General features: G+C 44.1%; 4 protein-coding genes and 1 non-coding gene across 17 annotated transcripts in view; 2 read left to right on the top strand and 3 right to left on the bottom strand.

Annotated features, from left to right (window-relative positions):
* Window positions 1–39,182, bottom strand: part of LOC115200552 (titin) — a 56,053-nt gene extending 16,871 nt beyond the window's left edge. For all 5 annotated transcript variants that reach the window (XM_029763706.1, XM_029763708.1, XM_029763709.1 and 2 more), the window contains exons 1-12: window positions 39,033–39,182; window positions 18,523–18,659; window positions 11,330–11,429; window positions 10,022–10,107; window positions 9,233–9,404; window positions 6,018–6,197; window positions 5,745–5,867; window positions 5,467–5,600; window positions 892–922; window positions 697–790; window positions 453–573; window positions 1–344 (exon numbers count right to left, since the gene is read on the bottom strand). The exon at window positions 1–344 is cut by the window's left edge and continues 738 nt beyond it. In XM_029763706.1, the coding sequence (XP_029619566.1) occupies window positions 1–344; window positions 453–573; window positions 697–790; window positions 892–922; window positions 5,467–5,600; window positions 5,745–5,867; window positions 6,018–6,197; window positions 9,233–9,404; window positions 10,022–10,107; window positions 11,330–11,429; window positions 18,523–18,657 (1,520 nt within the window). In that variant the 5' untranslated portion in view covers window positions 18,658–18,659; window positions 39,033–39,182. The remainder of the gene's footprint in view (window positions 345–452; window positions 574–696; window positions 791–891; window positions 923–5,466; window positions 5,601–5,744; window positions 5,868–6,017; window positions 6,198–9,232; window positions 9,405–10,021; window positions 10,108–11,329; window positions 11,430–18,522; window positions 18,660–39,032) is intronic.
* Window positions 39,183–40,959: 1,777 nt separating this feature from the next.
* trnaa-ugc (transfer RNA alanine (anticodon UGC)) lies at window positions 40,960–41,034 on the top strand. Its single transcript has one exon. It is a non-coding gene; the product is annotated as a tRNA-Ala (tRNA).
* A 22,919-nt stretch (window positions 41,035–63,953) lies between these two features.
* Window positions 63,954–74,271, bottom strand: gcnt4a (glucosaminyl (N-acetyl) transferase 4a). 2 transcript variants are annotated; one of them, XM_029763704.1, is made up of 7 exons: window positions 74,142–74,271; window positions 73,423–73,495; window positions 68,511–68,733; window positions 68,295–68,380; window positions 67,930–68,095; window positions 65,706–65,908; window positions 63,954–65,348 (listed from the first exon to the last, which is right to left on the bottom strand). In XM_029763704.1, exons 3-7 carry the CDS (start codon window positions 68,730–68,732, stop codon window positions 64,745–64,747), a joined length of 1,281 nt encoding a protein of 426 aa, XP_029619564.1. In that variant the 5' UTR covers window position 68,733; window positions 73,423–73,495; window positions 74,142–74,271; the 3' UTR covers window positions 63,954–64,744. The 2 variants fall into 2 exon arrangements, with proteins under 2 accessions (XP_029619564.1, XP_029619565.1); XM_029763705.1 differs by lacking the exons at window positions 73,423–73,495; window positions 74,142–74,271 and adding an exon at window positions 70,129–71,255.
* Window positions 74,272–75,375: 1,104 nt separating this feature from the next.
* On the bottom strand, window positions 75,376–120,151 carry LOC115200550 (uncharacterized). 7 transcript variants are annotated; one of them, XM_029763703.1, is made up of 24 exons: window positions 119,531–120,151; window positions 119,023–119,102; window positions 118,838–118,914; window positions 117,258–117,280; window positions 117,038–117,102; window positions 114,662–114,789; window positions 114,397–114,549; window positions 113,742–113,949; window positions 107,300–107,473; window positions 106,422–106,564; window positions 104,988–105,132; window positions 103,402–104,749; window positions 103,034–103,221; window positions 95,362–98,910; window positions 93,256–93,414; window positions 92,454–92,596; window positions 92,072–92,204; window positions 89,633–89,877; window positions 89,075–89,171; window positions 86,941–87,037; window positions 84,399–85,146; window positions 84,040–84,183; window positions 77,182–77,335; window positions 75,376–75,873 (listed from the first exon to the last, which is right to left on the bottom strand). In XM_029763703.1, exons 1-24 carry the CDS (start codon window positions 119,623–119,625, stop codon window positions 75,734–75,736), a joined length of 8,436 nt encoding a protein of 2,811 aa, XP_029619563.1. In that variant the 5' UTR covers window positions 119,626–120,151; the 3' UTR covers window positions 75,376–75,733. The 7 variants fall into 7 exon arrangements, with proteins under 7 accessions (XP_029619563.1, XP_029619560.1, XP_029619561.1 ...); XM_029763700.1 differs by having other exon boundaries at window positions 103,034–103,437; window positions 103,525–104,749; XM_029763701.1 differs by having other exon boundaries at window positions 103,034–104,520; window positions 104,608–104,749.
* Window positions 120,152–121,268: 1,117 nt separating this feature from the next.
* On the top strand, window positions 121,269–140,062 carry hmgcra (3-hydroxy-3-methylglutaryl-CoA reductase a). 2 transcript variants are annotated; one of them, XM_029763695.1, is made up of 21 exons: window positions 121,269–121,665; window positions 121,714–121,733; window positions 125,855–126,051; window positions 126,873–126,984; window positions 127,582–127,669; window positions 128,105–128,189; window positions 128,413–128,518; window positions 128,658–128,764; window positions 129,299–129,418; window positions 129,655–129,818; window positions 130,027–130,292; window positions 131,302–131,483; window positions 132,750–132,944; window positions 133,149–133,307; window positions 133,500–133,657; window positions 134,608–134,713; window positions 135,070–135,240; window positions 135,729–135,869; window positions 136,158–136,316; window positions 137,415–137,569; window positions 138,157–140,062. In XM_029763695.1, exons 3-21 carry the CDS (start codon window positions 125,887–125,889, stop codon window positions 138,212–138,214), a joined length of 2,697 nt encoding a protein of 898 aa, XP_029619555.1. In that variant the 5' UTR covers window positions 121,269–121,665; window positions 121,714–121,733; window positions 125,855–125,886; the 3' UTR covers window positions 138,215–140,062. The 2 variants fall into 2 exon arrangements, with proteins under 2 accessions (XP_029619555.1, XP_029619554.1); XM_029763694.1 differs by having other exon boundaries at window positions 121,271–121,733.
* The last annotated feature ends 4,117 nt before the right edge of the window (window positions 140,063–144,179 follow it).

Raw genomic sequence — 144,179 nt, 5'->3', positions numbered from 1 at the left:
TTCTCAACTGCTGGTTGCTCTTCTTTCACTGTCTCCTCCTCAGCCTCAAAAGGTTTTGTGAGATGAGTGGATCTTGGTCTCCCTCTTCTTTTCTTTTCCTCCTTAGAGGGTTCTTCGGCTGTTTCTTCATCGGTTTCTGCCACCTCCTTTGGAACCTCCTTCATCTCCTCCACCTCTGAGGCCACATTTTCTACCTCCACTTGTGGTTGCAAGGTTTCTTTCAGGTCCACCAGCAACACAGTGGCTTTCTGAATCTGAAGTGTCCGTGTTGTAACAGTCTCTCCAATCTCCTCTCCAAGCTCAGGCTCTACTGCTGTGTCCCCCGTGGCTGTGTCAATGACATCCTGTCAAAAAAAAAATGAAAAGAGAGTGTGTCACTTAAGACTCCTTACTCCTGGACACTTGAAAAACAAAGATGAATTGTTTAGGAATCGTATGAATAGTATTTGTACCTCAGCCAACTCCTCTTTGTCGGATTCAGCAACAGCAGCAACTTCGTCTTTATTCTCTTGCTGATGCTCTGCCACTGGCTTCTCTTTGGGAGTCTCCACCTCTGCTTCAATATCCTCAATCCTAAACAACACAGACATGCCAAAGTGAATTACCTTCATTTAGGCAATATCTATTTAACTGTTCATGTGTTTTACTGTATTCCATGAACATTTGAAACAAAGCAATATTCACATTCTCTGCTACCTGAGGACTTTCTCTGATTTGCTTTCCTCTAAGATCTTCTTGCGTTTGAGGCCGCTGCTCCTTCCTCTGGATGTAACCGGCATTTCTTCATTCTCTGAAAACATTCACCACAATTGGCATTAGGAAGAGAAAAGTCTATTGTTAGATTTTGTATGTTATCGTGAAGATCCAGTAAATGAATCAACCAATACTTGCCTTTTGTCACCCTGACCAGTGTAACTTCCTCCTATGAACAGAGAAATGTGATTGTAGACCATGTGTTAAGAGTGAATAAGGTATCATTTTATGAAAGAAAAACATAATTCCATTGTACACATTGATGTAGTGGTACAAAAAAAATATGTGGGTTAACTCAGATCGCCGGTCGCCGTAGAAAATGTATGCTCCCTATAACTTTCAATGCATTTTGCCCCAAAAGGTAAACTGTCTTGTAAAGAAAGGTGGGTAAACTGAGTTTACCATGCGTTTACCCTCCACTACACTAATTGACTGTACATAAGTAAATAATACAATACAAAAATTCATACTGAACAAAATACAAAATATATCACAATATTTAGAAAAGGTAAGGATGCCACCCAGTTAGCTCACTATCTTTGATAAACACTGATATTAAACTTTTTTTTATTTTTTAGTTGTCGTCCCATCTCGAGACTTAATTACCAAAAATTGGTCCGCACGGACCCAAGCGGGTTTTTAAAAAGCGTTTATCCTTGGATAACCTCTGTTGACTATTACATATCTTAGATGCTTCATCAGAAACAACAGCTGTATTATCGCTCAATGCTTTTGATAGACTAGAATAGACAATTCTCTTGTCTGTCTTGGAACATATGAATATCGGTTCCAATTTCATTAGTATGATTCATATACTATATGCCAATCCCTCAGCCATGGTTATAACAAGCAATATCTGCTCTGCTCCGTTCAGAATCACTAGAAGCAGCAGAAAAGGCGATCCAATTTCCCCTTTGCTGTTCTTATTATCCCCTGGCCCAGGCAATTCCTCAATCAAAGGAAATAACACCAATCTACAGATCACTTCATCTCATTATACGCAGACAATATTTTACTATATCTCTACTGGCGCAGGGTGCTATACCGTATTTGACTATATGCCAGTGTTGAGGTACGGAACTGTTGTTTTTACTTTACCTTCTATAAAGGTATTTGAATGTTTGGTTTGTTAAATGTGATACACAACTATGGCGCGTATAATGTCCGTTTTTATACTTTACTCCATTTGCTACTTGAGTCATCTCTCTGCCTCTTGCTGCTGCATGCCACTACAAACCACACCAAGCCCTGCCTCCTGTCACTCAAGGGGAGAGATGTTGTTCGACCATGGAGTCACGAGTACCTTCTTGCCGTTCACTCTGCATGGTCAGGTGGATGCAACGATGCTGTCACGCTTGCTCCCGCTCTTCCCCCCTGGTGCTCGAGGGCACCAGGCTGCCCTGCATTACGCACTCCTGCCACCATCATTACGCACACCTGCCTTCCCTCGTCACGCACATCAGCGATATTGGACTCCCCTGGACTCAATCACCTGTTTATTACCTCCCCTATATTTGTCAGTTCCCCAGGTCTGTTCCCCGCTGCTGCATTAATTCCTGGCTGATGTTTTGGTCACTTTTGAATGCTGGCGGTGCTTTCACTCTAGTGGTAGCATGAGACGGAGTCTACAACCCACACAAGTGGCTCAGGTAGTGCAGCTCATTCAGGATGGCACATCAATGCGAGCTGTGGCAAGAAGGTTTGCTGTGTCTGTCAGCGTAGTGTCCAGAGCATGGAGGTGCTACCAGGAGACAGGCCAGTACATCAGGAAACGTGGAGGAGGCCGTAGGAGGGCAACAACCCAGCAGCAGGACCGCTACCTCCGCCTTTGTGCAAGGAGGAGCAGGAGAAGCACTGCCAGAGCCCTGCAAAATGACCTCCAGCAGGCCACAAATGTGCATGTGTCTGCTCAAACAGTCAGAAACAGACTCCATGAGGGTGGTATGAGGGCCCGACGTCCACAGGTGGGGGTTGTGCTTACAGCCCAACACCGTGCAGGACGTTTGGCATTTGCCAGAGAACACCAAGATTGGCAAATTTGCCACTGGCGCCCTGTGCTCTTCACAGATGAAAGCAGGTTCACACTGAGCACGTGACAGACGTGACAGAGTCTGGAGACGCCGTGGAGAACGTTCTGCTGCCTGCAACATCCTCCATCATGACCGGTTTGGCGGTGGGTCAGTCATGGTGTGGGGTGGCATTTCTTTGGGGGGCCGCACAGCCCTCCATGTGCTCGCCAGAGGTAGCCTGACTGCCATTAGGTACCGAGATGAGATCCTCAGACCCCTTGTGAGACCATATGCTGGTGCGGTTGGCCCTGGGTTCCTCCTAATGCAAGACAATGCTAGACCTCATGTGGCTTGAGTGTGTCAGCAGTTCCTGCAAGAGGAAGGCATTGATGCTATGGACTGGCCCGCCCGTTCCCCAGACCTGAATCCAATTGAGCACATCTGGGACATCATGTCTCGCTCCATCCACCAACGCCACGTTGCACCACAGACTGTCCAGGAGTTGGCGGATGCTTTAGTCCAGGTCTGGGAGGAGATCCCTCAGGAGACCATCTGCTATCTCATCAGGAGCATGCCCAGGCGTTGTAGGGAGGTCATACAGGCACGTGGAGGCCACACACACTACTGAGCCTCATTTTGACTTGTTTTAAGGACATTACATCAAAGTTGGATCAGCCTGTAGTGTGGTTTTCCACTTTAATTTTGAGTGTGACTCCAAATCCAGACCTCCATTGGTTGATAAATTGGATTTCCATTGATTATTTTTGTGTGATTTTGTTGTCAGCACATTCAACTATGTAAAGAAAAAAGTATTTAATAAGATTATTTATTTCATTCAGATCTAGGATGTGTTGTTTAAGTGTTCCCTTTATTTTTTTGAGCAGTATATATAAACAACTTTTGTATTTGCTCATATTCTGAGCTAGCCATTAAAACAATATGGTCCACATATCTAATTGAATCTGAATAACCCTTCAACTGGAACAGAATCTGGAAAAACATGACCTTGGCATCCCGTAATCCAAACCATTAACATATACATTTTACATTTGCTCACAGGCTGTATTTAACACCAAGGAAACGTTTTATGATGAAATTGGCCCCAGCTCCCACTGTTCACTGTGTACCCTAAATCAGGTAGGCACATTCCTTCATATGATGAGATAGTACCCTGCAGTTAAATGCTTCTGGGGCAAAGTTACAAAATGAATTTAGAAATGCATTCATTTAGGCCTCCCGAGTGGCGCAGCGGTCTAAGGCACTGCATTGCAGTGCTTGAGGCGTCACTATAGACCAGGGTTTGATCCCGGTCTGTAGTGAGCAGTTCATGATCCTCGGGTGGCAACAGATACATTATGTGATTTCAATCTGGCTTTCTCCTTTCTGTTTTGTTTTATACTGTTCAATCCAACTTCAAACAAAAAAAGAAGCATTTTCATGAATTTCTCCATTTCATGCACTTTTGTTATCATTTCCACACTGTGCCACACAGCGCTGCATGATATGGGCAAATAAATATAGGCCTAGGTAATTGTGAACTGTTGGACTCATGGAAATGGAGTGATTATTCTAATACTAGAGTTTGAATATAGTGGGCAGCACCTTGAATACATTGTTGTTTGACATGACAACGAATGAATAAGCCAGGGAGGAATTATTGACATGGTAGAAACCAAATTGTTGGTCTGTGTTTCCACATGACCCTAATTAGATGTTGCATTACATGTTTTCTGACCTCATGTAGCTAGCTAACATTTTCATGCTTTTCCTATTCCTCTTTGATTTCTTCTTTGATTTAGAAGACACTGTTGTATAAACAAAATGCTTATCTATGCCTACACCAGCACTGGTACAAGGCTGTATTAGATAGCTGTGTTTGCTCTGACTCTAAGTACATTTAGCAAGCTAGCTAGCCAGCTAATTAGCAGTTAGCATTAGAGGCTAACAATATTTATTTTAGCCACAACTTGCTAATAAAAGACAAACTAGCAGTAAAAAAACACAAATGAATAGTGTAATTATAGAACACGTCACCAACATCTTGTTGCATCAATCTGACTATGCAGACTGACTGCACTGCAGAGTGAACTGAAAGGAGGTGCTTGTAACTCCATGGTTGAGCAACTGTTCTTTCCTTGAGTGACAGGGGGCAGGGCAGGGGGCAGGGCAGGGGGCAGGGCAGGGGCAGGGGGCAGGGCAGGGGGCAGGGCAAGGGGCAGGGCAGGGGGCAGGACAGGGGGCAGGACAGGGGGCAGGACAGGGGGCAGGACAGGACAGGGGGCAGGACAGGACAGGGGGCAGGGCAGGGGGCAGGGCAGGACAGGGGGCAGGGCAGGGGGCAGGGCAGAACAGGGGGCAGGGCAGGACAGGGGGCAGGGCAGGGGGCAGGACAGGGGGAAGGGCAGGGCAGGGGGCAGGGCAGGGGGCAGGACAGGGGGCAGGGCTTGGTGTGGGAAGTGGCATGCAGCAGGAGAAGAGGGAGAAAGACGACTCAAGTAGCAAACGGAGTAAACTATAAAAACTGATATTACACACGCTGGAGTTACATAACACATTTAACAAACCAAACATTGAAATACCATTTATAGAGGTTAAAGTGAAAACCCAAACCGGTCCGTGCAACAATACTGATATAAAGTAAAACGGTATACTGCCCCGCCCTATTTATTTACGTTAAATCTATTGATAGATTCATAAAACATACCACAATTTCAACGGTGTACTCCATGGCTTCCTGTTCCTGTAAGTGTGAAGTCACTTCCTCCATAACCACCTCGTTTTCAGCCACGTCACGGTTTACTACAGAGTGCTCCGTAAAAGACAGGTTCTTGGATAAGGCTGAGGGAAGAAATTCCATTGTTTTATTGAGAATTGTCTATGTTTAAGGCATATAATGAGGAGTCAATCTAGCCACCTGAATACAGAAATCAAGACACTTAGGGGACGAGCACATCTTCCATTTTAAATCTGTGATAAACATACTGCTCATGGCCATGGCCTGGATCTTGTTGGCTATGTTAGTCCTCTGGCTGGGTCCTCCAACACTCTCCACTTCCCACAGTAGGTCTCTGTGGGCTGGGTACAGGCTCAGATACTTCCCACACACTGGAGAACAAAACAGAGCAGTTGTTAGGAAGGTGGACTTGTACTGTAGGCTGATGGCTGCAAGTTAGGGAAGTCTGGGAAGTTTTGAGATCTTTCAACCACCCTTGTATTTCTCTGTGTGAACAACTAGTAAAAAAGGTTGATGATTACCTTTGTACATAGCTTTTGAAAGGGGGTATCTCAACCCAAGGCATTCCTCTTTGAAACTGTCAACAAAGTTCTCCAGCATCTGAAGACCCAGACCGTTGCCACGGTGACACTTCCTGACAAATATGGAATCCATGACAGGAATGTGATAGCATTGGGTTAAGAAGGAACTGCACAAGCTGCCTATAGGGAAAACAAATGGAAAAGAGATGTCAAGATAGCCAGACATACAATATGTATAAAAGTACAGACAGCATACATACAGTCAGTGGTATAGTGTTCTTTTTTTAGGTGAGGGGGCCTTTATTATTTTATTTTTTGTCATTTCTCAATCAAAGCTTGTACCGACACATGTAACCTATTGAGTATCATTATATAATAGGTCTATGCATAAAATGCATCCTCCAATTGCAACCTCTTTCTATTCCCACACCGATTGTCAGAACAAAATGTTATATTTTTAATACCCTCAAACACCAAGCTAGGCATTTCATTTCAAAATAGGCCGTCATCACTGTCAATCGTGAATGATAATTCTTCACGGTTCACCGGGGAAAAGTCCTAACTGCTTGTCAATCATTTGATTTCAATCAGTTTCATGGTAATATGCATATAGATCTTCTTGAATGACTGTTTTGTGAGTGAATTAGAGCTGATGGTGTTAACAAACTATTCACCTTTCTTGTAGGTCTATTTAGTTTCAATCAAAACATAGGCCTGCTTAGTGTTGCACACTATTAAGTTTTGGCCACATGAGAATTTTTTTTATTTTTATATACTATTCAGCTTCAGATAATAAATGTTTTTGGTGTAACATGTTATAGCCTACTATTATTATATGTGGTTCTGTTATGGAAAATAGGCCAACAAATGTTTTATTTTTTATTTTTATTTTATTTTAACAGGGAAAACCGACTGAGACCTGGGTCTCTTTTACGGCTGTGCCCTGTGTAAACATGTTGACATGTACAGTTTTAGGCATACAGACAAGAACATTTCAAACATACAAAACAAAGACACAATTCAACAGAAACAATTACAGACAACATCATATTGTTCCTCCATAACATTTTTGAAATGGGCAAGGGACACCAGAGTGTCTAACTTAAGTTGGATCTGCAGTTTGTTCCATAAATAAGGTGCAAAGGAACTAAAGGCAGTCCTACCCAACTCTGTGGAGACCGCAGGAGTCTCTAATGTAATCCACATCTGTGATCTGGTTTTAAAATTAGTATCTCTAGTGGAAATTAATGATGATATATATGGAGGTAGTTTTAAAAGAAGTGCTTTATAAATAAACAAGAGAGCATGTTGCTCTCGCCTCACAGATAGAGAGGCCCAACCCACATGTTGATAAAGGATACAGTGATGAGTTTTGTAACTATCACCCGTGATAAACCTGAGTGCACAATGGTAAATAGCATCCAGTGGTTTTAATGTGTTTGCCGATGCATGCATATAGATAATATCACCATAATCTAAAACGGACATAAAAGTAGCCTGCACAATTTGTTTTCTATTTGCAGAGGACAGACAAGCCCTGTTTCTATAAAGGAACCCTATCTTGAATTTGAGCTTTTTTCCCAATTCAGTAACATGTTTTTTAAAAGAAAGCCTATCATCTAACCATACCCCTAAGTATTTATATGCAGAGACCTGTTTGATTTGAGTACCATCCAAGCTAGTGATTACAAAAGTGTTTCTAACTGAGAGTTTAGACCTAGAAAAAAACATGACATTTGTTTTCTTAGCGTTTAAAACAGGTTTAAGCTGTAAATCAGACTCCAACTGCATTAAAGCTTGGTCCGCTGTTGGAGCAATAGAGTACATCACTGTGTCATCTGCATATAAATGGAATTTACAATATCTGACATCATCACCAATGATGTTTATATAAAGTGAGAACAATAGTGGGCCAATTATTGAACCCTGAGGGACCCCTTTAAGTAACTGTAGGGGGTCAGACTTGACCCCGTCGACCATGACGGCCTGAGTTCTATCTTTAAGATAGTCATAAAACCATCGGCAGGCATCAGTTCCCAGTCCTATAGATGACAGCTTACTCAAAAGGATAGCATGGTCTACAGTGTCAAAAGCTTTTGACAAATCTACAAACAACGCAGCACAGTGCTTTCTATCATCTAAGGCATTTGCAATATCATTTACAACAAGCATAGTGGCCGATGTGGTACTGTGTTTAGATCTAAAACCAGATTGATTGGTGCTAAGAATACTGTTAGCAGAAAGAAATGAATCATTATGTGATCTTGCGAGATATTGATTCAGCTTTGAGCTTTACTAAAGGAGAAGTGAGAAGTGATAATCGTCTATTTCTAATAATAATCATAATAATAAGTGATGAGTAGGACTATTAGATGTAGGCAGCAGATCTTGTTGAGGGTTATTTTAAGCGATTTGAGTGCCCTTTAAATGGTGGTGGTTAAAAGGACAGCACCGTAACCAAGTGTCCTGTCCCAGAATGCAGTGTGGGTCACATATTGTTCTGGGTTCCACTGCACAAGAGGGGGTCCATGGAGTTTTATGAACATCAAGGCAGACACACGGTGAATTTGGATCCTAGATCTCGTGGGTGTGATGATAAGGTTCATGCGGGGAATCAGTTTGTCTGCATACGCTATAGAGTATGGTACGTTTCTGTAAGCTAAGCACTCGGAGAGTAGGGCAAGTGATCTCTAAGTCCATAACAAATTATTTTGAAGACAGACGTTTTAGAAACCTACCTATAGGCTGCTATAGCCTAGATATTTACAGTATTTAGTATGTCATTCTATTGTTTTGATTGAATTTGAGTGGTAATGAAATATAATTTATTTAGAATTGATCAGAATACATTTTCCAGAAATATTTCTACCAGCTCCATGTATTCTCAAATTGCACTACATCCCTGCATACAGTACATACATAGAAACATCTATGAGAAGTGAAAATTGGCTGTGTGAGTTAAGCATTATCTGTGTTATACAATGCACACATATGATCTTCAGTATCTGAATAATTCATTATTAATGGTCACCCATAGTTTATTTAACAGCACCATAACTAACACTTAAAGCACATAGCCTCAGTGCTACCACGTCATATCTCATATGTGATGAGGATTCTAGCCTAAGATGGCTGCCATGGATCACCCAAAAAGGTGCTACTTAGTGGAGGTGGATAATGATTAGTTACTCACAACAATAAAAGCTGTTTCGTACCTGAAGGTTTGACTGAGTAGAAGCCGACAGCCTGTCCGTCTTTCCAAAGGATCTTGGCGTAGTGGTTCTCTCCATGGCAGAGGAAAGGTAGTTCGCCTGAACTAATCTCCTTGGCTCTGTACACCACACGGTTCAAAACGTACAGAACTATCCGCTCCCCTATGGTCTCCACCTGAAGACAAACACACAGCATGACACACAGCCATGACACACAGCCATGACACACAGCCATGACACATAGCCATGACACACAGCCATGACACACAGCCATGACACACAGCCATGACACACAGCCATGACACACAGCCATGACACACAGCCATGACACATAGCCATGACACACAGCCATGACACACAACATGACACACAGCCATGACACACAGCCATGACACACAGCCATGACACACAGCCATGACACACAGCATGACACACAGCCATGACACACAGCCATGACACACAGCCATGACACACAGCCATGACACACAGCCATGACACACAGCCATGACACACAACCATGTCAGCACCACTAAGTGTCTAATTTCATTCACTGACCCATACTGTCACATTCTCCAATAAGATATCATCAAATAAACACACAACATTGTATCTTTGAGTTATCCTGGTTGCATCTTATTTTCAAACTATTTAACTTTGTTATAATTGTATAATAACTTTTACAACAATAGTGAAAACTGATGCACGTGCTATTTTGTATATCTCTACTACCGGTGGTCTAATTGCAACAAACAGCAGTAATTTTGTTTTCAAAGTAGAGACAACTAATCGTACCTCCACAACTCCATCTTTGTCAGAGTCTGCTGTTTTTAAGATATTCTCCAGTGACCACCATTGATCCAACAGGTACAGCCCCACCGCTAAGAAAAAACAGACAAAAATGGTAGATAAATACATCATATCAACTATATATAAATTCCTTTTAAACACTTGGGGCGGCAGGTAGCCTAGTGGTTAGAGCGTTGGGCCTGTAACCAAAAGGTTGCTAGATCAAATCCCTGAGCTGACAAGGTATAAGGTATATCTGTTGTTCTGCCCCTGAAATAAGGCTGTTAACCCACTGTTCCTAGGTTGTCATTGTAAATAATATATATAAAATAGTTTGTTAACTATTAAATTTGGTAAATACAGTCAGGCCCACAATTACTTGCACCCTTGATAAAGATGTGCAAAAAAGACTGTATAAAATAAATTATACAAATTCTGAGCTTTTTTGTATGCAAAAAATTTAAATGAAAAAAAATCATAATTATTTGTCCTAACGGATTTGCTCAGAAAAAGAGATTTGGTTAAACAAGTTCATTGGCACCACTGTTTTCAATACCTTTCAATACCTCACCATGCAAGGAGCCTTTTTTAAAAATGTTTTATGAGGTTGGAGAACACATTGGGAAGGATCTTTTAAACAGTAGGTATGGGGTTCTTTTCTGCCTATGCATCCTTCTTTCAACGTGAAACCCATCACTGGTCTGCGTTGCCAAAGAGCTCTATTGTCGTGTCATCTGACCATAGCGATGGTTCCAATCCAATTGCCATTGCCGTTTTGCAAACACCCAAGGCATTTACATTTTGTTGGATGATAGGAAAATAGAGCTATTTGGCCAAACACACCAGTGGTGGGTTTGGCGTTGAAAGAAGGATGTGATAAGCATAGAATGTCTCCGTACCCACTGTAAAATACGGTGGTGGATCTTTGATGTTATGGGGCTATTTTTGCTCAGTATTTTTGCTCCTCCTTATTTATCAAGGGTGCCAATAATTTTGGACCAGGCTGTGTGTGTGTGTGTGTGTGTGTGTGTGTGTGTGTGTGTGTGTGTGTGTGTGTGTGTGTGTGTGTGTGTGTGTGTGTGTGTGTGTGTGTGTGTGTGTGTGTGTGTGTGTGTGTGTGTGTGTGTGTGTGTGTATGGCATGTTGTTCCTGAAGACACAAAACATAGATTGGGGCATTACACAATTATTTGTCAGGAGAGAAGATTTGAACAAACCATGTTTCAAACTAGCCCAGTTTAACCATGAGCCGTCTCCATTTTGTGTCAACACCAGCAACACTTTCCCCATAAAACAGTGTGAGTCACTCAGTCACCTGTAAACTGGTCCTGTTGGGAGAACAGGGCGAGGACTTTCTGTCTCAAGTTGTCTCCATATAGAGGAACGAAACCCACGTTGGAAAGACCAATGGGCACCTGGGAGAGGACATGAGCGCAAGGTCAAAGTTCAACCATTAGCTTATAGTATCAACGTGACAGAATATTTCAAATTATATGAATTATATCATATTATATTTGCCAGACCAAAGAGCAACTCCTGTCCCTGAATGTCTGCAGCTGGTTTCCCCTGGTTTCAAGACAACATACCCCAGAGGACATGGTCCCAAGAAACAAAGAGATCTGCTGTTGGATCTGACAATTAACCTTGATGGTTGTACAGTCGTCTCAAATAAAACTGTGAAGGACCTCGGTGTTACTCTGGACCCTGATCTCTCGTTTGACGAACATATCAAGACTGTTTCAAGGACAGCTTTTTTTTCATCTACGTAACATTGCAAAAATCAGAAACTTTCTGTCCAAAAATGATGCAGAAATATTAATCCAATGCTTTTGTCACTTCTAGATTAGACTACTGCAATGCTCCACTTTCCGGCTACCCGGATAAAGCACTGAATAAAATTCAGTTAGTGCTAAACACGGCTGCTAGAATCTTGACTAGAATCAAAAATGTGATCATATTACTCCAGTGCTAGCCTCTCTACACTGGCTTCCTGTTAAGGCTAGGGATGATTAAGGTTTTACTGCTAACCTACAAAGCATTACATGGGCTTGCTCCTACCTATCTCTCTGATTTGGTCCTGCCGTACATACCTACACGTACGCTACGGTCACAAGATGCAGGCCTCCTAATTGTTCCTAGAATTTGTAAGCAAACAGCTGGAGGCAGGGCTTTTTCCTATAGAGCTACATTTTTATGGAATGGTCTGCCAATCCATGTGAGAGACGCAGACTCGGTCTCAACCTTTAAGTCTTTACTGAAGACTTATCTCTTCAGTAGGTTTTATCTCTTCAGTAGGTCCTATGATTGAGTGTAGTCTGGCCCAGGGCTGTGAAGGTGAACGGAAAGGCACTGGAGCGACGAACCGCCCTTGCTGTCTCTGCCTGGCCGGTTCCCCTCTCTCCACTGGGGTTCTCTGCCTCTAACCCTATTACGGGGGCTGGGTCACTGGCTTACTGGTGCTCTTCCATGCCGTCCCTAGGAGGGGTGCATCACTTAAGTGGGTTGAGTCACTGACGTGGTCTTCCTGTCTGGGTTGGCGCCCCCCTTGGGTTCGTGCCGTAGGGGAGATCTTCGTGGGCTATACTCGGCCTTGTGTCAGGATGGTAAGTTGGTGTTTTGAAGATATCCCTCTAGTGGTGTGGGGGCTGTGCTTTGGCAAAGTGGGTGGGGTTATACCCTGCCTGGTTGGCCCTGTCCGGGGGTATCGTCGGACAGGGCCACAGTGTCTCCCGACCCCTCCTGTCTCAGCCTCCAGTATTTATGCTGCAATAGTTTGTGTCGGGGGGCTAGGGTCAGTCTGTTCTATCTGGAGTATTTCTCCTGTCTTATCCAGTGTCCTGTGTGAATTTAAGTATGCTCTCTCTAATTCTCTTTTTCTCTCTCTCTCTCTCGGAGGACTTGAGCCCTAGGACCATGCCTCAGGACTACCTGGCCTGATGACTCCTTGTTGTCCCCAATCCACCTGGTCGTGCTGCTGCTCCAGTTTCAACTGTTCTGCCTGCGGCTATGGAACCCTGACCTGTTCACCGGACGTGCTACCTGTCCCAGACCTGTTGTTTTCGACTCTCTCTCTACCGCACCTGCTGTCTGATCAGCTCTGAAAAGCCAACTGACATTTACTCCTGAGGTGCTGACCTGTTGCACCCTCTACAACCACTGTGATTATTATTATTTAACCCTGCTGGTCATCTATGCACATTATCTATGCATGTTATAATCTCCACCCGGCACAGCCAGAAGAGGACTGGACACCCCTCAGAGCCTGGTTCCTCTCTAGGTTTCTTCCTAGGTTCCTGCCTTTCTAGGGAGTTTTTCCAAGCCACTGTGCTTCTACATCTGCATTGCTTGCTGTTTGGGGTTTCAGGCTGGGTTTCTGTATAGAACTTGGTGACATCAGCTGATGTAAAAATCAAAATCAAATCAAATCAAATCAAATTTATTTATATAGCCCTTCGTACATCAGCTGAAATCTCAAAGTGCTGTACAGAAACCCAGCCTAAAACCCCAAACAGCAAGCAATGCATGTGAAAGAAGCACGGTGGCTGGGAAAAACTCCCTAGGAAAAACTCCTGAGAAAGGCCAAAAACCTAGGAAGAAACCTAGAGAGGAACCAGGCTATGAGGGGTGGCCAGTCCTCTTCTGGCTGTGCCGGGTGGATATTATAACAGAACATGGTCAAGATGTTAAAATGTTCGTAAATGACCAGCATGGTCAAATAATAATAATCATAGTAATTGTCGAGGGTGCAACAAGCACGTCCGGTGAACAGGTCAGGGTTCCGTAGCCGCAGGCAGAACAGTTGAAACTGGAGCAGCAGCATGGCCAGGTGGACTGGGGACAGCAAGGAGTCATCATGCCAGGTAGTCCTGAGGCATGGTCCTAGGGCTCAGGTCCTCCGAGAGAAAGAAAGAAAGAGAGAAAGAGAGAATTAGAGAGAGCATATTTACATTCACACAGGACACCGGATAAGACAAGAGAATACTCCAGATGTAACAGACTGACCCTAGCCCCCCGACACATAAACTACTGCAGCATAAATACTGGAGGCTGAGACAGGAGGGATCAGAAGACACTGTGGCCCCATCCGATGATACCCCCGGACAGGGCCAAAACAGGCAGGATATGACCCCACCCACTTTGCCAAAGCACAGCCCCCACACCACTAGAGGGATATCTACAACCACCAACTTACCGTCCGAAGACAAGGCCGAGTATAGCCCACAAAGATGTCCGCCACGGCACAACCCAAGGGCTTTATAAATACATTTGATTTGATGTTGTGCAGCACTGGATCCAAGCTTCTCACCCACAGCACATTACTTTGTTGTGGCTATGGAATTGTTAGCTAGCTAGCTTTAACTGTAACACGTCAAACTCTGCCCAGTTATTTTATCTGTTTCATCTGGTGTATTTACCTGTGTAGAGTGTGACAGAGTGAGGGTTTATTTACCTGTGTAGAGTGTGACAGAGTGAGGGTTTATTTACCTGTGTAGAGTGTGACAGAGTGAGGGTTTATTTACCTGTGTAGAGTGTGACAGAGTGAGGGTGTATTTACCTGTGTAGAGTGTGACAGAGTGAGGGTTTATTTACCTGTGTAGAGTGTGACAGAGTGAGGGTTTATTTACCTGTGTAGAGTGTGACAGAGTGAGGGTTTATTTACCTGTGTAGAGTGTGACAGAGTGAGGGTTTATTTACCTGTGTAGAGTGTGACAGAGTGAGGGTTTATTTACCTGTGTAGAGTGTGACAGAGTGAGGGTTTATTTACCTGTGTAGAGTGTGACAGAGTGAGGGTTTATTTACCTGTGTAGAGTGTGACAGAGTGAGGGTTTATTTACCTGTGTAGAGTGTGACAGAGTGAGGGTTTATTTACCTGTGTAGAGTGTGACAGAGTGAGGGTTTATTTACCTGTGTAGAGTGTGACAGAGTGAGGGTTTATTTACCTGTGTAGAGTGTGACAGAGTGAGGGTTTATTTACCTGTGTAGAGTGTGACAGAGTGAGGGTGTATTTACCTGTGTAGAGTGTGACAGAGTGAGGGTCTATTTACCTGTGTAGAGTGTGGCAGAGTGAGGGTTTATTTACCTGTGTAGAGTGTGACAGAGTGAGGGTTTACCTGTGTAGAGTGTGACAGAGTGAGGGTTTACCTGTGTAGAGTGTGACAGAGTGAGGGTTTACCTGTGTAGAGTGTGACAGAGTGAAGGTTTACCTGTGTAGAGTGTGACAGAGTGAGGGTTTATTTACCTGTGTAGAGTGTGACAGTGTGAGGGTTTATTTACCTGTGTAGAGTGTGACAGAGTGAGGGTTTATTTACCTGTGTAGAGTGTGGCAGAGTGAGGGTTTACCTGTGTAGAGTGTGACAGAGTGAGGGTTTATTTACCTGTGTAGAGTGTGACAGAGTGAGGGTTTATTTACCTGTGTAGAGTGTGACAGAGTGAGGGTTTATTTACCTGTGTAGAGTGTGACAGAGTGAGGGTTTATTTACCTGTGTAGAGTGTGACAGAGTGAGGGTTTATTTACCTGTGTAGAGTGTGACAGAGTGAGGGTTTATTTACCTGTGTAGAGTGTGACAGAGTGAGGGTTTATTTACCTGTGTAGAGTGTGGCAGAGTGAGGGTTTATTTACCTGTGTAGAGTGTGACAGAGTGAGGGTTTATTTACCTGTGTAGAGTGTGGCAGAGTGAGGGTTTATTTACCTGTGTAGAGTGTGGCAGAGTGAGGGTTTATTTACCTGTGTAGAGTGTGACAGAGTGAGGGTTTATTTACCTGTGTAGAGTGTGGCAGAGTGAGGGTTTATTTACCTGTGTAGAGTGTGGCAGAGTGAGGGTTTATTTACCTGTGTAGAGTGTGACAGAGTGAGGGTTTATTTACCTGTGTAGAGTGTGACAGAGTGAGGGTTTATTTACCTGTGTAGAGTGTGACAGAGTGAGGGTTTATTTACCTGTGTAGAGTGTGGCAGAGTGAGGGTTTATTTACCTGTGTAGAGTGTGACAGAGTGAGGGTTTATTTACCTGTGTAGAGTGTGACAGAGTGAGGGTTTATTTACCTGTGTAGAGTGTGACAGAGTGAGGGTTTATTTACCTGTGTAGAGTGTGACAGAGTGAGGGTTTATTTACCTGTGTAGAGTGTGACAGAGTGAGGGTGTATTTACCTGTGTAGAGTGTGACAGAGTGAGGGTTTATTTACCTGTGTAGAGTGTGACAGAGTGAGGGTTTATTTACCTGTGTAGAGTGTGACAGAGTGAGGGTGTATTTACCTGTGTAGAGTGTGACAGAGTGAGGGTTTATTTACCTGTGTAGAGTGTGACAGAGTGAGGGTTTATTTGTGTAGAGTGTGACAGAGTGAGGGTTTACCTGTGTAGAGTGTGACAGAGTGAGGGTTTATTTACCTGTGTAGAGTGTGACAGAGTGAGGGTTTATTTGTGTAGAGTGTGACAGAGTGAGGGTTTACCTGTGTAGAGTGTGACAGAGTGAGGGTTTATTTACCTGTGTAGAGTGTGACAGAGTGAGGGTTTATTTACCTGTGTAGAGTGTGACAGAGTGAGGGTTTATTTACCTGTGTAGAGTGTGACAGAGTGAGGGTTTATTTACCTGTGTAGAGTGTGACAGAGTGAGGGTTTATTTACCTGTGTAGAGTGTGACAGAGTGAGGGTTTATTTACCTGTGTAGAGTGTGACAGAGTGAGGGTGTATTTACCTGTGTAGAGTGTGACAGAGTGAGGGTGTATTTACCTGTGTAGAGTGTGACAGAGTGAGGGTGTATTTACCTGTGTAGAGTGTGACAGAGTGAGGGTTTATTTACCTGTGTAGAGTGTGACAGAGTGAGGGTTTATTTGTGTAGAGTGTGACAGAGTGAGGGTTTACCTGTGTAGAGTGTGACAGAGTGAGGGTTTATTTACCTGTGTAGAGTGTGACAGAGTGAGGGTTTATTTACCTGTGTAGAGTGTGACAGAGTGAGGGTTTATTTGTGTAGAGTGTGACAGAGTGAGGGTTTACCTGTGTAGAGTGTGACAGAGTGAGGGTTTATTTACCTGTGTAGAGTGTGACAGAGTGAGGGTTTATTTGTGTAGAGTGTGACAGAGTGAGGGTTTATTTGTGTAGAGTGTGACAGAGTGAGGGTCTATTTACCTGTGTAGAGTGTGACAGAGTGAGGGTTTATTTACCTGTGTAGAGTGTGACAGAGTGAGGGTTTATTTGTGTAGAGTGTGACAGAGTGAGGGTTTATTTGTGTAGAGTGTGACAGAGTGAGGGTTTATTTACCTGTGTAGAGTGTGACAGAGTGAGGGTCTATTTGTGTAGAGTGTGACAGAGTGAGGGTTTATTTACCTGTGTAGAGTGTGACAGAGTGAGGGTCTATTTGTGTAGAGTGTGACAGAGTGAGGGTTTATTTACCTGTGTAGAGTGTGACAGAGTGAGGGTCTATTTGTGTAGAGTGTGGCAGGGTGAGGGTTTATTTGTGTAGAGTGTGACAGAGTGAGGGTTTATTTGTGTAGAGTGTGACAGAGTGAGGGTTTATTTGTGTAGAGTGTGACAGAGTGAGGGTTTATTTGTGTAGAGTGTGACAGAGTGAGGGTTTATTTGTGTAGAGTGTGACAGAGTGAGGGTCTATTGACCTGTGTAGAGTGTGACAGCGTGAGGGTTTATTTGTGTAGAGTGTGACAGAGTGAGGGTTTATTTGTGTAGAGTGTGGCAGAGTGAGGGTTTATTTGTGTAGAGTGTGACAGAGTGAGGGTTTATTTGTGTAGAGTGTGACAGAGTGAGGGTTTATTTGTGTAGAGTGTGACAGAGTGAGGGTTTATTTGTGTAGAGTGTGACAGAGTGAGGGTTTATTTGTGTAGAGTGTGACAGAGTGAGGGTCTATTTGTGTAGAGTGTGACAGAGTGAGGGTTTATTTGTGTAGAGTGTGACAGAGTGAGGGTTTATTTGTGTAGAGTGTGGCAGAGTGCGGGTTTATTTGTGTAGAGTGTGACAGAGTGAGGGTCTATTTGTGTAGAGTGTGACAGAGTGAGGGTCTATTTGTGTAGAGTGTGGCAGAGTGAGGATAGAGACTGAAAAACAGCTTCTATCTCAAGGCCATCAGACTGCTAAACAGCAATCACTAACTCAGAGAGGCTGCTGCCTACATGGAGACCCAACCACTGGCCACTTTAATAAATGGATCACTAGTCACTTTAAATAATGCCACTTTAATAATGTTTACATATCTTACATTACTCATCTCATATGTATATACTGTATTCTATACCATCTACTGCATCTTGCCTATGCCGCTCGGCCATCACTCATCCATATATTTATATGTACATATTCTCATTCACCCCTTTTAGATATGTGTGTATTAGGTAGTTGTTGGGGAATTGTTACATCACTTGTTAGATATTACTGCACTGTCGGAACCAGAAGCACAAACACTTCACTACACTTGCATTAACATCTGCTAACCATGTATATGTGACCAATAAAATTTGACTTGATATTTACCTGTGTAGAGTGTGGCAGAGTGAGGGTATTTTTACCTGTGTGTTGTTTGCGAGGGTGAGGTGTTGGGGTGAGTCAGGGGGGCTGTGGAGAAGGCTGTTCATGTAGTCCTGGGCTGATCTCTCCAGGATCTCTTGGCTCACGCTGACCAGGCCGTCCACAGGGAACTCCATCCCTACAGGAACACAGAGCACTCAGTTCACAGACAAGCAGTGTGTAGACACACACATATTATTTCCCTTTATATAATCCTACATTTCACTTTGTGAAGTGTCATTGTCATGGGACTGGGACTGGGGGACTTTGAAAAAGGCAGTGACACAGACATGATGCTTATTTTGGGAGTACACTAGTTCAACTGTTTGGAACTGAGCAATAAGCCCTTTCATATACTGTATGCAAGTTGCAGATGGACATGCAGCTCTAATGGTACCAGGCAGAACAGGGAATCATTGACGTGACCTGCCTCCATCCCTGCAGGCATAAACTAGACTGAGTGTGCAAAACATGCTCTTTCCATGACATAGACTGAGTGTAGATAAAGGGAAGGAGATAGGTTAAAGAAGGATTTTTACAACACTGCTAGGTTAAAGAAAGAAGGATTTTTGCAACACTGCTGGGTTAAAGAAGGAACTGCAACACTGCTGGGTTTTTCCAAGCTCAACAGTTTCCCCGTGTGTATCAAGAATGGTCCACCACCCAAAGAACATCCAGCCAACTTGACACAACTGTGGGAAGCTTTGGACACCTTTGTGGTCCCCAAAGCACACGCATCCCTCGATCGCTCGTCTTTTCATTTCGCTGCGGCTAGCGACTGGAACGAGCTGCAACAAACACTCAAACTGGACAGTTTTATCTCAATCTCTTCATTCGAAGACTCAATCATGGACACTCTTACTGACAGTTGTGGCTGCTTTGCGTGATGTATTGTTGTCTCTACCTTCTTGTCCTTTGTGCTGTTGTCTGTGCCCAATAATGTTGGTACCATGTTTTGTTCTGCTACCATGTTGTGCTGCTACCATGTTGTTATCATGTTGTGTTGCTACCATGCTGTGTTGTCATGTTGTGTTGCTACCATGTTGTTGTCATGTTGTGTTGCTACCATGCTGTGTTGCTGTCTTGCTATATTGTTGTCTTAGGTCTCTCTTTATGTAGTGTTGTGTTGTCTCTCTTGTCATGATGTGTGTTTTGTCATATATATATATATATATATATATATATATAATTATTATTCTTATAAAAAAAAAATGTTATCCCAGCCCCCGTCCCCGCATTAGGCCTTTTGGTAGGCCATCATCGTAAATAATAATTTGTTCTTAACTGACTTGCCTAGTTAAATAAAGGTTAAATAAATAAAAAATAAAATAGTCCATGCCCCGACGAATTGAGGCTGTTCTGAGGACAAAATGGGGTGCAACTAAATATTAGTCAATAGTTCCTAATGTTTTGTACACTCAGTGTACATTTACAGACTACAGAGCAGTGGTTCTAAAAACAACATTTCCCAAAATGCAAGAGAATCAAGTAGACCATTGGTGGATGAGCTGATGTAGTTTAATTGTTACTACTTGTTGACTAACAGTTCGCAGGCAAGACTGTGACAGATCTTCAGAAAGTGACTGCAGTTTTGGGACATTTACAACAAAAGGAATGCCGTCATCTGTGTATCCTCTAACATTTGTATTATAACATTCTATTTTGTAATTTAATTATGTGCTGTTATCTATTTATTTGATTACATTAGTCTATTGAAGTCTATCTTAGTAATTATATTAGTCTAATGAATTTCTCATGACCATCTGAAGAGCTCAAAGTAGATTACGTTAGTAGGACAATAGCATTTTCAAACAAAGAAAACATATCTCTACCACCAGCCTTTATCATTCAGTGTGTATACTGTATATACAGTGCATTCAAACAATAGTCTAGACTAGCGTGGTTTCATCTACGCAGGGAAGGAGGAGATTACTCTACTACTGAGCTGTCATTGTCATCGAATCTAATCCACTTGTCACAACAAATACCAATAATCCTGCTTTGATCTTTCATGCTTATGTGTGTGTGTGTGTGTGTGTGTGTCCAACTAACGAGCGGTCAAGGTCATTTCAGCTTCACATAGACAACAGAAGAGAAAGTAAATAGACAGTAGATACTAGAGTCACATTGACTTGGACTTGAGTCTGACTCAAGTTACAAATTTGATGATTTGAGACTCGATAGAAAATAAAATAACTTGAGAGTTGATTTGGAGCCTCAACACTCGGGACTTGACTTTGACTTGAGACTGATGACTTTCAATGATCTGGCCAGGTTTTGGAATGTTTTATTTGAATATTGTTTATTCATACTAGGTATTGTCAGTGAATTACGTGATGTTTTTCCCAACCTGTTCAGAGAAATTAGCCATTGATGTAGCTTACATTTCCCCCATAAATTAGTCTTTTAAATTCTGTGTAATTTAATGTTATGAGCTTTGAAATTATTGCTGTATTTTAAAGTGGTTAAAATTCATGAAAATGTTGATGACGGTAGTATGACAAACTAAATAAAAAAGACATTTTCATAACGTTTTTGAAATGTATATGTTAAAATTCTAGCGGTAAAAATGTAATTTCAGGCTGTTTTGCCTGGAAATTACATTTTTACCGATAGAATTTTAACATGTACATTTCAAAAACGTTAGAAAAATGAATGGGTCCAGATATCTATTTTGCATACAGTACATTCACATAGTGGCAAATAAAAGTAAGTGAACCCTTTGGAATTTCTGCATAAATTGGTCATCAAAATTTGGTCTGATCTTCATCTTAGTCACAACAATAGACAAACACGGTGTGCTTAAACTAATAACACACAAATAATTGTATTTTTCTTGTCTATATTGAATACCTAATTGAAACATTCACAGTGTAGGTTGGAAAAAGTATGTAAACCCTTGCGTTTAATAACTGGTTATCTGACCTTACAGATGACTGTATGTGTTGGATACAGAGAAGATGTAGTCATTCAGAAATTAATGTTAAACACTATTATTGAACACAAAGTGAGTCCATGCAACTTATTAAGTGACTTGTTAAGCACATTTTTACTTCTGAACTTATTTAGGCTTGCCATAACAAAGGGGTTAAATACTTATTGACTCAAGACATTTCAGCTTTTCATTTTTAATTAGTTAGTAAAGATTTGAAAAACATAATTCCACTTTGACATTATGGGGTATTGTGTGTAGGTCAGTGACAAATAATCTATATTTAATCCATTTTGAATTGAGGCTGTAACACAACAAAATGTGGAAAAATTCAAGGGGTGTGAATACTTTCTGAAGGCACTGTAGATAACATTTTATTTTATTTATTTATTATTTTACAGATATAAATATTTAAAAAGTATTTCTCCACAATCTGCTCTGGACAAAATGCAACCAAACTATTTAGGCTGACTTCATCCAGTGTCCAGAAAAATGTATTTCTGCGACATGCAAATATGTGCATATTTAATGAGTTATTGCCTTAGTTGCATATTGTAATAAAATATTTAATAAAATGTTTAACCCAAAAAGTATTATATTTTGGTCTACGTTCAACTGGTAAAATGTGATTATTATTTGATTAAGGGGAAAATTTGCCCTATGAGTGGCCTTAAAGTACTAGGTTTTGCCCAGTAGATGCTGCTGTTGCTGCTACTGCCACACCCTTTTATCAATGTTGCTTGTCTCGTGAGCACAACATTTTCTTTACAACTTTGGGTAAAAAAAAAACAATCGCTTTAGCTCATGTTGAAAAGAATAATAATAATAATGTCATCCTCACAATTCAAGCCAGTCCTCCATGAAACCAAAGCAGTTTGTCCTTCTCTTAGGTTTAATCTAGGTCCAGGAAATGGCCCCTGTGTTTGTGATTTATTCCCTTTAAAAAAAAGGTCTGGATTAGACCATTCCTGGTGAACAAGCAAATCATTAGGCTACAGCAGTTCTAATGGTTTCAAGGTTATGGTCTCTAAAGGTCTTCAATGGTAAAAGTCCAAAGCACATACTGTATAGTGTTTTACAACGGTAATGGTATTGGGTTGGGTTTGATGGTAAATTACACTAATCGCACGCCATGCAACAGTCACTAGTCCATTTCTCAATAGATTTGTTTGGGGTTGTAGGAAAAGTCTTCATATGAGAATTGCACCATAGGGATAGCCCTCTCAGAGAGCTGCCATTTGTTGGACTCTTCAAGGTGAGTTGGGTTGAAGCATTAGCTGCTAAGAGAAGGAAAAACTAAATTGCTTTCATGGAGGACTGGCTTGACTTGAGGATAACCACACAATTTATTTTCATTAAAAGCAAAAGCTATTGGTTTTCTACCCTAAGTTGTAAAGAAAATGTTGTGATCCATTGAATAAATGCAAGAGACCAGCAAAATGTATAAAAAGGGTGTGGCAGTAGCAGGAACAGTAACATCTAGTAGGCAAAACCTGGTACTTTAACATTCATTTATGGGGAAAAATGCAAGCTTCTTCAATCGCTAAGAATACATTACATAGTATGAATAAACAATACTCCAAGCCGCAGCTTCATACTACTTGTCAAACATAAAGCACTGATGATGTATACTGGATGTTGGGGTCCTTGGATGGCTTTTGACCATTCATTTAGATTCCTTAATTACTGTTTAGAAGAGGTTTGGTCCAAATCAGATATTGGGTACAATAGTTATTGAATATTATATGAATCCTATAAATTGCCAAATTGGGTGAAATAAATTAGCTTAATTTCTCAGTGTTCAAATTATCTTTCAACAAAACAATGTTTCAGGAATGTTAATCTTCTGTTTCTAACTACAGAAACCGTTTCAGAACAATCTGAGATGGTGGGTGTTGAAGTCCTCTTTCTGGTGCTTTTTGAGGTGGAATTACTCTGTGGACTTTAAACACACAGTCACACATACACACACACACAGTCACACATACACACACACAGTCACACACACGCTCCAATGTCATGGCACACAAAACATGTCAGTCATACAAACAAAATAAATAGCAAAAATGTAACCTGTCATATGCCTCTATTAACCATTACCATACTAATACTAAGAACAGGTTGAACACGTTTGTCTGACTTAGAGGCACATCAAACTGCCACCGAAGCTAACATTGTAGGCTAACATCTCAAATCACTTTACATTACCATGTGTTTTTTAAAACATTTTTGTCATTTAGCAGATGCTCTTAGCCAGAGTGACTTACAGTTAGTGCATTCATCTTAAGCTAGCTAGTTGAGACAACCACATTACACAGTCGTAGTCAGTACATTTTTCCTCAATAAAGACGTTATCAGCAAAGTCAGTGCTATTAGGAAAATAAGTTTAAAAAATGCATGCGGGGGGATAAGAACCCAGATGTCTTATTTAAGATACTCTTTGAAGAGGTAATCACGCCTGATGAGGAACAGTAAGCTAACGTTAACACTATGCTAATGTTCCAAACTGCTCTGAGAGAAGAACCGCCAATGGAATAAAAACAGGCCACCACATGCTGAGAGAGAGAGAGAGAACACTAAAATCTGTTTTCAGTTATAACAGCAGAATGGATCTACTGTCAGAGAGTTCCAAACCTCACGGCTGAGAGACAGTGACTTCTTAAAGATGTTATTAACTGAAGATGTTATAACATCAGTTGGATCATTTGATAATGGCTTCTTCTCAATCTGTTTTTGCTTCCTCAACACTTGTTGAGAACCAGAAAGAACACTAAGTTCTAGCTAGCATTTCACCAACAGGAAACAAGTTCTGCAAGTTGATTATTCTGTTATGACATAAGACCAGCCTATGTTTAAATCTACCTGTAGACTGTCTAAGACAAGTCAACCAAACTATGATGCAAAATGTAGTACACACTGAACCGAAGTAACAATGGACAATAACTGGTTAGGATCTCCGTTTGTAACCTTCAGTATAATTAAATCAACAATATACTGAGTTTGTCAACAAAGCAAGCATTTATATATACTGAGCAAAATGATAAACGCAGCATGTAAAGTGTTGGTTCCATGTTTCATGAGCTGAAATAAAAGATCCCAGAAATGTTCTATATGCACAAAAAGCTTATTTCTCTCAAAAAAAATTTAATGTTTAAATCCCTGTTAGTTAGCATTTCTCCTTTGCCAAGATAATCCATCCACCTGATTAAACAGCATGATCATTAAACAGGAACACCTTGTGCTGGGGACAATAAAAGGCCACTCTAAAATGTGCAGTTTTGTCACAAAGCCACAGAGGTCTCAAGATCTCAGGGAGCGTGCTATTGGAATGCTGACTGCAGGAATGTCCACTAGAGCTTTTGCCAGATAATTGAATGTTCATTTCTCAACCATAAGCCACCTCCAATGTAGTTTTAGAGAATTTGGCAGTACGTCCAACCGGCCTCACAACCGCAGACAATGTGTAACCACACCAGCCCAGGACCTCAACATCTCCCCTATGCACTCAGGGTGAATTTTGGAGTGGTAACATGCTTAACCATGCCGCTGCTAAAAACTCTAGGTTTAAAATGGTGCAGTTCACACATATTTAAGTGTTGAGAAATAAATAAAGTAGGAATGGAAAGCTGGGATCCCTCTCTTTTTAACAAAGACCATAAGAACTACTATTTTGCCTGCGATTGCAGGAATTCTTGTGCATTGACTGCTTGTCAGAATGCATGTTTCTCTCCCTGTGGCACTCGTAACTCGCATGCGCCTCGAGATAAATATTTATCTTGAATAGAACACACAACAACGAGCCAACTAGGTAATTAAATAAACTATTCTACTGTGGGGTTGTCAGATTGTTGTAGTCATCACTCGTTTTGTTTGCAGAGGACTGTTCTACCATCTTCAACCTGCGCCTCAACGCAGCGCCACATCTACATGACAGCAGTGGAAGCCCTGGTGCACAGATATCTACATACACAACAGGGGAGAACGGCTCATGATAATGGAACGTAGCAAATGGAACGGTATCAAACACATGGAAACCATAGAAACCATGTGTTTGATGTATTTGATACCATTCCACTGATTCCGCTCCAGTCATTACTACGACTACGTCCTCCCCAATTAAGGTGCCACCAACCTCCTGTGATACACACACAGGAAGACACATGGTTCCGTGTGGCTCAGTTGGTAGAGCATGGTGTTTGCAACGCCAGGGTTGTGGGTTTGATTCCCATGGGGGACCAGTATTAAAAAAAAAAATGTATGAAATGTATGCATTCACTACTGTAAGTTGCTCTGGATAAGAGTGTCTGCTAAATGACTAAAATGTAAACATGAAGAAATAAAAAAACTCTATATGCATGCACACACACATATGCACCAGTGAACATACACAAATAAACATGCACACACAAGGCCATATAAAAACACTCAATGCATGTATAGATTCAAAACATATAGAACATACACAAACAAAAACACATATATAAACACACAATAATGGACCACAGTCTATGGTATGAATTTACACATATATACACATAAACACTTTCCATGTGGTCTGTCCCTGTTCCAGTGCAGACTCCTCAGTTCCTGTTCCACTCTCTTGCCCTTCAGACATTAAGATTAGTAGCGGGTGCACCGTAAAGTTTCCTGTACTTGCACAATGGGTTTACTCAATCTCCGCCATACTTTATTGACAGAATGTGCACTTTCACATGCTGTCTGTCAACAACAGGAACAGCGTCTGGACATGAACACTTACCAACAATTTAATGGGAACACAGGGAACACCACAGAGGAACAGACAGATATACAGGGGGTAATCAACCACGGGAAGGAATCCAGGTGAGTCCAATGAGCGCTGCTGCGCTTAATGATGGTGACAGGTGTGTGTAGATAAGAGTAGCCTGGTGCCCTCGACCGCCAGGGAGGGGGAGCGGGAGCAGGCATGACAAGGCTAACATTCACAGGACCAGACGGATTACCAGGACATGTACTAAATTACTTCTATGCTCGCTTCGAGGCAAGCAACACTGAAGCATGCACGAGAGCATCAGCTGTTCCAGACGACTGTGTGATCACGCTCTCCGTAGCCGATGTGAGTAAGACCTTTAAACAGGTCAACATTCACAAGGCCGCAGGACCAGACGGATTACCAGGATGTGTACTCCGAGCATGCACTGACCAACTGGAAAGTGTCTTCACTGACATTTTCAACCTCTCCCTGACCAAGTCTGTAATACCTACATGTTTGAATCAGACCACAATAGTCCCTGTGGCCAAGAACGCCAAAGTAACCTGCCTAAATGACTACCGACACGTAGCACTCACATCTGTAGCCATGAAGTGCTTTGAAAGGCTGGTCACACCATCATCCCAGAACCCCTAGACCCACTCCAATTAATATACCGCCCAAACAGATACACAGATAACGCAATTGCTATTGCACTCCACACTGCCCTTTCCCACCGTGACAAAAAGAACACCTATGTGAGAATTATTTTCATTCACTACAGCTTAGCATTCAACACCATAGTGCCCTCAAAGCTCATCACTAAGCTAAGGACCCTGGGACTAAACACCTCCCTCTGCAACTGGATCCTGGACTTCCTGACGGACCGCCCCCAGGTGGTGAGGGTAGGCAACAACACATCTGCCACAATGATCCTCAACATGGGGGCCCCTCATCGGTGTGTGCTTAGTCCCCTCCTATACTTCCTGTACACCCACGACTGCGTGGACAAGCACGACCAAACACCATCATTAAGTTTGCTGACGACACAACAGTGTTAGGCCTGATCACCGACAACGATGAGACAGCCTATAGGGAGGAGGTCAGAGACCTGGCAGTGAGGTGACAGGACAACAACCTCTCTCTCAATGTGAGCAAGACAAAGGAGCTGATTGTGGACTACAGGAAAAGGCGGGCTGAACAAGCCTCCATTAACATTGACGGGGCTGAAGTGGAGAGGGTCGACAGTTTCAAGTTCCTTGGTGTCCACATCACCAACAAACTATCATGGTCCAAACACACCAGGACAGTCATGAAGAGGAAACGACAACACCTTTTACCCCTCAGGAGACTGAAAAGATTAGTCATGGGTTGTCACGCTGGTATAAATGATTCGGGAGACAGGTGCAGCAATGTGTAATAGGGTTTTTTATTAAGCCCAAATTACGGCGTGCCGTGTAAAGGCACGGGGATGAAGACCAAGCAAACACGTAACAAAACATAGGGTAGTAACCCTAACAAAAGAGCGAGGAGTACCTCGAATAAATAACACTAGTGCACAATGATTATCACACGGGACGAGACCCATAATCATCTGTGTAATCCACAAGGGCACGAAAGACCAAAACACACAGCACAGGTCCTCACACACACCAACGGACATAGTAACAATAATCAACAGCACCATGGTGAACAAAGGGCACATATATACAAATACAATCAGTGGGAATAGGGGACAGGTGTGCACAATGAAAGTTCTGGAGGGATCCATGACATGGGTCCCCAGATCCTCAAAAAGTTCTACAGCTGCACCATGGAGAGCACTCTGACTGGATGCATCACCGCCTGGTATTGCAAGTGCTTGGAATCTGACAGGGAGGCGCTACAGGTGGGTAATGTGTACGGCCCAGTACATCACTGGGGCCAAGCATCCTGCCATCCAGGACCTACAGTTGAAGTCGGAAGTTTACGTACACCTTAGCCAAATACATTTAAACTCCGTTATTCACAATTCCTGACATTTAATCCTAGTAAAAATGCCCTGTCTTAGGTCAGTTAGGATCACCACTTCATTTTAAGAATGTGAAATGTCAGAATAATAGTAGAGAGTATGATTTATTTCAGCTTTCATTTCTTTCATCACATTCCCAGTGGGTCAGAAGTTTACATACACTCAATTAGTATTTGGTAGCATTGCCTTTAAATTATTTAACTTGGGTCAAACGTTTCAGGTAGCGTTCCACAAGCTTCCCACAATAAATTTGGTGAATTTTGGCCCATTCCTCCTGACAGAGCTGGTATAACTGAGTCAAGTTTGTAGGCCTCCTTGCTCACACACGCTTTTTCAGTTCTGCCCACAAATTTTCTATAGGATTGAGGTTAGGGCTTTGTGATGGCCACTCCAATACCTTGACTTTGTTGTCCTGAAGCTATTTTGCCACAACATTGGAAGTATGCTTGAGGTCATTGTCCATTCAGAAGACCTATTTGCGACCAAGCTTTAACTTCCTGACTGATGTCTTGAGATGTTGCTTTAATATATCCACATAAATTTCCGGCCTCATGATGCCATCTATTTTGTGAAGTGCACCAGTCCCTCCTGCAGCAAAGTACCCCCACAACATTATGCTGCCACCCCAGTGCTTCACGGTTGGGATGGTGTTCTTTTGGCTTGCAAGCCTCCCCCTTTTTCCTCCAAACATAACAATGGTCATTATGGCCAAACAGTTCTATTTTTGTTTCATCAGACCAGACGACATTTCTCCAAAAAGGACGGTCTTCGTCCCCATGTGCAGTTGCAAACCGTAGTCTGGCTTTTTTATGGCGGCTTTGGAGAAGTGGCTTCTTCCTTGCTGAGCGGCCTTTCAGGTTATGTCGATATAGGACTTGTTTTACTGTGGATATAGATGCTTTTTTTTAGATACTTAGCTAGTAGTCAGCTAGTCACTGCTAGCGGTCATCAGCTACCTTTAGCACGGAAACTTTCGCCAGTCTGCACAACGCGACTCAAACCAGAGCAAATCAGGCTTATTTTTCTCCATATCTCCGGATTCCAACCGCAAGCTCTGAACCTTTTTCTTTTTTCTTCACCTGGATCATCGCAGCTAGCTAGCTGTTATCCGAGTGGCCACTCTTGGCTAATGTCCCTGTCTCGAAGCAAGAACCAATTAACCTGGAGCTAGCCATGCCAGGCCCATCTGCTAGGCCTATCTCCCAGCTAGCCAGTAGAGGTCCATCAGCCACTTCCTGGGCTACAATACCTATTTTGCCAACCGGCCCTGACCCATGACGACTGGACCACCGACGTGATCTGCCTGAGGGGTTTTCTCAACTGGCTCCGCCGTTGCGTCGTCCCCCTGAATCCCCATCTGTTAGCCGCGGCCTGCTAGCTGTCCAGAGCACATCGGACTGTTAGCTTAAGAGGCCCATCGGACAATTTCTTTAGCCCCCATACCTATTTTGCCAATTGGCCTGGTTTACCACACGGAGCCCTGCTGATTCGTCTGCCGACATAATAGCACGAGGGGGCCACAACAGACTTTCGTCCGTCGCGACGTCCCTCCAAGGCCCTTTCTGCTAGCCCCGGCCCACTAACTGCCTGAAGCCACCACTGGACTCCTATGATTCACTCGGCTACACATGCCTCTCGCTAACGTCAATATGCCTTGTCCATTGCTGTTTTGGTTAGTAATTATTTCACTTTTCACTTATTTCACTGTAGAGCCTCGAGCCCTGCTCAATACGCCTTATCTAACACTTTGATTCCACCTACCACACATGCGATGACATCACATGGTTTAAATGATATTTCTAGAGACAATATCTCTTTCATCATCGCTCTATGCACAGGTTTACCCCCACTTCGCATCCTACCATACCTTTGTCTGTACATTATGCCTTTAATATACTCTACCGTGCCAAGAAATCTGCTCCTTTTACTCTCTGTTCTGAATGTACTAGGCGACCAGTTATTTTAGCCTTTAGCCGTACCATTATCCTACTCCTCCTCTGTTCCTCTGGTGATGTGGAGGTTAAACCAGGCCCTGCAGTGCCTAGCTCTACTCCCATTCCCCAGGCGCTATCATTTGTTGACTTCTGTAACCGTAAAAGCCTGGTTTCATGCATGTTAACATTAGAAGCATCCTCCCTAGGTTTGTTTTATTCACTGCCCTAGCACACTCTGCCAACCCGGATGTCCTAGCCGTGTCTGAATCCTGGCTCAGGAAGACCACCAAAACGCCTGAAATTTCCATCCCTAGCTATAACATTTTCCGACAAGATAGAACTGCCAAAGGGGGTGGTGTTGCAATCTACTGCAGAGATAGCCTGCAGAGTTCTGCCTTACTATCCAGGTCTGTAGACATACAATTCAAGCTTCTGCTTTTAAAAATCCACCTTTCCAGAAACAAGTCTCTCACCGTTGCCGCCTGCTATAGACCACCCTCTGACCCCAGCTGTGCCCTTGACACAATATGTGAACTGATTGCCCCCCCATCTATCTTCAGAGCTCGTGCTGCTAGGTGACCTAAACTGGGACATGCTTAACACCCCGGCCATCCTACAATCTAAGCTTGATGCCCAGAATCTCACACAAATTATCAATGAAACCATCAGGTACAACCCCAAATCCGTAAACACGGGCCCCCTCATAGATATCATCCTAACCAACTTGCCCTCCAAATACACCTCTGCTGTTTTCAGCCAAGATCTCAGTGATCACTGGATGCAATGGGTCAGCGGTCAAACAACCACCCCTCATCACTGTCAAACACTCCCTAAAACACTTCAGCGAGCAGGCTTTTCTAATCGACCTGGACTGGGTACCTGGAAGGATATTGACCTCATCCCGTCAGCAGAAGAAGCCTGGTCTTTCTTTAAAAGTGCCTTCCTCACAATCTAAAATAAGCATGCCCCTTTCAAAAAATGTAGAACCAGGAACAGATATAGCCCTTGGTTCTCTCCAGACCTGACTGCCCTTGACTAGCACAAAAACATCCTGTGGCGTTCTGCATTAGCATCAAATAGCCCCCGTGATATGCAACTTTTCAGGGAAGCTAGGAACCAATATACACAGGCAGTTAGGAAATCTAAGGCTAGCTTTTTCAAGCAGAAATTTGCATCCTGTAGCACAAACTCGAAAAAGTTTGGGACACCGTAAAGTCCATGGAGAATAAGAGCACCTCCTCCCAGCTGCCCACTGCACTGAGGCTAGGAAACACTGTCACCACCAATAAATACACTATAATTGAGAATTTCAAGAAGCATTTTTCTACGGCTGGCCATGCTTTCCACCTGGCTACCCCTACCCTGGTCAATAGCCCTGCACCCCCCACAGCAACTCGCCCAAGCCTCCCTCATTTCTCCTTCACACAAATGCAGATAGCTGATGTTCTGAAAGAGCTGCAAAATCTGGACCCCTACAAATCAGCCGGGCTAGACAATCTGGACACTCTCTTTCTAAAATTATCTGCCAAAATTGTTGCAATCACTAGCCTGGTCAACCTCTCTTTCGTATCGTCTGAGATTCCCAAAGATTGGAAAGCTGCTGCAGTCATCCCCCTCTTCAAAGGGGGAGACACTCTAGACCCAACCTGCTACAGACCTATATCTATCCTACAATGCCTTTCTAAGGTCTTCGAAAGCCAAGTTAACAAACAGATTACCGACCATTTAGAATCCCACCGTACCTTCTCCGCTATGCAATCTGGTTTCAGAGCTGGTCATGGGTGCACCACAGCCACGCTCAAGGTCCTAAATGATATCATAACCGCCATCGATAAGAGACATTACTATGCAGCCGTATTCATCGACCTGGCCAAGGCTTTCGACTCTGTCAATCACCACATTCTTATTGGCAGACTCAACAACCTTGGTTTCTCAAATGATTGCCTCACCTGGTTCACCAACTACTTCTCAGATAGAGTTCAGTGTGTCAAATCGGAGGGCCTGTTGTCCGTACCTCTGGCAGTCTCTATGGGAGTGCCACAAGGTTCAATTCTCAGGCCGACTCTCTTCTCTGTATACATCAATGATGTTGCTCTTGCTGCTGGTGATTCTCTGATCCACCTCTACGCAGACGACACCATTCTGTATACTTCTGGCCCTTCTTTGGACACTGTGTTAACTAACCTCCAGACGAGTTTCAATGCCATACAACTCTCCTTCCGTGGCCTCCAACTGCTCTTAAATGCAAGTAAAACTAAATGCATGCTTTTCAACCGATCACTGCCTGCACTTGCCCGCCCGTCCAGCATCACTACTCTGGACGGTTCTGACTTAGAATATGTGGACAATGACAAATACCTAGGTGTCTGGTTAGACTGTAAACTCTCCTTCCAGACTCACATTAAGCATCTCCAATCCAAAACTGAATCTAGAATCGGCTTCCTATTTCGCAACAAAGAATCCTTCACTCATGCTGCCAAACATACCCTCGTAAATCTGACCATCCTACCGATCCTCGACTTCAGCGATGTCATTTACAAAATAGCCTCCAACACTCTACACAACAAATTGGATGCAGTCTATCACAGTGCCATCCGTTTTGTCACCAAAGCCCCATATACTACCCACCACTGTGACCTGTACGCTCTTGTTGGCTGGCCCTCGCTTCATACTCGTCGCCAAACCCACTGGCTCCAGGTCATCTACAAGTCTCTGCTAGGTAAAGCCCCACCTTATCTCAGCTCACTGGTCACCATAGCAGCACCCACTCGTAGCACGCGCTCCAGCAGGTATATCTCACTGGTCACCTCCAAAGCCAATTCCTCCTTTGGCCGCCTTTCCTTCCAGTTCTCTGCTGCCAATGACTGGAACGAACTGCAAAAATCACTGAAGCTGGAGACTCATATCTCCCTCACTAGCTTTAAGCACCAGCTGTCAGAGCAGCTCACAGATCACTGCATCACTAGCCCATCTGTAAACAGCCCATCCAACTACCTCATCCCCATACTGTATTTATTTATTTATCTTGCTCCTTTGCACCCCAGTATCTCTACTTGCACATTCATCTTCTGCACATCTACCATTCCAATGTTTAATTGCTATATTGTAATTTACTTTGCCACCATGGCCTATTTATTGCCTTACCTCCCTTATCTTACCTCATTTGCACTCACTGTATATAGACTTTTTTCTTTTTTTCTACTGTATTATTGACTGTATGTTTTGTTTATTCCATGTGTAACTCTGTGTTGTTGTATGTGTCGAACTGCTATGCTTTATCTTGGCCAGGTCTCAGTTGTAAATGAGAACTTGTTCTCAACTAGCCTACCTGGTTAAATAAAGGTGAAATAAAAAAATAAAAAAATTTGTGCCTGTTTCCTCCAGCATCTTCACAAGGTCCTTTGCTGTTGTTCTGGGATTGATTTACACTTTTCGCACCAAAGTACATTCATCTCTAGGAGACAGAACGCGTCTCCTTCCTGGGTGGTATGGCGGCTGCGTGGTCCCATGGTGTTCATACTTGCGTACTATTGTTTGTACAGATGAACGTGGTACCTTCAGGCATTTGGAAATTGCTCCCAAGGATAAACCAGACTTGTGGAGGTCTACAATTTTTTTCTGAGGTCTTGACTGATTTTTGATTTTCCCATGATGTCAAGCAAAGAGGCACTGAGTTTGAAGGTAGGCCTTGAAGTACATCCACAGGTACACCTCCAATTGACTCAAATGATGTCAATTAGCCTATCAATTAGCCTATCATCATTTTCTGGAATTTTCCAAGCGTTTAAAGGCACAGTCAACGTAGTGTACGTAAACTTCTGACCCACTGGAATTGTGATACAGTGAATTATAAGTGAAATAATCTGTCTGTAAACAATTGTTGGAAAAATTACTTGTGTCAAGCATAAAGTAGATGTCCTAACCGACTTGCCAAAACTATAGTTTGTTAACAAGACATTTGTGGAGTGGTTGAAAAATGAGTTTTAATGACTCCAACCTAAGTGTATGTAAACTTCCGACTTCAACTGTATATACTAGTGAATAGGCGGTATCAGAGGAAAGCCCAAACCATTGTCAAAGATCCCAGTCACCTAAGTCATAGACTGTTTTCTCTGCTACCCAAGGGCAAGCGGTACCGTAACGCCAAGTTTAGGACCAAAAGGCTCCTTAACAGCTTCTACTGCCAAGCCATAAGACTGATGAACAATTAATCAAATGGCCACCGGACTATTTACATTGACACTCCCCTCCCTCCATTTGTTTTTTTACACTGCTGCTATGCTGTTTATTATCTATGCATAGTCACTTCACCCCTACCTACATCTATAAATTACCTCAACTAACCTGTATCCCTGCACACTGACTCGGTACTGGTACCCCCTGTATATAGCCATGTTATTGTTATTTTATTGTATTACTTTTTACTTTAGTTTACTTGGTAAATATTTCTTGAACTGCACTGTCGGCACATGTGACAAATAAAGTTTGATTTGAACTTCCATTCTCTCAGGCCAAGGGTACAATGTATGAATTTATGGTTGGATCAGAATCGCCGTTATAATTATTGGCCATTACAGAGAATTAAGTATAACCACAAGTCCAAAAATGCTCGCTGGCTTCCCTTGCATTCAGTGCTACGGGCAGCAACAATGTCATACTCTTTTTGACCAGACATCAGAGCTGGAATGTGGATCTAACTAACGCTAGTTAGCTTTAGTAAACCCTGAGTAGATCTAGCTAGCTTTGTAGTTTACCCCTCCGATATCATCAGAAGGCTATAATAATAATAATAATTCAATAATTATAGGTCTTTAGTAAGGAGGAAACTCACCTCATCCACCACCAATGTGCAGCACCCACTTATACACAACTTGACTCATCACAATGCTACTTGTGTCTGGGTTATCAAGAACAAGTTGAAGCTATATGTTTGTGCTACTTCCTCCACAACCATGAGAACAGACTCAGAATGCAGTGTGTAGGTTTCTATGCTTTGTGTCACTGCCCCACAAACATCTGTGTAACATCACATATGAACGGAGAAAACAGGGCTGTAACAGGTCATTATATAGTCGAGTGTATAGAGCTCCAGCTGTGTGTGTGTTTTCATTTGAACTGAATGGTGACAGGCTCAAGTCCCTTATTTCTGTCTGTCAGTCTGTCTCATCCACCGCCATCACTGTTTCTGCTGGCACACCCTGTAATGTCAGAGGCCATTAACAGCCACGCATAAAGTCTGTGTTGTGTGTTGTTGTGTGTTTGAGAGAGAAAGAAAGTATGACAGCGAGGCAGACCAACATGTCTGTCAGTGAGAGAAAGCCAAAGTAAGTGTGGGCCCGATTCAGACTTTACGCCTTTCTTACGCACTTCTCAGTAGTTGGTGTTCAGACTTACCATATGAAGGTGTGTAACAGGCTTCGCAGGCGTTGTTCCCTTGCACATGCTGAATAAATAAATTCAAATAAATTCAACTGCTTAAAAACTTCCCACTTGCTGGCCAACAGATTTTCTTGTTGAGTTTTCATTCAATATGGTTTTCAGTATATTTATCTTAAGCCATCCCTTTAAATATGGTGTAACTTTAAGTTAGAATTTTCTCTACAGACTCAATAGAATATATGGAGAGAACAGGTTGAGAATATTAGGGACCAATGAAAGAAAGCCATCTTAATATATGCATATGAGTCTCTGTTTCAGCACCAACTGGTAGATTTAAAAAAATACTCTGATCTTGTAGATTATTTACGGTTATGAAAGTATTTATGAGTCATAAACAACTGGTTTGGAGAGCCTTTATACACAACAACAACAACATCAACAAAAAACGATGGTTTGATTAATTCTGAAAATTTCCACATTCCTTAATCCATGGTAACGTTGGAAGATTAGTGTACATAGAATTATAATAGGGAGAATAGTGTACAATAGTAGGCTATACCCTCATCTATTTCCTGCACTAACCATGGAACTGTGTGACAACACAGCCAACTATTGCGCCATGCGTTGGGTTCAAACTGTTATGGTTTGGTCTGCGCTCTGCTCCATAACGATTTAATTAGCCTACATGTCTTTTTTATATTATCACCTGTTACTAATGATCCTCAGCAACAACCACATGACACACTATGCTCATGCTTAAACTCAAGGTCAGAATATGCATAGAAAGAAAAGAGCATAAAAAAGGGAATTAAGTTCCATTTAAGCGAGCTTAACTCGGGTCGGAATCAGGCCCTATGTGTGTAATTCCATTGAAACCCAGATGTACTCCACTCTCTCTCTCTCTACACACCCCCAGGACAGGGTGTTAGCAGTGAATACTCCACTCCTCTCTCTCTCTCTCTCTCTCCCTACACAACCCCAGGACAGGGTGTTTTTAGTGAATACTTAGAGTGATCTATCATCCTTCCTTTATAAAAGTCAACTGGAGCCTGATAGGACACAGGACACTGCTCCTTATGACCCACAACAACCAGGAGGATTAACCATTTCCTCAAGCTGAGAAGATCATTTTGATTCTCTGTGATTGGGAGTGGAGAGTGTTTTAATGCAGAGATCATCTATTTTGGGTCTAGTCATTCTTTCTCTTTTGTCTTGTATTCATTGTGTTTGACCATAATCTGTCTTTCCCCGGACCACTGTATACGTCACATTTATGAGGTTACAGCACAGGTGGCTGGTGTCACCTTAATTGGGGAGGATGTGCTCATAATAATGGCTGGAACGGAATAAATAGAATGGTATTGTACAATCATGACTCTTTTTTGAGTTTTCAGTACGTCGGTTGGGGGGTCCTGCACGCTCTGGGCATTACTGACTCAAATGAATGAAATTAGTTGAAAGATTTGACTCTTTTGACTGAATGAGTCGAATAGATCAGAGTCAGTAATAAGAGCTGAACTTCCCATCACTAGTACCTAAATAAAATATTAAGTCAATTTAGGAGAGAAAGTGATATCTTGAAGACAACATAACTAAAGTACCTAATAGTTGGGCAACGGGCTCTATATGTAGAAGTTGGCAACTGTTTGCATGTACCAATTGACAGCTATGTGCAGGATGTAGATAAAGGAGTAGTTCACTATTTTACAAGATAATGTTGATGGTTCCTCACCCTGAACATAGTCAATGGGCTAGGAGAAATTGTAATCCATGGTTCAGTTATCTTTAAACAGCCACTACAAACTTCTGCTAATTATAACCACCGCTAGCTAAAAATCAATGATAGTGATAGGGGCATGTGAACATGTTGTTTTTTTTTAAATGATCAAATCACTTTTAAAGTAACATCAAACCAAATATGCAGTTGTTGTCAAGTGATTTTTCCCCCCTTCACATCCATAGATTTTTAGCTAGCGGTGGCTAAAATCAGCTAAATTTGTAGTGAGGAAACATCTAACATCATGTTGTAAAATAGTGAACTACCCCTTTAGCCATTGCATAGGGTACAAACAGGGTGGAGGGGGGCATTGCACATGCAAGTTCAATGTAACAAGTACAGTGAAATGCAGATAACATTTGAAATACCCTCTTTGTCCCTATTTTGTCCATTGCTTCACATAACATTTCACATTTATTGTGCATTTTGGGACATAACCCGTTTTAATCACAATAAAAAATGAAATGCTTCCTCAAAATAGGCTACACATTTGAACTGCCGTCGAGCTAAATCCAAAAGTAGCCAAGTCAACATGAAAATCAAACCGAAGAGTATGCCTAGAATGTTACAAAATGTATCCAACGCAACAAAAACAGAACTGCATAAAATGCTGACTGCGCAGTTATCACGCACACGTTTGCATAGGTGGCGCGCAGAAATATTTCAATCCTGTTCTTTCACGATATGAAGGCATAACATTTGCAGTGATTATTCACAACTTTCTCAATATACCAGCATTACTAGGCTATATACGTTTGGAACAAAGAGTTCAACAACACAAAATGGGGAAACCAAGAAAGAGAGAAATAAGAAAGAAAGAGGGGGGGGGAATTTTTTGCGAACACAAAGAGTGGGTGTGTACTCTACTCTGCCTTGTAGCCATGCTGCAAGACTAGAATCCAAGGATTGCAACCACGAGCCACCAAAACACACACACACACATATATGCATACTACTCGAAAAATAAGTTATGAAATAATTATCAAAATAAAGCCAAGCAAAGACCATTGTGAAGCAAGTGGTCGGTCTACTTCGTTCGAACCTGTCAACCAGCTGATCACACAGAAATCAAGTAGGGCAAGTTGAAAGGCTTGTTGTATTTACTGTATTTCGCAAGACAATACATTCGATCTTTAAACTAATTCACATGGAAAACATAGGTCTACTGCCCCATTAATAAACCAATACATTGGCAGAATATAGGCTTCATCTAAACATAACAATCTACGAATTCGCATTTAGCCTATGGAACCGACTTGGCGGGAGAGCGACATGCATTTTACCTTTGCTAGACCTGGGTTGCGAAATGACCGTCGTTTTCTATAGCATTAACAACTGAACTCTATTACCTAAATACTCTCCGTTCCGCACCCATTACATAACGCATTCTGCAACATACTTCCCATGGATTCGGGACGAAATCACGGTCTGATGGACATTTAACAAAGTCTACGTCCTGAGATTGGAACATTTTGTTCTCGACCTATTGAGGTCATATATTCTCTCTGCAAGTTGAGTAAAAAGCTTTGATGTAAGATAAATTCAGCTGTTTATACAACGTAGTGGGGGCTCCGTTTGTTTTGAAAAAGCTTTCTGGAGTGACTGGGTTCAAACAATCCCTAATCCAACCAGTGCGTCTGAGATGCTGATCAAACTTGCTCAATACACGCACAATAAAAATACCGAATTATTCACCCATACAAAACGAGTGCGGCGCGTAAAAGAGCCGTAAAATAACAATATAACTCACGTTCGTTCTGTTGAAGAATGTTTTCTCCGCGAATAAGTATTTTATTTATTTAAATTCCGTACGTAAACATCAGTGATGGTATTATTATGTGTTGGGCCTACGTAAGTCTGTACATGCTTTAGCGCATGCTCGCCTCACATTGCCCGGTGCAGTTACCCATAATTGCGTGCCCAAGCGGCCAACTGGAGATGAGTGCGCACGCACAATCTCGTTACATAATCGACTTTGCCTGCAGTCAAAATAAATTTGAAAACATTTAAATGACCCTAAAAGACAAGACTGTGTATCTTCTGTTTGATGAATTATCAGACTAATAGCCTATTGAATTAGAAAATATTGAAATAAAAATATTTATATAGGCTGATAATGACACAACATATAAACTATTCCGCGAAATATTTTGTAAATTGATACATCGTTAAACCTCTCTAGCCAATCAGCATCGCCTATTACTGGGCGATAGCCTGCCTCTTTGGTGGGGATAATGTCTGATGTGTCAAAATAATGATTTCTGATTGTCATTACAATGTAATTAAAATGTGAATGAATTCAGTCATCTCTTCTATGAAGGTATTTTAAAAAAGGCTAAGAGCTGAGAAAATAATCAAATAAAAGTGTACATAGCAAGACATTTGAGTGACCTGAGTCTGAAGTTTTCTGAAATGAGAAACAGGAAAGACAAAACAACAGCGAAAAAGGGGTAAAAAAGAAATGGCAGGAAGAATTGATCAACACATGTTTCCATGACAGATGTTATTGGTGGAGTTTCTCTAAACCAGTTAAACAGTGTAGGGCGGCAGGTAGCTAGTGGTTAAGGACGGCAGGCCAGTAACGCGAAACGTCGCTGGTTTGAAGCTCTTGTAATCGCCTCTGGATTAGAGCGTCTGCTAAATTACTAAAATGTTCATGAATGCAACTATAACTTCCTCTCAACACACATTTATTATATTTAAATGGAATTCATCAACGATCAATCACACGAACTTCTCATTCTCTGTTTGAGAATATTTTCAATGTCATTATTCCTCCATCACCAAACTTTACAGTTGGCACTATGCATTGGGGCAGGTAGCGTTCTCCTGGTATCCACCAAAACCATATTTGTCCTTCAGACTGCCAGATGGTGAAACGTGAGTCATCACTCCAGAGATTTCAGGAAGCTCTCGACAAACAGTTCTTGTGCTGACGTTGCTCCCAGAGGCCGTTTGGAACTTGTTAGTGAGTGTTGCAACCGAGGACAGACGATTTTTATCGTGCTATGCGCTTCAGCACTCGGCGGTCCCGTTCTCTGAGCTTGTGTGGCCTACCATTTCGAGGCTGAGCCGTTGTTGCTCCTAGACGTTTCCACTTCACAAGAACAGCACTTACAGTTCACCGGGGGCAGCTCTTGCAGGCCAGAAATTGGATGTACTCACTTGTTGGAAAGATGGCATCCTATGACGGTGCCACGTTGAAAGTCACTGGGCTCTTCAGTAAGACCATTCTACTGCCAATGGTTGTCTATGGAGATTGCATGGCTGTGTGCTCGATTTTACACACCTGTCAGTAACAGGTGTGGCTGAAATAGCTGAATCCACTCATTTGAAGGGGTGTCCACATACTGCTGTATATAGTGTATCACATGACTACAACAGTATGTAATTGGTATACAAAGAACCATTGCATACCACTTCAACATAAACTAATACATTTGAGGGATGAGGGTTGCGAGGGAAATGGAACTCCTCTCAAATTCATGGACAGCTCTCCAGATACAAGACTGTAAAAAAATTAAATAACAATTGAACAGATTCCCAAGTCCCAAGACTGTAGCTTTAATCATTTGTAATGGTCTGTTAGTTTTTCTCTGTTTGTTCCCGTAGTCTATATAAAAAAAGATTACCACAAGATGGCAGCACTGGCATGTAGCTGGCCCGTTTCAAACACGGCCTCCCTGTGGCTCAGTTGGTAGAGCATGGTGTTTGCAACGCCAGGGTTGTGGGTTCGATTCCCACGGGGGGCCAGTACCAAAAAAAAATTAAAAAAATAATGAAATGAATTGAAATGTATGCATTCACTACTGTAAGTTGCTCTGGATAAGAGCGTCTGCTAAATGACTAAAATGTTATTGGTTTGGAGGTGAAGAACAGTCAACAGCGCAGCTGCCTCTCTGCCAACAGGTGGTGGTGTTGATCCAACAGTTGAAAGGCTACAGAACGCTGACTCAGCACTGTCAGTCTCAGCTCGAGTCTCAGTCTCCCTTCACCTCCTCCCCACAAAAGGAAACATATTCAGTGAACATAAACTTTGAAAATCACATCTCTCTGGTGTCCCATTACTTAAATCTTTAGGTGTGTGTGTGGAGACAAAATGTAGTTGACTAGGGCATAACATTTAATTTGTAAAATACAAATAACTGAGAATAAGTTGAGATTGGATCCAACCACCTCATGTTGGTACAGTAGACCTGTCCATAGCAACAGCATTAGACCTGTCCATAGCAACATCATTAGATCTGTCCATAGCAACAGAATGAGACCTGTCCATAGCAACAGCATTAGACCTGTCCATAGCAACAGCATTAGACCTGTCCATAGCAACAGCATTAGACCTGTCCATAGCAACAGCATTAGACCTGTCCATAGCAGCATCAGTATACCGGTCCATAGCAACAGCATTAGACCTGTCCATAGCAACAGCATTAGACCTGTCCATAACAACATCATTAGACCTGTCCATAGCAACAGAATGAGACCTGTCCATAGCAACAGCATTAGACCTGTCCATAGCAACAGCATTAGACCTGTCCATAACAACATCATTAGACCTGTCCATAGCAACAGCATTAGACCTGTCCATAGCAACAGCATTAGACCTGTCCATAGCAACATCATTAGACCTGTCCATAGCAACATCATTAGATCTGTCCATAGCAACAGCATTAGACCTGTCCATAGCAACAGCATTAGACCTGTCCATAGCAACATCATTAGATCTGTCCATAGCAACAGCATTAGACCTGTCCATAGCAACATCATTAGATCTGTCCATAGCAACAGCATTAGACCTGTCCATAGCAACAGCATTAGACCTGTCCATAGCAACAGCATTAGACCTGTCCATAGCAGCATCAGTATACCGGTCCATAGCAACAGCATTAGACCTGTCCATAGCAACAGCATTAGACCTGTCCATAACAACATCATTAGACCTGTCCATAGCAACAGAATGAGACCTGTCCATAGCAACAGCATTAGACCTGTCCATAGCAACAGCATTAGACCTGTCCATAACAACATCATTAGACCTGTCCATAGCAACAGCATTAGACCTGTCCATAACAACAGCATTAGACCTGTCCATAGCAACAGCATTAGACCTGTCCATAGCAACAGCATTAGACAAGTCCATAACAACAGAATGAGACCTGTCCATAGCAACAGCATTAGACCTGTCCATAACAACATCATTAGACCTGTCCATAGCAACAGCATTAGACCTGTCCATAGCAGCATCAGTATACCGGTCCATAGCAACAGCATTAGACCTGTCCATAGCAACAGCATTAGATCTGTCCATAACAACATCATTAGACCTGTCCATAGCAACAGAATGAGACCTGTCCATAGCAACAGCATTAGACCTGTCCATAACAACATCATTAGACCTGTCCATAACAACATTAGACCTGTCCATAGCAACAGCATTAGACCTGTCCATGGCAGCAGCATTAGACCTGTCCATGGCAACAGCATTAGACCTGTCCATAGCAACAGCATTAGACCTGTCCATAGCAACATCATTAGACCTGTCCATGGCAACATCATTAGACCTGTCCATGGCAACAGCATTAGACCTGTCCATGGCAACAGCAATAGACCTGTCCTTAGCAACATCATTAGACCTGTCTATAGCAACATCATTAGACCTGTCCATAGCAACATCATTAGACCTGTCCATAACAACATCCGTAGACCTGTCCATAGCAACATCATTAGACCTGTCCATAGCAACATCATTAGACCTGTCCATAGCAACAGCATTAGACCTGTCCATACCAGCAGTGGAGAGGGATTATCTACACCACCAGAGGGAGTTGGGATGACGGGTCATTTCTGGTCACATGTGGTTGTCATCATGTCATCAATGCTGAATATACTGTCAGGCTGCTGGGGTGGTTTGTATGTGTGTGTGTGTGTGTGTGTGTGTGTGTGTGTGTGTGTGTGTGTGTGTGTGTGTGTGTGTGTGTGTGTGTGTGTGTGTGTGTGTGTGAGTGTGTGTGAGTGTGTGGTGCTGCTGACTGAGGCTGGTGGGGTAACTGGAGCTTTGCCTACCTCATGACACCCACACCATATGGCATATGGTATTCCCCTGTTAGGCTACTGTCTGTTAGGCTACTGTCTGTTAGGCTACTGTCTGTCAGGCTACTTTCTGTTAGGCTACTGTCTGTTAGGCTACTGTCTGTTAGGCTACTGTCTGTTAGGCTACTGTCTGTCAGGCTACTTTCTGTTAGGCTACTGTCTGTTAGGCTACTGTCTGTTAGGCTACTGTCTGTTAGGCTACTGTCTGTTAGGCTACTGTCTGTTAAGCTACTTTCTGTCAGGCTACTGTCTGTTAGGCAACTTCCTTCTCAGACAGACAGACAGACAGACAGACAGACAGACAGACAGACAGACAGACAGACAGACAGACAGACAGACAGACAGACAGACAGACAGACAGACAGACAGACAGACAGACAGACAGACAGACACTGCTTTTGAATGGATCCCCCACATGAACATACTTAATTGGGTGATGAGTGAGGGAGAGCGATAGATAAGGAAAGAAAGACAGACAGACAGACAGACAGACAGACAGACAGACAGACAGACAGACAGACACTGCTTTTGAATGGATCCCCCACATGAACATACTTAATTGGGTGATGAGTGAGGGAGAGCGATAGATAAAGACAGACAGACAGACAGACAGACAGACAGACAGACAGACAGACAGACAGACAGACAGACAGACAGACAGACAGACAGACAGACAGACAGACAGACAGACAGACAGACAGACAGACAGACAGACAGACAGACAGACAGACAGACAGAGAGAGTGTGCGTGTGTGGGGACAGGACACACAAGACTTACAATCAATTATTAAACTGAAACCCTGCCAGCCTGTTGAATAAATGAATAAAGTAAGTCAGCAGACAATATCCTGTAATTACCCACTAGACTGACTAAACAGAGAGACTTGGGATGCATCTCCAGTGGTACACTGTTCCGTATAATGCACTAAGTAGGGAAAAGTGTGCTCTTTGGGACGCAGGCAATGATCAAAATGGAGACTATGACATTTTGCATCAACAATCGTTGCAGTGTGTTAGGGAGAGGAATACAAGGTGTTGGGTTACCTCGCCAGCTCCTCAACGGTGGTATCAAGATGAACGGAGATATTGCTTTGAAATAGTAATATATTGGCCCTCTTGAAACACAATGCCCCTACTCAAAGTGTGTTTACCAACCATGACATGAGTGAATGGGATCCTTTACTACCCTGGGCTTGTGGTGTGTTACCACAATCCAGACATTCCAGACCGTCCGGCGGCCTTCTTTGTGTTGGCTTTGCAAAGTTTTATCACAAAGAATGTCTCTCACTGGCCATCAGTGTGTCATGTTCATAATGCCACACTGCAGTAGTCTCAACACAAGTACAACACAGTGTAGATTTAAGCAATTAGGCACCTCGGGGGGTTGTGGTATATGGCCAATATACCACGGCTAAGGGCTGTTTTTAGGCAAGACGCAGTGCCTGGATACAACCCTTAGCCATGGTATATTGGCCATATACCACAAACCCCCCCGAGGTGCCTTATTGCTATTATAAACTGGTTACCAACGTAATTAGAGTAGTAAAAATACATGTTTTGTCATACCCGCGGTATACAGTCTGATATACCATTCAGGGCTTGAACCACCTAGTTTATAATATAGTATAACACAGTGTAGACTATATAGTATAATACAGTGTAGACTATATAGTATAACACAGTGTAGACTATATAGTATAATACAGTGTAGACTATATAGTATAATACAGTGTAGACTATAGTATAATACAGTGTAGACTATATAGTATAACACAGTGTAGACTATAGTATAACACAGTGTAGACTATAGTATAATACAGTGTAGACTATATAGTATAATACCGTGTAGACTATAGTATAACACAGTGTAGACTATAGTATAATACAGTGTAGACTATATAGTATAACACAGTGTAGACTACAGTATAACACAGTGTAGACTATAACAGCGTCTTAATGAACACAGAGCCATCAGGATAAATTAGAGAGGCATTACTATAGCAAGCTGAGGCTGAGAGTGGACAAACACACACACACACACACACACACACACACACACACTGAGAGAAGACAGATCCAGTCTCCTTCCCCTCAGTCTTAAAGAAGAGCAGCGTAAGGCCCTCTGAGTGGGGGAGTCTATTTAATGAGAGTATATTTAGATCTGGATATACGCCCAGGCATTAATGCCAAAGACACTAAGACAGGTTATTGAGGCCAGACAGTGTGGGAAACCAGAAAAGAGGATAGCTTCTCTGTGGTTAGAGCTAGATCACACGTGGGAAAGGGAATGAAGTTGCTGACTGGCTGCATGAGAACCAATCAGATGACAACTATTTTCTCCTGTACCTCCAACCCATGTGATCTAGAACTCTAACCCTTTCCTTTCCCATGGACATATGAACGGGGAAATGGACTAGCGAGGGGGGGGGGGTCATAATTCATAATAGACGGGGACGGGAACAGGGGGGTCATAATCTTTTGGACTGTGTAGTTGAAATCCATTTGGGAAGATATGCTATCACTAATACACCTTCTGTCCTATCCGGTATTACTCCATTGAAAGCACATCTGTTTCTGATCTGGATAGTGCTGTGTTATGTTTATTTGGTGAGGTGTGTGTGTGTGTGTGTGTGTGTGTGTGGCTGGTTATATGGTTGATTGAGCACGATCCTTCCTGTGTCTGTGCTGCACCTTGAACCATCAACTTAAGTACACCACAGCCAAAGACATCACTCAGATTTATTCTCTAATCTTTTCTAACCTTCATGTTGGATAGAAATGAAGGTGAATCATTGAGAAACACAGCAGCTTTTCAAACATACTAAGCTGAACTGATCCATGCCAAAAGACCTGAGCTAGCACAGTTTGGTTCAGGTTGGCCAAATAGTGTAAAATAGGTATGAATGTCCCTCTGTGTCTGTCCCTCCATTTCTCTGTCTCTCTCTATCCCTCTCTCCCTCTGTGTCTCTCTCTCACTGTGTCTCTCACTCTCTCTGTGTCTCTCTCTCTATCTCTCTCTCTCTGTGTCTCTCTCTCTCGCTCTCTCTGTCTCTCTCTCTCGCTCTGTCTGTCTCTCTGTCTGTCTCTCTGTCTGTCTCTCTGTCTGTCTCTCTGTCTGTCTCTCTGTCTGTCTCTCTGTCTGTCTCTCTCTCTCTGTCTCTCTCTCTCTGTCTCTCTCTCTCTGTCTGTCTGAGTTTGGATTGGTCTGCTATGTTGCACACTTCTGTCTATAATATGAGCTGCTCAGTATGTGTAGGTAATCCTTGCTAACGGGGCTTTTTTGAAAGATATCACAAAGAACTGCAAAAGTGTTGCTAAGTCTCTCCACTTTCTGGAAGACCGCGTTTTGAAATCAGTGGAATACCCGGTGGAAGCAGAGTATGATAGCTAAGCAAATGGAGAAAATGCAGGCGTTTGATTGCAAATATGCACAGAAGGCTGTTGTGTGAACCACCTGTCTCCAGATTACATCTTCAATCTAAGGGCAACCATGGCATTAATTTTGTCAGAAAGTTAGCGAGCTAGCTAACGTTAGCTGGCTGAATGGCTAGCTAACAATACTTGTTTGATCTGTGTAGTAGTATTATTTGTATCTCAGAGTAATTTGAACTGCTAGTTATAGCCTAATGTTAGCTAGATAGCTAACAATGAACCTAGTTGGTTAGCTTTAGCTATCTGTTGATTCATGCAGGGTAGTATCATTATGAGTTGGGATTTGATTAAGTATAGTCTGGCCCAGGAGTGTGAAGATGAACGGAAAGGCTGGAGCAACGAACCGCCCTTGCTGTCTCTGCCTTGCCGGTTCCCCTCTCTCCACTGAGATTCTCTGCCTCTAACCCTTTTACAGGGGCTGAGTTACTGGCTTACTGGTGTTCTTCCATGCCGTCCCTAGGAGGGGTGCGTCACTTGAGTGGGTTGAGTCACTGACGTGGTCTTCCTGTCAACTGTTCTGCCTGCGGCTATGGAACCCTGACCTGTTCACCGGACGTGCTTGTTGCACCCTCGACAACTACTATGATTATTATTATTTGACCATGCTGGTCATTTATGAACATTTTAACATCTTGACCATGTTCTGTTATAATATCCACCCGGCACAACCAGAAGAGGACTGGCCACCCCTCATAGCCTGGTTCCTCTCTAGGTTTCTTCCTAGGTTTTTGGCCTTTCTAGGGAGTTTTTCCTAGGGAGTTTTTCCTAGCCACCGTGCTTCTTTCACATGCATTGCTTGCTGTTTGGGGTTTTAGGCTGGGTTTCTGTACAGCACTTTGAGATATCAGCTGATGTACGAAGGGCTATATAAATAAATTTGATTTGATTTTGATTTGATTTTGGTTAATTGTTTAGCTAGCTAGATAGCTACATGTCTAAACAAAAGACTCCACTATGCAAGTAACAATTTCACTGTGCCGTTTACACCTTCTGTATCCTGTGCATGTGACAAATAAACTTTGATTTTATTTGATAAACCAGCTTTTAGTCTTGATCTCTTTGGTTGTTTAGTACACTACTGTACTCAGTCTGTTTAGCACATGGCCTCACATGTGAATCCTTAAAGAGATGGGTAGAGCTAAAGCTTAAGAGGGTGTGAATGATGCTGAATGGGTGTGGACAAAGAAGAGCTCTCCAGTAGGTACCGAAACATTCAGGGGCTATTTTTCTTAAAAGTGAGGTTACAAGTTTATCAACTTTCAAAGCAGAATTACTTTCACATTGTACCTCAACTGTAGTGATGATATATCATTTTCTAGCTCTGAGTCGCTACTTTTATCCAATGTAAAAAACACAATTTCAAATTCTGCTACATCAGACCGAATTGAGCTGGTTGGTGACAATGTATCTCTAATGCGGTCATACATTTGTCAGGAAGTTAGGAAGTGCAGCTCAGTATCCACCTCATTTTATGGGCAGTGTGCACACAGCCTGTCTTCTGCCTCTCTTAATAACAAGGCTATGTTTAATGAGTCTGTACGTAGACAAGAATTTATTCATGTAGGGTCAGGTATTCTGCCGCTGTGTACTCTCTGTTTAGGGCCAAATAGCATTCTAGTTTGTTCAGTTTTTTGGTTGATTCATTTTTTTTTTGTTGATTTAACTAGGCAAGTCAGTTAACAAATTCTTATTTACAATAACAGCCTACACCGGCCAAACCCGGACGACACTGGGCCAATTGTGCATTGCCCTATGGGATTCCCAATCACGGCTGGATGTGATACAGCCTGTATTCGAACCAGGGACTGTAGTGACACCTCTTGCACTGAGATGCAGTGCCTTAGACCGCTGCGCCACTCGGGAGCTCGAGTGACACACTTTCCAGTGTATCAAATAATTATCTTTATGCTTTCTCATCATTTGGTTAGATCTTTCTCCGTCTCTCTCCGTCTCGCTCCGTCTCTCTCTCTCGCTCCGTCTCTCTCTCTCTCTCTCTCTCCGTCTCTCTCTCCGTCTCGCTCTGTCTCTCTCTCTCTCTCTCGCTCCGTCTCTCTCTCTCCGTCTCTCTCTCTCTCTCTCTGTCTCTCTCTCTCTCTCTCTCTCTCTCTCTCTCTCTCTCTCCGTCTCTCTCTCCGTCTCGCTCTGTCTCTCTCTCTCTCTCGCGCTCCGTCTCTTTCTCTCGCTCCGTCACTCCCTCCGTCTCTCTCCGTCTCTCTCTCTCGCTCCGTCTCTCTCACTCCGTCTCTCTCCGTCTCTCTCTCACTCCGTCTCTCTCCGTCTCTCTCCGTCTCTCTCTCGCTCCGTCTCTCTCTCGCTCCGTCTCTCTCCGTCTCTCTCCGTCTCTCTCCCACTCCGTCTCTCTCTCTCCGTCTCTCTCTCTCCGTCTCTCTCTCTCTCTCCGCCTCGCTCTGTCTCTCTCTCTCGCACTCCGTCTCTTTCTCTCGCTCCGTCTCTCTCTCCGTCTCTCTCTCTGTGTTAGTTTTAATGCGGGAGGCTCAGATTCCTGGTAGAGGCGGCAGGTTTAGGAATAACTGTTCTCTCTGTCACACATCTTTTAACTTTTACACACGCTCAGGAATAACTGATCTGGCACCACTGTGAACTTTTACACGAGCCCACTCTCCAAATGAACACCTCCACTAGACAAACCTCACTCCAGTCCAGAGATGAACTGACTGTAGACATGAGGTGGGGTGGCAACTCAGAGACTGGGCTTCAGATGACTGGCTGTTCTCATAGGGTCCAATTCCGATTTAGGAAATGACTCCTTTCTTACCCATGCCTTTCCTACGCATGTCTCAGTATTCAGACTTACCTTATGAAGGCGTAACAGGCTTTGCAGATGTGGTTCCCTTGCACGCACTGAATAAATGTAATTCAACTGATGAAAACTCTCCCACTTGCTGGCCAACAGATTTTCTTGTGGAGTTTTCATTCAATAGGGTTTTCAGTACATTTATCTTAAGCCATCCCTTTAAATATGGTGTACCTTTAAGTTAGAATTTTCTCTACAGACTCAATAGAATATATGGAGAGAACAGGTTGAGAATATTATGGACCAATGAAAGAAAGCCATCTTAATATATGCATATTAGTCTCTGTTTCAACACCAACTGGTACATAAAACTACTCTGATCTTGTAGATTATTTAGGACTAGAAAAATATTTCTGAATCATTAAAAAAATGATTTGGAGAACCGTTATGCAAAATTGCCACATTCAGTTCATTAATCCTTGGTAATGTTGGAAGATTAGGGAGAATAGTGTACATAGGGAGAATAGTGTACAATAGTAGGCTATGCCCTCATCTATTACCTGTACTAACCAAGTATTGCACCATGCGTTGGGTTCAAACTGTTATGGTTTGGTCTGCACTCCGCTCCATAACAATTAAATTAGCCTACATGTCTTTAAAAAAATATATTATCCCTTGTTACTAATGATCCTCAGCAACAACCACATGGTCGTGACACTGTTTACAGAAGAAGCAAATGAAGGTAAACGAAACAATGTATTTAAATGGAATGATAATGTAGGCAGTGGTGTAAAGTACTGAAGTAAAAATAATTTAAAGTACTACTTAAGTAGTTTTTTGGGGTATCTGTACTTTACTACTTATATTTTTGACTACTTTTACTTCACTACATTCCTTAAGAAAATATTGTACTTTTTACTCAAGCAGGTTCCATTTACGTGCGCTTAACTCAGGTCGGAATCATGCCCATACTGTCGGGTCGGAATCATGCCCATACTGTCGGGTCGGAATCATACCCATACTGTCGGGTCGAAATCTGGCCCATACGGTCAAGTCGGAATCGGGTCCATACGGTCAAGTCGGAATCGGGTCCATACGGTCAAGTCGGAATCGGGCCCATACGGTCAAGTCGGAATCGGGCCCATACGGTCAAGTCGGAATCGGGCCCATACGGTCAAGTCGGAATCGGGCCCATACGGTCAAGTCGGAATCGGGCCCATACGGTCAAGTCGGAATCGGGTCCTCTTTTTAGACTATTTGAACAGCTACAGAAATTACTAAATGTAAATGGGTAATACATGACATTTACAAAAGCATAACTATCCATAATGTACAAAAATATTTCATTTCTGTCTCATGTTCTCAGAGATGTTGGACTTTCAGTTGAATCAGATAAGTATTAGAAGAACAGTGAGAGTGAGGCAGTTGGTTAGTAACGTTTCTCCTTATAAACAGTTACTTCACATTCTGAGGTGTTGGTTTGAACGAGAGGTTGCCTGCTCACTCCACTGCTCAGACAAGGCTCCCATTGTGCACAGAGAGAGGCTCGACTGCCAGCTTCTGAAAAGTGAGTAGTAATAAAACTGGCTTTTCAGCGAAGATGAAAACATGACGTTTACCCTAGTCTGAGTAGGAGCAGTAACTGTTAAAAGAGACTTCAGTCTGAGTAGGAGCAGTAACTGTTAAAAGAGACTGAGTAATGCACAATCACAGGCAAGAAGTGAACAAACAGTTGTCTGTACCTTGGCGTGTATCTCTTAATATACTCACCGGAACAGAGTCTCACCGGAACAGAGTCTCACCGGAACAGAGTCTCACCGGAACAGAGTCTCACCGGAACAGAGTCGCCCCGGAACAGTCTCACCGGAACAGAGTCTCACAGGAACAGAGTCGCCCCGGAACAGAGTCTCACCGGAACAGAGTCTCACCGGAACAGAGTCTCACCGGAACAGAGTCTCACCGGAACAGAGTCGCCCCGGAACAGAGTCTCACCGGAACAGAGTCGCCCCGGAACAGAGTCTCACCGGAACAGAGTCTCAGAGTCTCACTGGAACAGAGTCTCACCGGAACAGAGTCTCACCGGAACAGAGTCTCACCGGAACAGAGTCTCACCGGTTGTGAGGTCTGGGGTCCGCTCACCAACCAAGAATTCACAGAATGGGACAAACACCAAATTGAAAGTGCATGTAGAATTCTGTAAAAATATTAGTTTTATTTTACTAGGCAAGTTAAGAACAAATTCTTATTTTCAATGACAGTCTAGGAACAGTGGGTTAACTGCCTTGTTCAGGGGCAGAACGACAGATTTATACCTTGTCAGCTCGGGGATTCAATCTTGCAACCTTTCGGTTACTAGTCCAACGCTCTAACCACTAGGCTGCCTGCCGCCCCAAAATAAAATATCATCAGTGTACAATGTAAAACACCAAATAATGCATACAGAGCAGAATTAGGCCGACACCCACTAATTATCAAAATCCAGAAAAGAGCCGTTAAATTCTACAACCACCTAAAAAGAAGCGATTCCCAAACCTTCCATAACAAAGCCATCACCTACAGAGATATGAACCTGGAGAAGAGCCCCCTAAGCAAGCTGGTCCTGGGGCTCTTCACAAACACAAACACACCCCACAGAGCCCCAGGACAGCAACACAATTAGACCCAACCAAATCATGAGAAAACGAAAAGATCATTACTTGACACATTGGAAAGAATTTTAAAAAACAGAGCAAACTAGAATGCTATTTGTCCCTAAACAGAGAGTACACAGTGGCAGAATACCTGACCACTGTGACTGACCCAAAATGAAAGAAAGCTTTGACTACATACAGACTCAGTGAGCATAGCCTTGCTATTGAGAAAGGCCACCGTAGGCAGACCCAACTCTCGAGAAGACAGGCTATGTGCACACGGCCCACAAAATGAGGTGGAAACTGAGCTGCACTTCCTAACCTTGATAAACTCCCATATCTACTGGGTGAAATACCACAGTGTGCAATCACAGCAGGAAGATGTGTGACCTGTTGTCACAAGAAAAGGGCAACCAGTGAAGAACAATCACCATTGTAAATACAACCCATATTTATTTATTTTCACATTTTGTACTTGGTAACTATTTACACATTGTCACAACACTGTATATAAACATAATGTCTCTATTTCTTTGGAACTTCTGTGAGTGTTAATGTTTACTGTTCATTTGTTGTTGTTTATTTCATTTTTGTTTATCAGCTATTTCACTAGCTTTGGCAATGTTAACATATATTTCCCATGCCAAAAAAAGCCCCTTAAATTGAATTGAATTGAGAGAGAGAGAAAATGGGTGAAAACAAACATGAGCTAAGGTAAGATGTGACTTTTTGCAAAACAGAAGCTTTGACCAGGATGTCAGAAGTAAGGGAGGGGAGGGGGTACAGCGTTTTATGGCCTTCAAGACCCTCTCCCTGTCCCCACTACTAACTACCCCTGTCCCCTCTACTAACTACCCCTGTCCCCTCTACTAACTACCCCTGTCCCCACTACAAACCATCCCTGTCCCCTCTACTAACTACCCCTGTCCTACTCTCCCTGTCCCCTCTACTAACTACCCCTGTCCCCACTACTAACCACCCCTGTCCCCACTACTAACTACCCCTGTCCCCTCTACTAACTACCCCTGTCCCCACTACTAACTACCCCTGTCCCCCTCTACTAACTACCCCTGTCCCCACTACTAACTACCCCTGTCCCCTCTACTAACTACCCTGTCCCCACTACTAACTACCCTGTCCCCCTTACTAACTACCCCTGTCCCCTCTACTAACTACCCCTGTCCCCACTACTAACTACCCCTGTCCCCCCTACTAACTACCCCTGGTCCCCTCTACTAACTCCCCCTGTCCCCTCTACTAACTCCCCCTGTCCCCTACTAACTACCCCTGTCCCCTCTACTAACTACCCCTGTCCCCACTACTAACTACCCCTGTCCCCACTACTAACTACCCCTGTCCCCCCTACTAACTACCCCTGTCCCCACTACTAACTACCCCTGTCCCCACTACTAACTACCCCTGTCCCCACTACTAACTACCCCTGTCCCCACTACTAACTACCCCTGGTCCCCACTACTAACTACCCCTGTCCCACTACTAACTACCCCTGTCCCCACTACTACTACCCCTGTCCCCACTACTAACTACCCCTGTCCCCACTACTAACTACCCCTGTCCCCACTACTAACTACCCCTGTCCCCACTACTAACTACCCCTGTCCCCTCTACTAACTACCCCTGTCCCCTCTACTAACTACCCCTGTCCCCACTACTAACTACCCCTGTCCCCTCTACTAACTACCCCTGTCCCCTCTACTAACTACCCCTGTCCCCCACTACTAACTACCCCTGTCCCCTCTACTAACTACCCCTGTCCCCACTACTAACTACCCCTGTCCCCACTACTAACTACCCCTGTCCCCTCTACTAACTACCCCTGTCCCCACTACTAACTACCCCTGTCCCCACTACTAACTACCCCTGTCCCCACTACTAACTACCCCTGTCCCACTACTAACTACCCCTGTCCCCTCTACTAACTACCCCTGTCCCCTCTACTAACTACCCCTGTCCCCTCTACTAACTACCCCTGTCCCCACTACTAACTACCCCTGTCCCCACTACTAACTACCCCTGTCCCCACTACTAACTACCCCTGTCCCCACTACTAACTACCCCTGTCCCCACTACTAACTACCCCTGTCCCCTCTACTAACTACCCCTGTCCCCACTACTAACTACCCCTGTCCCCTCTACTAACTACCCCTGTCCCCACTACTAACTACCCCTACCCTCCTCTCCCTGTCCCTACTAGCCCTACCCTCCTCTCCCCCTCCCTACTAGCCCTACCCTCCTCTCCCTGTCCCTACTAGCCCTACCCTCCTTTCCCTGTCCCTACTAGCCCTACCCTCCTCTCCCCCTCCCTACTAGCCCTACCCTCCTCTCCCTGTCCCTACTAGCCCTACCCTCCTCTCCCTGTCCCTACTAGCCCTACCCTCCTCTCCCTGTCCCTACTACCCCTGTCCTACTCTCCCTGTCCCCACTACTAACTATCCCTGTCCCCTCTCCCTGTCCCCACTACCTCTACCCTCCTCTCCCTGTCCCTACTACCACTGCCTTCTTCTCTCTGTCCCCACTACCCCTCTCCCTGTCCCCACTACCTCTCTCCCTGTCCCTACTAGCCCTACCCTCCTCTCCCTGTCCCTACTAGCCCTACCCTCCTCTCCCCCTCCCTACTAGCCCTACCCTCCTCTCCCTGTCCCTACTAGCCCTACCCTCTGGGGTGGAGGGAAGAAAGGCTCTTTGTTGTTTCCGTGGCGAGGTGCTCCCGGGTCGCCATGGCGCTGCTCGTCTGTCAGGGGCCTCAGGACGAACCTTCATCACCACGGTAACCCAGTAGGGACGAAGATGATGGCAGCGATGACAACAGCAGTCAACCAGGTCTGACCAAGCTGAATCTGGCAACACACGAGGCTCTGGGACCATAGTCACAAAGACTCTCAGAGTAGAAGTGCTGATCTTGGATCAGGTTTTACTCTTTAGATCCTATTGAATACGACTTTATGGACAGAAGGGATCTGATCCTAGATCAACTCTTTTTTTAATACGAGCTCTAGCCATGACTTGGCTTAACTCTTTCAGTGGAAATAACTATTCTGAGTTTGAATGCTCCCTGGTCAGAAGTGTAGAACATATAAGTGTATTGGTTGGTGTATGTTGTGCAGTGATTAAATAAGGGAGAGGTCAAGAGGTAGAAAACTTAGGCTCCAAGGACTGGTTTCCCACATACGGATTAAACCAGGCCTGAGAATCTCCAATGAAAGCACTTTTATATCCAAGACTAGGCTTAATTTGTGTCTGAGGAAACTGGCCCTAAGACGTCATAACAAGCTTCTGAAATGAGGTCTAGGGTGACATGTTCACCTTGCCATGGAGCGTGAAACTGACCGTGGTGTAAATTAGATTCCCTGTCAATGACAGTCCATCTCTGAGACAGAAGCACATGACAGTTCAAATCTGAAGAAGAGAGCATTGTACTGGAGTTAACATAAGACCAATCACCACAATGGTACTTCTTAGTAATGTCCTCAGAAGTCTCTCTCCATTCCTCATGAATGGCTCTCAGCCCTAACCTCAAGCCTTCTGCAACTTGGGTGTGATTCCCCCAAGACGCTACTCTGGCCTGTCTCCTCCGCCCTTTGCTGTGTGTCTCATCATAGTTCGTAGTCTAACACACTGACAGTTTTATTACAACATGGACAGGCCCTTCAGATCTCACACCCTCTGGACACATCTGAAATGGCACACTACTAGGAACTATAGGATTCCATTTTTGGATGGAGCCTCTCTTCTTAAAAGAGTCATATTGAGACGGTACAAACAAGTCAGCAGGATGTGAACAAAATGTCTTGTCCTCCTCAAGGACCAGATGTAATGCTCACCCCCCGGCCCTGCCCCCGCCCAGACTGGTGACATCATGACATTCAGGCAGGAACTTGTGTTTAATCTCATTGTTGGTTGTCTTGGCAACTCCTATGGTTATTGTCATACGGGTGTCAGAAAATGCTGTTTCCTACTGAGTCATGGAGTGTAAGTACACCTTACTCTTCAGCTGCTACAGTTCAGTGAAATAAGGATTGACGGATTAATTACCACTGTCGTCTACTGGTTATCCAATTTGTAAGTTGCTCTGGATAAGAGCGTCTGCTAAATGACGTAAATGTAAATGTTATATTTTGACTTGGTTACAGAATTGGGAACATTGAAATGTTAGTTTCCCTCTCCTCAAACCCTGCATTCCAAATGGCCCAATTCCCTATATAGTGCACTACTATAGACCAGAGCCCTATTCCCTATATAGTGCACTACTATAGACCAGAGCCCTATTCCCTATATAGTGCACTACTTTAGACCAGAGCCCTATTCCCTATATAGTGCACAACTTTAGACCAGAGCCCTATTCCCTATATAGCGCACTACTATAGACCAGAGCCCTATTCCCTATATAGTGCACTAATTTGGACCCTGAGCCCTATGGACCCCGGTTAAAAGTATTGCAATATATAGGGAATGGGGTGTCATTTGGGAGGCAAGCCCATATCTTCTCAGCTCACGCTGCCCCTATTAAAGTCAGTATAATGGCTCTCATATGACCAGCAGCATCCCCTGGCTCCAGATTCAATTAACACACTGATTACATTAACGCACTGATTGGATCAAACTGAAAGAAGCCGCATTAAAGGGATGATCTATCTCCACCTATTATGGGCCAGAGAGAGTCCATTCCCCTATTATGGACCAGAGAGAGTCCATTCACCTATTATGAGCCAGAGAGAGTCCATTCACCTACTATCGACCAGAGAGAGTCCATTCCCTTACTATGGACCGGAGAGAGTCCATTCCCCTACTATGGGCCAGAGAGAGTCCATTCCCCTACTATGGGCCAGAGAGAGTCCATTCACCTATTATGAGCCAGAGAGAGTCCATTCACCTATTATGGGCCAGAGAGAGTCCATTCACCTATTATGAGCCAGAGAGAGTCCATTCACCTATTATGGGCCAGAGAGAGTCCATTCACCTATTATGGACCGGAGAGAGTCCATACACCTACTATGGGCCAGAGAGAGTCCATTCACCTACTATGGGCCAGAGAGAGTCCATTCACCTACTATGGACCAGAGAGAGTCCATTCACCTACTATGAGCCAGAGAGAGTCCATTCACCTATTATGGACCAGAGAGAGTCCATTCACCTATTATGGACCAGAGAGTCCATTCCCCTACTATGGGCCAGAGAGAGTCCATTCCCCTACTATGGGCCAGAGAGAGTCCATTCCCCTACTATGGGCCAGAGAGAGTCCATTCCCCTACTATCAACCAGAGAGAGTCCATTCCCCTACTATGGGCCAGAGAGAGTCCATTCACCTACTATGGGCCAGAGAGAGTCCATTCCCCTACTATCGACCAGAGATAGTCCATTCATCATAATGCATACTTCAACCAACGGAAAAGATGATTAAAAAAGGAGCGGATCCTTAATGCCGTGGTAAACACACTATGACTTTGAACAGTGATCTTCACTCCTTGGATAGCAACAGAAAGTGACAGGGTTTTACTGTGGATCCTCTTCTCACAGTACTGCTACTAACTTCAGTGGGTCTCCCAGGTGCCCTAAATGCATGAGAAATAAGATTGGAGTCCACTCAGTGAAACGGCGTTCAGACCGACCTCGTCTTAACATGTGGCCCAGCCCTATGACCAGATCAGATGCTGATTCTATATCACAACAGTTCATATTTTGTTATAAAATGTGTTCCAACTTCAGATTAAATATAAAACCAGAACAGGTCCTCTGGAAGGACTTCTGTCTGGACAGAACAGAACAGGTCCTCTGGAAGGACTTCTGTCTGGACAGAACAGAACAGGTCCTCTGGAAGGACTTCTGTCTGGACAGAACAGTGCAGGTCCTCTGGAAGGGCTTCTGTCTGGACAGAATGTTTTTCATCCCTCTTTTTGTGACAAACAATCTTGGAACTGTGAGTCACAGTCCAATGTATTAAGTCAGGGAAGTAATTACTGAATGGGGTGAGCGAGGTCATTCTCCAGTCTTTAATTTGTAGCACACAAACAGACAAAACCACCCCGAAGGCTCAGCCTCTGATGATCAAAAAGTAGTCAAGATGACATAGTACCACAGTAGTTGGAGAGACAGTCTCTCATAAGGAGAGCCAGTCTGTCAGGAAGAGAGCCAGTCTGTCATAAAGAGAGCCAGTCTGCCAGGAAGAGAGCCAGTCTGTCAGGAAGAGAGCCAGTCTGTCAGGAAGAGAGCCAGTCTGTCATAGGGAGAGCCAGTCTGTCAGGAAGAGAGCCAGTCTGTCATAAAGAGAGCCAGTCTGTCAGGTAGAGAGCCAGTCTGTCATAGGGAGAGCCAGTCTGTCAGGAAGAGAGCCAGTCTGTCATAGGGAGAGCCAGTCTGTCAGGAAGAGAGCCAGTCTGTCATAAAGAGAGCCAGTCTGTCAGGTAGAGAGCCAGTCTGTCAGGAAGAGAGCCAGTCTGTCATAAAGAGAGCCAGTCTGCCAGGAAGAGAGCCAGTCTGTCAGGAAGAGAGCCAGTCTGTCAGGAAGAGAGCCAGTCTGTCATAGGGAGAGCCAGTCTGTCAGGAAGAGAGCCAGTCTGTCATAAAGAGAGCCAGTCTGTCAGGTAGAGAGCCAGTCTGTCATAAAGAGAGCCAGTCTGTCAGGTAGAGAGCCAGTCTGTCATAGGGAGAGCCAGTCTGTCATAGGGAGAGCCAGTCTGTCATAGGGAGAGCCAGTCTGTCAGGAAGAGAGCCAGTCTGTCATAGGGAGAGCCAGTCTGTCAGGAAGAGAGCCAGTCTGTCATAGGGAGAGCCAGTCTGTCAGGAAGAGAGCCAGTCTGTCAGGAAGAGAGCCAGTCTGTCATAGGGAGAGCCAGTCTGTCAGGAAGAGAGCCAGTCTGTCATAGGGAGAGTCAGTCTGTCAGGAAGAGAGCCAGTCTGTCAGGTAGAGAGCCAGTCTGTCATAGGGAGAGTCAGTCTGTCAGGAAGAGAGCCAGTCTGTCAGGAAGAGAGTCAGTCTGTCAGGAAGAGAGCCAGTCTGTCAGGAAGAGAGCCAGTCTGTCAGGAAGAGAGCCAGTCTGTCATAGGGAGAGCCAGTCTGTCATAGGGAGAGCCAGTCTGTCATAGGGAGAGCCAGTCTGTCATAGGGAGAGCCAGTCTGTCATAAGGAGAGCCAGTCTGTCATAAGGAGAGCCAGTCTGTCATAGGGAGAGCCAGTCTGTCATAGGGAGAGCCAGTCTGTCATAGGGAGAGCCAGTCTGTCATAGGGAGAGCCAGTCTGTCATAAGGAGAGCCAGTCTGTCATAAGGAGAGCCAGTCTGTCAGGAAGAGAGCCAGTCTGTCAGGTAGAGAGCCAGTCTGTCAGGTAGAGAGCCAGTCTGTCATAGGGAGAGCCAGTCTGTCAGGTAGAGAGCCAGTCTGTCAGGTAGAGAGCCAGTCTGTAAGGAAGAGAGCCAGTCTGTCAGGAAGAGAGCCAGTCTGTCAGGAAGAGAGCCAGTCTGTCAGGTAGAGAGCCAGTCTGTCAGGAAGAGAGCCAGTCTGTCAGGTAGAGAGCCAGTCTGTCAGGAAGAGAGCCAGTCTGTCATAAAGAGAGAAGAGGAAAAAACCCAACTCAACTTGGGTCAAGTCCAACATACCAGCAGAGGGGAAAGATAATGACGCGTATTGTTCATTGTGTGTGTGTACCTGAAGACAGACAGAGAGCAGAGGAGGTTTCATGTTCTCATTTCACCTGTCCTCTACCACCCTAAACGCTGTACAACAAGGATGAATTGAGGTCATTGTCAGGAGCTGATGCTCAATGGACAAAACACCTGTCTCAGATCGGCTGATGCCACCTCTCCTCTCTCCCCCTCTATGCATGCCACCTCTCCTCTCTCCCCCTCTATGCATGCCACCTCTCCTCTCTCCCTCTCTATGCATGCCACCTCTCCTCTCTCCCCCTCTATGCATGCCATCTCTCCTCTCTCCCTCTCTATGCATGCCACCTCTCCTCTCTCCCCCTCTATGCATGCCACCTCTCCTCTCTCCCTCTCTATGCATGCCACCTCTCCTCTCTCCCTCTCTATGCATGCCAACTCTCCTCTCTCCCTCTCTATGCATGCCAACTCTCCTCTCTCCCTCTATGCATGCCACCTCTCCTCTCTCCCTCTCTATGCATGCCACCTCTCCTCTCTCCCTCTATGCATGCCACCTCTCCTCTCTCCCCCTCTATGCATGCCACCTCTCCTCTCTCCCTCTCTATGCATGACACCTCTCCTCTCTCCCTCTCTATGCATGACACCTCTCCTCGCTCTCTCTCTATGCATGACACCTCTCCTCTCTCCCTCTCTATGCATGACACCTCTCCTCTCTCCCTCTCTATGCATGCCACCTCTCCTCTCTCCCCCTCTATGCATGCCACCTCTCCTCTCTCCCTCTATATGCATGCCACCTCTCCTCTCTCCCTCTCTATGCATGCCAACTCTCCTCTCTCCCTCTCTATGCATGCCACCTCTCCTCTCTCCCTCTATGCATGCCACCTCTCCTCTCTCCCTCTCTATGCATGCCACCTCTCCTCTCTCCCTCTATGCATGCCACCTCTCCTCTCTCCCTCTCTATGCATGCCACCTCTCCTCTCTCCCTCTCTATGCATGCCACCTCTCCTCTCTCCCTCTCTATGCATGACACCTCTCCTCTCTCCCTCTCTATGCATGACACCTCTCCTCGCTCTCTCTCTATGCATGACACCTCTCCTCTCTCCCTCTCTATGCATGACACCTCTCCTCTCTCCCTCTCTATGCATGCCACCTCTCCTCTCTCCCTCTCTATGCATGCCACCTCTCCTCTCTCCCTCTCTATGCATGCCACCTCTTCTCTCTCCCTCTCTATGCATGCCACCTCTCCTCTCTCCCTCTCTATGCATGCCACCTCTCCTCTCTCCCTCTCTATGCATGCCACCTCTCCTCTCTCCCTCTCTATGCATGACACCTCTCCGCGCTCCCTATGCATGACACCTCTCCTCTCTCCCTCTTCCTATGCATGACACCTCTCCTCTCTCCCTCTTCCTATGCATAATACCTCTCCTCTCTCCCTCTTTCTATGCATGACACCTCTCCTCTCTCCCTCTTTCTATGCATGACATCTCTCCACTCTCCCTCTCTCTCTTTCTATGCATGACACGTGCTGCACCTGAAACAGCTTAAAGGTGGTGTGCAGTACATCGGTCTCTGTTGTTAAAGGCAACCGTTCTTTAGTGCTGGTTCTACTGTCACCTTGGTAAACTAGCTATATCTCAAGTCTTTTAGTGGTAGCCTGGTCGCAGATCTGTTTGTGCTGTTTTGCCAACTCCTATGGTCAGCACAAATAAGTCTGTGACCAGGATGTTGTTATGGCTCAGGGACCTTTACATTAGAGAAATATGGGGGAATCCCCTCCATTACCAGACCAATCAGTGAGCTTCACACCAGCTGTTTCCTGTCTGGTGATCACCTGGGGGCCAATTAGAGACCTTTTAGTGACCTTTGTCTCCTCATGAATCAATACTCCAATGTACGGTTTATCTGGGCACCTGTGGGTGTGTGTGTTTGCCTGTATGTATGTGTGTGTGTGTGTGTGTGTGTGTGTGTGTGTACACATTAATCAATACTCTACTGTAATATTAATGTTCAGTTTAACAACTGCCAGACACAGAGACTGCAGGGAGATCAGCAAGACTGCAGGGAGATCAGCGAGACTGCAGGGAGATCAGCGAGACTGCAGGGAGATCAGCGAGACTGCAGGGAGATCAGCGAGACTGCAGGGAGATAAAGACTGCAGGGAGATCAGCGAGACTGCAGGGAGATAAAGACTGCAGGGAGATAAAGACTGCAGGGTGATCAGCAAGACTGCAGGGTGATCTGAGAGAGTGCTGGGTGATCAGAGAGAGTGCTGGGTGATCAGAGAGCGTGCTGGGTGATCAGAGATACTGCTGGGTGATCTGAGAGACTGCTGGGTGATCTGAGATACTGCACTATAGTACGATCGTTTAGAAGCAGATACATCACAGGAGGTTGGTGGCACCTTAATTGGGGAGGACGGGCTCATTGTAATGGCTGGAACGGAATAAATGGAATGATATCGAACTCATCAAAACACATGGTTTTCATGTGTTTTATACCATTCCTCCCCTCAGCAGTCTCCTGTGATTAGTAGTAATATTCAGCTGTCACACACAACAAATTATGTAGCAGTGAGGTAGCTAGCAGCTAGCAGTTTGTATTACAGTCCATAAATAACATGGCTGGTTAGACATCTCGTGAAAACATATTCAATTACTGGAAGTCAAATTTGGTCCATTATTAAAAAATAATTTCTATAACCAGGAAAAACCAAATGGCCTTAAGAAGCTCTATCACTGCTCATTGTGTGTGTTTACACATGATGTCCCGGAGACGAGCTGTTTTCCATTTGACACCCTCTCTACCATCACTCCATTCAGTGTGTGTCCCAAATGGCACCCTATCCCCTATATAGGGCACTACTTTTGACCAGGGCCCTGTGGGGGAACTGTATAGGGAACAGGGTGAACAGGGACGCAACCTAAGAGACCCACTATGAAAGACGACACCTGATTGACACAGTGGAGCATAGTACCAACCAACCAGCCAGCCAGTCGGCCAGCCAGCCATCCAGCCAACCAGTCAGCCGGCCAGTCAGTCGGACAGCCAGCCGGACCAGTCAGTCGGCCAGCCAGCCAGCCAGCCGGCCAGCCAGCCATCCAACCAGCCAGTCAGCCGGCTAGTCAGTCGGCCAGCCAGCCGGACCAGTCAGTCGGCCAGCCAGCCGGGCCAGCCAGCCAGCCATCCAGCCAACCAACCAGCAAGTCAGCCGGCCAGTCAGTCGGCCAGCCAGCCGGGCCAGCCAGCCATCCAGCCAACCAACCAGCTAGCCAGCCGGCCAGTCAGTCGGCCAGCCAGCCAGCCCTGGGTGCAACACAATCCAACAAGTTGTCCTGCTGTCTGCTACATTATTTGTTGTGGTAACCTGGCATATTAAGATTCACGAGCTCCATAGCATCACAAATGATCACATTTCCGACTACATCAGCATTGGCTTGCTAACAGCAGCAGGGCTGAGTTGTGTCATCTGTTTAACGTTGCAGGCTGGAGGGGAGACATTACTTTATTGGCTGCCAGTGGTAGGAGAGGCTCCCTCCTCTCCTCCTCCTCCTTCTCTCCCTATCCCCCTCCCTCCTTTCCCCCTTTCATCCCTCCCTCCCTCCTCTCCTCCTCCTTCTCTCCCTATCCCCCCTCCCTCCTTTCCCCCTTCCATCTCTCCCTCCCTCCTCTCCTCCTCCTTCTCTCCCTATCCCCCCTCCCTCCATCTCTCCCTCCCTCCTCTCTAACTGCACTCTGAGGACTGTGCCAGGAGTCAGAATGTAGACCAGACACTAGGCAGCCTGAGCTGTAATGGCTGGTCTCCTCCCGCCCGGCCAATGCAGAGTTGATGTATATTAGTGCTGCAGAGTCCTCAGTCTTCGGAGCTCTGGGCTGTGGACTCGTCACAGAGGAAATTAAAACATCAGTTTGTATCAAGAAGTACAAGTACAACTGCAGCAGGTAGTGTGAGGGGAATACCAGCATATAACAGTGTGTCTACCCCAAAACACAACACTGAACTTACCTCAATACAGAACAAAGCCTAGTTATCACATTAAACTTCCTAAACTTCAGGTACTATATAGGTCTTAGTGTATGCCTACTTATGGATAGACAGTGAGCTAGGGTAGGGAACAAGATACACTGACCAAGTAAAACCACTTCATGAATTATGCCTTAAGAAACTATTCAGAGTGATAGATTTATTAAGAAACAAATAATTTATACTTAGAGATATAAACCTTGTTGCATTACTGCTGTATCAAACTCCCTTCTCTACAAATATATACTATCATTTAGATGATAAATACTAAAACACTAATTCTTAATACTAAAATACAAAAAAAAAAAAGTGTTTCCATGAAAATGTATAAAAACCTGACATCCAGCTTTGATGTGCCGTTTTGTTACAGTTGAGTGTCTTTGGTATTGTTGGTTTGGTAAAGAGTATAACATTTTACCTATGTGAGAGCATCTTAGAGAATAACATAAATGACCGTCTATTCAATCTACATGCATTTCTCTTCGGCTCTGGTATCAAGATGAGACATTCCATTAGGTGTTATTGCAACAGTAACAAGTTCTTTGCGATATCCGTGACAGAACTAGCAGTGTAGATATTTTGGCCATCGACCGTCTTGTTTCACTACCCTCTGAAACGTCCGTCTTGGACATCATTAAAGAACAGTTGGGCGAAGCCTTTTATTCGAACAGTTCAATTGAACTTCAACACTTCATTTTCAGTGGGGTTCAACTAGTTTGAACTCGTATTCAATAGACATAAAAAGTTATTTTTTTGTAAAACAAGAAAATCCTGCCACTGCAGAATTTGTCTTATTCCTTGCAGTTAGTTGATAGAGGAGCAAAGTACCTCATCTGCAGGCTGGGTAAATCGTCCATATAAACCAACAAATGAACTGATTCTCCCATCCCATCCCATTTCATTTACAGTTGTTTTTCCTTTTCATTGCCTACGTTTCTCTTCCAATTTCTCCTCCAAGCACTTGATAAGCACCGGGTCAACTTTGGGGTCAAACTTGTTAGCGAACCAGTGGCCATAGTTTAGCAACCATCGCAGCTCTGCAGCCCCATATATACAGACACTCCTCATGTGAGTCCCAGTGCAGGGAGGGTACAGAGACCCTTCCAGATAATTCCATTTCACCAGACGTGTCTTACTTTTCAAGTCTGTTACATCTGGGGCAGACCGGGAGATCTCTCCCGGTACACCGGGGATTCTCGTCAACGTCGCCCAGAAGTGTTCATCTGGAGAGTAAGTGTCAGCTGACCATTCCAGGAAGTCCCTCGCCACCCGGCTGGTTTCGACGTAACGGACAAAGTCACGGGACAAGACGAAGTAGGCACTGCCGATGAACATCTCAATGTCGTGCGGCGGCGGCGTCTTGGCCTGTGTGGTTCGGACGGGTAAGCGGCGGTACTCGTAGGGCACATCCTTCAGCTGGTGCTGGAAACGGAAGCGCTGTTTCTTCAGCTCGCTGGGACGGGAGGTCTCTAGCATGTTGGCACCGTTCAGCGCCTGCAGCTCCGACACCAGCTCACCGTTCGACCTAATGATAATAATAATCATACATTTCATTTGTACAGTGCTTTCCAAGACTTTACAGATAAAGACTATACTGTGTACTACTGACCAGAGTAGGGGTGCCATTTAAGGAGTATATGACTATAAGTACGATTTTAAAAGACTACAGATAAGGACTAGGACTATAATCTGTTGATGTACTCCTGAGCAAGGCACTTAACCCTAATTGGCTCCAGAGGCGCCGTACTACTATGGCTGACCCTGTAAAACAACACATTTCACTACATCTATCCAGTGTATGTGACAATAAAACATTATTAAAACAATTATACTCTGAGTAAGATAATCTGTAAAAGTGTGGGGAGGGGAGGGGGTGTTTTACCTGAGGGGGAAGTCCTGGCCGCAGAGGTTGATGACATACTTCCACTTGACCTCTGACCTTTCTAACAGGTCATTGAGGCAGTTGAGGTCGGCGTTAAGCCGTGTGATGTGGGCGTACTGCACTGACTCCAGCTTGGAGGCTAGGAAAAGGTTGGGGAAGCAGTGAGCCAAGTTCCTCATGGCTGCTATGAAGCTCTGAGAGGACTAGAAGGATAAGAAGACGCCTATCAATAATCCATATACAGTGGGGGGGAAAAAGTATTTGATCCCCTGCTGATTTTGTACGTTTGCCCACTGACAAAGAAATGATCAGTCTATAATTTTAATGGTAGGTTTATTTGAACAGTGAGAGACAGAATAACAACAAAAAAATCCAGAAAAACGTATGTCAAAAATGTTATAAATTGATATGCATTTTAATGAGGGAAATAAGTATTTGACCCCTCTGCAAAAGATTACTTAGTACTTGGTGGCAAAACCCTTGTTGGCAATCACAGAGGTCAGACGTTTCTTGTAGTTGGCCACCAGGTTTGCACACATCTCAGGAGGGATTTTGTCCCACTCCTCTTTGCAGATCTTCTCCAAGTCATTAAGGTTTCGAGGCTGACGTTTGGCAACTCGAACCTTCAGCTCCCTCCACAGATTTTCTATGGGATTAAGGTCTGGAGACTGGCTAGGCCACTCCAGGACCTTAATGTGCTTCTTCTTGAGCCACTCCTTTGTTGCCTTGGCCGTGTGTTTTGGGTCATTGTCATGCTGGAATACCCATCCACGACCCATTTTCAATGCCCTGGCTGAGGGAAGGAGGTTCTCACCCAAGATTTGACGGTACATGGCCCCGTCCATCGTCCCTTTGATGCGGTGAAGTTGTCCTGTCCCCTTAGCAGAAAAACACCCCCAAAGCATAATGTTTCCACCTCCATGTTTGACGGTGGGGATGGTGTTCTTGGGGTCATTGGCAGCATTCCTCCTCCTCCAAACACGGTGAGTTGAGTTGATGCCAAAGAGCTCCATTTTGGTCTCATCTGACCACAACACTTTCACCCAGTTGTCCTCTGAATCATTCAGATGTTCATTGGCAAACTTTAGACGGGCATGTATATGTGCTTTCTTGAGCAGGGGGACCTTGCGGGCGCTGCAGGATTTCAGTCCTTCACGGCGTAGTGTGTTACCAATTGTTTTCTTGGTGACTATGGTCCCAGCTGCCTTGAGATCATTGACAAGATCCTCCCGTGTAGTTCTGGGCTGATTCCTCACCGTTCTCATGATCATTGCAACTCCACAAGGTGCGATCTTGCATGGAGCCCCAGCCTGAGGGAGATTGACAGTTCTTTTGTGTTTCTTCCATTTGCGAATAATCGCACCAACTGTTGTCACCTTCTCACCAAGCTGCTTGGCGATGGTCATTTCAGCCTTGTGTAGGTCTACAATCTTGTCCCTGACATCCTTCGAGAGCTCTTTGGTCTTGGCCATGGTGGAGAGTTTGGAATCTGATTGATTGATTGCTTCTGCGGACAGGTGTCTTTTATACAGGTAACAAACTGAGATTAGGAGCACTCCCTATAAGAGTGTGCTCCTAATCTCAGCTCGTTACCTGTATAAAAGACACCTGGGAGCCAGAAATCTTTCTGATTGAGAGGGGGTAAAATACTTATTTCCCTCATTAAAATGCAAATCCTTTTATAAAATTTTTGACATGCGTTTTTTTGGATTTTTGTTGTTGTTATTCTGTCTCTCACTGTTGAAATAAACCTACCATTAAAATTATAGACTGATCATTTCTTTGTCAGTGGGCAAACGTACAAAATCAGCAGGGGATCAAATACTTTTCCCCCTCACTGTAGGAGACAAAAATGTCTCTGCTGCTGTACCCAACTCTTCCCAATACACACAGATCACTAAAAACCCTCAAGTAGTCAGCACAAATCCCCTCCAATTTCCCCTACCTTCTCTAGACTACCTGGCTGCCGGCCCTACCTTCTCTAGGCTACCTGGCTGCCGGCCCTACCTTCTCTAGGCTACCTTGCTGCAGACCCTACCTTCTCTAGGCTACCTGGCTGCCGGCCCTACCTTCTCTAGGCTACCTGGCTGCCGGCCCTACCTTCTCTAGGCTACCTGGCTGCCGGCCCTACCTTCTCTAGGCTACCTGGCTGCCGGCCCTACCTTCTCTAGGCTACCTGGCTGCCGGCCCTACCTTCTCTAGGCTACCTGGCTGCCGGCCCTACCTTCTGGTCATAGTGAATGCAGTAGAGGTTGTGAGGGGCGTAGGTGGCCCTGAAGATCCTCTCGACCATAGCAGCGTTCTTATGCACCACCAGGGAATATGCCAGCGGGAACCCCCGCTCCTCTTCCGACACTGGGATGACGTCATATCCTCTCGTCTCGATGTACCTGAGATTAGAAGATATGAGAGATGCAATAGTACTTTATAAATCACCAAAGGGGGAAATTAGGCTGTCATCCTTACAGCCATAGAAAAACACTTACAAAATACTCACAACATTAAAAAGTCACAATAAATTCCCAGTCAAAATAAATACATAGAAAACAAAGGCAAGTTACAAAAGTACTGTACAGAAAGCACAAGTACCTCTGACAGTCTGAGGTTAAAGACACGAGGCGGTCATCCTCCAAGTCCACAATGACTTTACGTCTGATCTCCAATGACTTCCCTACCTTTGACACAAGGATCATAACGGAAAAATATATGACTTTACCATCTTATCCTTTATAGTTATTTTGAAATGTATTAATAATTTTTTTTACATATTTAAAATTGTCAAATAAAATCAATCTATCAATCTACCTCCACAGGGTCCAGTTGGTAGATGGCGGTGCAGTTGATGTTGTACTGGTGGTTGTGGTTCTGTGAGGAGCGGTCTGTGATTCCATAGGGCTCGATGTAGAAGCTGTTCCTCAAAGTTACTTTGGCATAGAACAGCTTCAGCAGACACAGCAGCAGCAGGGCCAGGGACAACAGGAAGCACCTCTGTCTCAATTTATGGAACAGGGCACATCTTATTTTCATTCTGCAGAAGAAGAAGAAACATGAACAGTGTCAATGAACAAATGCACTGTAACAAACATAAGACTATTATGTCACTAAGCTATTAACATACGTTTAATAAGAAAAGCATGTTATTAGGCTAACTACCCTATTTCAGCCTTTACCATGGATGTAGCTAAGAATATAAATGTATAATCCTCAAAGCCTACATGTTTTTTATTCTTCTTCGTAAAACCATAGATGTGTATGAAACGGTAAGCGAAAAACGTAGAATTTGGTCATATGCGGAAATGTGCCTTAGCCAGAAGGCACATTTTCTTATTTTTTAAATTTACAGATAGCCAGGGGCACACTCCAACACTCAGACATAATTTACAGATAGCCAGGGGGCATACTCCAACACTCAGACATCATTTACAGATAGACAGGGGCACACTCCAACACTCAGACATAACTTACAGATAGCCAGGGGGCATACTCCAACACTCAGACATCATTTACAGATAGACAGGGGCACACTCTAACACTCAGACATAACTTACAGATAGCCAGGGGGCATACTCCAACACTCAGACATCATTTACAGATAGCCAGGGGCACACTCCAACACTCAGACATAACTTACAGATAGCCAGGGGGCATACTCCAACACTCAGACATCATTTACAGATAGACAGGGGCACACTCTAACACTCAGACATAACTTACAGATAGCCAGGGGGCATACTCCAACACTCAGACATCATGTACAGATAGACAGGGGCACACTCTAACACTCAGACATAACTTACAGATAGCCAGGGGGCATACTCCAACACTCAGACATCATTTACAGATAGACAGGGGCACACTCTAACACTCAGACATAACTTACAGATAGCCAGGGGGCATACTCCAACACTCAGACATCATTTACAGATAGACAGGGGCACACTCTAACACTCAGACATAACTTACAGATAGCCAGGGGGCATACTCCAACACTCAGACATCATTTACAGATAGACAGGGGCACACTCTAACACTCAGACATAACTTACAAACAAAGCATGTGTGTTTAGTGAGTCCATCAGAACATAGGTAGTAGGGATGACCAGGGGTATTCTCTTAATAAGTGCGTGAATTTGACCATTTTCCTGTCTTTCTATAAGCATTCAAAATGCAATGAGCACTTCTGGGTGTCAGGGAAAATGTATTGAGTAAAAAGTACACTATTTTCTGGGTGTCAGGGAAAATGTATTGAGTAAAAAGTACACTATTTTCTTTAGGAATGAAGTGAAGTAAAAGTTGTCCCAAATATAAATAGTAAACTACAGAAACCCCAAAAAACGACTATTAAATTATTTAAAAAATGTGTTTTACTTAAGTACTTTACACCACTGTCTAGAAGGGAGTGTATTTCACACCAAACCCCTACCTTGAGATGAGGTAGGGGTACCTTCTCAAGGTGCCTCTACATTACGATTTCAATGGTAGAGTTGAAGCGCTTGGCCAGGGGTTCTCAACCTGTTTTGTCCTACGACCCCATTTTGATATCTGACAATTCTGGCGAACACAACCATGTGGGGGGAAAAAAAGCATGTTTACTTTTTTTAAATTGGAGCTATGACAGTCAATTGCAAAACATTCTAACAATATTTCTGATTGTATTCTCAACTCACCATCATATACGTTTCATGTGGGAGGCTCCGAGAGTCAATTGAAAATCTTATTTCATCACCACTAATGAGATGGGGGCTTGATGGATGTTGCGACAGAGCTTGACAAAGTCAGGGGGTGTGGTCGACAGTGAGAACCTCATCTCTCCCGTCACATCCAACCTGGATCGATATGTTTTTAATGCAGACAGTACTGCATCAGCGTCCCGGTCGGAGGGAGATGCCACAGTATTCTCTTTTGAGTCAGGAACCGAATTTCCTCCATAGTGACCCGTGAATGCATGGTATGAAGCATTCGGCCACGTGACAGCTCGACCAGCTGTTCGATTTCACTTACCGGGATGTCAACTGAGCCATGATCACAGTCAAACGGATTTCGCTGATTCGGTCACTCATCTGTAGAATTGTTTTGTATTTTCCCCTGCATGCTTGCGTTCAGTTTCACAAAATATGTCTGTTGCATAGGCAAGGAGACATTTTATTTTCATTACACAGAAAGTCAAAGTCTATTTCCTCTCTCAATTCAAAATATATTTAAACCCTTCACCTCGATAACCACCAAGCCAAATGAAATAGAACAGTCATGCTCTGATCCGATATCTCCATATAGTTTTGCTTTGTAGTTTACAGTCGAAGTTACCTGCTGCATATTTTCGAGTTCTGCGCTCAGCTCTTTTGCCGCCAGTTGCTCTCGGTGAATCCATTATAGCTCAGTGGGTGTATCATACAATGTGTCCATATATATATATATGGCAGAGGGACAGAGGGCCTGCCTGCCGTCCTATGATCGATGGAGCCTCGTCTGTGCAAAAGCCCACCATTCGATCCCATGAATATTTTCGTCAATATAACAACGGAGCACACTGAACATCCCCTGTACCGTTTCATGCTCGGTAATGGTGAGGCAGAACAATATGTCCTCATGAATAGCATCCCCAGACAAGTAGCAAACTAAAGTCAATGCATGGGCATCTCGACCCTCACAGCTAACGTCCATTTGGAGAGCATAAGGTGGGTTGTTTTTGAGGCATTCAGGCAGTTTCCTCTTGAATGCTAACTATAGCATACATTCTTAGTTTCACAGTGTTATCTGACAAAGGTATTGATGTGAATTGCTGTGCCTCTGCCTACCCACACATTGTTATGTTAAAAACAATCGTGGCCAGTAATATTAAGTCTCTGCATTAGTGTGTGGTTTCATACTGTAGCGGCTTAGCCATTCACTGTAGGAATGATTCAAATTGAACGGGCAAGTGTGGCCTTTTCCCAGGATCTAAGGGTGTTCTGTAGTTGAATTGTAACTTTTACATTTTACTAATTTTCATTTAGATTTTTAAGGTTAATCTCATTACAATGATTTTGAGAGACAGACAATATAATATTTTATTTTTTACCAGGATTTTGGAAATTCTCCTGCCACCCCATTTTCATATCAGCTGACCCCACATGGGGCCCCAACCCCTAGTTTGGGAACTGCTGCGATACAGGCAACAAGAGCTAGATTTACAACTCAAAGACCAAAATGTATCAAGTTTTGCAATGAACTGTCAAAATGAAGACCAGAATTGACGTGTTTCACTATAACTAAGCCTAAAACATCTGGTTTTCAATAAGATAAAAATGTAAATCATGAAAGTTACTCTTTTAAGAGGCAATATGTAACTAATTGGGCGACCTACCAAATTCACGTAGAAATATGAGTTATAGATCTGTCATCGAAAGCAAGTCTAAGAAGCGGTAGATAAATTCTATGTGCACCAGTTTTATGTTTTCTTTCTTAAGTTTCATTTTAGCATATTTTACTTTCGGTTTTGTACTTCAGCTTCAAACAGCTGAAAATACAATATTTTTGGTTATTGAAATATATATTTCACAGCGGTTTAGATGGTGCAATGATTCTCTATACTATTTTCACGCCCTGACCTTAGAGAGCTGTGTTATTTCTCTATTTGGTTAGGTCAGGGTGTGGGCATTGTATGTCATGTATTTCTTTGTTTTGGCCGAGTATGGTTCCTAATCAGAGGCAGCTGTCTATCGTTGTCTCTGATTAGGAATCATACTGAGGCAGCCTTTTCCCCACCTGTGTTTGTGGGTAGTTGTTTTCTGTTTTGTACCTGACGGAACTGTTGGCTTTTTGTTTTTTGTTATTTTTGTTTGTGTGTTTTCTTTGTTTAATAAATCATGAGCATTTACCACGCTGCGCTTTGGTCCACTTCTTCCGACGAACGCCGTTACAACTATACTTATTTATTATGTTACAAACCTGTAACAACTGCCGTGAGTGAGAGTGGACCAAAACGCAGCGGAGTTAGTGTTCATCATATTTAATTAAGAAAGAACACTATACAAATAAAACAAGAAAAAACCGACAGCCAAACAATCCTGTCAGGTGAAACGCAATGACAGAAACAATTACCCACAAAACCCCAACGGAAAAACATGCACTTATGTGTGACTCCCGATCAACAACAACGAACTTCAGCTGTGCCTGATTGGGAGCCACACACGGCCCAAAACAAAGAAATACAAAAACATAGAAAAATAACATAGAACGCCCACCCAATGTAACACCCTCTCTATGGCCAGGGCGTTACAAAACCGAAATTAGGCAAACTATTAGAATTTAAGCAACCAGGAAATGCTGGAGAGATTTCTACACAGTGCATCTTTAAGCGCATAGTTTTCATTCTGTAGAGAGGGGGCAAACATGACATAAATGACTATTAACTGTGTGATAACATACAGGCATTATGGTCTCTCTCTCTCTCTCTACAGTAATATGATCTATAATAGCAGTGTGATAACATACATGCATTAAGACATATTCATACGGGGGTATCGTGTTCATGTAACAGTGCTGTGCCATGCCACACGTAACAACGCGCGCATGTGCAGACACACACTCGTGGAAAAAGGGTCCTTAATGTACCGTACTGTCATGGAACAAGATATACTGTGTTCCTAAACTGTGGGGTGGAGTCTGACAGTCCAATATTTAAATAAACACAGCGGGGAAATAGACCAGTATTCATATCAAATCTAAAGGTACATACCTTGCACGCTAAAGACGTCTTTGAGTTTCTACTACGTGCCATCAAAAAGTTTTCCAAAGTCTCACTAGACAGCCTACAGAGAGAAAAGTGTTTTACGCTACACAATACACTCAAAAGTTAAAGTCATTAAAAAGTAATTGAATTACATTATAAGTTAAAACACACAGCAGTAACATGCATCTTTAATTATAAGTTAAAACAAACAGCAGTAAGATGTATCTTTAATTATAAGTTAAAACACACAGCAGTAAAATGTATCTTCAATTATAATCTAGTAATACAGATATGAATATATATTCTCATTACAGGGACGTAGTCTCATAAACCTATAATTCAGTAAGCTAAAAGCACTCTCATGACATACTTGACTAACCTACACAGCTCTACTAGTAATCAATGTTTTATCACTTTTGGTGTCAAATTAAACATTCATGCCAGGCAAAACGTAATGTCGGACAAAAATATCTATTAACGTGCTGCTAAAGCAAAACAAGAAGAAGAAAAAGTCAGAATAACCTGGAAATGAGGGTGGTTGAAAATGATCCCCACTTTGTCCACCCAAAAACATTATACATCTTTTGGTATATAAAGACTTTAAGCATCTGCCGTAGAGATCTTAGTTTGCTCCAGGTAAAAAAATAATAATCTGTCAATCACGGGCTATTACTGTAAAGCACAACAAATACTTACAAAGGCAGAGGACACAGAAAAATACTTACCACATTTGTGAAGGAACTTGATTCGGAAAATTCAGCACAGTCATGAGTCCTGTCTGTCTCCCTCTCTCTCCGGACCTCTGGTGCTCGATGGCTTGGAGGGGAGGTGTGGCAGAGTGAGAGTGAGAAAGAGAGAGAGGGGGGAAGACACACACACACACTGCAGGCAGTCACGGAGACACGAGCGAAAGTCAAGTTCTCCGCCCACTGCTGGCACTGACTCATAGCAGAGTGACACACACACACACACACACACACACCGGCCGAAAATTACGGAAAATTACATTAAGTTTTATGTTTCACATCTTTCTTAGATGCTTCAAACTGAGGCAGACCAGACACCACTTATAAATAATAAGCAAATGGACACATTCAACAATTTTCTTATTCAATAATTACTTAATTTTCTTTATTAAACACTTTAGATTTTTTTTTTTTACTGTCAATTAACAATAACATAATATCCAATTATGGTTTACTTAAGAAAATAAAACTTGCTGTAATTGTGGACGTCTAAATCAGGTCCAATAATAATGGAATTACAAAGAGCCTGTTCCACATTTGGATCAACTTTACTTTACACAAAAACAATAACCAATTAGGCTTCACAATAACCAATTAGGCTTCACAATAACCAATTAGGCTTCACAATAACCAATTAGGCTGCACAATAACCAATTAGGCTTCACAATAACCAATTAGGCTGCACAATAACCAATTAGGCTTCACAATAACCAATTAGGCTGCACAATAACCAATTAGGCTTCACAATAACCAATTAGGCTTCACAATAACCAATTAGTCTGCACAATAACCAATTAGGCTTCACAACAACAACACTTGGGAGAAAAACGCAACCGTGAGAAGAACAAATTAACCTATAAAGGTGACGTCATAGAACTACTTTGATAGGCTTGAATATCAATAAATCATAACATTGATAAGTGTTCAAATAACAGTCATTTTTAAAACATTACATTATAACATTAGTGTAACATAAGAGTTATTATAAACTGGGTAGTTCGAGACCTGAATGCTGATTGGCTGACAGCTGTGGTATATCAGACCGTATACCACGGGTATGACAAAACATTTACTTTTAACTGCTCTAATTATGTTGGTAACCAGTTTATAATAGCAATAAGGCACCTCGGGGGTTTGTGGTATATGGCCAATATACCATGGCTAAGGGCTATATCCAGGCACTCTTCATTGCGTCGTGCTTAAGAACAACCCTTAGCCTCAGTATATTGGCCATATACCACACCCCCTCGTGCCTTATTGCTTAATTATAACATCAGTAGCCCTAGAGTGTCCAGGTCTCTTTGTGGGATAAAGAGTTCATTCTAAAAACACCCACTTGTACATCTTGAATAATAACATTGTTAACAGTGAATCATACATTAATATGAGTCCTCAGTGTCTCCATGGGGAATAAAGAGTTTAAAACAGCCAGTTGTCATTGTGTGTGTCAGTCTGAGTGATAATGTCCCAGTAGAGTTTCATTACAACATTGATAACAGTGTTAAGTAACGCTGATACAGTAACAAGGAAATATAACATGAATAACATTGTCTTCATTCTGTCCGTTCAGTTTAAAACAGCCAGTCGTCAGTGTGTGTCTGTGTAAGACTGTCCCAGTAGCGGTCCATTATATGATGGGGCACAAACTCCTCATCACCAATTAATCTGATCGACTTGATTTGCATTATATTTCTGAGTACTGCCGATGACTCTGTAGAGAGTGAGACAAAAACAGAATTCATTCAAAACTCATGTTTATTCTCTATCGGCAACTCTGAAGTGAGAGTTAGCCAATGAACCATTCCCAGCCGTAAAATTCACACGCTGTAATGTTCATTTACATATTTCTCCTACTCCCATAGTGTGTGTGTGTGTGTTTCTGCATCCCACCACTATGTTGTGTGTGTGTGTTTCTGCATCCCATCACTAGGTTGTGTGTGTGTGTTTCTGCATCCCATCACTAGGTTGTGTGTGTGTGTGTTTCTGCAACCCATCACTAGGTTGTGTGTGTGTGTTTCTGCATCCCATCACTAGGTTGTGTGTGTGTGTTTCTTCAGCAGGTGCACAATAGCCTAGGCCTAAAGTCTAGACCTATTAATGATTGAAAGATAGAAGACATGATTCAGCGGTCACACTCTCTATCAGTTGAACTGCTCTCTCCCTCCCCCCTCCTCTCTCTCTCTCCCTCCTCCATCTCCCTCTCTTTCTCTCTCTCTCCCTCCTCCATCTCTCTCTATCCCTCTCCCCTCTCCCTTCCCCCCCTCTCACTCTCTCCATCCTTTATCTCGCTCTGCCTCTCTCTCCCCATCCCTCTCCCCCCTCCCTCCCCCCTCACTTTCTATCTCACTCTCCCTCCCTCCCTCCCTCCCTCTCCATACCTCTTTCCCCCTCTCTCCCTCCCCCCACCCCTCTCTCTCTCTCCCTCCATCCCTTATCTCTCTCTGCCTCTCTCTCTCCCTTCCTTTCCTCTCACTTTCTCAGATGTAAACAACAATGATAGTTAACATCAGCCAATAAGAGTTAGGCAGGTAGAGACACTAGACAGCCTGTCACATAGCAGGCTGTATAGGATAATCAACCTGCCACATAGCAGGCTGTATAGGAGAACCAACCTGCCACATAGCAGGCTGTATAGGAGAATCAACCTGCCACATAGCAGGCTGTATAGGAGAACCAACCTGCCACATAGCAGGCTGTATAGGAAAATCAACCTGCCACATAGCAGGATGTTTAGGAGAATCAACCTGTCGTATATCAGGCTGTATAGGAGAATCAACCTGTCACATAGCAGGCTGTTTAGGAGAATCAACCTGTCACATAGCAGGCTGTTTAGGAGAATCAACCTGCCACATAGCAGGATGTTTAGGAGAATCAACCTGTCGTATATCAGGCTGTATAGGAGAATCAACCTGTCACATAGCAGGCTGTTTAGGAGAATCAACCTGTCACATAGCAGGCTGTTTAGGAGAATCAACCTGCCACATAGCAGGCTGTTTAGGAGAATCACCAACTGACGGACCTGAGAGAGGTGCCCCTGCAGAGGGGACGTCCTGAGGCTGAGCAGAGGAGCCATCACGGTGTGTGGATTCGGCAGGCTTCTGTGATGCTGCTGGGGCTGTCACGTCCACTACGCCTAGTAAGTAACCAGACAGAGACCTGTCTCTGTACGTCACCTGGCAAAACAACGACAAGGGTTTCCAAACCATTTCAAGAATCGGATACTCTGTAATGCTGTTTAGGAGATTTTTGCTCCTTTTCTAATCTTGTATTGTGTGTGTTATGTGAGTGTGTGTGTGTATGTGTGTACGTGCGGGCGAGCGCCAACACAAATGCAGTACGGGCTCCCACCATATTTCATGTGGCATATAGCCAGGCCACTGTGACCATGGCACACTGACAAGACAACAGAGTGACACAATCAATCTACAACTGATGGAGGCAACAACAATGGGTTAATGTTTTATAGATGTAAACCACTGCATTATATATGTAGAGAGAGGCTGCTGTGGGTTACCTGAACCAATGATTGACAGCAGACCCCCCCTTTAACACTATCTAATCCATGACCATCCATCCATCCAGGATAAAGCCCTTCCATAACCATTACATAGCTATTGTAAACGTATCCGTGCCTTTACCCTGTGTGTGTGCGTTTGTGTGTGTGTGTGTGTGTGTGTGTGTGTGTGTGTGTGCGTGCGTGTTTTTGCTTTCCAAGCTTAGATATTTTTAATTAAATTTTCTTTTTTACGAATGAGAATGAGTGCAGAGCGGAGGGTCTATCTTCTTAGGCCGTTGCTGTCCTCTAGCTGTGCTTCAGCAATTCTCTAGCTGTCCTCTACCTGTGCTTCAGCTGTCCTCTAGCTGTGCTTCAGCTGTCCTCTAGCTGTGCTTCAGCTGTCCTCTAGCTGTGCTTGAGCTGTCCTCTAGCTGTGCTTGAGCTGTCCTCTATCTGTCCTCTAGCTATGCTTCAGCTGTCCTCTAGCTGTCCTCTAACTGTGCTTCAGCTGTCCTCTAGCTGTGCTTCAGCTGTCCTCTAGCTGTGCTTCAGCTATCTTCTAGCGGTGCTTCAGCTGTCCTCTAGCTGTCCTCTAGCTGTGCTTCAGCTGTCCTCTAGCTGTGCTTCAGCTATCTTCTAGCTGTGCTTCAGCAATCCTCTAGCTGTCCTCTACCTATGCTTCAGCTATCTTCTAGCGGTGCTTCAGCTGTCCTCTAGCTGTCCTCTAGCTGTGCTTCAGCTGTCCTCTAGCTGTCCTCTAACTGTGCTTCAGCTGTCCTCTAGCTGTGCTTCAGCAGTCCTCTAGCTGTGCTTCAGCTGTCCTCTAGCTGTGCTTCAGCTGTCCTCTAGCTGTGCTTCAGCTGTCCTCTAGCTGTGCTTCAGCTGTCCTCTAACTGTGCTTCAGCTGTCCTCTAGCGGTGCTTCAGCTATCTTCTAGCTGTGCTTCAGCAATCCTCTAGCTGTCCTCTAGCTGTGCTTCAGCTATCTTCTAGCGGTGCTTCAGCTGTCCTCTAACTGTGCTTCATCTGTCCTCTAGCTGTGCTTCAGCTGTCCTCTAGCTGTGCTTCAGCTGTCCTCTAGCTGTGCTTCAGCTGTCCTCTAGCTGTGCTTCAGCTGTGCTTCAGCTGTCCTCTAGCTGTGCTTCAGCTGTCCTCTAGCTGTGCTTCAGCTGTCCTCTAGCTGTGCTTCAGCTGTCCTCTAGCTGTGCTTCAGCTGTCCTCTAGCTGTGCTCAGCTGTCCTTTAGCTGTGCTCCAGCTGTCCTCTACCTGTCCTCTAGCTGTGCTTCAGCTGTCCTCTAGCTGTGCTTCAGCTATCTTCTAGCTGTGCTTCAGCAATCCTCTAGCTGTCCTCTACCTATGCTTCAGCTATCTTCTAGCGGTGCTTCAGCTGTCCTCTAGCTGTGCTTCAGCTGTCCTCTAGCTGTGCTTCAGCTGTCCTCTAGCTGTGCTTCAGCTGTCCTCTAGCTGTGCTTCAGCGGTCCTCTAGCTGTGCTTCAGCGGTCCTCTAGCTGTCCTCTAGCTGTGCTTCAACTGTCCTCTAACTGTGCTTCAGCTGTCCTCTAGCTGTGCTTCAGCGGTCCTCTAGCTGTCCTCTAGCTGTGCTTCAACTGTCCTCTAACTGTGCTTCAGCTGTCCTCTAGCTGTGCTTCAACTGTCCTCCAACTGTGCTTCAGCTGTCCTCTAGCTGTGCTTCAGCTGTCCTCTAGCTGTGCTTCAGCATTCCTCTAGCTGTGCTTCAGCAGTCCTCTAGCTGTGCTTCAGCTGTCCTCTAGCTGTGCTTCAGCTGTCCTTCAGCTGTCCTCTAGCTGTGCTTCAGCTGTCCTCTAGCTGTGCTTCAGCTGTCCTCTAGCTGTGCTTCAGCTGTCCTCTAGCTGTGCTTCAGCTATCTTCTAGCTGTGCTTCAGCAATCCTCTAGCTGTCCTCTACCTATGCTTCAGCTATCTTCTAGCGGTGCTTCAGCTGTCCTCTAGCTGTGCTTCAGCTGTCCTCTAGCTGTGCTTCAGCTGTCCTCTAGCTGTGCTTCAGCTGTCCTCTAGCTGTGCTTCAGCGGTCCTCTAGCTGTGCTTCAGCGGTCCTCTAGCTGTCCTCTAGCTGTGCTTCAACTGTCCTCTAACTGTGCTTCAGCTGTCCTCTAGCTGTGCTTCAGCGGTCCTCTAGCTGTCCTCTAGCTGTGCTTCAACTGTCCTCTAACTGTGCTTCAGCTGTCCTCTAGCTGTGCTTCAACTGTCCTCCAACTGTGCTTCAGCTGTCCTCTAGCTGTGCTTCAGCTGTCCTCTAGCTGTGCTTCAGCTGTCCTTCAGCTGTCCTCTAGCTGTGCTTCAGCTGTCCTCTAGCTGTGCTTCAGCTGTCCTTCAGCTGTCCTCTAGCTGTGCTTCAGCTGTCCTCTAGCTGTGCTTCAGCTGTCCTCTAGCTGTGCTTCAGCAGTCCTCTAGCTGTGCTTCAGCTGTCCTCTAGCTGTGCTTCAGCTGTCCTTCAGCTGTCCTCTAGCTGTGCTTCAGCTGTCCTCTAGCTATGCTTCAGCTGTCCTCTAACTGGGCTTCAGCTGTCCTCTAGCTGTGCTTCAGCTGTCCTCTAGCTGTGCTTCAACTGTCCTCTAACTGTGCTTCAGCTGTCCTCTAGCTGTGCTTCAACTGTCCTCTAACTGTGCTTCAGCTGTCCTCTAGCTGTGCTTCAGCTGTCCTCTAGCTGTGCTTCAGCTGTCCTCTAGCTGTGCTTCAGCTGTCCTCTAGCTGTGCTTCAGCTGTCCTCTAGCTGTTCTGTGCTTCAGCTGTCCTCTAGCTGTGCTTCAGCAGTCCTCTAGCTGTGCTTCAGCTATCTTCTAGTGGTGCTTCAGCTGTCCTCTACCTGTGCTTCAGCTGTCCTCTAGCTGTGCTTCAGCAGTCCTCTAGCTGTGCTTCAGCTATCTTCTAGTGGTGCTTCAGCTGTCCTCTAGCTGTCCTCTAGCTGTGCTACAGCTGTCCTCTAGCTGTGCTTCAGCTGCCCTCTAGCTGTGCTTCAGCTGTCCTCTAGCTGTGCTTCAGCTGTCCTCTAGCTGTGCTTCAGCTGTCCTCTAGCTGTCCCCTAACTGTGCTTCAGCTGTCCTCTAGCTGTGCTTCAGCTGTCCTCTAGCTGTGCTTCAGCTATCTTCTAGCGGTGCTTCAGCTGTTCTCTATCTGTCCCCTAGCTGTGCTTCAGCAATCCTCTAGCGGTCCTCTACCTGTGCTTCAGCTGTCCTCTAGCTGTGCTTCAGCAGTCCTCTAGCTGTGCTTCAGCTATCTTCTAGCGGTGCTTCAGCTGTCCTCTAGCTGTGCTTCAGCTGTCCTCTAGCTGTGCTTCAGCTGTCCTCTAGCTGCCCTCTAGCTGTCCTCTAACTGTGCTTCAGCAGTCCTCTAGCTGTCCTCTAGCTGTGCTTCAGCTGTCCTCTAGCTGTCCTCTACCTGTCCTTCAGCTGTCCTCTACCTGTCCTTCAGCTGTCCTCTAACTGTGCTCTAGCTGTCCTCTACCTGTCCTCTAGCTGTGCTTCAGCTGTCCTCTAGCTGTGCTTCAGCTGTCCTCTAGCTGTGCTTCGGCTGTCCTCTAGCTGTGCTTCAGCTATCTTCTAGCGGTGCTTCAGCTGTTCTCTATCTGTCCCATAGCTGTGCTTCAGCAATCCTCTAGCTGTCCTCTACCTGTGCTTCAGCTGTCCTCTAGCTGTGCTTCAGCAATCCTCTAGCTGTCCTCTAGCTGTTCTTCAGCTGTCTTCTAGCTGTGCTTCAGCTGTCCTCTAGCTGTGCTTCAGCTGTCCTCTAGCTGTCCTCTAGCTGTGCCTCAGCTGTCCTCTAGCTGTGCTTCAGCTGTCCTCTAGCTGTGCTTCAGCTGTCCTCCAGCTGTCCTCTAGCTGTGCTTCAGCTGTCCTCTAGCTGTGCTTCAGCTGTCCTCTAGCTGTGCTTCAGCTGTCCTCTACCTGTCCTCTAGCTGTGCTTCAGCTGTCCTCTAGCTGTGCTTCAGCTATCTTCTAGCTGTGCTTCAGCAATCCTCTAGCTGTCCTCTAGCTGTGCTTCAACTGTCCTCTAACTGTGCTTCAGCTGTCCTCTAGCTGTGCTTCAACTGTCCTCTAACTGTGCTTCAGCTGTCCTCTAGCTGTGCTTCAGCTGTCCTCTAGCTGTGCTTCAGCTGTCCTCTAGCTGTGCTTCAGCTGTCCTCTAGCTGTGCTTCAGCTGTCCTCTAGCTGTTCTTCAGCTGTCCTCTAGCTGTTCTTCAGCTGTCCTCTAGCTGTGCTTCAGCAGTCCTCTAGCTGTGCTTCAGCTATCTTCTAGTGGTGCTTCAGCTGTCCTCTACCTGTGCTTCAGCTGTCCTCTAGCTGTGCTTCAGCAGTCCTCTAGCTGTGCTTCAGCTATCTTCTAGTGGTGCTTCAGCTGTCCTCTAGCTGTCCTCTAGCTGTGCTACAGCTGTCCTCTAGCTGTGCTTCAGCTGCCCTCTAGCTGTGCTTCAGCTATCCTCTAGCTGTGCTTCAGCTGTCCTCTAGCTGTGCTTCAGCTGTCCTCTAGCTGTCCTCTAACTGTGCTTCAGCTGTCCTCTAGCTGTGCTTCAGCTGTCCTCTAGCTGTGCTTCAGCTATCTTCTAGCGGTGCTTCAGCTGTTCTCTATCTGTCCCCTAGCTGTGCTTCAGCAATCCTCTAGCGGTCCTCTACCTGTGCTTCAGCTGTCCTCTAGCTGTGCTTCAGCAGTCCTCTAGCTGTGCTTCAGCTATCTTCTAGCGGTGCTTCAGCTGTCCTCTAGCTGTGCTTCAGCTGTCCTCTAGCTGTGCTTCAGCTGTCCTCTAGCTGCCCTCTAGCTGTCCTCTAACTGTGCTTCAGCAGTCCTCTAGCTGTCCTCTAGCTGTGCTTCAGCTGTCCTCTAGCTGTCCTCTACCTGTCCTTCAGCTGTCCTCTAGTTGTGCTTCAGCTGTCCTCTAACTGTGCTCTAGCTGTCCTCTACCTGTCCTCTAGCTGTGCTTCAGCTGTCCTCTAGCTGTGCTTCAGCTGTCCTCTAGCTGTGCTTCAGCTGTCCTCTAACTGTGCTTCAGCTATCTTCTAGCGGTGCTTCAGCTGTTCTCTATCTGTCCCATAGCTGTGCTTCAGCAATCCTCTAGCTGTCCTCTACCTGTGCTTCAGCTGTCCTCTAGCTGTGCTTCAGCAATCCTCTAGCTGTCCTCTAGCTGTTCTTCAGCTGTCTTCTAGCTGTGCTTCAGCTGTCCTCTATCTGTCCCCTAGCTGTGCTTCTGCAATCCTCTAGCTGTGCTTCAGCTGTCCTCTAGCTGTGCTTCAGCTGTCCTCTAGCTGTGCTTCAGCTGTCCTCTAGCTGTGCTTCAGCTTGCCTCTAGCTGTGCTTCAGCTTGCCTCTAGCAAGCTGCCTCTAGCTGTGCTTCAGCTTGCCTCTAGCTGTCCTCGAGCTGTCCTTTACCTGTCCTCTAGCTGTGCTTCAGCTGTCCTCTAGCTGTCCCCTAGCTGTGCTTCAGCTATCCTCTAGCTGTCCCCTAGCTGTGCTTCAGCTATCCCCCTGAAATCAATAATAAAATGACTATAAATCTATAGATGGTTATGTCTATTTTATGAAGCAATCCTCTTTCAATGTACCACATAGCAGCATTCGTCAGCCAAGACAACATTCAGCTTTACGGCCCACAATGCACCAACCAGTCTAGGACAGCAGACAAGCCCTAGATTCAGATAAGTTTCAGTATGTTGACCACGACAGCCTTTAGTTCTACTGTTTATTAAACATTGCTATGGAGATGACAATCCAACGTCAATAGTCCTGGCAAGTGTTTTTGTGGGTGTGTGTTTCTTCTTCTTCTTACGTAAGAGAGAAGGTTTTGATATGATCACCCATGTTCAAAGAGATCAAGATAAATCCAAATACTTGATTAAAACTCGATCTGTTTCCGTTTCCAAAGTAAATATTTACACCAATTAAACAAGCACAGAACAAACTGAAACTCAGCCAGATCATTAGGAATGAGTCGAATTCCTTCTTTTTCTTATGATAACTTTAGTAACAAAACACTGTACCGGTTCTCCAGAATGTGATGTGTTTTGCTATGTTCGACAGTGGGGTTTTAACACCCCAAATGAAGTACCAACACCTATTTCAATCCATTTCAAGCACTGGGGCAAACTTCTCTACCAGTTTGGGCTCAGGACAGCGCAGTCTTTCCTAGATTAATTTCCAGACAGGGGTGCAAAGGTCCCCAAAGCAACAAACACTTTTAAGTGGGAAGAAAGAGAACTAACTTTAGGCTACCTGAAAATAACTTTCAGCAAGGTATGCAGTCAAAATATTCTAAGATTTGTCCCATTAAATGATCAATGTGTTTGTAGTCTTTGCGTAGCACTAGGTGTGTTTTAGTGTATTTCCTAATAGAAGACTGTAGTGTAGTGTTGACCTTGTCCCAGGCGTAGGCTGAGGAAACAGGGATGTTGTTTCCCAGGATAGCTGCAACCCAGAGCTCTGGGGCCTGGAACTCTTTGCCCGTGACGCTGTCTCTGATCCAGCCTTCTAGGAGCAGAGACGCCTGGTGGACACAGCCCTGGAAGACAGAACAGAATATGGCCACGTCATTTAAACCTTTACATTGAAATATTAGGAAATATATAATTTTATATGAACGTTAAATTGACCTTTTCTATCGAAATATATACTGTATATGACGTTCCTCATCGAAAGCAATGAGGAAAATGTGAATCGAACTTACCTTCCTGAATTGATTACATTTAAATGGAATTGCCCCCAGCCCTGCCTCACCCTCCACATCAGCTGTAGTACATCCTCTCCTGGTGTGATGATCCCTCTCTTGATGAGCCTGATCAACTTCCTGTTCTCTTCTCCATCACTGGCCGGCCCTTGTTGTAACACCTTGCTTCCCATGTCAGGCATGTTTCCATGTTGTGGTTTGCTGTTTCTGTTTCCTTGTTGTGATGGAAAGGTAGTGTTGTTTTTGTTGTTATTGTCATCCCGGTGTTGTGTTGGAATGTCCTTACTGATCTGAGTGGTGCTGGTGGGTGGAGCCAGAGACGATGAGGGAGGAGCCACGGGCATTGGTACCAGGAAATACCTGGTGGTGTGCTGAGGGGTAGGCGTGGTGGCGATCCAAGGGAGTGTTTCCATGATAGCGGATCGTGTTGGAGGTTGTGTTCGAGGCGGCGCTACCTGAGATGTCTGGCTACTACCTTCTTGTTTGTCTCGGTTGTCGTGACTACCAGTAGAGCTGAACAAGTGGGAAGCGTGGCTCCCCTCCTGGCTGCCTGCGAGGCTCCTTTCTGAGGGAGCATGGCTAGAAGTGGTGGTTGATAAGGGGGAGATGTTCTGATCTCTCCCCGCCTGGGAGTGCTGTGTCTTGGGGTGCTGAGTCAGGGTCGGGCCCCTCCGGGTGCGGAGCTGGAGCTTGAAGTCGCTTTGCTTCTGGAGGATACCCAGCAGCCTCTTCTGACGCGACGCCAACGAGGTCAGCTGACCACGCAGCACTCCCTGCCGGAACGAGTCTGACGCTATCCTGCAGAAGAAGAAGAAGAGGAGAGGACGAGGAGGAGAAGGAAAGGAGGAAGGAGGAGAAGGAGGAAAGAGAAGGAAGAGGAAGACGAGGAGGAAGAAAGAGGAAAGGAAGGAGGAGGAGGAAGAGAACGAGGAGGAGGAAAGGAGGAAGGAGAATAAAGAGAAGGAAAGGAAGAAGGGGGAGAAGAAGAGGAGGAGAACGAGGAGGAAGAGGATGAAGAGAAGTTGAAGGAGAATAACTTATCCATACAACAAAGTATTTTAGGAATGTATCTAACCTTACGAGAGATGCTCAACTCTTCCCATAATAAACTCATAACTCATAATGAACCTTTACAGTACTGTGACCCTAATACATGTTGACCCCCACAGAGATACACTATATATACAAAAGTATGTGGACACCCCTTCAAATTAGTGGATTTGGCTATTTCAGCCACACCTGTTGACAGGTGTGGCTGAAAATCAACCACGCAGCCATGCTCCATAGACAAACATTGGCAGTAGAATGGTGTTACTGAAGAGCTCAGAGACTTTCAACGTGGCACCGTCGTAGGATGCCACCTTTCCAACAAGTCAGTTAGTCAAATTTCTGCCCTGCTAAAACTACCCCGGTCAACTGTAAGTGCTGTTATTGTGAAGTGGAAACTAGGAGCAACAATGTCTCAGCCGAACAGGACCACCAGTTGCTGAAGTGAGTAAAAATAGTATGTCCTCGTTTGAAACACTCCCTACTGAGTTCCTAACTGCCTCTGGAAGCAACGACAGCACAATAACTGTTTGTCGGGAGCTTCATGAATTGGGTTTCCATGGCCGAGCAACCGCACACAAGCCTAAAATCACCATGCGCAATACCAAGCGCTGGCTGGAGTGGTGTAAAAGTCGCTGGCATTGGACTCTGGAGCAGTGGAAACACGTTCTCTGGAGGGATGAATCACGCTTCACCATCTAGCTGCCTCTTTATAACGCACATTGTTGAAGAAAAGTTTCAAATTAAATCACACTGCCAGATTATAATGAGATTTAATGTTTTAATAATGAGGTTTTTATAATGAGTTTTATTTATTTATTTTCGTGATAACGATCTTGTCTCATCGCTGCATCTCCCCAACAGGCTCGGGAGAGGCGAAGGTCGAATCATGCTTCCTCCAAAACATGACCCACCAAACTTCACTTCTTACCACCCGCTCGCTTAACCTGGAAGCCAGCTCTACCAATGTGTCGGAGGAATCACCGTTCAACTGATGACCAGGGTCAGCCTGCAGGCGCCCGGCCCGCCACAAGGAGTCGCTAGAGCGCGATGAGCCAAGTAAAGCCCCCCCGGCCAAACCCTCCCCTAACCTGGACGACGCTGGGCCAATTGTGTGCCACACTATGGGACTCCCGTTCACAGCCGTTTGTGGGATCGAACCCCAGGCTGTAGTGACGCTGCAACATATGAGGTTTTATAATGAGGTTTCATAATTAAGAATTATTAATGATGAGGTTTAAGCTTTGCAAAATGCTTTCGTACGACAAGGTGGTCACCCTTTCTGTTCTTTAATTCTATGCACCCCACTGTTTTCTTTAGTCACTGACTCACCAATAAGCTGAGTCACACAGCAGAGCTTGATAAACATCACACTCAGGATGCTGGCATGTGTGTATGTGTGGGTGGGGTGTGTATGTGTGGGTGGGGTGTGTGTGTGTGGTTGGGGTGTGTGTGTGTGGATGGGGTGTGTGTGTGTACACAAAACGTGATAAACTTGAAACTCAAGATGTTGTGAAGCAATAGGAAGCAGTGTTGTTTCCAGACCTGTACTTCTTGGTGAGGTAATCTTTCTCTGCCTGCTGCTTCTCCAGCACGACATTCAAAACACTCTGGATCTCTGATAGCGCCATCGTCAATTTGTCTACAGGGAAATTTAAACAAATGAGTAGGTGAGGTGTCACAGAAAAGTTCTTAGGAATCATGTTAAAACCTCTTTTACAACAACAAAAACTTCCCAGCTCAGCGTAGGTTTTGGGGTGATGTTAAAGCCAGTGCTCTGACAAACTCTGAGCCAGGAGTAAAATCAACTCCTAAAAAGTTTATCTCAGCTGATAATCACGACAGTTTGAGGTAGCGCAAAGGAAAGATAGTGATGTCGCTCATTGACATTGTAACAAGCATGTGGAATAACCAACGCTCCAGAGAACCCCGGTGAATGTGACTGTACATCAAATGTTGCAATGGTAAAACATTTGAAATAATTGTCGCCTGACACCATCCCTTTGCCTACTCTTAATTGCCTAATATGTTGGCATGCATATTTTGCATATTTTGCATATTTTTTAACCAATTCTGAAGGTTGTTACAAGCATAATTTTGACAATATTAACATAACACACTCGTCACTCCCGTTGAACAACTCTAAATCGCTTTGGCAAAGTAGGTGTCAAGTCACTTGCTGATAAAGTTGTATTCAACTTTTGAAAGGTCTGTCATTTTCATCAAAGTTAACATAAGCCATCTAGATGCCTATAAATTGGGCAATTTGAAGGTATGCCCAATGTAGGAATCTTTATAAATGTCACGACCTTCTGCCGAAGTCGATGCCTCTCCTTGTTCGGGCGGTGTTCGGCGGTCGACATCGCCGGTCTTCTAGCCATCGCCGATCCATTTTTCATTTGTTTTGTCTCATTTCCCTCATTATGTGTTGTGTATTTAACCCTCTGTTCCCCCCATGTCTTTGTGTGGTATTGTTTATTGTAAGTGCTTGTGCACATTTGTTTGACTGGTGCACGTCGGGTTATTGTGCCCATATTTTGTATTTCGTATGCCGTTGGTTTTACTATTTTTTACTATGCTCTCCTGCGTCTGACTTCCCTGCTACCAGTTACGCACCCCTTACAATAAAGAGCAAGAGATACTGTTGCATGAAAGATTACAGATCAATCCATAAATAACAATGTGCGCTGTACAGGGAGTGAACATTTAATAAATAAAACGGAACATAATACAAAAGAAACACGAAACTGAAACAATAACGCCTGGGGAAGGAACCAAAGGGAGTGACATAAAGACGGCAGGTAATCAAGTAGGTGATGGAGTCCAGGTGAATGTCATTAGGCACTGATGCGCATGATGATAGTGACAGGTGTGCGCAATAATCAGCAGCCTTGTGGCCTAGAGGCTGGAGAGGGAGCACACGTGACAGAGCGAAATATCAAAACATTAATTTAAGCAGCTGCATGTGGAGCAGGACCCACTGACTCACTACATTGTTCTATTATCCAGACAGCTGCATGTGGAGCAGGTCCCACTGACTCACTACATTGTTCTATTATCCAGACAGCTGCATGTGGAGCAGGTCCCACTGACTCACTACATTGTTCTATTATCCAGACAGCTGCATGTGGAGCAGGACCCACTGACTCACTACATTGTTATATTATCCAGACAGCTGCATGTGGAGCAGGACCCACTGACTCACTACATTGTTCTATTATCCAGACAGCTGCACGTGGAGCAGGTCCCACTGACTCACTACATTGTTCTATTATCCAGACAGCTGCATGTGGAGCAGGTCCCACTGACTCACTACATTGTTCTATTATCCAGACAGCTGCTGGTCACTCTGAAATGATGAGGACAGCTCATGAGGACATCTGTTGACCTTAGTGGACTCTTATGACTAAAGAGGCTTCACGTATAGCTTTTCTTTGTACCTATGAGAGTAAAATGTATCTATTATTATCACTTATGGCGTTTTGTGGATATGAGCCCTGTTTTCCCGCCAGAACTATTGTTGAATAAACATAAAATAGACATATCAGGAGAGGTTTGTGTGAGAGAACATTTTGAAGGACTATTCAATCCTTGTGGTGTGTGATTTCAAGCCAATACTCAATGAAAGTGTCTCTGCGTCATTGTCAAGCCTCCTTAAGTTTGCCTTCGGCTGTTTTACCTGCATCCTCTGACTTATTTAATTTCCAGGTTGACATTTCCTCTTGTTTTCGCTCCACATCCTCCAGAGCCGTAGTTATAGCTTCAGAGGGATACAGCTAGAGAAAGAACATAAAAGGGGATCTTATTATACATATCAATGTTCCAATATTTTCTAATGACTAATTTTAAGCTGACTAAATTGCATTTGGATTACTGTTACAGTGCCATGTGGGTTAATTGGATTCATTCTGACATTTGAAGATGTTTTATTTATTTTTAATTTTGATTATTTGTGTATTTGTTGACATTTTACTGCATTGTAAGGAGCTAGTAACATAAGCATTTGGCTTCAAGCACTATAAAATCTGCTAAACTGTGTGCACAACCAATAAACTTTGATTTGACTAGACTAGACACAGAATCCAACCCAATGCTAGATAATTCTTACATTAAAACATGTTGTACTCGTTCAAATATTCTCTTTTTCTCTCAAAGAAATTCCTAAAGAACTAACTCTAATGTTAAACTAGTATTTATTCTCCAACTTTCAGAGGTGTGTACTGTATTTAGCTTTTACTGTCTCAGTGGTGCTGTCTTTCTGTCTGGGCTGAATGTCACCAGGCTGCCTGTCTGGTTCTCCGTCTCCTGGCTGTCCGTCTCTGTCTGTATCCCTGACACCTGTGTGTCTGGCTTTGTGCCTTTCCCAGTCGCCTTCACAGCAGAGACGGGCTGGGACAACTGGCTTCCTTCTGCTGCGACCCTCAGACCCAGACCTAGAGACACCACAACGCTCAGAGGGCCTCTCAGAGGGCGCAGAACTTCCTGAATGAATACATACCACATTCTCTCAGGTCATGGACAACTGATATTGTTAAGAGTTGCAGCTAACACTATGTCTCTTTATCAGGGTCAATTCAAAATGAAGACAGTCAATACAAAAAGTAAACTGATATTGTTACTTAATTATTGTAAAATGTTGTTTTTTTTTAAAATACATTTTCGATGACTTCTCAATACTCAAAATGATTTACATTTTAAATTCCAATAACTTCCTGAATTGACTGACCTCATTTGACCCCAACCCTGCTCTTTATGTACATGTTGTAAAGAGTGTTGTGTATCCATGTCTCATCTTAAATCAATATTATATTTATGATCAAAAAAGTGATGTTGTCAATTTTGACAACTGATAACAAATGCGTAAATCTGGACAGTAACAGCCGAATAGGATAACAAATTTAAAAAAAGCACTTCCAGCCTGTCAATCTGAGGCCTAAAAATATCCCATTGAACTTTTCGTCAACGTACCCTCTAATCAATATTGCAGCATCGTGGCCTGTACTATAAATATCTCAGGAGAGGCAGGCTGGGAATGTGCCTCTTACACACCTGGGTTCAAATACTATTTGAAATCATTCTATTGGTTTCATTGCAATAGGCAAGCTCAATCAAGCGCAGCTACAGTATTTTAAATGATTTCAAATAGTATTTGAAACCAGGTCTGCAAAAGATGAATGTTATGTACCTTGGTTACAGAGAGAAGGGGGTAGCTGCTACTCATCATGGTGACCGGATTATGAGCGAGTGGGTGTGTCGAAAGGAAAGTAATGGATGTGTGGATAGCAGTGGGTGTGTCGAAAGCGCTCTGCTATAGGTTAGACCAGGGTTTCCCAAACTCTGTCCTGCCCCCCCCCCCCCCAACACATTTAGTTTTTTGCTCTAGCACTACACAGCTGATTCAAATAACCAACTCATCATCAAGCTTTGATTATTTGAATCAGCTGTGTAGTGCTAGGGCCTAAAACAAAACATGGGGGCCCAGGCCCTAGTTTGGGAAACCCTGGGTTAGACGGTTTTGTTAAGCTGTGGGTTTTTTTTCTTCTTCCACTACCATACATAACATTGAGCTAGCATACCACGAGAGATTGAGACTACTGGATGAGTCTGAGTCGCATTTCACTGTTCGATTTTACACAAATAATCTTACATTTTCAGTTATAAAGCACTGATGATGGGTGTACTGTTGCTTCATGCATTGTATGCGTGTGCTTACTGTAACCGTCACCTTGATACTAGGTAGCTACTTCCCACGCCATTGCCGGACAGTAGTGCTTGTCAAGCGGGAGCATAGGGCACTGTGTCCCTGTGTTGTTGCCGTTTGAGTAGACTGTGCATGTGTCAAAGTGACATCTGGATGGTTAACAATATTAATTATTTATTGTGTAGGTTGCTGCCCTACTTGAAATAAAATCATGGGAGGGAAAAACATGGTCACGTTAGCTACCGCCGGCCACATGACCGTGCTACCAGGTAGGTAGTGATGGATTCTGTTAAAATGTAACATGTTTCATGTTAAACTGTAGTTTGTTTGTATCCTGTTTAGTGAATGATTACTGTGAGTATTAATGGAGTTTAGTCCATGAAACTGTGTGGATGCTAATTTAAAAAGGTTGACCTAATCAGATAAGAGGAAATTGCCTCGGATCAGAGAGCAGGGTCAGGCCGAGAACAGAAGATGGAGGGGTTGTGATTCTGACATCTGGCTAAACAAAGAGAGGACCATGGACATTCCACAGGGAAAAGGAGGGAAACTCATTGGGGTCATAAAATGTTTAGCTGGGAAGAGTATAAAATGTGTTGTGATCTTTCTAAATGTATGCGCTCAACTGACTGTATCCTTGGTTTTAAACACTTGAAACTTCTCTTGAGCTTTTGGTCTCAATTCCTTATTGCAAAGAGGTTGCAATAAAAAAAAATATTTTTAACACAAGCTTCCTACTGGGTATTAAGGTCAGATCTCAGGTCTCACCGGTGTACTGGTTGCTGGCTTATTGACTTGTCGTGCAACCCGATCAGCAACGCAAAACTGTCTTGAGTGGCAACAAATCTGCCCAATTAGTTGATTCGCTTTCCATACACCCACTTCTATCGACACACACACTGGCCCATACTCTGTTCACCATATTGGGCTGCAGCTACCCATACTTGTGTTTAGGTGCATCGCTAGGCTGCTCACGTTGGACAAAAGGGCCTGGGAATGTGGAGAGGAGTTGTTTGATGTCGTCGTGGCAGGCTAGGTCTACAGCGGTCTGGCCCAGAGCGTTTTTGTCTCGGGGGTTTGCGCCATACTGGAGAAGGAGCTGCGCTACCTGAGGGTCTCAACGAGGGGGGATGACATTTCAGCCTCACATTATCAAACAATATTGATAGAAATGTTGATGAAAAACACACTATTCACAAAAATAAAGGGCACTATATATTCAGACATGAAGTTGGGAATAACTTGGTGTTTGATTCTCAACAGGCATACAATACACATCCAAGTGTCAGTACATCATAATCAACGTGTGTGAGTCACTAAAGTCGGTCAATCGTATCAATCAGAGTATGTAGTGTACCTTGTAGTGTCCTGAGGCAGCAGCATCATGTAGAGGAGCGAGGCCCTCCAGACCTCTACTGGTAACATCAGCCCCAGCCTGCAGTAGCTCCTTGACCACAGCCTCGGAGCCTGCAGCACTGGCCTCATGCAGCGCCGTCCAGCCTGGCACACACACAGGCAGGTTACGATGCATTATAAGCATTCGTTGTCATTTACAAACAGTGATAAAAGCATAAAAGGATTGTGTAACTAATGGACATAGAGAAAGACACAACGCTAAAACAATAGTAAAAGAGGACTGGTTTCCCCAAAAAATATTGGGGATATGCTGGGGATCAGTTTGATTTTATATGAAATGGTTGTCATTTTTAAGTACTGTACTGGGGAACGAAAGCAACCATGGATCTGACCAGATATGTTTTGTAAATGTAATATTTTATTTTGATAGTTTTCTATTGATGTGTGTTTGTATTGTGCAGGGCTCATTTGAAAAAAAAAAGGACTTGGTTTCAATGACCCCCTGCTAAAAATAAAGGTGAATAAAAATGAAATAGTCTATATTGCCCTACCAAGCAAAAAGGCAGTAATTACTAATTTGGTCAAAAATGAGTTAATGTCATTTTTTTGCTACATTAAATACATGCTTAATCATGTGGACAAGTATCCTACCTCTAATGTATTGTGTTTTGGAGAAAACGGGGGTCATGTTAGCAGTAACTGTGAAACCAAGGTAAATAAAAGCCATATTTATCAGTTCCACGCTATGAGCAGTTACTGCCTTTTTGCTTGGTAGCACAATAATAGTCTGGTCTGTTACAAACCTGCGTGATCTATCTGATTGACATTTAGGCCTGCTTCCAGAAGGCCTCTCACTAGAGCCAGGTCTCCTTTCTTGCATGCCAGGTGAAGGTGGCTCTCTCCCATACCGTTTCTCTTGTGGAGATTCCTCAAGGGAATCTTTGTGTCAGGCATGGGACCTACTGATAAAACATTGATAGAAAGATGAGCATATAAATAAAATATGTATGAAATATAAATAAAATATGATTGATCAAGGTGACAACAATGGGAAAGTCATAGACAAAGAATTATGTAAGACGTTCTATTTGATATACTATTTTATTTTACTATCTGTTTGCCATACATATTTGGATATTGACCAAGTTATTATCATTTTGGCTCTGTATGCCAACTTTCAGCAGACTTCCAGCTTTAATTTGAGGGTATTTACATCCAAATCAGGTGACCGGTGTAGGAATTACAGCATTTTTTATATGTGGTCCCCTCTTTTAAGGGACCAAAAGTAATTTGCTGCTCAGCTGTTCCATGGCCAAGTGTGTGTTATTCCCCCATTAGTTCATTTACAAGTAAGCGGATAAAATGTCTAGAGTTGATTTCAAGTGTGACATTTGCATTTGGAATCTGTTGCTGTTTAACCCTCAATATGAAGGCCAAACAGCTGTCACTGCCAGTGAAGCAAGCCATCATTAGGTTGAAAAATCAAAACAAACCGATCAGAGAGATAGCAAAACCATTAGGTGTGGCCAAACGTATTTTATTTATTTAACTACCCTAACCCGGACGACGCTGGGACAATTGTGCACCGCCCTATGGGACTCCCAATCACTGCCGGTTGTGATACAGCCTGGACTAAAACAAGGGTCTGTAGTGACGCCTCTAACACTGAGATGCAGTGTCTTAGACCGCTGTGCCACTCGGGAGCCCCAAATCAACTATTTGGTACATTCTTAAAAAGAAACAACGTACTGGTGAGCTCAGGAACACCAAAAGGCCCGGAAGACCACGGAAAACAACTGTTCTTCCCTGGTGAAGAAAAACCCCTTCACAACAGTTGGCCAGATCAAGAAAACCATCAAGGAGGTAGGCGTATCTGTGTCAAAGTCAACATTCAATAGAAGACCAAGATGTAAACAAGATGGTTTACCACAAGATGTAAACCACTGGTAAGCCTCAAAAACAGGAAGACCAGATTAGAGTTTGTCAAACAACATCTAAAAAAAACTGTTCAGTTCTGGAACAACATCCTATTGACAGACGAGACAAAGATCAACTTGTACCAGAATGATGGGAAGAGAAGAGTATGGAGAAGGGAAGGAGCTGCTCATGATCCGAAGCATACCACCTCATCTGTGAAGCATGGTGGAGGTAGTGTTATAGGATGGGCATGTATGGCTGCCAATGGAGCTGGTTCCCTTGTATTTATTGATGATGTGACTGCTGACAAAAGCAGTAGGATGAATTCTGAAGTGTTTAGCGCTATATTATCTGCTCAGATTCAGCCAAATGCTTCAAAACTCATTGGACGGCGCTTCACAGTGCAGATGGACAATGACCCGAAGCATACTGCGAAAGCAGCCCAATACTTTTTTAAGACAAAGAATTTGAATGTTTTGCAATGGCCAAGTCAATTACTTGACCTGAATCTAATTGAGCATGCAGTTCACTTGCTGAAGGCAAAACGCCCCAAGAACAAGCAGGAACTGAAGACAGCTGCAGTAAAGGCCTGGCAGAGAATCACCAGGGAAGAAACCGAGCATCTGGTGATGTCTATGGGTTCCAGTCTTCAGGCAGTCATTGACTGCAAAGGATTTGCAACTAAGTATTAAAAGTCACAATTTAATTTATGATCATGTTAGTTTGTCCAATTACTTTTTGAGCCCCTAAAATTGTGGGGACCACATAAAAAGTGCTGTAATTCCTACACCGTTCACCCGATTTGGATGTAAATATCCTCAAATTAACTTTAATCTCAACCTTGATAGTCAAATCCATTGTGTGGATTTGTACAGAGCCAAAATAATAATAACTTGGTCAATGTGCAACAATTTATGGACCTGACTGTATTTATGAATCAAATGAACAATGTTGAAAAAGTGAATCTATTCATAAATACAATATTCCAATACCTGAACTAGACGAGGTATCAGCACCACCTGTTGTGTAACTAGTACTGATGTTTTGCGATGCCCAAGGGTTTGGCTTTGGCTTTGGTTTCAACAACAGCTTGGCCTGCCTCTTGCCAGGTCTGGCTCTACTGCTCTTGGCTTTCCTCTTGTGTTGACTACAGCTGTTGTGCCGTTTGGCGCTGCCCGTATCACTTTGCATAGTGTTCATCTCTGGTTCATCTTCCTTCACACCGTCTTTAGCTTGGCAGCTATCTAAAGCGGGTAACAGGCTAGTGGAGTCTTCCATTACAGTAGTAGTATATCCATTACCATTAATCTCACACGCCTCAGAGTAATCTATTAATGTATCTAAAGTCTCAACTTCAGCCCCGGGGGTTTGGTTTTCTACTTCTCTCACTTGATCTTGGATGGAAACAATTGTCGCTTCTGAATCAAGTTGAACATGAGCTTTTGCCACCTCCTCCTTTTCAACTTGTCCCAGATCATTGTTCTTTGTCTCCGCTTGGTCCAGCTCAGAGACCACGGTGCAGTCAGAGTCAACGAAGCTGTCAGCACCATTGTCTTTATTGTCCGAATACAAAGTCTTGTCAGTAGAAGAAGCATCCGGGTCTCTAGACTCTCTGTGTGTTACAGAGCCTCCCTCACGATGTCCACCATCAATATGACATCTCTCACCATCTCTACCAGTCACAGCAGCCGTGGTCTCTCTCTCCAGTCTGTCTCCAATCAGCTGGAGATGGAGACCAGTGCATTTTAGCAGGTTGGCTTGTAAACCAACATCTGATCCAATGGGAGAAGCTTTGGGGATTTGACTTGCTCTCTGCATAAACAGTGTATCGATATTGGTCTCTGCACATTCTGATATCCCCACAGTGCCGTGGAGCTCCTCAGCCACTAGGAGAGATGGTGAGCTAGTGTTGCAAGAGCCAAGATATTCATCATTATCATCCTTCATCGCTGATGGTGCCTCTACTGGTTGTGTCTGCTTCTCGTCAACAATGGAAGCTTGTCTTGTGACATCCAGGTGTATTGTTGTTGTAACGTCTGAATGAGGTGGAAGAAGAGACACGCTACACTGCTCCTCCAAGTCTTCCTTGGACAGGAGACCATTGTCTAGCTTACACTGATCATCAATATATGGAGATGATGTCCCAGCCACACAGGCATTCACAGCGTCGGTGGTTTCCAAAGGGACAGGTGCTTTGGACAGGGACAGGTGTTCAACAAGTAAGACGTTGTCTATAAGGGTACAGCAGGTGTCATCCTGGTCCATTAGGCTAAGGTCAACCTCTACCGCAGATCTGGTGTTGTCCATGGGGTCAATCTCTGGCCGAGCAGGTCGGTGGGTGAGGGTGACCTTTGACTTATCGGTGGAGATGCTGTTTCTTGTGGCATCCAATCCAGCTAGCCGCACTAAGGCTTCAGGACATGTATTCTGGTCAGGGTTTTGACTGGTTTCCTCTGCCCAGGTAGTGTTATTGTGTTGGTATCCGTCAGCACTCGTTGTTGGGTTAAAATTGAAATATTCACCTAGATTGAACCCTGCTTCGTATGTGTAGTCAGTATACTGGGAAAGATGCCCCTCTTGAATTAGAGTTAGCTCCTCTCTCTGGCAATGGTCAGTATGCTGGGAGAGATTCCTATCTAGAGTGATCTCCTCTCTCTGGCTCTGACAATGGTCAGTATGCTGGCAGAGATTCCTATCTAGAGTGATCTCTCTCTGGCAGTGGTCAGTATGCTGGGAGAGATTCCTATCTAGAGTGATCTCCTCTCTCTGGCTCTGACAATGGTCAGTATGCTGGGAGATATTCATATCTAGAGTGATCTCCTCTCTCTGGCAGTGGTCAGTATGCTGGGAGAGATTCCTGTCTGGAGTGATCTCCTCTCTCTGGCTCTGGCAGTGGTCAGTATGCTGGGAGAGATTCCTGTCTAGAGTGATCTCCTCTCTCTGGCTCTGGCAGTGGTCAGTATGCTGGGAGAGATTCCTATCTAGAGTGATCTCCTCTCTCTGGCAGTGGTCAGTATACTGGGAGAGATTCATATCTAGAGTGATCTCCTCTCTCTGGCAGTGGTCAGTATGCTGGGAGAGATTCCTATCTAGAGTGATCTCCTCTCTCTGGCTCTGACAATGGTCAGTATGCTGGCAGAGATTCCTGTCTAGAGTAATCTCCTCTCTCTGGCTCTGACAATGGTCAGTATGCTGGGAGAGATTCCTATCTAGAGTGATCTCCTCTCTCTGGCTCTGGTCAGTATGCTGGGAGAGATTCCTGCCTAGAGTAGTCTCCTCTCTCTGGCAGAGATTCCTGTCTAGAGTAGTCTCCTCTCTCTGGCAGTGGTCAGTATGCTGGCAGAGATTCCTATCTATAGTGATCTCCTCTCTCTGGCAATGGTCAGTATGCTGGGAGAGATTCATATCTAGAGTGATCTCCTCTCTCTGGCTCTGGCCGTGGTCAGTATGCTGGGAGAGATTCCTATCTAGAGTGATCTCCTCTCTCTGGCTCTGGCAGTGGTCAGTATGCTGGGAGAGATTCCTATCTAGAGTGATCTCCTCTCTCTGGCAGTGGTCAGTATACTGGGAGAGATTCCTATCTAGAGTGATCTCCTCTCTCTGGCAGTGGTCAGTATACTGGGAGAGATTCCTATCTAGAGTGATCTCCTCTCTCTGGCAGTGGTCAGTATGCTGGGAGAGATTCCTATCTAGAGTTATCTCCTCTCTCTGGCTCTGACAGTGGTCAGTATGCTGGGAGAGATTCCTGTCTAGAGTGATCTCCTCTCTCTGGCAGAGATTCCTGTCTAGAGTAGTCTTCTCTCTCTGGCTCTGGCAGTGGTCAGTATGCTGGGAGAGATTCCTATCTAGAGTGATCTCCTCTCTCTGGCAGTGGTCAGTATGCTGGGAGAGATTCCTATCTAGAGTGATCTCCTCTCTCTGGCAGTGGTCAGTATGCTGGGAGAGATTCCTATCTAGAGTGATCTCCTCTCTCTGGCAGTGGTCAGTATGCTGGGAGAGATTCCTATCTAGAGTTATCTCCTCTCTCTGGCTCTGACAGTGGTCAGTATGCTGGGAGAGATTCCCATCTTGAGCTAGAGTTAGCTCCTCTGAGGATTTTGTAATTTCCTGCTTTTCTGTGTTCCATTCCTTTCCTTCCTCTTTTCCTTTGAAATCTGCTGTCTCCAGCAGGAAACCTGCGCTTTGACTTCTCAACACAACCGAATCAACAGAGTCATGAAGACTTCCTGTTGTCGCCTGACCATTTCCTGTCTGGGCCGCCAATAGAACACTGTCCAGGTCAAACGGGTTGCTCTGCAGGAGCAAATCAAAGATATCCTTCCGTTTGGTGGTGATGCGTTTAATGACTTTTCTAGGTGTGGATGTGTCTGATAAAATGGCGTGATTAGGCCTTGAGTCTTCTTCCTCTGCCTGTTCCTCCAGGTTCCTCTTCATAGCTGGTGCTGTAGACCGCGTCCCATCCTGGACAGAAGGTAGTGGACGGTTTGGACCAGTAGAGCCATCACCATGAGGCTCCTCTTTCTCTCCCAAGACCCCTGCAACTTGAGCACAAAACACCTAATTAAAAAAATAATAATAATAATAGATGGTTTGGTAGAACCAAAAAACCCCTACAGGATGGGCATCTCAAATGGTGCAGAACACCTTAATAATAAGTCTGTCCAACAATGAATTTATCACCGCCGTTCAGGAGTGGGGAAAAAGGTTAAGCATTGTAGGTGTCAAGTGTTGTGTTTAACTGCAGAAAATGGCCACCATTTGACGAAGCAACATGTCAACTTTAATAGCAAATTAGCACTTTATAATTTCAGGATGATCTCTTAACGTGAACAAGTATTATGATACATTAGAAGGAGAAACGTTGAACGTGAGCTTACAAATAAATAAGATACTTTGTTACACTTTTACCAAAAATTATTTAATTGTACCAGCTACTACTGTAGCTACTCTACAAAATAATTATACAAATTATACAATATATTATCCCAATGTCACAAACATATTAACACATCAAAAATGTTTAAAGGTATTCTTTGTGAAAAAATAACTTGGAGAAAATATACTCAACAAACATGCACATAATCCTTAAAAACTAAACACAAGATAAAACTGAATTAATTTAAAAAACCTTTGAATCCAATATGATCAACATTCACAAGACTGAGAAAGGTTTTTGCTACAGTTTCAACTGGGACAATAGACGAAACACGACAACAAATGTGATGTCATAGACAAAATACAACAATAAATGTGATGTCATAGACAAAACACAACAACGAGTGTGACGTCATAGACGAAACACAACAACAAGTGTGATGTCATAGACGAAACAACAACAAATGTGATGTCATAGACAAAACACAACAACAAGCTATAATTCAGCTCAACCAGAGTCCTCCCTGCTCCTCACAGCTCCCTCTCTGTAGAACTCCAGCGTGGTTTCATGAGTCCAGTCTTCTGTTTCGTCCGACGAGATGTAAAAAACCTCTCCTGTGTAGTCAACGGTCTCGTCACTCTCGCTGTCACTAATAGCAACACTGTCCTCTCCTTGTACCTCTGGATCAGGGTTGGGGACATAGAGCGGACTCCTTCTCCTCAGGACCTCTGGGATTGGTTGGGTGCGAGGAGGAGGAGGAGAGGTTCTTCTGGTGGCCAGGTCTGTATGGGGACCATAGAAATCGAATCACTAGAAACGACAAAGCCCTGACCAATATTGATTTTTTTTCATGCTTATTTTGTATATTTTTTAAATGTTCTCCCCAATTTCGTGGTATCCAATTGGTAGTTACAGTCTTGTCTCATCGCTGCAACTCCAGTACGGATTCGGGAGAGGCGAAGGTCGAGGGCCCTCTGAAACACAACCCAACCAAGCCGCACTGCTTCTTGAAACAATGCCTGCTTAACCCAGAAGCCAGCCACACTGTGTCGGAGGAAACACCATATCCCTGGCGACCGTGCCAGCGCGCATGCGCCCGGCCCGCCACAGGAGTCGCTAGAGCGTGATGGGACAAGGACATCCCTGCTGGCCAAACCCTCACCCTAACCCGGACGATGCTGGGTCAATTGTGCGCCGCAACCATGGGTCTCCCGGTCGCGGCCGGCTACGACAGAGCCGGCCAGGATCTCTAGTGGCACAGATCTTTAGTGCCTTAGACCACTGTGCCACTCGGGAGGCCTGACCAAAAGTGATTTGATTGGTGGGTACACTCAATGGAGAATGCTAAGAATATCCGTTCTAGTAATGCTAGTTCTATGATGGGGACTAGTACAGGGAAGAGTACATGACTGTACTACAGGGGGCTATGAGAACCAGTCTTCATATGTATTGGACAGAGAGAGAGACAGGAGGTGATAGAAACGGCCCTACAACCAATACAGCCCAACCTACAGCAGCCCTACAGCAGCCCTACAGCAGCCCTACAGCAGCTCCATATCCCTACAGCAGCCCTACATCACCACAGCAGCTCTACATCACTACAGCAGCCCTACATCACCACAGCAGCCCTACATCCCTATATCCCTACAGCAGCTCCACATCACTACAGCAGCTCTTCATCACCACAGCAGCCCTACATCACTACAGCAGCAGCCCTACATCACTACAGCAGCAGCCCTACATCACTACTGCAGCCCTACATCACCACAGCAGCCCTACATCACCACAGCAGCCCTACATCACCACAGCAGCCCTACATCACCACAGCAGCCCTACATCACATTTACATTTTAGTCATTTAGCAGACGCTCTTATCCAGAGCGACTTACAGTAGTGAATGCATACATTTCAATTCATTTCATACATTTTTTCCCCCCGTACTGGCCTCACGTGGGAAACGAACCCACAACCCTGGCGTTGCAAACACCATGCTCTACCAACTGAGCCACAGGGAGGCATATCACTACAGCCCTACATCACTAAAGCCCTACATCACTACAGCCCTACATGACTACAGCAGCCCTACATGACTACAGCCCTACATCACTAAAGCCCTACATCACTACAGCCCTACATGACTACAGCAGCCCTACATGACTACAGCCCTACATGACTACAGCAGCCCTACATGACTACAGCCCTACATGACTACAGCCCTACATGACTACAGCAGCCCTACATCACTACAGCCCTACATGACTACAGCAGCCCTACATGACTACAGCCCTACATCACTACAGCAGCTCTACATCACTACAGCCCTACATCACTACAGCCCTACATGACTACAGCAGCCCTACATCACTACAGCAGCCCTACATGACTACAGCCCTACATCACTACAGCAGCCATACATGACTACAGCAGCCCTACATCACTACAGCAGCCCTACATCACTACAGCCCTACACGACTACAGCCCTACATGACTACAGCCCTACATGACTACAGCCCTACATCACTACAGCAGCCCTACATCACTACAGCAGCTCTACATCACTATAGCCCTACATCACTACAGCAGCTCTACATCACTACAGCAGCCCTACATCACTACAGCAGCCCTACATCACTACAGCAGCCCTACATCACTACAGCAGCCCTACATCACTACAGCAGCCCTACATCACTACAGCAGCCCTACATCACTACAGCAGCTCTACATCACTACAGCCCTACATCACTATATCCCTACAGCAGCCCTACATCCCTACAGCAGCCCTACATCACTACAGCCCAACATCACTACAGCAGCCCTACATCACTATATCACTACAGCAGCCCTACATCACTACAGCCCTACATCACTACAGCAGCCCTACATCACTACAGCCCAACATCACTACAGCCCTACATCACTATATCACTACAGCAGCCCTACATCACTACAGCAGCCCTACATCACTACAGCAGCCCTACATCACTACAGCAGCCCTACATCACTACAACTCAAGTAAAAGTTACCCAGTAAAATCCTACTTGAGTAAAAGTCTAGTTGGTTTTAAATGTACTTAAGTATTAAAAGTAAAAGTATAAATAATTTAAAATGTCTTACATTTAGCAAACCCGACGACACAATTTTCTTGTTTTTTTTAATTTACAGATAGCCAGGGTCACAGCTCAACACTCAGACATAATTTACAAACAAAGCATTTGTGTTTAGTGAGTCCATCAGATCAGAGACAATAGGAACGACCAGGGATATTCTCTTGATAAGTGTGTGAATTGGACCTTTTTCCTATCCAGCTAAGCATTCAAAATGTAACGAGTACTTTTGGGTGTCAGGGAAACCGTAAATACATTATTTTCTTTAGGAATGTAGTGGAGTAAAAGTTGTCAAAAATATAAATAGTAAAGTAAAGTACAGATACCCCGAAAAACGAGATAAGTATTACTTAAAAGTATTTTTACTAAAGTACTTTACACCACTGCTACAGCCCAACAACACTACAGCCCATACATTCTACAGCCCTACATCACTACAGCAGAACTACAGCCCAACAACACTACAGCAGCACTACAGCCCTACATCACTACAGCCCTACATCACTACAGCCCATACATTCTACAGCCCATACATTCTACAGCCCTACATCACTACAGCCCTACATCACTACAGCAGAACTACTGCCCAACAACACTACAGCAGCACTACAGCCCTACATCACTACAGCCCATACATAGACATGCCAGTTTTCACAGAGACACGCAGACACCTGGTTCAAATACCTTTAGTAGAGGTTGTTGTGTCTCTCTGCTGCTCAGTGTTGCTGGTTTCAGACCTGGTTGGTGTGTCTCTCTGCTGGTCAGTGTTGCTGGTTTCAGGCCTGGTTGTTGTGCGTCTATACTGGTCAGTGTTGCTGGTTTCAGACCTGGTTGTTGTGCGTCTCTGCTGGTCAGTGTTGCTGGTTTCAGACCTGGTTGATGCGAGTCTCTGCTGGTCAGTGTTGCTGGTTTCAGACCTCTTTGGTGTGAGTCTCTGCTGGTCAGTGTTGCAGGTTTCAGACCTGGTTGTTGTGCATCTCTGCTGGTCAGTGTTGCTGGTTTCAGACCTGGTTGTTGCGTGTCTCTGCTGGTCAGTGTTGCAGGTTTCAGACCTGGTTGTTGTGCGTCTCTGCTGGTCAGTGTTGCTGGTTTCAGACCTGGTTGTTGTGCACCTCTGGTCAGTGTTGCTGGTTTCAGACCTGGTTGTTGCGTGTCTCTGCTGGTCTGTGTTGCAGGTTTCAGACCTGGTTGTTGCGTGTCTCTGCTGGTCTGTGTTGCAGGTTTCAGACCTGGTTGGTGTGAGTCTCTGCTGGTCAGTGTTGCTGGTTTCAGACCTGGTTGATGCGCGTCTCTGCTGGTCAGTGTTGCTGGTTTCAGACCTGGTTGGTGTGAGTCTCTGCTGGTCAGTGTTGCAGGTTTCAGACCTGGTTGTTGTGCATCTCTGCTGGTCAGTGTTGCTGGTTTCAGACCTGGTTGTTGCGTGTCTCTGCTGGTCAGTGTTGCTGGTTTCAGACCTGGTTGATGCGAGTCTCTGCTGGTCAGTGTTGCTGGTTTCAGACCTGGTTGGTGTGAGTCTCTGCTGGTCAGTGTTGCAGGTTTCAGACCTGGTTGTTGTGCATCTCTGCTGGTCAGTGTTGCTGGTTTCAGACCTGGTTGTTGCGTGTCTCTGCTGGTCAGTGTTGCAGGTTTCAGACCTGGTTGTTGTGCGTCTCTGCTGGTCAGTGTTGCTGGTTTCAGACCTGGTTGTTGTGCGTCTCTGCTGGTCAGTGTTGCTGGTTTCAGACCTGGTTGTTGCGTGTCTCTGCTGGTCTGTGTTGCAGGTTTCAGACCTGGTTGTTGCGTGTCTCTGCTGGTCTGTGTTGCAGGTTTCAGACCTGGTTGTTGTGCGTCTCTGCTGGTCAGTGTTGCTGGTTTCAGACCTGGTTGTTGCGTGTCTCTGCTGGTCTGTGTTGCAGGTTTCAGGCCTGGTTGTTGCGTGTCTCTGCTGGTCTTTGTTGCAGGTTTCAGACCTGGTTGGTGTGCGTCTCTGCTGGTCAGTGTTGCTGGTTTCAGACCTGGTTGTTGCGTGTCTCTGCTGGTCAGTGTTGCTGGTTTCAGACCTGGTTGTTGCGCGTCTCTGGTCAGTGTTGCAGGTTTCAGACCTGGTTGGTGTGCGTCTCTGCTGGTCAGTGTTGCTGGTTTCAGACCTGGTTGTTGTGTCTCTCTGCTGGTCAGTGTTGCTGGTTTCAGACCTGGTTGTTGTGCGTCTCTGGTCAGTGTTGCTGGTTTCAGACCTGGTTGTTGTGTCTCTCTGCTGGTCAGTGTTGCTGGTTTCAGACCTGGTTGTTGTGCGTCTCTGGTGATATCTCTCCTGGTCAGTGCTGGTCTGGTCTGCCTGAACTGGTAACCTCCTGAGCTTCCTCCCTGTTCCACTTCGGGACGGGCTGAGTTGGGACGAGTCTGCAGGTCGTTTAGTTGGTACTATGCCAAACAGAACAGAACAGGACAGGGGTGAGTTTCCTGGAAGCTTTGTAGGACTAAGATCACCTTGTCACTGGACCAAAAATGACAGCGTTACAAAGCTTTTAGGAAACTCACCCAAGCCTAGAACAATATAGCTTTACCATGAAATAATATAGACAACAGCAAAACATTTGGTAGAAACCTAAACCAAAGAAACAACAGAATAACATGTCTTTGTTTATGGACAGGTCCAGACCTGCTAGTGCCTTTCTCTTGTTATTGGGGATGTTTTTCTCCATGAGTTTAATCAGACAGGGTTCTGTGGTGTTGCTATAGGCTGTCTGTCCGTCATTGTTCTTCAGTAGAGGGTCTGCCCCGTGCCTCAACAGCAACTCTGCTATCTGGGACACACAAAGCAAAACACAGCTGACCTAGTATGCATTTACAGAGGTAACACTCACACGTGCAAACACAGAGCTGGGCCGATAAACTACATTTTTTTGACACCGATCAAACTGACCCCTTATCGTGGACATTTTGCTGATATCGTTCATTACAATAAATAACCAATTCATGGGTTGCATGTTTCGTCACGTTCATGGGTTGCATGTTTTGTAACGTTAGCTAGTTAGCTAAGATTGAAGGGAGTACAACAGATTTTAGCTAGCTAAAGTTAGCATTGCTAGCAATTTGTTTTACTAACTTTGCTAGCTAATGACACATTGCCATCTGTCTAAAGTAAATTTGACGACATTATTATTTTTATTTAACCAGGTAGGCCAGTTGAGAACAAGTTCTCATTTACAACTGCGACCTGGCCAAGATAAAGCAAAGCAGTGGGACAAAAACAACAAAGAGTTACACATAAACAAACGCATGTGTGCAAATGTAGAAGAGTAGGGAGGTAGAAATAATTACAATTTAGCAGATTAACACTGGTGTGATAGATGTGCAGACGATGATGTGCAAGTAGAGCTACTGGGGTGCAAAAGAGCAAGAGAGTAAGTAATAATATCGGGATGAGGTAGTTGGGTGTGCTATTTACAGATTGGCTGTACATTATATTAGTGGAGAAGGTACGGTGGGATTCGAAATGGTCGGTGATCTGCTGGCAAAGTTGTTTCCTACTAAATATTTGACTATGTTAGTAATGTCATAGTATTGACAAGCACTATTAGTGTAATTTATATTAAACAGTCGTTAGCCTCCGTCCAGAATGACTGAGCTTATCATGACTTCAGGGCATCACTATTGCACAGCTGGTAAAGGGAGGCTTGAGAACGTTCATAACGACATGGCACGACCGCGTGCCGGAGGTGCAACCTATGAATATGGTCCTAATAGAGAAATGTGAAGTTTGAAATGATAAATATGTTTGCTAATATGGGTGATTGTTAATAGGACAATTGATAGATAAAACATTCAAATCAGTAATAGTAGTTTTATGAATCTTATTGTTTAATTTATTTTTATCGCGATAATAACAATAATAATTCAGTCAATTTATTGCGATATGGATTTTTGCCAGTATTGCCCAGCTCTAATGCACACAATTTCTCAGTCTTTCTTTTTCACACAAACATGCATACATGAAACTAGTCTGGGTGCTAAAGGCCATTAGTGATTCTGTACTTTATTTGGATGTAGGTGGACGTGGTTTATAGTGACACACACACAGACATATATGTACCTGCAGGTCTTCCTGCTCTACAGCATCAAGTAGAGGTGTGGTTCCATTGTCTCCAGTACAGTTGACCAGAGCTCCTGCCTGGATCAGGTACTTAGTGATCTCATAGTGACCGTGGGACACTGCCTCGTGAAGAGGAGTCCAACCTGTAAGAAACAATAAAGCAACAACTGATGGTCACAGCATAGAGAGATGCTCTATTTGTTTTATTCAAGTCTGTTTAGGACGAGTTAATTAATTCCTGCATCACTATACACAGGAAATGACCCTACTCATAAAAACAGACAGCAAAAAAGGCAAATGTCCATTTTGATGAACAAAACATTTCTATTCATTCAGTCTAAAGAAAAATATCAATGAAAGTCTAAAGAGGAAACAGTGTTCCTAAATGTACCCCCTCCAGTTCAGTGTCTTACCTGCCGACTTTGTGAGCAGGGCCTAAACTAACGTTTTGGTCCACCAGCCACTCAGATTCTTTACTACCAGCCTATTTTTTTTGTTCTTCTGCTAAATTTATACCAACAAAACACAAAAAAAATTGATATGCATGCTTTGTAATACTTCTAACACAATACATGTATTACAGGTAAGAATGTGGTATATTGTTTAACTTCATTTCATTTTTTGTGACCTGAGTCTTTTAACCAAAATATCACAATGTGACAAAAATGTTCACCTGTGCACCTGTTCTGCAGCCTTTATTTTACTATAAATGTGATCATACTTCACTATTTTTATTCACAAATTTTACCCGCCAATGCCAGAATCTACCCGCATTTGGCAGGTGTTAATTTTAGGCACTGTGTGTGAGTATCTATAAAGTTATTTGAAACTAACTGTAGTGACAGATTGCTGCCCACCGCCCTCCTCTAATGTCTTACCTGCGTTGTCGGCCATGTTGATGTCGGGGCTCAGCAACAGCATGTCTCTGATCCACTGGGTGTCTCCTTGCATGGCTGCAATGTGGAGTAGAGTCTCCCCGTAACGGTTCTTCCGGTGGAGGACATTCAGACGGGTGATGCCCCGCCTGCTCTGGGATTGACCATGGTTCACACCTGAGGAGAGCATAGGAAGGGCGACGCGGTGAAAAAACATTGTGTTCAGTGCAACATTTACCATAAACCTCAGGCTTACTGTAATCTGGCAGCATGATTTAATTTGAAACTTCTCTTCAACGATGTGCGTTTTATAAAGGAGGTGATTATTTAACATCACATTAAATGTCTCCCGAAAGTATAGGTAGACCATAGATCCGATGAAATTACTAGAGGGGCTAACTCTAACCCTTACAGTATAGGTAGACTCAGCTAACCCTAACTCTAACCCTTAAAGTGCAGGTAGACTCAGCTAACTAACCCTTAAAGTACAGGTAGACTCAGCTAATTAACCCTTACAGTACAGGTAGACTCAGCTAATTAACCCTTACAGTACAGGTAGACTCAGCTAATTAACCCTTACAGTATAGGTAGACTCAGCTAACCCTAACTCTAACCCTTAAAGTGCAGGTAGACTCAGCTAACTAACCCTTAAAGTACAGGTAGACTCAGCTAATTAACCCTTACAGTACAGGTAGACTCAGCTAATTAACCCTTACAGTACAGGTAGACTCAGCTAATTAACCCTTACAGTATAGGTAGACTCAACTAACTAACCCTTACAGTACAGGTAGACTCAGCTAACCCTAACTCTAACCCTTACAGTATAGGTAGACTCAGCTAACTAACCCTTAAAGTACAGGTAGACTCAGCTAATTAACCCTTACAGTACAGGTAGACTCAGCTAATTAACCCTTACAGTACAGGTAGACTCAGCTAATTAACCCTTAAAGTACAGGTAGACTCAACTAACTAACCCTTACAGTATAGGTAGACTCAACTAACTAACCCTTACAGTACAGGTAGACTCAGCTAACCCTAACTCTAACCCTTACAGTATAGGTAGACTCAGCTAACTAACCCTTAAAGTACAGGTAGACTCAGCTAATTAACCCTTACAGTACAGGTAGACTCAGCTAATTAACCCTTACAGTACAGGTAGACTCAGCTAATTAACCCTTAAAGTACAGGTAGACTCAACTAACTAACCCTTACAGTATAGGTAGACTCAACTAACTAACCCTTACAGTACAGGTAGACTCAGCTAACCCTAACTCTAACCATAAAGTACAGGTAGACTCAGCTAATTAACCCTTACAGTACAGGTAGACTCAGCTAATTAACCCTTACAGTACAGGTAGACTCAGCTAATTAACCCTTACAGTACAGGTAGACTCAGCTAATTAACCCTTACAGTATAGGTAGACTCAACTAACTAACCCTTACAGTACAGGTAGACTCAGCTAATTAACCCTTACAGTACAGGTAGACTCAGCTAATTAACCCTTACAGTACAGGTAGACTCAGCTAATTAACCCTTACAGTACAGGTAGACTCAGCTAATTAACCCTTACAGTACAGGTAGACTCAGCTAATTAACCCTTACAGTACAGGTAGACTCAGCTAATTAACCCTTACAGTACAGGTAGACTCAGCTAATTAACCCTTACAGTATAGGTAGACTCAGCTAATTAACCCTTACAGTACAGGTAGACTCAGCTAATTAACCCTTACAGTATAGGTAGACTCAACTAACTAACCCTTACAGTACAGGTAGACTCAGCTAACTAACCCTTACAGTACAGGTAGACTCAGCTAACCCTAACTCTAACCATAAAGTATAGGTAGACTCAGCTAACTAACCCTTACAGTACAGGTAGACTCAGCTAATTAACCCTTACAGTACAGGTAGACTCAGCTAATTAACCCTTACAGTACAGGTAGACTCAGCTAACCCTAACTCTAACCCTTACAGTACAGGTAGACTCAGCTATTGACATAATCAAGGTGGGCCCTACTGTGGAGGCTACTCAGACAGCCAAGTCCCCCAAATAAACATCCAAGGCCTCTTTAACCAAAACATTTAAATTGAAACCAACTATTTTAGATTGGGGACAAAGATCAAAGGGAGCAGGGGCCCGCCCTGCCTATCCAAAGATAGGGGAAACACTGCTACATATACATTAAATGTACATGTAAATGTATGTATACACTACTATCTGCACAGCAGTTTTATAGCCCTGCTTACAGCCATGCTCAGCCATCCACACAATCAGAACCTTTTCAATAAGGTCCAGTACAGCATGTACTAAAACATGGGAACTGGAGTAAAGAGCTGGACTGGGGAGCTGTCGGGGAGTGGGAGGCTTGTGTTCATGCCTGTGTCTTTGTAACACACAGGCCTAGGGGCTGGGAAACACTGGCCATTGTATGTTACTGCTGTAGGATGCAGATGCACACACGGCAAGGAATGTTTTATCATACACTGGAGTCAATGGTGGCACACATTCCCCTCAATCACTTTCCCTCATTATGCCTACAGCAGCAACCAGCAACCTCCTATGGGTCGTGTTCTGTTATGTGCCATTGTGTGGTGTCTTGGCCCCCGCCTCCGGAAAATAATTCCCTCACTTTTTTTCCATGAAATTGCAGAAATGTATTTATTACATCCCAGTTGGGAATTAACATCTTAAAAATTCCATGACATTCCAGAAATTCGTTGACAATTGGGAATCCTGTTGTGTCTCCCAGACAGTGCACTACTTTTGACCAGAGCCTTACAGGCCCTTGACCTGGCAGGGTGCCAATTGGGAACCATGGTAATCACAGAAGAGTCCAATAAAGCCTTACTGTATATCTGGTTAGGCCCAGAAGACAGGCTTACTGTATATCTGGTTAGGCCCAGAAGACAGGCTTACTGTATATCTGGTTACGCCCAGAACACAGGCTTACTGTATATCTGGTTTGGCCCAGAAGACAGGCTTATTGTATATCTGGTTAGGCCCAGAAAACAGGCTTACTGTATATCTGGTTAGGCCCAGAAGACAGGCTTACTGTATATCTGGTTAGGCCCAGAAGACAGGGTTACTGTATATCTGGTTTGACCCAGAAGACAGGCTTACAGTATATCTGGTTTGGCCCAGAAGACAGGCTTACTGTATATCTGGTTTGGCCCAGAAGACAGGCTTACTGTATATCTGGTCAGGCCCAGAAGACAGGCTTACTGTATATCTGGTCTGGCCCAGAAGACAGGCTTACTGTATATCTGGTTTGGCCCAGAAGACAGGCTTACTGTATATCTGGTCAGGCCCAGAAGACAGGCTTACTGTATATCTGGTTTGGCCCAGAAGACAGGCTTACTGTATATCTGGTTAGGCCCAGAAGACAAGTGGATTGATTGCTGCTATACTGACTCCACCTAGTGCTCATCTCAAGAACTTCACCAAACAGGCACATCAGTCATCCAGTCATCCAGTCATCCAGTCATCCAGTCATCCAGTCATCAATCTGTTATCCCCTTCATGCATATTACATCCTCTTCATACAATCTGTCTCTGTCCGTTCCTACTTTAGTCACATGCACTCTCTCAGACAGCACTAGCCAGATTATGACAAAACTTGAGTAAATGATGCGTCTTGCCATAGAGATCAGGCATTTACAAAAGGACACAGATTTTATTTAACTAGGCAAGTTGGTTAAGAACAAATTCTTATTTTCAATGACGGCCTAGGAACGACTACCTTGTTCAGGGGCACAATGACAGATTTTTACCTCGTCAGCTACAGGGATTCGATCTTGCAACCTTTCGGTTACAAGTCCAACACTCTAACCACTAAGCTACCTGCCACCCCTGATTGGCCAAATGGTGGCGCTATATTGAGACTGAAAAATGCTAACTTTGAAAGGTCACGCCCTTTTGACCTAAAGTCATAAAATCCGGTACATAGGTCCCTCTCCTCACAAGAAACACATTTGCTTCAGGGACCCATAAGGTCCGCCATTTTACATTTTGTGAAAAACCGACAAGTTCATTTCACTGCTATGCGAACAACACACATCCTATGACAGTGCCACATTGAAAGTCACTGAGCTCTTCAGTAAGGCCATTCTACTGCCAATGTTTGTCTATGGAGATTGCATGTCGGTGTGCTCGATATTATACACCTGTCAGCAACGGGTGTGGCTGAAATAGCTGAATCCACTCATTTTCATTTCCCACCCTGGTTGTACAGTCGTCTAAAATATAACTGTGAAGGACCTCCGCGTTACCCTGGACCCTGATCTCTCTTTTGACGAACATATCAAAAATATTTCAAGAGACGCTTTTTTCCATCTTCGTAACGTTGCACAAATCTGAAATTCTTGGTCCAAAAAATTATGCCGAAAAGCTAATCCAATGCTTTTGTCACTTCTAGATTAGACTACTGCATTGCTCTACTCTCCGGCTACCCGGATAAAGCACTAAATAAACTTCAGTTAGTGATAAACACGGCTCCTAGAATCTTGACTACAACCCAAAAATGTGATCATATTACTCCAGTGCTAGCCTCTCTACAGTACACTGGCTTCCTGTTAAGGCTAGGGCTGATTTCAAGGATTTACTGCTAACCTACAAAGCATTACATGGGCTTGCTCCTACCCATCTCTCCGATTTGGTCCTGCCGTACTTACCTACACGTACACTACGCTCACAAGACGCAGGCCTCCTTACTGTCCCTAGAATTTCTAAGTAAACAGCTGGAGGCAGGGCTTTCTCCTATAGAGCTACATTTTTATGGAATGGTCTGCCAATCCATGTGAGAGACGCAGACTCTGTCTCAACCTTTAAGTCTTTACTGAAGACTCATCTCTTCAGTAGGTCCTATGATTGAGTGTAGTCTGGCCCAGCGGTGCAAAGGTGAACGGCAATCCACTGGAGTGACGAACCATCCTTACAGTCTCCGCCTGGCTGGCTTCCCTCTCTCCACTGGGATTCTCTACCTCCTGACCCCATCGCGCTCCCATGCCGTCCCTATGAGGGGTGCATCACGTCGTGTCAGGCTTTTTTTCTCTAAACTCGACATGAGTAGGTTGAGTGACTGACGTGATCTTCCTGTCCAGGCTTGTGCGATGGGGGAGATCTTTATGACCTATACTTGGCCCAGTCTCAGAGTGAGGTTATATGCTGCCTGGTTGGCCCTGTCCGGGATAAATTTGGTCGCTCCCTCCCTCTCCCCCTCCCTCCCGGAGGACCTGAGGCCCAAGAACATGCCTCAGGACTACCTCGCCTGATGACTCCTGGCTGTCCCCGTCCCCAGTCCACCTGGTCGTGCTGCTGATCCAGTTATTACTGTTCTGCCTGCGGCAATGAAACCCTGTCTTGCTCACCAGACGTGCTACCTTGTCCCGGACCTCCTGTTTCGACCCTCTCTCTTCCTCTCTCTACCGCACCTGCTTTCTTGACCTCTGAATGCTCGGCTATGAAAAGCCAACTGACATTTACTCCTGAGGTACTGACCTGTTGCACCCTCTATAACCACTGTAATTATTATTTGACCCTGCTGGTCATCTATAAACATTTGAACATCTTGAAGAACGATCTGACCTTAATGGCAATGTACTCGTATAATCTCCACTTGGCACAGCTAGAAGGGGACTGGCCACCCCTCAGAGCCTGGTTCCTCTCTAGGTTTCTTCCTAGGTTCCCGCCTTTCTAGGGAGTTTTTCCTAGCCACCGTGCTTCTACACCTACGTTGCTTGCTATTTGGGGTTTTAGGCTGGGTTTCTGTACAGCACTTTGTGACATCAGCTGATGTAAGAAGGGCTTTATAAAGACATTTGATTGATTGATTCTGGCACCGAATGACCGATCTGCACGAAACATGATATGTGACATCTATGGACAAAGGTCTCTCCACGCAATATTTTCCAGACAAGTACCTAAAACAAAACGCAGCATATTGGCCAATAAACATTCATGTGGGCGTGGTCTGGCACATAAATGCATATCATTCAGTCAAGGATATTTGTATTGTAACAAAATATGGTACACGTTACAAACACTGTCAAGACTCAAAATATGCAACATTTATATCAACCACACGGTGGCGCCTTAACAGACACATGTTTATATCTCTTGACCTGTTAAGACTCAGAATGATGAAATTTGGCACACATGCTCAGGGATAGGAGTCTAGCTAACCCACGCGATATTTCAGACACCACTGGCCTGATTTTCAGGACACTTGAGTGAATGATGCGTCTTGCCATAGAGATCCGGCATTTACAAAATTACACTGATTGGCCCAAGGGGGGTGCTGCATCATTCGTGTGGGAAGGCATGTTTACTGTTTCCTTGTTTGAATTGTCTCAATACAACATTCAATCCATGTGACACTCAGATACATGTGAATATTATCCTATGCCTACCTCTCAGTGTCCCTGGCTTGTTGCTGGTGGAACTATTACCTCCATTTTCCTGCTTCTGGCTGTCAGTCTGCCTGGTCGGTCCGCTGGTCACCTGCTTCTGGCTGTCAGTCTGCCTGGTTGGTCCGCTGGTCACCTGCTTCTGGCTGTCAGTCTGCCTGGTCGGTCCGCTGGTCACCTGCTTCTGGCTGTCAGTCTGCCTGGTCGGTCCGCTGGTCACCTGCTTCTGGCTGTCAGTCTGCCTGGTCTCCTAACAATGAAAAAAGTGGACCAGCAATCACTTGATGTAATGGCTATTGAAATCTTTGTTTGTTCACTGTTGACTTCAAGCACCCTTTCACTGTTTTTTATGGAAGTGGAGAGTTGAGCATGTTTCCCACAGAATTCAATCCTAATTGAATAGGATCTCTATGGTGTTCCCTTTAACTGTATACTGGTCTCCTGATTCTGTCTGTCGTTGCCCCTGCTCTGTCTGGCCTGAAAACAGGGGACCAGCAATCACTTAATGTAATTGCAATTTAAGTCTTTGTTTACTGTTGACTTAAAGCACCCTTTCACTAGACAGAGTGCCAGTCTGTTTGTGCTGTCACGCCATCTCCTTGTCACTCTTTGATATGACATCACAAACAGACTGGCACTCTTATCTACCCTCACACTGTTTTTACGCAAAAGTGTTCAGGATGTTCACTCCCTTTACCTGTTTGTTCTCCTGTGCCTGGTTGTCATTCTGTCTGGTCCCTCTGTTCTGCCTGGTTGGTCTGATTTCTTCCATTGGTCTGGTCTGTCTACTCCCCTGTGTCTGTCTGTCAGTCAGCCTGGTCTGTCTCTTGGGCTCTGTACCTATCTCCTTCTGTGAGAGGTCACAACCACCGCCACCCCGGGGAACATTTTTTGGGGGATTATGTCCAAGGGTCCGCTGTGTACCCTCCCTGTGTGAAGAGGTCTTAACTACTGTTATCTACCTGTGTCTTAGCTACCGTCGCTGCTCTCTTCAAACGTCTGGTAGAGGTACCACTCCCAGCGTGCTGTGAGGGACTCTCTGACACTGACCCCTCAGAGGGTTCCTCTTCTATCATCCCCTCACTGTCTTCTGTAAAAAAGCATTTATTAAAATAAAAACATACGCAGCTAAATAGGTGTTGTTAGCCTTATAGTATTAATCTGTGATGTATCATACAGAGGAAAAATAGTATACTGGCAGAAATAAATGATAGTAGATTTTGATAATTTTTCTGTCATTATATACTGAACAAAAAATATAAAAACGCAACAAGTTACAGTTCAAATAAGAAAATCAGTCAATTGAAATAAATGCATTAGGTCCTAATCTATGGATTTCACATGACTGGGAATACAGATATGCATCTGTTGGTCACAGATACATTAAAAAAGGTAAGGGGCGTGGATCAGAAAACCAGTCAGTATCTGGTGGGACCACCATTTGCCTCATGCAGCGTGACACATCTCCTTCACATAGAGTTGATCAGGCTGTTGATTGTGGCTTGTGGAATGTTGTCCCACTCCTCTATAATAGCTGTGTGAAGTTGCTGGATATTGTCGAAAACTGGAACACGCTGTCGTGCCGGTTGATCCAGAGCATTCCAAACGTGCACAATGGGTGACATGTCTAGTGAGTATGCAGGCCATGGAAGAACTGGGACATTTTCAGCTTCCAGGAATTGTGTACAGATCCATGCGACATGGGGCCGTGCATTATCATGCTGAAACATGAGGTGTTGGCAGCGGATGAGAGGCACGACATTAGGCCTCAGGATCTCGTCACGGTATCTCTCTGCATTCAAATTGCCTTATATAAAACACAATTGTGTTCGTTGTCCGTAGCTTATGCCTTCCCATACCATAACCCCACCACCACCATGGGGCACTGTGTTCACAACGGTGACATCAGCAAACCGCTCTCCCACACGATGCCATACACATGGTCTGCGGTTGTGAGGCCGGTTGGACGCACTGCCAAATTCTCTAAAACAACGTTGGAGGCCACTTACGGTAGAGAAATTAACATTAAATTCTCTGGCAACAGCTCTAGTGGACATTCCCTCACAACTTGAGACATCTGTGGCATTGTGTTCCGTGACAAAACTGCACATTTTGGAATGGCCTTTCATTGTCCCCAGCACAAGGTGCACCTGTGTAATGAGCATGCTGTTTAATCAGCTTCTTGATATGCCACATCTGTCAGGTGAATGGATTATCTTGGCAAATGATAAATGCTCACAAAGAGGGATGTAAAAAAAAAAAAATGTGTAAACAACATTTTTGAAATATAACCCTTTTGTGCCTATAGAACATTTCGGGAATCTTTTATTTCATCTTATGAAGCATAGTACCAACACTTTGTAGTGTTTATATTTTGTTCAGTGTAGTTTGCACATATTGATTTACCAAATAGCACCACCATGTGGAAGCAAATACACCGTTTTGATTGAGTCTCAGGAAAGTGTCAGAGGAGCAATGATGGTGAAGAAAAATTATATTATTTACCCGTTATGCTATCAAATAAATATTGAGCAAGATAATATCCTAGAAACATTAGGAGTGATAATAGTTATATAAGCTATATTGTTCCTCGGCTTGCATGTGTACAGGAGCTTCTACATGACACGCTGCATTGGCTTGCATCCCAAATGGATTCCTATTTCCTATATAGTGCACACTGAGCACTACGGGCCCTTTTGTTAAAGTGAGTGTACTACATAGGGAATAAGGTACAATTTGGGATGCCCACATTGGGTTAGAGTACCAGTCAAACGTTTTGGACACACCTACTCATTCCAGGGTTTTTCAGAGTGTGCAAAGCTGTCATCAAGGCAAAAGGTGGCTACTTTGAAGAATCTCAAATATAACATATATTTTGATTTGTTTAACACTTTTTTGGTTACTACATGATTCCATATGTGTTATTTCATAGTTTTGATGTCTTCACTATTATTCTACAATGTAGAAAATAGTACAAATAAAGAAAAAGCCTTGAATGAGTGTGTCCAAACTTTTAACTGGTGCTTCTACATCTGCATTGCTTGCTGTTTGGGGTTTTAGGCTGGGTTTCTGTACAGCATTTTGTGACATCGGCTGATGTAAGAAGGGCTTTATAAATACATTTGATTGATTGATTGATTGATTGATTGATACTGTAAGTGCCACCAAATGCAGTTGCTTCATTCTACAACTGGTGATAAACTACAATAAATGAAGTCTTCAGTAGGACTAGATAGGGCAGGCACACATTCAGAGTGTAATCTGTGCAAATTCCAGCTAGCACTGCAGCCTTGAACACTCACACTCTCTCACACACACACACACACACACACACACACCTCCATCATGTCCTTGAGCGATAATACTGTCCATTCCCTTCTCGTCATCTGGAATTCCAGAACTCCTAGTGTTGAAAAGGGAGGAAATTAGTAAGTAATCAACAGGGAAGTAAGTAGAATGGTATTTCCTCATTAAATAAGTCTAACGTTACACAGTTAACCATAAACATGCACTGATAACTAAAACTTAATATGATATAGCTAAATGGATTATACACACCTTGACAAAAATGGGGATTGGATCTGCAGAAGGAAAACATTTTCAAAACACATTCGAATCCGACAAATAATCAGACAAAAAAAAACATGTAAGGTAGGACATTATTTTGTGTAAACCACTACTGCTGCACTAGCCCAATCACTTCCTAGGTTTACATCCAATTGGTGACAGACTTTCATGCGAATATTCTAGAATTTGCATAAATGAAATATGCTAAATTTTCCCCCCAGAGATGTTTTCATCAAATTGACTTGTTGCGGATAAAAGTCTGCGCATTATGACGTATCGTTAAATTCACATGTACCGAATTAAAAATACACGTTAAATGGGTTCCCATCACATTTTAAACTCTACTAATGATTTTTGTTACCAAAATAATGAGAGTTATATAGCAAATGTGCCCTCTCTTGTACTGGCACTTGAGCTCTAGCCAACAGCTCACAGATACTGTGAGGGTATAGCCTACATGATGAGATTATCATGGAGAAAAGAGCAAGATTCTTTTTATTTGTCAATCGGCAGCCAAGCATCGATCATCATGTCACCAGATACAGCCTGGACTCGAACCAGGGTGTCTGTAGTGACGCCTCAAGCACTGAGATACAGTGCATTGGAGTGGCGCAGCGGTTTGTAGCCTAATAAACTGCATGGTTTCCCGAGTCGCAGTGGGAGGACCACACACCATATCATCGCGTGACTCAAAGTTTACTTCGATATGATGGTTCTTATATCAATATTTGTGCATAAAGTCGTTTCCACTTCCAATTCCCACATACATTTTTTTTTGCTGACGCAAAAAGTTCCAATGTTGAACTAACAAATTATCTGTTGCCATTTATAAAATTGTACCGAAAATTCCTGTTTCCATCACAACTGTCAAGTTTATTTTTTAAATAAGGTGTGACTTTACTCACATAAAAACTGTGCATGGAAACGTGGTTACAGACACTAACTGCTTTAGTGCCTATTAACGATAGTATCTTCTGGTTAGAGGAGTTTTGTTAAGATACCAGACGCTCGTTCTGAACGTTAAAACGCATCGCTCGCGATACGTTTCTTTTGGGGGGGGGGACAGGAACATAATGAATGTATCTTTTAATATCAGCGAGAAAAATGATTTTCCAAAAAAACAAAAGGTTCAAATTACTACACATTTTTTTACAGGGTTAGGGTTCTCTCCATGTTATATCGCTTCTTTACGGCAGACAGACGGAAGACATTGGAGGCCATCTGTGCTAATTAGCTGTCTAGTGTACTCCGAACACCTGTGTAATAAGCTAACTGGGGAGGAAGTGTAGTTCGTCAACTGGAGGCACACACAGCTTGTGGTACTGTGAAAAACTGCTACACTAAGTGTATATTTTTTACTTTAAAGATTATTTCTCGCTGATATGAAAGAGGGGGCATATCACCATATGTTTCAAAAACCTGTTTGAAAGTGATGATTGACCTTTCTAAATGTTAAAAACACAGCATCGGTAATTGTAGTTCACATGGAGCCAACCGTGGGCGAATGTCTCCTCTGAAAACCCAACCTAAGGAGTAAAAAGTGGTTTGAGAGCTACTGTTGCATAAACTACCTTTTCAGGTGTGAGGCGCACTTGGTCCAAGCCATCCAAACGTCTACAAGTCAACATCGCTATCTGAGGAGAAAACCCTAGCGGACAGACATGGTATCACATCAGAAACGATTATATTACAATAGAAACGGTGAGCGGTATCAAAGATATGGCAGTCTGAGGCCTTGATGGAAGAGCCAACCTACCGTCTGTACAGCCATTGATGGTGTGTGGTGTGGAGAAATGATGTGAGTATGGCGAGTCTAGCAAATCTGCAAGCATCAATCTGTAAAAACAACAGGAAGAAAGTAATTAATGTTAGCTAGCTGTTAACCAGCCATAGCCGACCTAGCAGTCGCACAGCTTTTCAGTTTGGCACAAGAGAAAACATTTCATAAAAATACTTTAGTCAGTTATTTCATCCACGAAAAGTGTGAATTCGGCTGGGTGGTCACTAGTTAACACAGCCACAAAAGCATATTTATGGCTAAATCCCGCCTATTTATTTTCTTAAAATCTGACTTCAAACCTAACCCTAACCATACTGCTAACATGCAGCAAAAAAAACTATGTTACGTTAATTGATTTTTTATGTTGCCAATTTTGACTTTGTGGCTATGGAAAGTAGCGTGAACTGGGGTTTGCTAGAAGTTATCCAACTAACGTTAGCTAGCTAAAAGTGTCGGTAGCAAATTTTGCTAAAAGTATCCAAACCTGTCCAGGTAAAGATTTTTTTCTTCTTCTCCTTCAGAATCACCAACAATTGACGCCGACTCATTGTCAATATCAGAGAAACAACTTGTCTCCATAACATGTGTGGTAAATTTCCAATTTGTCAATATTTACATTTAGCTAGCCAGCCACATCGACGTTACCAGTTTGGATTAGTAACTGATGAGATTAGCGCGCGAAAAGAGAAAATATGTGACTGCAGACTGTCTCTGTGGGCGTTCCTGGTGGGCGTTCCTGGTAGGCGTTCCTTGTGGGCGTTCCTGGTGGGCGTTCCTTGCCAAATTGGAGAAAAGTGGAAATACTTTGTTTTCTGCCAACAGAGGGCGTAGCAGACTGAGCAGGCTACAACAGTATCCCTTGTTATCCCATGGCAGGGAAAATATTGCTCCAAATATAATATTAGGCCTACGTTTTAAAAACTCTTGAGATTGGTGCCTGACTTGATAGTGGCACTCACTCAGCCTCCACTCAAAACTAGTAGTCGGCAAAAATATTTTATCTTAAAAGCAGCGTTTACCAAAACCATTCCGGTTTTAGAGAGGTGAAAGTCTTTGTTCCAGGCCAGCATAGCAGCCTACACCTTCCTACCTCAGGCTAGAAAGAGCTAAATAAATATCAATTGAACCAGAGGTGTGTGTGTGTGTGTGTGTGTGTGTGTGTGTGTGTGTGTGTGTGTGTGTGTGTGTGTGTGTGTGTGTGTGTGTGTGTGTGTGTGTGTGTGTGTGTGTGTGTGTGTGTGTCCTGTGATAAACCATCAGCCCATATTATATAATGTCTGTCACCTGCTCTCCTGGACCAAGTTTTTTGACAGCTGCTTTATTATGAAATGTACTAATCTAATACATAACTCCTTAGCTACAGAGTATGAGTGACAATACCACCAATTTATTGATAAACTCCCATGAAAACTCAACTGAAATTATTAAAATAAGGCAAAACACTTGCAAATATTTATTTTGTTTAAATAAAATGTTACAATGCAGGTATAGTAGCCAAAGTTTCCATGAATCGGACACAATTTACCTAATGCAAATGAATGAAAAAAATATAGGTTTATATTTGCAGAAATAAATGAACAAATGATGTATTCGACTAGGTCCATGATGTCGGGTCGGAAAGGTTTCAAATCCGCGAAGATAGCACTGAAATACATAGGCTATAGGCTTTTTAACCATTCATTACTAATACATCATCTATTGTAGAGCTAAAAGGTTAAGTCTGAGAGGTTTGGGATCCTTAATCATTATGGCCTATATGCCAGGGTCATTCAATAATCCACCCATAGACATTGTGAAACGACTTAGATAAAAGTCTGTCGATGTGTCCTTGAGCAAGGCACTTAACCCTAATTTGCTCCAGGGGCACCTTACTACTATGGCTGACCATGTAAAACAACACATTTCACTGCACTTATCCGATTTATATGACAATAAAACATATATATATATATATATATATATATGTTTTATTGTCATATAAAATATATTAGATCGGAATAAAGAAGGACTAAGCACAAGGCTATAGCAGGTCAAGGCTTTTTACACAGTTTTGACCTTGACATTTTCAAATAAAAAAAATCTTCAAAGTAATAAAAAAAAAACGACAAATTTTAATGATTAACTTTAAACGAAAAACGTGTGCTCTTTCTTTGCATCACGTTTGAAATCAAAATGCCACACCAATTGAAAGGGAACGTCCAATGATGCTGAATCGCACCGCCTGCAGCCACTGCCTGTTTCCTATTCCTCGCACAAATTGGCCCGAGCGCCAGTGGTGAGATCACGCGTCCCCCCTCTGAACACGCCCCTAAGGACCGTCGCCTTGGATACGAGGCGTGCCCAAAGCGCTCATGGAGCAAATCTCCGATGCGATTGGTTAATGTGTCGGATGACGCATTCCCATGCCATCTCTCCACGCTCACACTGTAGGAAGCTCGCTCTCCATTGTCTCAAGCCCGAAAGCTGTCTCTCAAGCGACCACGACCATTTGGGAGCTTGTGTGCATGTAAATTATTTATTGTATCAATAAAAAAGATGCACACTGTATAGGCTAATCTGTACTCGGGCTCAAATTCATCTTCAAACAGAAACCGGGATTTAAAACAAGGACGATCGGTTTTAAACGAGGGCTGACACCGGCTTTTTAACTGTATCCATTTAGCAGTCTTTGAGATTTACTGACACAGGTAAGCAGTCTCCGATCCTATTGAACCTGCTTGATATTTACACCTGTGTGGACTTGTGCCCAATATTTCCGCTGGATCGTTTTTTTCCCGCACCTATTTGTAAGGGTTGTTGTTTTGCAAATTCTGGGATTGCACACACACACACAGGCAGTCAGTGATATAGATATATATGCCTGACATCTTCATCTTCTATTAGCAGTAGAGACATTATGTAACTAATATGTTAAAAACCTACCACCGGTATTACCAGTAGCAGACGCCGCTATTACTAAGCCTACAATATGTTTTGCAATACATGGTTTGTTGGTCAGAAAATGCATGCACAGACTACAACATTCGTTATCATGCATTTGTAGCAGCGCTCGCTCTAGTACCGAATCCGATTCAGATTTATGTAGGAAAGATAGAGCCGTCTCCTTGTAGCCCAGACTGTACTGTAGTATAGCTACAGTAGATAGAGCCGTCTCCTTGTAGCCCAGACTGTACTGTAGTATAGCTACAGTAGATAGAGCCGTCTCCTCGTAGTCCAGACTGTACTGTAGTATAGCTACAGTAGATAGAGCCGTCTCCTTGTAGCCCAGACTGTACTGTAGTATAGTTACAGTAGATAGAGCCGTCTCCTTGTAGCCCAGACTGTACTGTAGTATAGCTACAGTAGATAGAGCCGTCTCCTCGTAGTCCAGACTGTACTGTAGTATAGTTACAGTAGATAGAGCCGTCTCCTCGTAGTCCAGACTGTACTGTAGTATAGCTACAGTAGATAGAGCCGTCTCCTTGTAGCCCAGACTGTACTGTAGTATAGTTACAGTAGATAGAGCCGTCTCCTCGTAGTCCAGACTGTACTGTAGTATAGCTACAGTAGATAGAGCCGTCTCCTTGTAGCCCAGACTGTACTGTAGTATAGTTACAGTAGATAGAGCCGTCTCCTTGTAGCCCAGACTGTACTGTAGTATAGCTACAGTAGATAGAGCCGTCTCCTCGTAGTCCAGACTGTACTGTAGTATAGTTACAGTAGATAGAGCCGTCTCCTTGTAGCCCAGACTGTACTGTAGTATAGCTACAGTAGATAGAGCCGTCTCCTTGTAGCCCAGACTGTACTGTAGTATAGCTACAGTAGATAGAGCCGTCTCCTCGTAGTCCAGACTGTACTGTAGTATAGTTACAGTAGATAGAGCCGTCTCCTTGTAGCCCAGACTGTACTGTAGTATAGCTACAGTAGATAGAGCCGTCTCCTTGTAGCCCAGACTGTACTGTAGTATAGCTACAGTAGATAGAGCCGTCTCCCCGTAGCCCAGACTGTACTGTAGTATAGCTACAGTAGATAGAGCCGTCTCCTTGTAGCCCAGACTGTACTGTAGTATAGCTACAGTAGATAGAGCCGTCTCCTTGTAGCCCAGACTGTACTGTAGTATAGCTACAGTAGATAGAGCCGTCTCCCCGTAGCCCAGACTGTACTGTAGTATAGCTACAGTAGATAGAGCCATCTCCTCGTAGTCCAGACTGTACTGTAGTATAGCTACAGTAGATAGAGCCGTCTCCTCGTAGTCCAGACTGTACTGTAGTATAGCTACAGTAGATAGAGCCGTCTCCTCGTAGTCCAGACTGTACTGTAGTATAGCTACAGTAGATAGAGCCGTCTCCCCGTAGTCCAGACTGTACTGTAGTATAGCTACAGTAGATAGAGCCGTCTCCTCGTAGTCCAGACTGTACTGTAGTATAGCTACAGTAGATAGAGCCGTCTCCTCGTAGTCCAGACTGTACTGTAGTATAGTTACAGTAGATAGAGCCGTCTCCTCGTAGTCCAGACTGTACTGTAGTATAGTTACAGTAGATAGAGCCGTCTCCCCGTAGCCCAGACTGTACTGTAGTATAGCTACAGTAGATAGAGCCGTCTCCTCGTAGTCCAGACTGTACTGTAGTATAGTTACAGTAGATAGAGCCGTCTCCCCGTAGCCCAGACTGTACTGTAGTATAGCTACAGTAGATAGAGCCGTCTCCCCGTAGCCCAGACTGTACTGTAGTATAGCTACAGTAGATAGAGCCGTCTCCTCGTAGTCCAGACTGTACTGTAGTATAGTTACAGTAGATAGAGCCGTCTCCTTGTAGCCCAGACTGTACTGTAGTATAGCTACAGTAGATAGAGCCGTCTCCTTGTAGCCCAGACTGTACTGTAGTATAGTTACAGTAGATAGAGCCGTCTCCTTGTAGCCCAGACTGTACTGTAGTATAGCTACAGTAGATAGAGCCGTCTCCTCGTAGTCCAGACTGTACTGTAGTATAGTTACAGTAGATAGAGCCGTCTCCTTGTAGCCCAGACTGTACTGTAGTATAGCTACAGTAGATAGAGCCGTCTCCTTGTAGCCCAGACTGTACTGTAGTATAGCTACAGTAGATAGAGCCGTCTCCCCGTAGCCCAGACTGTACTGTAGTATAGCTACAGTAGATAGAGCCGTCTCCCCGTAGCCCAGACTGTACTGTAGTATAGCTACAGTAGATAGAGCCATCTCCTCGTAGCCCAGACTGTACTGTAGTATAGCTACAGTAGATAGAGCCGTCTCCTCGTAGTCCAGACTGTACTGTAGTATAGTTACAGTAGATAGAGCCGTCTCCCCGTAGCCCAGACTGTACTGTAGTATAGCTACAGTAGATAGAGCCGTCTCCCCGTAGCCCAGACTGTACTGTAGTATAGCTACAGTAGATAGAGCCGTCTCCTCGTAGTCCAGACTGTACTGTAGTATAGCTACAGTAGATAGAGCCGTCTCCCCGTAGTCCAGACTGTACTGTAGTATAGCTACAGTAGATAGAGCCGTCTCCCCGTAGCCCAGATTGTACTTTAGTATAGCTACAGTAGATAGAGCCGTCTCCTCGTAGTCCAGACTGTACTGTAGTATAGCTACAGTAGATAGAGCCGTCTCCTTGTAGCCCAGACTGTACTGTAGTATAGCTACAGTAGATAGAGCCGTCTCTGTACAGCCTACTGTATTTGCTGTGGCTGGTGTTTCTTACATTTTTAGTTAGCGATGATAGACAGCGACTGGTCTCGCTCTGTCACGGTCGGATGATGTTTGAATTGCATCCATGATGATGCCTATGATGAGGCCATTAGCGTCCCTTTCTTATTGGTTGATGCTGCCAACCGGTTCCTAAGGTGTGTCTGCCGCTGACTCGTTCAGTTAACGTCATCAGTCGCTCTGGTGAAACTTATTATACATTATAATAATCTGTTTATTTTGGTTAATGCTGTGTCTTTTAAACTTGTTGATCAAGGTTGTGATACTCTTTTTTTTCTTTTTCTTTTCATCTCCTTGAAAGCGTAACGGTTTAATTTGTCATTTTTCTGCTTTGGACTTCAACATAATGTTTCAGTAATAGCTTCCAGAGAATTGCCTATTTTTTTTAAAACTGAATTTAAAGATGGACAAGTATTTCCTAAATTCCTCTTGCATCATCAGAAATTGTAGATAGCTTAATTCCTGTCCCCTCCTATGCATCATGACACAGTCAGTACCCTATAGGTATATAGGCAGGGTATAGTACACTACACAAATTGTAAAGAAAGGTTTTGGTATATATGAGAATATTTGGTATAGTAAATAGAGTGACTGAAACTCAGCTGATGTTTTTTTTCTCCCGTAAACAGATGTCCAGTCTGTCCAGGGAACTTGGAAAGTAGCACAGTTCTGTGATTTTGACAAATGGGCTCGGTCTGGTCTCCACCCTGGTTTGAGTCAGTGTTTCTGTATGGGTTACTCTATTCTCTACCTTCCAGGAAGTGTTCCTCCTCTGTTGGCTTTGTCATCGTCACCACAGTACAAAGATGAAAGAGCACATCAGTTCAAGTAATAGATGACTACCCAATAAAGTTGAAGGGACACTGTGGTCCAAAATGAAAAAAATACCAGCTATTTTTCTGGTCATTTGTCAACATTGCTGTTGGTGTTTCTATCCTCTCAGCGACGTTACACATTTCGACACTAAGCTCTAGTACTGATAGTATTTGATCTCCTACATAGGTTGCCACGAAACATAATACTGCTCTTCTCTTCTAGGATGCCACTGTCTGTTGCCTCTGTCTGAGTTGGAGTGGAACTTTCAGTCTTTCTTTTTGTCTTTTTGTAAAGCACATTCACCGTTCCCCAAGCCCAGCCCCACCATGCTGACTGGTCTGTTCCGTATGCACGGCATGCTGGTGGCCTCCCACCCCTGGGAGGTGATCGTAGGCACTGTCACCCTCACCATCTGCATGATGTCCATGAACATGTTCACCGGCAACGACCAGATCTGCGGCTGGAACTACGACTGCCCCAAAATGGAGGAGGTACGGATGGATGGGTAGTACTGTGCAGGGGGTGCTGGACGGGATACCTAGTCAGTTTCAAAAACCAAATGTATTCAACTGAAATGTGTCTTCCGCATTTAACCCAACCCCTCTGAATCGGGGGGGGGGCTGCCTTAATCAACGTCACCGGCACCCGGGGAGCAGTTGTTGTTTGGGGTTAATTGCCTTGCTCAAGGGCAGAGCGATAGATTTTTCCACCTTGCCACCTCGAGCATTCTTAACCGATAGGCTACCTGCCGCCCCATAGAGCCATAGACTTAAGTAAGAAGGGCGGTACAGGGTTAGGAAGGATGGATTAAGAAGGGAGAAGGAAAGTTTTGGAGGAGGGGGTGAAGGCCTTTGTCTTCTCTGCACCGTATCTGGACATTCTTAGACAAGAACTTGTAAGAACTATCGAGGCTACAAGGGCTCCTAGTATCCTAGCCTAGGGGCCTATACTGAAGTGTACACTTTCACCTCGTTACCATATTATGGTTTGGAAGGTACGTACACACTACTCTTCATTGAGGACGAGTAGGACACCTAACAAAAGGTCGCTTGTTCACAGTACATGAGAATGCCTTTTTAACTTGAGTCAAATACATTTTATTTAAAGTGCATTTTTCACGGGTCACATGTTTTACACGTCCATCAACTTGTCTATTTTACAACACACAGTAGTTAGGTCTACTTTCTGTTCATAGAACCTTTACTTCCTTGAGTGAATCATCATCGTTTCCTTTAGTGATTTAAAAAAAAAATTTAATGACCTTTCTGATTAACTTACTTCATTGATGATGTCGTCTCTGCCTCGCTTTCAGCTGGTTCTAAGCAGTGACATCATCATTCTGACCATCACGCGGTGCATAGCCATCGTGTACATCTACTTCCAGTTCCAGAATCTACGGCAACTAGGTTCCAAATATATTCTTGGTGAGCATTTACTGTAAAAATCTGGTAAATATACTGTAAAATATACTGTAAAATACACAGTCAAATGAGAATCTAGCAAGTTACATAAAATATATTCTAGGTCAGCATTTGTTTATACTGTAAATATTCTGTAAAGATACTGTAAATACTATGTACTGTAAAGTTTACAGTTACACTTTAAAGTAATGTAAATGTAGCGTGTTAATCTAAAGTGAAATATATTACAATATCAAAATATATTCTAGGCAAGCATTGTCATTCAGGGCAAGCAATATTCAGTTAAATATACTGTATTATAAACGGGTCGTTCAAGCCCTAGATGCTGACTGGCTGAAAGCCGTGTTATATGAGACAATATACCACGGGTATGACACAAAACGACTTGTTTACTGTTCTAATTACAATGGTAACCTGTTTATAATAGCAATAAGACACCTCGGGGGTTTGTGGTATGTGGCCAATATATCACGGCTAAGGCCTGTGTCCAGGCACTCCGAGTTGCAGAGTATAACACCCCCCCCCAGGCATTACTTAAATATATACTGTACATTTGAATCTAACCAGTTGCATTTCTTACAATATCAACTTTGTTTTTAGGTATCGCTGGACTATTCACCATATTCTCCAGTTTCGTATTCAGTACTGTCGTGATTCACTTCCTGGATAAAGAACTCACTGGCCTCAAGTATGTAAACCCAGAGAACAGTACAACACAATGTTTCTGTCAGTATTGATGTCCTATGTTGACTGTGCCCAAGCATCCACATGTTGCTCCAGCTTTAGACACAGTTACAGTAGCCTATATACTTTTTTTCAGTGAATGTATGAACACAGCAGTGTAAGTCGCTTTGGATAAAAACATCTGATAAATGGTTTATGTTATAAGATATGTTAATACACTCTGAGCCTCAATTTCCCTCTTTAGTGTTGGATTACTTGGCCTACTGTAATACCGCCAAGATTTGTAATGGAGGTTATTTAACCATTTGTCTAATTACTATAGAGGAGAGACAGAGAGAGGGTCTCCTGTTGACATCTACTGTTGTGCTCCGTTCAGTACTACTGTAGCTCATCAGAAAATGTTTGAGTCTCACACACAGTCATCCATGTTGTTCTCCAGTGAGGCCTTACCTTTCTTCCTGCTTCTGATCGACCTCTCCAAAGCATGCGCTCTCGCCAAGTACGCACTCAGCTCTAACTCACAGGTACATGTCACTTCATACTCCTGTGGAAACACATCAGTAGTAATATACAATAAATATATATAAATCTAAAACGTTATTTTGTTATTATACAGCTGTTATATGCTTTTGTAACACATTTTTCTGATAGCGACACTCTGTAGTAGTGACCCATGTTGAAAAGGCTTAAAAGGTTTCATAAAGCCGTTTGATAAATGTATTAATTCATTGATTACCTGTGTAACAGGACGAGGTGCGCGACAACATCGCCCGTGGCATGGCAGTCCTCGGACCCACGTTCACTCTGGATGCCCTGGTGGAGTGCCTGGTGATCGGGGTGGGCACCATGTCAGGTATGGAAGGGAGCATGGAGCACCAGAGTACATATATAGTGTACTACTTTTGACCAGAGCTGGCAGTACAGGGAATATAATATCATTTTGGATGCAGTATTCCAGGTTTGATTGATTGATGGACTGATTGATCTTCCAGGTGTACGACAGTTGGAGATCATGTGTTGTTTTGGCTGCATGTCTGTCCTGGCCAACTACTTTGTCTTCATGACGTTCTTCCCTGCCTGCGTCTCCCTGGTCCTAGAGGTAAGAGTTAACACACACATCCACACACACACATCCATACACATCCACACACATCCACAAACACACACACACATCCACACACACACACATCCACAAACACACACACACACACACACACACACACACACACACACACACACACACATCCACAAACACACACACACATCCACACACACACACATCCACACATCCACAAACACACACACACACACACACACACACATCCACACACACACACACACACATACACGTCAAATGAAATAGGTGTAAAATGAGAGATGTGGAAGGAAAGGAGAGCCATAGCAGGAGTAGAAATCTAGACTAAATGCCTTTAAGCAACATTATGAGACAGACACTAAATTCCTTTAATCAACATGATGAGATACACTAAATGCCTTTAAACATCATTATGAGACAGACTCGGTGCCTATGACAGGTTGGTTGTGTGTGTATCCTTGTGTGTGTGTGTATATATTCTGACTTGTGTGTGTGGATACTGACCTGTGTGTGTCTGTGTGTGTGTTCTCTCTTCAGCTGTCCAGGGAGAGTCAGGAGGGTCACCCCATCTGGCAGCTGAGCCACTTCTCCCGGGTGATGGAGGAAGAGGAGGATAACAAGCCCAACCCTGTCACCCAGAGAGTCAAGATGATCATGGTAAGACTACACCGGTGTATGGTGTGTATATGTTGTGGTGTGTATATGTTGTGGTGTGTGTGTGTGTGTGTGTGTTTGTGTGTGTGTGTGTGTGTGTGGTGTGGTGTGTATGGTGTGGTGTGTGTATGGTGTGGTGTGTGTGTGGTGTGTGTGTGTGTGTGTGTGGTGTGTGTGTATGGTGTGGTGTGTATGGTGTGGTGTGTGTGTGTGTGTTAACGTTGCTGTTTGCTCTCCAGTCTCTGGGCCTGGTAATGGTGCACGCTCACAGCCGTTGGATCGCCGACCCTCTCTCCCTCAACTCCAACCTGGACGTCTCCCAGGTGGGCTCCATGTCCCTGGACAACCATTTACCCAAGAGGATTGACCCCGAGAGACCCCTCTGGCAGTTCTACATGTCAAGGTGAGTTCTACCTGGAATTTTTATTCACTTCTGGAACTGACAAAGTTTAAATGGAATTGATTCCACCCCCGGGCTGTGACTTGACCAATCCAGTTTCAACAGTGACATGTAAATGTATGTGACATTTATTAAAGTACAATCCATATCTTCTTCTGTTATTTAATCTGTTGTTTTATTGTTGTTGTCCCTCCTCTGTCTGTGTCCCCAGGTTGGTCAGCATGGATATAGAGCAGGTGATCTGTCTGGGTCTGGCCCTGCTGCTGGCCGTCAAGTACATCTTCTTTGAACAAGTAGAGCACGAGTCCACCTTGTCTCTGAAGAGCCCCCTGTCCCAGGGGCCTGAGCGTGCCCCCCGCTGGAGCACAGACCAGTGCTGCAGGAAGGAGGTTGCTCCCCCCCAACCCCCCAAATCCCCCCTCAGGACCGCCACCCCTACACCCCCCGCCCTGGCTGAGGCCACCAAGGAGGAGAGAGGTACGGCAGGCAGGAACAAGACGTGGTGTTATGGTGGTTTGGAAAGGACTGTGAGAAATGCATTGATGAGAAATGCAGCCGTATTTGCTGGTAGTGTAGCTAGCATACAGAAATAGATGGACGTAGTCAGTCATTTTTAACTAATGCAGTTGATTGGTGACGATAACATGAACATGTATTGGGGTTGACTTCTATACAGCATTATACTCCGGTTTTTACCTCAACAGAGTGTGAAATACACATAGAAACAGTAGCCTAAAAGTAGGCTTATTCTGCTGGGGTGCAATGAGGAGATTCAGGATCTTTCCCTCACGGTATCTTTCCCCCAGCCGTTTCCATGGCATTTCCATTGTTTTGGTGGAGTTCCATTGACCTCTTTACTGCATCAATACATTCCTTACAGTGCTGTCTAGCTCTAGAATAGATCTCAACAAGGTGAAACTCTCTCAGCCTTTAGGGCTTTGCTCTGAACTCGATGGTTAACTTAATTATCGTTCCTTTCCGTCCCTCCTCCCCTCTCCCTCCTCCCTCTCCCTCCTCCCCTCCCCTCTCCCTCCTCCCCTCTCCCTCCCCCCCTCCCATCTCCCTCCTCCCCTCTCCCTCCTCCCCCCCTCCCTCCTCCCCTCTCCCTCCTCCCCCCCTCTCCCTCCTCCCCTCCCCCCTCCCTCCTCCCCTCCCCTCTCCCTCCTCCCCTCTCCTCCCCTCTCCCTCCTCCCCCCCTCCCTCCTCCCCTCCCCCCTCCCTCCCCTCCCCCCTCCCTCCTCCCCTCCCATCTCCCTCCTCCCCTCTCCCTCCTCCCCTCCCCCCTCTCCCTTCCTCCCCCCTCCCTCCTCCCCTCCCCCTCCCTCCTCCCCTCCCATCTCCCTCCTCCCCTCTCCCTCCTCCCCTCCCATCTCCCTCCTCCCCTCCCTCCTCCCCCTCCCTCCTCCCCTCTCCCCCCCTCCCCTCTCCCCCCTCCCCTCTCCCTCCTCCCCTCTCCCTCCTATCCTCTCCCTCCTCCCCATCCTAGCCGAGGTGATCCGGCCGCTGCCTGTCCCGACCACCGAACCCCAGCCCACCTTCCGTCTGGGCTCTATGGAGGAGGAGAGGGAGAGCCAGGCGGAGTGCCCCAGAGCAGAATCCTCTCAGCCCAGCCTACCCTCAGACCCCAGACCATTGGAGGAGTGCCTGGCCATCCTGAAAAACCCTGAGGTATGGTGGGATGTACATTTACATAGCTATGGTCCACGTGCACGCATGCACGCTCACATACACACACACACTGTTTACAACCAGGGCTAAGGTTCATTACAGTCAATTTCAGTGCAGAATGGACTGTATTACGTACGACAAGTCACTCTGGATAAGATGGACTGAAATGTAATGTAATGTAATGTAATGTAATGCAGAACTGATCCCCTGTTTCACAATGTCAATCCAACGCCAGTTTCTATGGTAACTGTAGGAGTATTGTATGTCTGTGCAGTAATATCCCCTTGCTACGGCCTATGGGTTTAACTATATCCCTAATGAGCTTAACTCACTTTACTCATTCACTTAGGCTCAACCTATTAGAGCAGGACAGTAATAGAGGACATACATTCAGTGAATCCATCGTCTGATCGTCACCTGATCTACCTGTGACCCAGTGGAGGCTGGTGGGGAGAGAACATAGAGGCCAAGTTCCTTTCCAGCCATTACAATGAGCCCGTCCTCCTATTTTTAAAGTTGTGGGGGGCAATGAGGAGATTTGGGATGTTTCCAACACAGTATCTTTACCCCACTTGTTTCCATGGCATTTCCATTGTTTTGGACCTCTTTACCACATCTATCAGAGGTAGATCAGGTCAGACGATGGGTCACAGGTAGATCAGGTCAGACGATGGGTCACAGGTAGATCAGGTGACCGTCAGACGATGGGTCACAGGTAGATCAGGTGACCGTCAGACGATGGGTCACAGGTAGATCAGGTGACCGTCAGACGATAGGTCACAGGTAGATCAGGTGACCGTCAGATGATAGGTCACAGGTAGATCAGGTGACCGTCAGACGATAGGTCACAGGTAGATCAGGTGACCGTCAGATGATAGGTCACAGGTAGATCAGGTGACCGTCAGACGATAGGTCACAGGTAGATCAGGTGACTTTAGCTACATGTGCTGTAATGTTTGTTACCCAGATGTAAAAAAGTTATCACTTTTCATGTGAATCTGTCCACGAGAGATTACGTGTACTGTAACTTTAAATGTTTGCAGAAAGACTACCTGGACACTTGGCCAGGGTTTCTGAATAATTCTGATATTTCAATGTTATTACATACATTTCTTATCACCAAGATCCATTGCATTATATAATACTCGAGACTGTTTGAAAAGTGCTTTATACATGCATTTTATTGGGTTTCATTGCATACTGCTGTACACAGAATGTGTGTGTGTTTGTATTTGAGTTGACAAAGTGTCTGTGTGTCCTCCACAGATGGGAGCCCGATTCCTGAGTGATGATGAGGTGGTGGTTCTGGTGAACTCTAAACACATCCCTTCCTACAAGCTGGAGGCCGTGATGGAGAGACCAGAGAGAGGGGTATCCATCCGTAGATACATGATCTCCTCCAAGCTCCCCAACTCCTCCGCACTCTCCTCTCTGCCATACCTAGACTACGACTACTCTAAGGTGAGGATTTCTAGGCTTTTGTCTGAAGTTGTTGTGTGATTGATACAGTATGTACACCCAAAGGGCATTAAAACATCAATGCTTGATGCACAAAACAGCAATTCAGTTCATTTGTTTTTATTTGCATAACCACCACACATACAGTACACGATGTAACGATGATGGAAACTGAAAAACAATCTTTGTTGATGTTTTGGTTGCCAGGTGATGGGGACCTGCTGTGAGAATGTGATTGGATACATGCCCATTCCAGTAGGCGTGGCCGGGCCTCTTCACCTGGATGGGAAGCAGTTCCAGGTCCCCATGGCGACCACAGAAGGCTGCCTGGTGGCTAGCACCAACCGGGGCTGTCGTGCCATCTCCGTGAGTTACAGTGTTACATACTGTAATACAGCATACTGCACTAGACAATGGTAGAAGTATTGTATACCAGTAACTACATATGGAAGTATATATAAAACAGAACTACTAGGAATAAGTCAGTGAAGTAGCTGTATCCAGTCTATGACCACCCTGACCATTCCTTAACCTTTGCCCCCCTCTCCTCTCCTCCAGTTGGGTGGTGGTGCCAGCAGTCGTATCCTGGCAGATGGGATGACCCGGGGTCCTGTGATTAGGTGCCCGTCGGCCTGCCTGGCTGCAGAGGTCAAGGGCTGGCTGGAGAGCACCGACGGATTCCAGGCCATCAAGGACGCCTTCGACCACACCAGCAGGTCAGAGGTTAAACTGTCTGGAATAGAAATACTTTACATTTAGGGGATATTGAGGAGGAGTGTCTCGGTTCTAGAAATAGAATGTAGGTGGAGTCTTATACGGAATGTGGGTGGAGTCTGTTATATAGAATGTGGATATAGAATATGGGTGGAGTCTGTTTTATAGAATGTGGGTGGAGTCTGTTTTATAGAATGTGGGTGGAGTCTGTTTTATAGAATGTGGGTGGAGTCTGTTATATAGAATGTGGGTGGAGTCTGATATATAGAATGTAGGTGGAGTCTGTTTTATAGAATGTGGGTGGAGTCTGTTATATAGAATGTGGGTGGAGTCTGATATATAGAATGTAGGTGGAGTCTGTTTTATAGAATGTGGGTGGAGTCTGTTATATAGAATGTGGGTGGAGTCTGTTATATAGAATGTGGGTGGAGTCTGTTATATAGAATGTGGGTGGAGTCTGTTATATAGAAAGTGGATATAGAATGTGGGTGGAGTCTGTTATATAGAATGTGGGTGGAGTCTGATATAGAGAATGTAGGTGGAGTCTGTTTTATAGAATGTGGGTGGAGTCTGTTATATAGAATGTGCATATAGAATGTGGTTGGAGTCTACTATATAGAATGTGGGTGGAGTCTGTTATATAGAATGTGGGTGGAGTCTGTTATATAGAATCTATGTGGGGTCTGATATATAGAATGTGGGTGGAGTCTGATATATATAGAATGTGGGTGGAGTCTGTTATATAGAATGTGGGTGGAGTCTGTTATATAGAATGTGGGTGGAGGGTGTTATATAGAGTGTGGGTGGCGTCTGTTATATAGAAATATATATGATAGAAATGTAATTATTTTATAGATCGGTCCACTCTATATGTTCTATTTCTATGGTCAACATTTGAAAACAGTTGTGAAGAGAGAAGACTGACGGCCTCGTCTTTTGGTTGTGTTTCCAGGTTTGCTCGTCTGCAGAAGCTCATGATTGGTCTCGCTGGTAGAAACCTTTACATCCGCTTCCAGTCCAGAACAGGAGACGCCATGGGAATGAACATGATCTCTAAGGTGTGTGTGCGTGCATACTGCGAGCGAATGCGTGTGTGTTAGACATGTAATGTGTGTGACTATCATGTGTCATGTTAATTAGCTGGTTATTGTCTCCCGGTGTGTGTTGTCCTGTTTATGACCTGTGTGTGTGTGTTGCTCTGTATATTTCCGTGTGTGTGTGTGTTGCTCTGTATATTTCCGTGTGTGTGTGTGTGTGTTGCTCTGTGTAACCAGCATTGTGTCTCTATCTCGTCAGGGAACAGAGCAGGCTCTGGCCAGGTTACAGGAGCAGTATCCTGTGTGTGTGTGTGTGTGTGTGTGTGTGTGTGTGTGTGTGTGTGTGTGTAACCAGCATTGTGTCTCTATCTCGTCAGGGAACAGAGCAGGCTCTGGCCAGGTTACAGGAGCAGTATCCTGAGCTGGTGGTTCTGGCAGTCAGTGGGAACTACTGCACCGACAAGAAGCCTGCAGCCATCAACTGGATCGAGGGCCGGGGAAAGTCTGCTGTGTGTGAGGCCACCATCCCAGCTAAAGTGGTCAGAGAGGTACACCACTTTATACAGTTGAAGCTTTTTTTTTCATTTTTTTCTTTTTTTTTTCAAAATGTAATATTGATCGTCATTCCAGACCTAGGTCAAGTACATAGGTCGTATTTGAAAGTATTTGAGGTGTGCTTAATTTAGCTAAGAGTTTGCACTCTATGGGCAATTCCATTGGTTCTACTGAACCAGTCAAACTACATCAAGCAAAGCTCAAATATTTGACATTATGTATTTGACCCATGTCCGAGCCGATCTATGCACCGTGATTCTATGTCCGTGCAGATCTATGCACCGTGTTTCTATGTCCGAGCCGATCTATGCACCATGTTTCTATGTCCGAGCCGATCTATGCACCGTGATTCTATGTCCGTGCAGATCTATGCACCGTGTTTCTATGTCTGAGCCGATCTATGCACCATGTTTCTATGTCCGAGCCGATCTATGCTTTGTGTTTCTATGTCTTGAGTGTATTTTCCCTGTCTATCTACCAGGTGTTGAAAACCAGCACTGAAGCCCTGGTTGATGTCAACATTAACAAGAACCTAGTAGGATCAGCCATGGCTGGAAGCATCGGCGGCTACAACGCCCACGCAGCCAACCTAGTGGCGGCCATCTATATCGCCTGTGGACAGGTAACAGAACAACAGGATCTGTCTTCTCAAACGGGGGATAGTTTAGCTTCATTGGATAAATGTTTAAAGTAGGAAGAATTGTACATGTATTTTGTTACATAATATACATGGAGATATTAACATATAGCTTTATAGTTCAGGACTAAAAAGCTATGTTTAATGTGTTAGGACTAGGCTAAACCTGGGTCCGGGAAACCTGCCCTATAAATGCTTTTAAATTCAGGAATATGTGTAAGCTGGGTCTGGGAAACAAGTCCATAAGGTAACCGAGCCACCTGTCTCTTTTAGGACCCAGCCCAGACGGTGGGTAGCAGTAACTGCATCACTCTGATGGAGGCGTCAGGGCCTACAGGGGAAGACCTCTACATCAGCTGTACCATGCCTTCCATAGAGCTGGGTACTGTAGGAGGAGGGACCATCCTGGCACCACAGCAAGCCTGTCTGCAGGTAGGAACACACACACACACACAACAGTATCTAGACTAGACTACAATATTATATAGATTGGAATATTAATGTATTGTGTACATGAGTGTTTCATTCCATAAAAGAACCTCATAGCAGACATAGTTATCTATGAATAATGTGTGAAACGTATAAACAACACATTAAAAGCTCTACATAAATACACACACACAGTAAATAGTTGTCTGCTACAGAAGATCACTGTCCAATCAGTAAATAGTTGTGTCTGCTACAGAGGATCACTGTCCAATCAGTAAATAGTTGTCTGCTGCAGAAGATCACTGTCCAATCAGTAAATAGTTGTCTGCTGCAGAAGATCACTGTCCAATCAGTAAATAGTTGTGTCTGCTACAGAAGATCACTGTCCAATCAGTAAATAGTTGTGTCTGCTGCAGAAGAACACTGTCCAATCAGTAAATAGTTGTCTGCTGCAGAAGATCACTGTCCAATCAGTAAATAGTTGTCTGCTACAGAAGATCACTGTCCAATCAGTAAATAGTTGTCTGCTGCAGAAGATCACTGTCCAATCAGTAAATAGTTGTCTGCTACAGAAGATCACTGTCCAATCAGTAAATAGTTGTCTGCTGCAGAAGATCACTGTCCAATCAGTAAATAGTTGTGTCTGCTGCAGAAAATCACTGTCCAATCAGTAAATAGTTGTGTCTGCTGCAGAAGATCACTGTCCAATCAGTAAATAGTTGTGTCTGCTACAGAGGATCACTGTCCAATCAGTAAATAGTTGTGTCTGCTACAGAAGATCACTGTCCAATCAGTAAATAGTTGTCTGCTGCAGAAGATCACTGTCCAATCAGTAAATAGTTGTCTGCTACAGAAGATCACTGTCCAATCAGTAAATAGTTGTCTGCTGCAGAAGATCACTGTCCAATCAGTAAATAGTTGTGTCTGCTGCAGAAGATCACTGTCCAATCAGTAAATAGTTGTGTCTGCTGCAGAAGATCACTGTCCAATCAGTAAATAGTTGTGTCTGCTGCAGAAGATCACTGTCCAATCAGTGAGTGTGAGATGGTTGGCCTGCCCCCAATGTGTTCATGTGATTCCACTCCCACTGTGTTGCTGTAGATGCTGGGCGTGCAAGGTGCTAGTCAGGAGTGCCCTGGTGAGAACGCCAGGCAGCTGGCCAGGGTGGTGTGTGGCACGGTGTTGGCCGGTGAACTGTCTCTCATGGCTGCCCTCGCCGCCGGGCACCTCGTCAAGAGTCACATGACCCACAACAGGTGAGGGTTAGGGATAGTGTGACGAGCGGAGCAATATTTGTGAAAAGTCTGTGGAGATGTAGCGATACAAATGGTTTTAATTCAAGTAGATAAAAGCATGTCAGATCTCTACTCTACAGGGCCTTCGGAAAGTATTCAGACCCCTTCACTTTTTCCACATTTTGTTACGTTACAGCCTTATTCTAAAACATATTCGATCTTTTTTCTCCCCTCATCAATCTGCACACACATTTTTGCAAATGTATATTATATATATATAATTTTTTTTTTTTATATATAAATGAAATATCACATTTACATAAGTATTCAGACCCTTTACTCAGTACTTTGTTGAAGCACCTTTACAGCTTGGCACACCTGTATTTGGGGAGTTTCTCCCATTCTTCTCTGCAGATCCTCTCAACCTCATTATGGGGTATTGTGTGTAGATTAATTTAATACATTTTAGAAGAAGACAAAACAAAATAACGTAACAAAATATGGAGAAAGTGAAGGGATCTGAATACTTTCTGAATGCACTATAGCTTAAATTGATCAATACTTTCTGTCATGTTTATTATGTGGTGTTTGTTCATTATTTTCTACAGGTCCAAGGTAAACCTGCAGGAAACAACCCCAGGCACCTGTACCAAGAAGGCATCTTGAGATGTTATGGATCATCATGGTTCTCTGGGTGTTGGGGTATAGAGAGGAGAGAGAGAGAGCCCTTCCCTGGGACCAACCCAACAGAACCGAGGACTTCTCTTCCCAGCACAATAGACGGGCTAAGTCCCAAATGGCACCCTGTTCACATTTATAGGGCTCTAGTCAAAAGAAGGGCACTAAAAAGGAAATAGGATGCCATTTTGGACACAGCCAAGAACAAGGACCATCATGTCTGGACAGAAACACAGATACATATTGCATATTTAATACTATTTCATCATGTTTTTAAAAAACATACTATGGTCATTCAATGTGTTTTCCTCCTCTAACATCAGTGTACTTATCATCATGCCTCATTGTGCTGGAAAGTGGAAACACAACGTCTGAAATCAGACAGATTATCCCTCTCTGGAGTATTTTTGTATCGTGAATGAACTTTTTATTTTTTACTTTAAAGCAGTTGACTATGAAGACTTACTCATCACTGACATGTATATGTTAGCACCAGGCTGTTTTTTATTATGCTTGGGTTGAAGGTTCGACGCCGAAGCAGTTTACTGGGTAGCTAAGAGTTGAGTTTAGTCACAGCAGAACTGTGACACAGCGGTGTAGAGTTCTGTTAGTCTGGTCCCAGATCTGTTTGTGCTCTTGTCTAACTGTATTGTCATTGCCAAGCCAGACATGTTTAGCATGACAATTCCATACGGAGTTGGCAAGAGAGCAGAATCAGACTGGCACCCAGGCTACAGTTCTGTACCGTAACAGAACTCAAAATTATAGATTGGCAAATGTCTTCAAAGAAACAACGACATTCAACGAAAGCTGGAGATTGTAAATGTGAAAAAAGTAGACCCAGACGTCTTGATTAATGTACTTGCAAATTGTTTTAATTGCCAAATACAGCCTTCGTAACCTAGAAAAAGAAATTCCCTAAAAACAAAGCTTTAGCCTATTTCTCTTATAAGAACTTGAGTCGTAAACGGTGTGTAATGCTAGGGAGAACATGTAAAGAGACATTTAGCACTTGTTAAGGTTCGAGAGACACTGGTGTGTATGCAGATAAAGGTGCTATAATTAGCGATGACGTTGGCTTGAGTGGGTAGATAGGCCGTTGTTACTGTGGAAAAGAACAGTGTGAACAAGTGGCACTGACTGTACACACAAGACAACTAACCGGTTTGGCTTCAAATGTCTGACACTCATAAAAATGGATGCCGCCTCCTGTGTAACGAGCGACAGTATGTGCACTATGTTCTGTTTCAAACCCATGTCTTTGGATGGTCAGAAGCGGCTGTTTCTAACCCCATGTCTTTGGATGGTCAGAAACGGCTGTTTCTAACCCCATGTCTTTGGATGGTCAGAAACGGCTGTTTCTAACCCCATGTCTTTGGATGGTCAGAAACGGCTGTTTCAAACCCCATGTCTTTGGATGGTCAGAAACGGCTGTTTCTAACCCCATGTCTTTGGATGGTCAGAAACGGCTGTTTAAACCCCATGTCTTTGGATGGTCAGAAACGGCTGATTCAAACCCCATGTCTTTGGATGGTCAGAAACGGCTGTTTCTAACCCATGTCTTTGGATGGTCAGAAACGGCTGATTCAAACCCCATGTCTTTGGATGGTCAGAAACGGCTGTTTCTAACCCATGTCTTTGGATGGTCAGAAACGGGAAACCATTCATGGTTGATTGTGTGAGTCACAGCCTGCTGGTTTGTCCACATTTCTAATGGCGAATGTGGAGATCTGATCTGAGTATTATACTTCTTTAGTCAATAATGCGGATGTATTTCGCATATATTTTGTAATAAAAAAAGGGAATTTACAATAAAAATGTACAATAGAAAACAAAGTTACAGTTTTTATTGACTTGTTGAACTGAAGGTATAATCTTTAAATGTTGTTGTGGTAACTACTGTATTTTAGGTTTAACTACTGTAACTAAATAACTACTGTAGTTTAGGTTTAACTAACTAAACTACTGTATTTTAGGTTCAACTAACTAAATAACTACTGTATTTTAGGTTTGACTAACTAAATAACTACTGTATTTTAGGTTGAACTAACTAAATAACTACTGTATTTTAGGTTGAACTTACTAAATAACTACTGTATTTTAGGTTGAACTAACTAAATAACTACAGTATTTTAGGTTGAACTAACTAAATAACTACTGTATTTTAGGTTGGACTAACTAAATAACTAATGTTTTTTAGGTTTAACGAACTAAATAAAACATTTTGTTTAGGTTTAACGAACTAAATAACTACTGTATTTTAGGTTTAACGAACTAAATAACTACTGTATTTTAGGTTTAACTCTACCATGATTATTGTCTTTGAGACTCGAAGGTATCAAGGTTTCTCTTCACAGACATCACGATGTCCACCAATGGGACAAAGGGTGTTTTAGTGAACCGTCAGCACTTAAAACTTTTCCAACCTCATGAGGATCCCCTGTTATTATCTAAGTCTATGAAAAAAAACCTCAGTGTCCTAGTTGAATTCCACTTTAACAGGTTATTGCAGACTCAGTTCAACGTTGGGGGTCATAGCTGATAGCTCAATCAATATTTCAGCATGTGAATACTGTATGGGGGACTTAATGACCAGGCTTGGTGACCATACACACACACACACACACACACACACACACACACACACACACACACACACACACACACACACACACACACACACACACACACACACACACACACACACACACACACACACACACACACACACACACACACACACACACACACACAGTGAAGCTACTGTCAGACACACAGGCAGAGCAGACCTGCTCTAGTAAAAGTGACTATTGAAACAGGATTAGAAAGCAGTTATTTTCCCCCCCCTTGACCCTAAACCCTGAATAGGGGCCGTCTGTATATATGGCTTTGAGGGCCGTTGGATTTCCACAGGGTTAAGGTTTCAGAATTCATCCTGAGTGATGTCACAATGGGAAGCCATCACCAGAGCGAGCGGCCAACCAATCAGCTCCAGGCTCATCACATCTCACCAGCACAGGGCCTGCTTATTGGCTGATTCTTCAGTAGGATGGCCACGGAAGGTTTATGAATAATGCAGTACTCATTACCTGCTTCAGGGTTGTGTGTCCCAAATGACACCCTATTACCTATAGGCCTCTGATCAAAAGTAGTGTACTATATAGGGAATATGGGTGTCATTTGGGACAAGCCCATGGAGTCTGGCACTAAGCAACAGGACAGATCAGGGAGTGTCCCCGTAGGTTTGGAATAAGCACTGACTGCAGTCTCTATGTTCACAACTACAGTTCTTTACTTGACAGTACTTTGTGTAGATATATTTCATCATGGCTCTCTTGTCTAGTATTTTATGTGTACTACATTTTTACATTGACTGTCTTGTGTATGTTTTTTTACTCTCACAAAACATATTCCTATGTATGTATTCCGATACCTACAAATGGCCAAATAAATTTTGAACAGAAAATATGCATCACATGAAAATCTGCTGTGGCTCTTTGAGAAAAACACTCTGTGAAGCTCTCTGTGAAGTTCTCTGTGAAGTTCTCTGTGAAATTTAAATAACATTTCAGCAGAGCACAATATACACTGAGTGGACAAAACATTAAGAACACTTGGTCCTTCCATGACATAGATTGACCAGGTGAAAGCTATGATCCCTTATTGATGTCACTTGTTAAATCCACTTCAATCAGTGTAGAGGAAGGGGAGGAGACAGGTTAAAGAAGGATTTTTATGCCTTGAGACTATTGAGACATGTATTGTGCATGTGTGCTATTCAAGAGGGTGCCTTTGAACAGGGTATGGTGGTAGGTGCCAGGCGCACCGGTTTGTGTCATGAACTGCAACGCTGCTGGGTTTTTCCACCCACAACAGTTTCCTGTGTGTATCAAGAATGATCCTGTATAACCAGGAGAAAACCCTTCCTGATGTCACTTTACAGCAGTGGTGTAAAGTACTTAAGTAAAAATACTTTGAAGTACTACTTAAGTCATTTTTTGGGGTATCTGTACTTTACTTAACTATTTATATTTTTGTCAACTTTTACTTTTACACCGCTACATTCTTAAAGAAAATACTGTACTTTTTACTCCTTACATTTTCCCTGACACCTGAAAGTACTTGTTACATTTTGAATGCTTAGCAGGACAGAACATGGTCCGATTCACACACTTATCAAGAGAACGTTCCTGGTCATCCCTACTGCCTCTGATCTGGCAGACTCACTAAACACACATGCTTTGTTTGTAAATTATGTTTGTGTTTGGAATGTGCCCTTGGCTATCTGTAAATAAAAAAAAACAAGAAAATGGTGCCGTCTCATTTGCTTAATATAAAGAATGTGAAATTATTTATACTTTTACTTTTGATACTTAAGTATATTTAAAACCAAATACTTTTAGACTTTTACAGAATGAGTATTTTACTGGTTGACTTTCGCTGTCACTTTTAATTTTCTACTAAGGTTTCTTTACTTTTACTTTTAAGTATGACAATTGTGTACTTTTTCCACCAATGAGAAAGTATAACCATGATGCAACCCTTCCTGATGTCACTTTACAGACAGTATAACCATGATGCAACCCTTCCTGATGTCACTTTACAGACAGTATAACCATTATACAACCCTTCCTGATGTCACTTTACAGGCAGTATAACCAGGAGACACACCCTTCCTGATGTCACTTTACAGGCAGTATAACCAGGAGACACACCCTTCCTGATGTCACTTTACAGGCAGTATAACAACCCTTTTCAATGCACACAATCCATTAAAGGAGATAGAGAATTCAAAAAATATTATTATTTCATTAACACACCTGACAATAATCTTGGTCTTCATTCTGGACCATAATTTACTGATTCAGGTGTGTTACTGCAGGTCTGGAATAAAACCCTGCACACCCATATCCTCTTCACAGTTCACACTACTGAGCAAAGCTGAGCTGTACTGAGCTGTACTGTCTACACACCCACCCTAGCTAAATGTTACAAGTAGCTCTCCAGGACCAGTTTGAGAAACCTTCTCCATATACCCACTCTGTACTCTTTGACTATTTATGTGTGAATACCGCCCTCTGGTGGTGAATCAGTTACATTGCATACATCTCACCACACCGCTCCAATGACTGTCACTTCTCCTCCGCACTGGAGGCAGCGTGGCGGTGACACAAACAGACACGAGCTTTTGGGCGAGTGCACAGTGATTGTCCGAATCGCACGCGTCTTCCTCGCACAACCAAAACAAACATGGATGGAGCCATTCATAGAAACTAGAATACATATTAATAAATACATATTAATAAATTATTCCTATGGAGCCAGTGGCACATAACACAAGTTTGATCTACCAAGTGTGGACGTCTGTATGTGTTAAATAAAGTTTAAATAAAACAAATTTAAAATGTGGTTTGCTGGCGGAAAGTTATCCACAAAAATGTCAGAAGAAACCAATCTTGTTGAAATTGACAATGAAAGATCAAGTAGAATTTTTAAATCACTGCTGCATGCGTTGGCCACGGCCACCCAGAGAGGAATGGAAGAACTGCCAATGGGGAATTAATTCACCTTTGTATTTGGGTCTCCAGTTTGTCCAACGATTATGCCAGCGACTGGTTGGAATGGTCGTGGACGGGTCTACACAGTAGTCCGACAGTAAATCAGTTAGATAGCGAAGAAAACAACATTTTTAGATGAGGATGTTTGATATACCTGGCTATATTAAAGGTAGACTCTGCAATATGAAAATGATAATGCCCAAATTTGGGAATAGCAAGTTGTGGCTATCTTGAGTTATGGCTGTTAAGTCAGTCTAGTATAGGTGAAATTAATGACTTATTAATCATGATAAATTATGCTGTATGTCTTTCATTGGTGACCTCAATTACTTTAATCTGACATGACCATTATGATTTTATCTGTTTTGTAACAGGTGCAAGGAACACCAAAATGA

The sequence above is a fragment of the Salmo trutta genome, chromosome 9, assembly GCF_901001165.1.
Source record: "Salmo trutta chromosome 9, fSalTru1.1, whole genome shotgun sequence".
Classification (NCBI taxonomy): Eukaryota; Metazoa; Chordata; class Actinopteri; order Salmoniformes; family Salmonidae; genus Salmo; species Salmo trutta.
Note: the sequence above shows the minus strand (reverse complement) of the source record. Positions and strands in the feature narration are given on the sequence as shown.

Excerpts from the sequence above, each read along its gene's own strand:
- gcnt4a (XM_029763704.1), bottom strand. The coding sequence starts at position 68,732 with ATGAAAATAAGATGTGCCCTGTTCCATAAATTGAGACAGAGGTGCTTC. Across the intron at positions 68,096-68,294 it reads TTAACCTCAGACTGTCAGAG|GTACATCGAGACGAGAGGAT; the intron begins GTACTTGTGCTT and ends TTCTAATCTCAG. Across the intron at positions 65,909-67,929 it reads GCATTCACTATGACCAGAAG|TCCTCTCAGAGCTTCATAGC; the intron begins GTAGGGCCGGCA and ends TTATCCTTCTAG.
- LOC115200550 (XM_029763696.1), bottom strand. The coding sequence starts at position 119,625 with ATGGAGACAAGTTGTTTCTCTGATATTGACAATGAGTCGGCGTCAATT. Across the intron at positions 107,474-113,741 it reads CCAGAAGCAGGAAAATGGAG|GTGTGAACCATGGTCAATCC; the intron begins GTAATAGTTCCA and ends TGCTCTCCTCAG. Across the intron at positions 89,878-92,071 it reads CCCAGGCCCTTTTGTCCAAC|GAAGTTCTGCGCCCTCTGAG; the intron begins GTGAGCAGCCTA and ends GTATTCATTCAG.
- hmgcra (XM_029763695.1), top strand. The coding sequence starts at position 125,887 with ATGCTGACTGGTCTGTTCCGTATGCACGGCATGCTGGTGGCCTCCCAC. Across the intron at positions 135,241-135,728 it reads CAGCTAAAGTGGTCAGAGAG|GTGTTGAAAACCAGCACTGA; the intron begins GTACACCACTTT and ends TCTATCTACCAG. Across the intron at positions 135,870-136,157 it reads TCTATATCGCCTGTGGACAG|GACCCAGCCCAGACGGTGGG; the intron begins GTAACAGAACAA and ends TGTCTCTTTTAG.